The sequence below is a fragment of the Centruroides vittatus genome, unplaced genomic scaffold (assembly GCF_030686945.1).
Source record: "Centruroides vittatus isolate TY-2023 unplaced genomic scaffold, ASM3068694v2 contig_10, whole genome shotgun sequence".
In the NCBI taxonomy this organism is placed as follows: Eukaryota; Metazoa; Arthropoda; class Arachnida; order Scorpiones; family Buthidae; genus Centruroides; species Centruroides vittatus.
The window spans coordinates 3443604-3587782 of NW_027120658.1; the positions used below are offsets into that span (position 1 = coordinate 3443604).

Here is a 144179-nt window from a genome sequence, read left to right on the forward strand (position 1 = left end):
AGAATAATATAGTCAAATTACCTTCTAATTAACACCACTCTCTAAAAAGCGCCAATGGAGATCAAATCAAGAATCCTTTAGTATCTGTTAATTAATGTGAGATTTCGTATTGAAAAACAGATTATTATTGCCAGATCAGGTAATTTTTAAACTCCGAAACTTGAATTTGTATGTAAACTCCATTGTTGTTTAGACACTTCGGTTTAACGCCACACTCGACTTCGTGCCAATTTTACGAGCGCTAATCGAAGTTTGACGCTGTTAATAAAAATAATAAATTTTTATATTATCTCAAAGATTTTATCTTTAAGTTAAACTGAAAATAAATACATTTTATAAATTATTTCTCATATAATAATTTAATGAAAAGATGTAATTAACAAGCTTTTATTCCATCTCTCTTGAGAATTAATTCATGCTCAAGTGAAGAGTCGATTGCAAACATCCATCACAAGTGCATTAGACAAAGATTTAGACATTCTTAGTACACAGAAACATAAAGAAACACAAAGAAAAAAACTAATTTTCTTTCATATAACTTGAATAAAAGTAATTTTAAATGAAAGTTATTGAAGTCTTGGATATATTTAAGCACTTTCTCCTGAAGCATTTCTCGTTTTATGGACTTATCGAAAATATTTAAATTTGCTGCATTATATTCTAAAAATACATTTAAATATAAAAATTGCAATTTTATTGCTTACTTTATATAATAAATTAGAAATTTCTTCTTTAAGTTTTCTCCTAAATTTAGAAACACAAGAATAAAGGTGTACTGAAGGAGAAGCAGAAGAGGCATGTCTCTGAAATCTTTAGACTTCAGAAGACATTAGAGCTTTAGGAGGGTGACATTTTTAGTCTAAAGAGGACACCTGGGTATGTCACTAGTGGGAAACAATGTTCAAAGTTTGAGTTAAAACGGGTGCTTCCTGTTGTTAACAATGAGCTACATAGTTGAATCGGGATCCGTCATTCCACCTTTTCATTCACGAATCGATAATGTAGGCAATAGATTCTCAATAGCGTTACGCTATAATTTGACGTACTGGTCAGATATGAGGGGTGGAAGTAATGCTTCTGCTTCGTTTAGCAAGAGCATTACCATTTTTTATTGTGCTGTAAATGAGTTTCCAACATTCCAAACGAAGAAATTTCATAATATTTAAGTATAAATGTTAACTAAATTTAAAAATTTTATGGAAAAAATAACGATTTTATATCAAAAATCTTGATATATTGAAGACGAGCGATTCATATCTCGTCATTTTCCTGAAATAATTCGAATATTTTTATATTATTCTGAAGAAAAATCGAACGAAATCAAATTTATTTAAATGAAAAATATAGATAATAAATTTTCACTGTGTTAGATTTATTAAAATATATATATATACAAAATATCAGTGTAATCCATGTTTTTAAAGTTGTTTACGTACAGTACTTCAAAGCTATCTTAAAAATTTAATTTTATCAGTTTACAATTTAATAATTTAAATTTCAATCTATTATAATATTGTTATTTGTGTTGCAGTATGACAAAATTTATTTCGTAGTCTTTGATATTTTGTATAAAAAAGGAAAAAACTAAACAATGAAACTTCTTGAAAACTAATAAAAATAAGAAATTTTATGGTGAAGAAGGCCCAGTTTAATGAAAACTATAAGGCCCCACTCCACTCCTAGAGTCATAAAAGTGTATGAATAAAAAATAGATTTTTTTTTAACCTTTTAACAAAAGAAATTTTTATTTATATTACACTCATATAATTTTTGCTTTGTTTTGTTTTAACATAAGAAAACTAAATTTTGGAGGCATTACTGTATTTAAACCTGGACGAAACTACTCTGGAATACTTCTATGTCTAGAGCTCCAACAAAATGATCCTGAACTTCTAGATTCTGAGGTTCTGAGGATTAGAGGTTCTACATATTGGGCCCCAATTAAATAATCCTGAGGTTCTTCTACGTCTGAATATCTAACCAAACAACCCAAGAGTTCCTATACATATTGGACTCCAACCAAATAATCCTGGAGGTCCCTCTATATTCTGCGCCCCAGCCAACTGGCTCTATTAGATTCTGTTTATAGTTATCGATATAACTTATAAAAAATAAAACTTGATATAAAAATACAGTTTATTATTATAAGACTAAAATGTGATAAAGAATCTGAACACATTTATTATCAGAATTATAATTAAATAATTAAGTTACTTAAAGGAATATTAAAATAAATTATTGACAATTTATATCTTTTTCATTTAATACAATTATTTATTTTTTTCTACAATTTTAATTAAATTTGAAACCATTAATTTTTTACTTTTATCCTAGCAAACTCTTAAAGATATTTAAATTGAATAACATCCAGACATACTTACATCCCTTAGTTTTTGGTGAATAAATTAAGAAAAAAAATCATTATAATATCGCCTATATTTCATTAATTTCTTCCTACATATAAACTTTTATATTATAAAATAAATGAGAAATTTAATATAAATAACAAATTTATGTAAATATTGGATAAGAAATGAAACAATAAATAAATAAATTAATTCTAAAATCGCATTTTAAAATTTAATAATGCAGCAGAATTAAGAGAAAAACTGCGAAAGATGAGGATAAAAACAATTCAATTAACTTGGATAATATTTTGCAATTCAAACGAATGAAGCTTTAAGTAATTCGTCTACTTAAAATTGAATATTAAAAGAAGAATATTTGACAAATTTCTAAACGAAATTTCAATAATATTCTATTTTCATATAAGCCCATCGTGCACGAGCTTCAAGTGATGCTGCAAGTTGATCTTGCAGCATCACTTGAAGCTCGAGCATGATCATTGGATAAATATCGATTCAAGCAAAAATTACATCTTATTTCTAAGCAAATTATTTAATTTTTAATTAATCTTTCTATCCTACAAAGTAAGGAATTAATACAATTTTCTTATTAAGATAGAAGATAATTCGAATTATCTGTTATAATTCGCCTATATCAATTTGTATACTAAACTAGATAAAATTATATTTTACCTTAAAATAAAATAAAATAAAATAAAATTAGTAGTATTTTTATAATGGCGATCCCGGCATCAATAAAGTGCCAAGTTGCCACACAAGGGGACTTTACCTCCCCGGGGTATAGGCAGAGCTGAGTTAATTATCTAAATTGAGGCAGGATGGTAAATAAGCCAGAGCTGCCAACTGAAGTATCGCCAAGTCTCTCTGTTTAATCACGTGATCGCTGAATTGTTGCTGGCCAGGAACCATAGCAACCGGTGTGACGTCATTGAACTATAGAAAAGGGGGGGAGGTAGTTTTGTTTGTTGACATTATAAAGGAGCTTTAATCCCGATAGCGCAGATGAAAGACGGTAGAACACCTTCTTATGTTTGTTGTAAAAATTACCTGTTTGTTTATCTTAAATTTGATGAGAAATAATTGTTTATTTTTTAAATTGTTTCAATTCGAAAGATACTTTAAATTTTCTATTTTAAAAACTAAAAAATATATATATAATGTAGTTGCGTGGACTTTGTTAAAAGGTTTTGCAACTTAATCCTCGTTCGTGTCTTGTAAACTTAAGCAATGTAGAGTTTCAGTCACTGTTGTAAGCTTAATTTGATTAGTATAATGACAACGATTGGAGTTCTACTGCTTATACAGACCACACTCATTAGGTTTGTGACCCATTAGTGGGTAATGGGAGATTCATTAATTTTTGTATAAAGTCGAAACTGTCCTCTCCCTTTCATAGAAACTTTTAAATATCATATTTTAATTTAGTTAATTAAGATTTATCATAGGCTCTAAATATTCTATATCGCAATTTCTTAAATATAGAAAATTCAGTTTATTTTATAGATTTAATTACATAAATTGTAATTAAAAATTCGTTATCTTGTTATAATTTTGTAAATATGAGACATAAATTGTCTTTAAGATAAAATGTGTGTTTTATAAGTGAAATTTATTTATAAACTATAAATTTTTTGTATATAAATGTATTTAAATTAATATATAATAATATATTTATACAGTCGAACCGCTAAAAACGGCCACCTCTAACAGCGACCAATTTTTTCAGGAACGTTTTTTAAACGAAAATGAATACAAAATAATCTCCCAACGACGGTCATTTCTTACGTCCCCTTTCGTGTCCGTTGTTCAGAGATTTTTCAAAAAAAATTTCCGAATTTATTCACATAAATGCATTCTCCTCCTCGTTAAGTGAATGCGATTAAAATCTATTTTAATAAATTAAAAATTAAGTGACTATTTTCAAGATTAAATCTATATATCTCATAAAAAATGTTTATTAATTTACTTAATAAAAACAAGTTATAATTATAAATGGCAAAGAAGAAGATTTTATATCTAAAAATCCTGTTTAATGTTTACCTTCATTTCCGAGATTAAAACGGTATAATAATTAAAAGATGACATGTGACAGTTTGTTTGTTTATTATCAAGAAGGGGTATAAATAATTGTAGACAAAGAAAATTTTCTTTATCTTCCTTTCTCTCACGGTTAATCGAAAATATCATCCCACTAACATTTTCTAACATAAAAATAAAAGATAAGAAAGAGATCCGAGCAATCAATGTGTAGGCGGAAAAGTAGATGTTTGAGAACACACGATAGATTTGATGGCAAAAATCTTCAAATATTAACAAATGGTGGGCAAAATGTGGGCGTATTATCACGTATTGTATTACATTTTTGCCACGAGTTGATTGGTAAACGGCGTGACAGTTTAACAGTGGAACACACGAAATTTCCTCTGTGTAAACTAAATTAAAAAAAAAAGGAAAATTATATCCTAAATATAATTTATTTTTCGCTTAAAAATATGGGAATAATTAAACGAGCTTTAATTTTAAAAAACAAATTATAAATTAATTAATTTTATCGATTAAAATTAGCACTAAAGATGATAGATGATGGATGATTGACGTATTCTTCAATGGGGGAAAACTAAATAACTTAAAATAAATTAAAGAGAAATAAAAATCTTAATTTTTTTCTAATATATATATGTATTATATATATAATATATATTACATATATATATATATTATATATATATAGGCCTATATTTAATATATGCAAAAAATTACCATTTGATTCGTATAAAATAGTTAATTTATTCAGTGGAAGTTCCCCCAATAGGGCCTCATCGGCTCGAGAGGACTCAAAAATTACCTGATATGCATCTAAAAATTTAGTAAAGGTTTAAAAAGCTTATATTATAAAGAAAAAAATAACTTGTTATTTTTTAAGATTTAATTGTGTTTTTTAGTATAAAAAGGGGGAATAAAGGGCCTTACAACAAAATTGCGCCTAGGGCCTTAAGGGAAACGTAATATGCTACTGAATTTATTGATTAAAAAATTACACTAAAGACGAGTTGATGATTTTTATTCAATGGAAAGGAACTGTAAAGTATTTTGAAATAAATCGATTTAAAATAAATTAAAGAGAAATGAAAATTTTATTTATTTGGAAAATATCTGTAAGAAAATATCATTTTATTTGTTCAATTTATTGTTATTGAATACAAAACTGAAGTCAATCAATTTAGTTGTTGTTGTTTACGAAAAAAATTCAATCAAATATTAACTTGAAAAATAAATAATAAATTTAATATCAAGAAAATAGAAAATATATAATAATTTTAAGTAATATATATATATAGGCTATATATATATATATCTCCCCGTTACATTGTTTATAAATAAATAAGTCAAACTTTGATTTAACGCCATCATTCATCGCGCTAAATCGAAGGACTTAACAACACTAGAGTTGTGTGTTTGAAAGCGTCAAAATTACGTGATTTGGTGACAAAAATTCCGTTTACAATGCAAAAATCATAAATTTAGCTACTCGCAGATACAGTAAAACCTGTCTAGAACGGAACTTGAATAAAACGAAAACCTGTCTAAACGGGAAAAATATTCGGTACCGTACGAGTCCGGTTTACACAGGTTTCACTGTACAGTACTTAATATTTACGAGGGTAGCGCTATATCGAGATTTCACTGTATACTGTATATTAAAAATTAGCATTATTTGCCCATATTTTACTTTAAAATAAAAAGTTGTTTATCACAAATTTAGAATTTAAATTTAATAGAAATGAAATTATTAATATTAGATTAACTTGTTTACATGCTGTGAAATAAATTTTTAAATTTTTAATTAGTTATTTTTAATACATAAATTCTTTTTGTTAATGTGGAAATTTAATATTTAAAAAAAAAATTATTTTATACGAAATTTTTGTTTTATTTTCTTATAAATTAAAATGAAACAAGAGTATAAATACAGTAAAACCTGTTTAAACCGGAATCGCACTGTACCGAATACTTTTTCCGTTTTGAACAGGTTCTACTGTATATACTTATATCAGTAATAAATATATTTGAGAACGAATTTCTATTAATAAATATTTTTATTATATATTTAATTTTCCAGTAAAACAATTCAGTAAATGAGTGTAAAATAATACACGGTAAAACCTGTCAAAACGGGAAAAACTTTTCGAAACGAAACCTGTTCAAAACGGAAACCGAAAAAATGTTTGGTACCGTGCTATTCCGGTTTAAACAGGTTCTATTGTATATAACCAGTGAATTAAGTGAATGAAAACTAGAATTTGTTTATTTTTTTTTTACGTGAATTATTAAAAGTATATATTTTAGTAATTGTTCTCAAATTAGCAAGCTCATTAGCATATCTGTGTGACAATTTCCTAGAAGATTTCGTCCTCGAGAAGAAGAGGATCATCAAAAAATGCTTTCAGACAAAGATATTGGAGACAAAGATATTTAGGTCAAATTCGTCATAATCACAAATGAAATAAAAAATAATAATAATAAGTGATGCTAGATGCCAGATAATTCAAGATAAATTCTCCAAAAATATACTGAAGTTTGAACTTTACAGGGTGGAACCCCTAATCTATAACTTTATAAGGTAACAGATTGAAGGTTCCATCTTATAAGGGTGTTAATCTTAAGTTTTTTCGCATCGGCATTACTTATACTTTTGTTTGAAATTAGGGTAGGGGGTTAACCCCCGCATGTATTAAACTCTGAATTTCTTCTAAACATTAATTTGAAAATAATATTTATTTATTATTTTTTTAATTTCACAATTTTATAATTTGGAATACAATCAAAATACTTGGAAAGTATTTAATATTTTTTTTACAAATGACAATGGTTCATTTTTCAGTTGTTGTAACAAAAGAAAATAATTTATTTTTAATTTCATAAATTGTTTTTTTTTGTTAAAAAGTAGGCCTATTTTGTATTTTTAACAATTTACAATTCATTATATCGGGTGCAAATTTCTGCTCAGCATCAGTTTTCCAGAAATTTACACCCGATTCAGTGAATGATTTTATTCATTTGTGTTAGTAAAACCTGTCCAAAACGGAAACCTGCCTAAACGGGGAAAACGTGAAAGTCCGGTTTACACAGGTTTTACTGTATTTTTTAGTGAATTATCGATATAGTGAAGATTTAGCTCAATCTTTTGGAAGTTCGTTATATCGAGAGTCTACTGTATTCAGAAAGCTTCTTTAATTCTTTAATTTAATTCTAAATTAAGATCTATATTCTATTTTATAATATTGATCAGTATAGTAACTTATTAATTATAATTAATTATATATTTAACACAAATAAAATTCTTTTAAAATAAGTTAAATATCGTTAATAAGATTAAGTTAATCGCTAATCAAACCTTTCACTAATGTTGATTTTCGTCTCGTGTACATTTTCTAATATTACATAAATTTATTAATGAAAAATATAATTAATTAATTATAATAATTTTTTTTTTGGTAAAAATTAAGCATTTTAATGTTGTTTACTTTCATTTAATTCGTTATCTGTAATGCTCTTCGACGATTTAAATATAATTAAATGTTAATAATTTACAGTAAACCAGTCCTGAATAAAACGGAAAGCTGCCTAAACTCGAAACGGAACGGTTTTTATATGTTTTAAAAAAACCTGTTTAAAACGGAAACCTGCCAATCAGGAAAAGAAACATTCCGTCCTGCGATTCCGGTTTACACAAGTTTTACTTCAATTTTTTTTATATTCTAGTCAATTTATCTTAAAAATCTATTTTTTAAATATATTTTAATTGGAAATATAATACTTAAATTAATTTTTTTTAAATATAAAGAATAATTTTATTTTTTAAATTGTTTATAAATATTTATTAATTAGAGTATTTAAAATAAAATAAAAATTGAATACAAGCACATTTTTTAAGCTGTGTTTACTTACATTAAAGAAGAATCTATTAAGAAAAAGAAATTAATCAATTGTAATTAAGTTATTTACTCTAGAGATTGAATTCTCTTCGAAAATTCTTCTAAATTAAAGTAAATATAAACAAAAAATAAAATGTTATAAAGTTTATGTATATATAAATTTTTTCTTTTAATTAACAAAACATTTCAGTATCCTCTTCATTTCCTATGCTGCAACACGTCTAGGAGAATCTTCCTATCCTCCTCTCTTAGCAGTGGCATCTTCTAGAATTTTAGAAATTTCTAGAATAATTTTCTAAAAAATATTTTACTTATTTTCTTAAAATCTAGAAAAAAATTTATATAGAATTTGCTTATGAAATTAGTAATATTGAAGTTTCTGTTTCTTAAATTAAGAATCCAATAACTGATGATGCTTGACTGATAATCAAAACAATATTTGCTTAACAGAAGATGAGAGTTATTTGATATGTGTCCATCAGATTACAGGTTTCGTAACACGGTTTCTATTATTATTTATGTATTAATTATAGGAAACCAGGTAAAAATCATAGTAAATTGTTAATAATTTTTCCTTATATCTGCTACATCTTATGCTCTTTCTTCTTTAAATTTATTCTTAGCTTCAGTATTCTTTCTTAAATTTTTGTTTATTTATACAGTAAAACCTGTACAAAACGGAACCTGAATAAAACGGAAAAAATTCTTCGTAAAGAAACGATTTTCTATGTTTAAAAAACCTGTTCAAAACGGAAATCTGCCAAACTGAAAAAAATATTCAGTACCGTGATATTTCGGTTTAAACATGTTTCACTGTATTTTATTACAGAATATTTACTTTGATTGTTAATGAAAACAATAGTTATCAGTTTTAATTTATTCCTTACCTTAAATTACCTTATTAATTTTTATTATTTACAAATTAAAATAAAAAGCATTTTAATTATTTTTTATTTGAATTTATTACGTTCGAAGTGTTATATTTAAAACGAAACATTTACATAATTGATATTATAATGTACGTTTTTACGTCAATTCTTACGTCATTGTTTTATTTCTATAACGAAGAAATTTAAATATGACGTCGAATTGACGTTATATTTACATTTCAACAGCCAACAAACAGACATATCATTTTATTTTATTTTTATTTTTCCTCTGAATACAATAATCTTAGATGATATAGATCGTAAAGTTTAGTAAGAAGTATAAATTTATGTGGTTCTCTGCGAAAAATGAGAGAAAATACGTCAAGATTCTTATCAAAATCGATTAAATATAAGACAATCTAAACGCTTATTGATTGGAGAATAAAAAAAAATGTCTATTTTTATTTTGTCATTTCGTCATTGTTACGTCATTTAATATTTATTAAAATCGTTTAAACTGCTTATCTCTTTTATTTTACAGAGAACTGCCTATATTTATATGAAACTTTTCTTTTATTTTTATTGTTATTATATTTATTTTGTATGTAGATATAGGATGTATACAGTACGTATACCATTTATATATTTTTAAAATAAAAAAAAATTTAATTTTTTATTTATAAATACGCCTAATTTATTTTACTTATAAATATACAATAAAATCTTTCGTAATTCTTACAAGAAATAAAACTTTTATTTTCGATTTTTTCTTTAAGTATAGTCTGGATTATTAACTTCCTTTTGTACAATTAGGTATAATAATAATAATAGAAAAAAGTTATTTTTTTCCGAAGATTAATATATATTATAAATGTTTTTCAGTAATAAATAATTTAAAAATTTATTTTCATGTATTTAATTAATTTGTTTACGCAAGTCAAATGTTCCATTAGTCGGTTAACCCTGTAAAGATTAAATTGCCGTCTTCAATTACTTTCATTTTTGTTTAATTCACAGCTCTAGAACACATTAAATATAATTAAAATATACAAAATACGCTGTTAACTAACTTTTTGATCGCAATTATTTATGTCATTAAAAATTTTTCTACGTAAAAAATACATTTATATAAAAGAATATACAATAAAACCTGTTTAAAACGGAAAAATATTTGGTACCGTATAATTCCGGTTTAAACAGGTTTTACTGTAGTTTATATTTAAATAATAATAATAATAATAAACTGATAATTCTTAATTATATTTGGATATTAAATTATATAAAATTATAAATGTTTATATAAGGAATTTATAAATTTAAATATAATTTTAAGAGATAATTTTTTAAAATATTTCTTTTATAAACTATTTTTCATAACTTCAAGAATATTTTTGTAAAAAATTAACTATTTTTTCTCAAAATAAATCAATATATTAAAAGGATAAAGATGATAATTGATAACTTAAAAAATTAACTATAAATTTGTTATATTTAAGATTTAATTTATTAAATTTGGCTTTACAAATTTAACTTGTAAGCAGTATTGCCTTGAGATAAAGTAAATTGTGTTAGGATACGAAAAGCAAAATATATAGAAAATAAAGATAAAACTTGAAAAAAATTATTCAATAAATAAATAAAGATTTATAATTAATACTGAGGCAAAATAAGGCGTAGAAAATTATATAAAATTCAATTAAAGTTTGTTATAGAATGCCATCTTTAATGTATATCAGAATCCGAAAAATACATTCATTAATAAAATAAATGGTGATCGGTAGTGCATTATAAATTTTTAGGAGATCGTAACGATTAAAATATAATCAAGAACATAGATTAAAATTTATTTTGATACAAGATTTGAAATTTAAAAATTAATTATATTGTTTATTCGATAATATAAATCCAATACGGGATACGTCGTTTATAATATATTATTTTATATTTTATTAATTAAATACAACAGATATTCAAATTATTATCGATATTTTAAATACAGAATTAAGTATTGTTATTAAATAAAAATAAAATTAATTAATTTTAAGCTTTCAGAGTGAATAATTCACACTTATAGTTCTTTATAAGTAGTCAGAAAGTATTAACAATTTATATTTAAATTATCATTTATATAAATTATTGAGTATTGTCTGTATACAGTGAAAACCCGTTTAAGCCGGAATCGCACGGTACCGAATATTTATTCTGGTTTCCGTTTTGAACAGGTTTTCGTAAACATTCGTTCCGTTCCGATAGATTTTCTTCCGTTTAGGCAGGTTTACCTTTTATTCAGGTTCCGTTTTGGACAGGTTTTACTGTTTAGAGTTAAATTGTCGAGAATTATATGAAATTGTAACATTTAAATCACTGTTTCCAAAGTTTTTGGATTTTCTCCCTCTTTCTAGTGTGTATATTTTTTTACGTATTTGTTTCAAAATGAATTTTTCTCACCCTTGTCTTCACACAGGTCTATCTCTCCTTGATTTTAAGAGCCCCTCGACTCTTCTACTGCCCTCAGAGAGTAGATAGTGCCCACTTTCACTGATCTATAATACAGAATTGTACTGAAGAGGAATGAGGAACCCTATTCTAAATGCATAAAGTTTTAGGATCTTCCATTTAGTTTGTGTGTTTCCTGTTTAATCTTGATAATTTATTTACTTCCTTTATCTATAATGAAAGAGAAATCGTTGAAGTTGTAGATTTTACACATTAATTTATCATTGGTCACAACTAAAATCAAAATTTCCTGAAGCATCTCGCAGACATAATGTAAGATAATTTTGAATGTAGATAAATTATTTAATATTAGAGCTTAAAATTCTACACAAAATTTATATATTTAATTAAGAAATTTTATTGATTTTCTTATAAACAAATTCCAAATTTAGTAAACAGCATTTATAAATAAACAAATTCTGTTTAATTATGAAAATTTCTGTCGAAACAAGAACCATCATCTGTTATTGAAACATAAATTATATAATTTTTTTAAAACAATAATAATGATAATTTATTTAGTGAATTTAGAGGAAATTTTACAATTAGATAATTAGTTAATTGTTTATTGACACTATAATTATAAGAGGTAGAGCCTACTCAAAGATCTGTACGTTGGAGGAAGGAAGGAAGAAGAGGATGAGAATGTTATAAATGCAAGTAAAATCCATATAACCGTTTAGAATTTATTATTCTTATCGAACTATAAACTAAGTTATTATTTAGATATATATATATATAGATTCAAATGATATATCCAATTTTATTAAAAAAATAAATAAATAATAAATATTTTGTATAACATTTCTAATAAATGACGTTGTTATATTTAGAATAATCTTGAAAAAAGTAATAAATTATATTGTTTGACAAAATTTATATCATTTTATTTTCAGAAAAAATATGTTATGTTATTTCGATTCTTTATTTGATAAAATTAATAGATTTTTACATTTATATTTAATATATAAAAAATAATCTATTTTATTTTATTTTAGCTGATTAAAAATATAAAGGAAAAATTAGAAATATATTCGTAATGTAAAATAAAATATGTATTTTTATTATTATTTGGAGAAGGAAGAGGAAGAGGAAGAGGAGGAGGTAAAAAAATAAGGAAGAGGAAGAAAAGACTTAAGAAAATAAGGAAGAGGAGGAGAAAGAAAAGGAGGTAGAGGATAAGGAAGAGAGTGGATGAGAAAGGATAAGGAAGAGGAGAGTAAGGTACTGAGCATATAAATTTATATATTAATATTTTATATTAAATTATTTTTAGCAGATTTTTGGTAATGAATCCATTTCAAAAAAATATAAAAGTAAAAATCCAGGTGCAATTATAGTATTAACAATTTTTCTTTTTTTGTTTTAAAACTCATAAATTATTCGTTTAATTTAAACGATTTCTTAACTTTTACAAATATTAAGAATCGGTTTAACAATAGAATATTAAATTTATTTTTTTGTTGTTTCATCTAATGTTGAATATAGCCTAAAGGATTTGCTGTCCGTGTTTTCCATTTATCGATTCAACACACCAAAAAAATAAAAAACATACACAAAAAATCCAACTGATCAATTTATTTATGTTACTAAACCAAAATAATATTATTAAATCGTAAAATTTTTTTCCGAATTTATAAAGTTTTTTTATATGTATTTATTTTATTATAACTTTTTACTTAATTTTATTAAATGATGATACATTTTAATAATCTCTTCTTTCCTATTTTCGAAGGTTAAACAGTGATGAAACTATCTTCGACTTTAAGTAACGCAATTTACATTGATCTGTAAGCTGAAATGACAGGCATGGCTTAATATATCACACTATTTTGCATCCATACCTTTACATTATTATCTTTATCCTGTTATAATTAAGGTGTTCAATTTGAAAATATTCGACTTACATCAAAGGAACTGGAAGTTTTAGAAAAATGTATTAAATTCCTAATTTAAAACTGTGAAAATGTTTACGTTTTATACGATTTTTAACGGAAATAAAATTTTCTTAATTAGTAAATAATTAATTTATAAATATTTAAATTACTTTACAGGATGATCATTTTGTTTAATGTTTTAAAAAAATGTAGAAATTATAACTTTAATTTGATTTTATTTAAATATTTAATTGTGTATTAATTATCGCCGTTTAAATGTTATTAAATTTTGTATATAATTTATCAATTATTAAATTTTAAAATAATTTTTATAATATTTTTATTTATGATTCAATCCTATCAGCTCAGTACCGAAAAACACCTTCTCTCCTCTTTCTCATCCTCTCATCCTCTTTCTTCTTTCATCCTAGATCTTTATTAATTAAGCTCTACTCATAATGATATAAAATAATAAAATTCCAAAATATTCACACGTTCAAGAAGAAATTAAGAATTTTTTTTTATTAATTCATTTTTAATTTTACACAAAAATAAATTATAAAAATAAGGACATAATACATAGCTCCGAAATAAGTGAGTTTATTATTAAAAAAATACATGAATTATTATTAAATATAATTATAATTTACAATTGAATAAGTTTGAGATTTTTAGTTAATTATATTTAGTACATACAAACATATTAATTGTTTAAAGTATATTATTTAATAAAAAAATAAATAGCATAATTATAATGTTTAACAGATAATTGTTTAAGTATACTCTAATAACTCGATAAGTTGAAACTTTCCATTTGATCATGTTCTTAATTAATTTTATGCTTAGACAATTAAGTAGTCTTTCATCTCCTGTTTCCATTCATTAGTCAAAATGTGAGTATCCCTAAAATAAATGAATGAATCATCAAACTATTTATAATTTTAAATCATTGTTAAATAATTTTAATTGCCTACTATATAATAAACAGTACTCTCTCTATATATATAAGTGTTATAACTATTTAATAATAATTTATTTATTTATTCTTTTAATAAAATTGCTTAAGAATATATCAACTTAGTTAACTTTGAACTGTTTCTTTAATTTAATAAAATATTAAATTGTACTGTTGTATATACAGTCGAACCTTCGATAACGGACATATTTTTATGCCCCTCTCAATGGCCGTTGTTTACAGGTTTGGCTGTACTGTACATAAGAAATTTTTATAAAATTATCTAAAGTATAGAAATTTAAAGATAATTAACATTAAATAATAATTAAATTTGTATATTTTTATATTTAAATGTGATTAAATATAAAATATAAATTGTTCTGTTAGTATTCTATTATTATTCTTATTCAGAATAAGTAAAAGATTTTTAAACAGCGAAGAAAGAAGTTATATTTTTAATAAAAATTATATATTAATATTATTATAAAATTGATATAAAAATTATATTTAGAAACACAATTAAGATTTTTTAAAATTAATTACGTCTAGACAAAACTAGTAAAATAATAAATCAAAATAAATGATGAGAGGTCACATAATATAACGTTTTAAATCGATTAATTATATTGTAAATAATGAAAATTAAGTATATAATATATAAATTAATTATAATTAAAAATAATTAAAATTAATACGTGTGGGTGAAGATAATACTTAATTGGCATCAAATATATCGAAGTCTTACAGAAATATTTAAATATATTTAATTTTTAAATGTGTATATTTTTTATCTGAGATTGTTTTTAACAGTTAACTGCATTAATTATAATGAACAGAATTGTTTCCCAATTAAATTACATTCGAATTAATGTTTATTCCATGCAAAATGCCGGCGGATAAAACATAATAAATTTTAAAGAAAATTAAATAAATGACAATTCCATCTCCAGATACTTAATTTATAAAGTTTGGAAAACATTTATTAATTAATTATAATATATATAAAAAAAGTTTATTCACTTGTTAAAAACTTCATTAATTAATTTTTAATTTAAACTTTGATTAAATTTTATTAATATTAATATTATTATTATTACAATTATTGTTTTTTTAAACTTAATCTTTATTGATGTGTGAAGAAGTGTGAAGAAGCTGGTAGATTTTTTTGCTATTTTACAAGAAATAAATTTAAATTTTGGTAGAAATATTGAACCAAAAATGAAATTATTACTTTTTCTAATTTAAATATTTAATTATATATATATATATATATATATATATATATTATTGAAGGAAGACGAACTCTTCAAATCCAACCTCTTATAAATTTGATTCCTAAATGTGGATGAGCGGGATAAATCAATTTTTTTTAATTTAATTTTATTTTATTTCATTTTTTGAATAAAAAGGATACATTTATCATTGCGCAAACTCCGAGACGATGTCAGTATTCTCCTTCCGGTATCTCGCACTGAATTTCTTTCTCTCTCCTCATCCAATCTCGCTAATGGACCCGGCGGAATAGCTCTGAACCGAGATTATACTTATCGTCCAATAGCAAGTTACGTACTAACAGTTGCTATCCCTTCTCCCTCCCCACTACAGAAACGAAAAGTCACAACGTCACAACGTCTCCGGCGAAAGCTCATGAAAAATTCACGAACCGACCCGGGCCTGTTCTAAGTGAGATGCTGGGGGGTGGAGGTTACTAGAAAAGAGATGCATTTGAATTCATAGGAATTGTTTTACTTGATACATGCCGAGAGAACATAAGACTCGACGAAAATTCCGCAAAAGAAACCCTCGAATTTTATAATTTCAGTCACGAATTATGAAGAAATTATGCTTTTTTTTTTTACTTTTTTGGGGGGATAAGGGGAAGTAAAGAGAAACAGAGCGATTTTTATGTGTGTTACCTGAAAGAGTTGAAGCTATAAATGGATGAATTTTCATATTAAATTATTTAAATATATATAAATAAATTAAGGATTTCGCCATGATGTCACCTGAATTATTTAAAATATTTTGTAAGAATATATTATTATTTGATTATGAAAATAAGTTGAAAGTGATATTACATGTAAAGATTTAAAGCAGAAAATAAATTAAGTTAAAAAATTATTATTATATTATTTTATTTATATATATATATTTTTTTAAAATAAATTAATTAATAAACGAAGAAATAAAGAAAATTTTTAATTTTATTTTTAAAAAAAAATTATTGTTATTAATATTTTTGTAAACAACTCAAAATTTTTAAAATAATTTTTTAATTTAAATCTATTTTTAAGCAAATATTTATATTTGTATATTTTATTTTCTTTCCTTATTGATTATTTTATATAATATCTTATATAATGATATAAATTATGTATGGTTTTTGTATATAAAAATGATTAGAACGAATTTTAATATTTATTTTTATAAAATTTAAGTAATTAATTTAAATAAAAAACTTTAAAATTTTAATTTAAAAGTATTTATATTACTTCTTTAATTATTTTAATTTTTAATGAATTATAAATTGATGCAAGAGAAGAAGAAGAAAATATAGAAAGTTAGAAAAGGTCAATGGATCAAGACAAATAGGAGAAAGATGGATGTAATATTTAAGATTTTCTCTTATATTATTTGTTTCAATGTAATTGTTTTGAAGGAGGATGATGATGCTGTACCCTTCAACAGTTAACTTCTCTTTTTTATAATTTAAATAATGAATAAATATATAAAAGAAATTATTATATTATACGAAACGAAACGAATAAACTATATATATATATATTTATAAATATAAAAGGATAATAATAGTAAACAATTGTTTGTAAACGATACCCAGGAGGAGGAAGAAGAGAAGGAGAAGCGATGACGTTTTTCCAATCGAAAATATATCGGTTATATCGAGAAATGGGTCCGATTAGAGTACGAGACGGAGCAAACAATGATCAAAAATCTGATAAAAAATTTGAATTGCGTATTTGAAAATTGAATAGGAGTAATCAATAGACAAAGAGAAGTCTATTCTCTATTATTTTTTTTCAGTTTTAGTGGGAAGAGACGAATGCCTCGGACATATCTGTAGCACGATTCGGCATTCACCTTGCAAGCTGCACTCCATTACTTCACCCAATCACGTAACACCTACCTGTTTCTTTCTGCAACCGTTAATCCATCCAGATCGACCGCACAGCGCCTTCTGTCGTCAACTGCTGTAAACTGGCCCAAGAATCCCAGCTAATTATGCCAACGGCAGAGTATGTGGCGTTGTAGAGCAGGGCGGCCAAACTCCCCGTGTCCGAGATTCTGGCAAAAGCTCTACCATCCTTGTGAGTGTCGTCGGCTAACTTTAACATCGTACACTTCGTGTTTTCGCCATCCCCTCGAGCCGTAATTTAAACGGCCTTACACACGACAATGCCTATAGGAAGTGTGGGTGCTATGAAAGGTGCGGTGTTTAATCAACAGGACCAAAATGGACCAGGGTGAGTGACGCTTTAATTAATTATTATTTTTTTAATTTTAAATTATTTAAATCCGTTTTAAAGGCTAAAATATACAGACGATCCGCCATTTTTTTACGTTGGATATATTAACTTTTCCTAATTTAAATTTGGTGTTTTTTCAAATCGAAACTCGTAAGAGTGGCGGAGAATATTGTAATTATTATCACTACTACTGGGAATATGCCGTTACCTCAATGTTTTTACTTCTATATGATTTAAAATCGAGAAGTTACAAATTACTTGCGAGGGTTGTGACTTCTATTAGAAGAGACTACCGACCTCTTTCACTAGTTGGTCTGCGGGGGGCTGTTCTGAGTCTCTCTACTCAATTTTCTCAATCAAGAAAGCGAGGACAAGACAAAAGCTCTGCTTGGTTTACTCTTAATTCTTCCTTTCCCTCTTTCAACTGGTTTCTTTGACGTTTAATCGAATATTTCCCTTCCCTTTTCCATCTCGAAACATGCAAATTTATAAACTTTGATTAAATCATTGCCAATTCTAAGCAATTTCCTCTTAATTACATTAAACTAACGTAAAAATTCAACATTTAAAATATACAAACATTTAATTAAACATTTTCTTTTAACCCACAGACTTATTTGCATTACAGTTGTGTTTTACAGTGAAATCTGATTTACAGGCGTCCATTACTTTGCTTTAAAGGTAAACAGCATATTTCTCCGGAGATAAGTCATATTAATTCTTTGGTATAAAATAAGATATATTTTAATTAAAAGTGAATAAACGTGTTTATTAATATTGATTTCGATTTTTCTTAAATGTTATTTTCTCGATTAATAATTGTTAAAGTATTTAATTTCTCTATCTACGAAATTTCTGCTTATAAAATGATATCGTTAAAGAAAATTTTCTTGAAATATTCTTTAATGTTTTAATTACATTTATTTTTATAATAAATATATTATTTTAAATTCGATAATTATTAGGAAAAAAAATTAAAATTTTTTAAAATGGAATAGTTTCCTTTTAATAGCGAGAAAACGAATTCGTATTTAAAATTAAATTATATTAAATTTATTTTTACTTATTTTAAAGAGTTTATTAATAATCTAAAGCTTAAATTTTAATATTTAATAAACTTTAAAATATTATAATTTTGTTACATAACATTATATATAACCTTAGACGTGTTATATATATATTTTTTCAATTGATAATACATAAAAATTTAATTAAAAATTAGAATATTCTAGCTTTTATTTATAATAACATTCGAATAAATAAATAAATTTTATAAATAAATCCATCTAAATGTTATCAAGTAGTTAAAGAAAAGATAAATAAAAATCGATATTTAATAGAATTAGAACGTTTTATATATAATAAATATATAAAATGATAATTTATTATAAAAATTATTAAAATAATATAATTCATTTTATTGTTACACACAAAAAATAATATAAAATAAAATTAGAATTGAATTATACATTTTCTTTCTCCTTCTACAGAATCATTTCGTGTAGGTGTTAGCAATGTTTCTGTTATTAAAATGAAAGCAAATTACAGACGAGGAAATTTATAAAAATTGTTTTTATATAAATATTTATCTTAAAACATGTTAAATTTTCCTAACGAGATAATACAAAAATTTCTTTCTTCTGTAAAAAAAATTTTCTGTTTGATTAAAGTTAAGTGAAATTTCTGTTACCGAATCTTATTAAATCCATGCCATCAAACCGAATTATTTTTTCCATAATTGTTGACTCGTAAAAAAAAGGAAAAAAGGAAAAACCTAACCGATGTCATCTTGACTACATCATTAATAGAATTTTCAAAGGATAGAAACTTTTACTGGCAATTAAAAATTTTTAAAATAAAATTACTTTATAGATTTTTATTGAAGTTTACTAATTCTAATTGATCTAAACATTTTTGTTTGTTTATTTATTGTGTATTATTTTATATACACATACATAAAAGCTCTTCTAATAAATTATATACATACAAAACAAAAATATTTGCTAATAAGATGAGATAATTTACATAAAATATTTAGAAAATAGTAACTGCAATTTAAAATATGTACTCTATAGTTCTATATACACCAACTTATTTAACTAATAATTTTGAATATACAGTATACAACATATACGTTATGTATATACGTGTATAGCTATATATTTACTTGCAAAATATATTCTGTATATTTATATATAGCATATTTTATATGCTGTATATTTATATATTTATATAGAAAGGGGGAAGAAAGAAGAGAGAGGTTTAAAATATATTTGGTAAAATTTTATTAAAATTATAATATATATATATAATATATAAATTTAGATGTTTATTTATTTAAATCTATTTTTAAATTTTACTCATTTCTTATAAAATTGTTTCAAAAATTAAGTAAATAATATAAAACTACCATTTGATCCTTTCTTATATTTTTCATTAAATTTATTTTTATAAAATTTTATTTACAGTATAAGATAATCTCAATATACTTAATTAAGTATTAAGAATAAAAATAATAACATCAAAAGAAATATTTTTTAGTTCTTTTATTTAATATTTATTTCTAAAAATCTGATTTTCCGATTAATATCTTTAATTAAAGTAATTTGATCCCAAAATTCTATATATTTTTATTGACATTAAATTACAATTAACCAGATAAAAATTAATTCTGATTTTTTGTGCATGAAGCTTTATATGAATTTCATATTAAATCTGCAGAAATATGCATATTTATTTAGAAAATGCATTAGGAGACGATTAAAAAATTATCTCGCCACACAAAATTTACATGTTTAAATAAAATTTGCATGCTAATTAATTGTAAAACCATGAAAAATAAAACGTATTTAATTATAAAGTCAAAATAGAGGCTTTTATATATATATATATATATATAGATAGATAATAACTATTCTGTGAATAGTAAGCTATTCAATATGCTTCTACTGTATCTCTCATGGTTTTATTTAGTGAATGCATTTGGTATTATTCACTTCCCTGCTTAATATTTCAAAGGGAATAGGGATGAATCCCTCACTTCCTTTTCATACGTACACATGTCGGTCAACTTTGCTGACGCATCATTTTATCTAAAAATGTTTCATAGAGAAAAAAACTACACAAAAATGACTTGATGTACACAAAATGACAAAAATGTATATAATTTAATATTTAATACATTAAATTATATTATTTTATTATTAAATAAGCCTAATATTGATTAGATAAGCAAGTGAATACGTTCGTTTTAAGATTCTAAACCACGTTTATCGTGCTATAAATAATTAAAATTGACTATTTATACCTTAAAATATTATTTACTTATTTGAATTTAATACTTAATTAGTGATTGCTATTTTAGATTTAAATTTTGTTTAATAAGGAAATCCTTTTCTTTAATTGCTTTAAAATTTAATTGGTGTTACGTAGTTGAAGGGATAGAATTCTGTGATTTTTAGTATATTCGGTACTAAAATGGGTTTCGTTGTTGGTGTAGAAATAGATTTACAGTCAAACCAACTTCACAATCACATCATGTTCCCCTAAGAATTGGCAAGCGTTGAGAGTCAGCAGCTAATGTCGCCCAGGGCAAATTTTAGTGTAACAATAGAGTCGAATAGCCGAAAGCTACCCTGTCTTTGAGTTTAGACTTAATATCCCTTAAAAGCATCCTATTTAAAATGAATTCGGAAAAAGTAAAGCAACAACTTTCGCTTTCGAAATTTGTTTACAATCCCTCATCCTCCGCATCACGTGCATTCTACATCCTCCTCATCATCTACGTCCTGCATCCCCCATTTGAAAAGACCTGATAAACTACGTAAAAAAAGGAAGCCGAGTAAATGAATTTAATCCCATTTCTGTACTTAATTTTCATCCGAATCTGAATATAAGTTTTTTCTTGTCACTAATTAGTCGTTGTGTGTTTTTTTAAACTCATAACACGCTTAATTAGTCTCCGAGTGTATGTATAATTACCGTTAAAACTGTATAAAAATGTCTTCTACTAGTTGCACTTGTTTCTATGCAATACAAAATCATATGCTGTATTGCCTGTGGGAAACTAACGATATACAGACGTCTGAAATATTTACAGGAGTTTATTTCCCACGCTTCTATCGTTGCCACATTGTAACTCCCTGATGACTTTGAAAATTTTATGCTTACCAATGGACTTTATACAGTGGAATTTCAATATTCCATTCTCTCTTAACGAGTTTTTTTAAGAGGAAAGGAACATAAAATAATTTCAAATGATTAATTTTTATGGAAGAATTTATTTTCATAAATTAAAGTCTCTTGCTATTTAGCTGGTGCTCTTGATGCTCTGGTTTTGTTTTTTCTACTCTTCCTTAACATTTAATGTCAAGGAGAATGAGTGAAAGAACTGTTAAATAAAATAACCGAATGTAACAGGTGCAAATTAATTATTCAGGAGTGGAGCAACGTTAAAAATTGTTTAGGTTGTTAAACTATATACAGATATACACTTTATATCTTTCTTTCTACTGAATAATTTATAGGTAGGTTCAAAAAACGGGATGCAGTAGGAAACTTTAAGTATCAAAATTTCTATTTTCGTTTCACAGAAATAAAAATTTCAGCATCTTATTGTAAATGATTTCGATAAGATAAATATCTTTTCTATTATTATTATTATTATTATTATTACATTAATTTATTTTTCGGTATATATAAATGTTAATTTGCTGTTTAGGATACGAGTAGAAACTTTACTATATTTAAAATAAATTTCGGTGATACAGAATTATATTAAAGTAAGTTGTATGTAAGTTAATTAAGCTATAGTTTAGGGCCTCGCGTTAAGAGCTTAAGGCCTCACATTTTTACGTGTGTAATTATTTGGTGGAGGGTAAAGGCCTTTTATATGTTATAGCTTAAGACCTGTTATATAGCTGTCTTGTTAGATATTTATATAACAAATATAAATATATTTAAACTATGTAAACGAGGAGAAGGGCCTATTTTATGTTATAGTTTAAGGTTATTTGCTATACAATTGCATTTAAGCCATATAAATTAGAGAAAAGGTTTGTTATATGTTATAGCTTAAGGCCTATGTGAGAAGTCTATAGTACTGCTTTGAAGCGATATTTTAAATATATAACATTTTGTAATTTAATTTATAAATTTGATAAAATGTGAATTATTTTCAAATAAATTAGAAAATTTTAATAATACTTAACTAATTTATGTAAAAATAATAGCTGTTATACTATTATAAATTTATAATATTAACTTAAAGTAATTTAATCCTATAATTAATTCTAATCTTCTTATTCACAGTTTAAAGTACAGTATATTTACATTCTTTGAAGGCCTATAGGCCTAGGTGAAGGTTGAGAGTCGCATTTCGTGAGAAGAATGGCGATAAATTGAACAATTAATTCGTATAATATATCTAGAACTGTATAATTCTAATTGTTACCTCATAAAATTAATATTTTAACTAATAATTTGTCTATATTTTATCTATAAATATTAAATTGTTTAATAGTAAATGAATTATATCTTATATTATATATATAATTATATAATTCTATGTGTTAAAACGTGCTACAATTATGAATATTTTTAATAACTTTTATAAAATTTATAAGCAGTAAAATTATTTACAATTAATTTATATTTATATTATAATAAACGATATAAATTAATTTTAATTAATTACTTAGAAAGATGATGATGAATGTAGATAAAAAGAGCATCATCCTGATGCTCTTTCTTATCCACATTCAACCATTAACTTTAAGCTGTATTTTATAGAAAATCAAGCATCTGGAATGGATATTTTTTACTTTTATTTTAAAAAAAAAGTTGTAAAAATGTAAAATCATTGTAAAAATTGATGTAAATATGCTCTTTTTCTAAAGAAAAACAAGTCTAAGTATATGATAAATGTTTACTCGAAATAAAAATCTAAGCTCAGTTGGTTAAAAATAATCGTTTAAATAACAATAATACGTTATTCGTTATTTGATCTATTTAGCATTTAAAGCAAGTTCTACAAGCAAAATATCAAAGTCATTGTAGATACGACTAGAATAGATTACGCCCTGATCTATTCTGTCCTATGAATTTCAAAGCAGTCTATCACACGATCAGATAAGCAACAACATTGAATTCGATTAAAGAAATGTAATTTAAATAATCAGCAATAAAATAATATATTATCTCCCATTTTTATACACATATAAATTTGTGTATGGCTTATAAAATTAATTAAACATAGGCTTATAATTAAATATTGAAGTTATAAATATAATTCAACATGTTTAGCATTTTTATTTATATTATTCTAAATATACGCATTAAATTCGAGTAATTTCTTAAATTATTTATAAATATTCCATTTAAAAATTTCGTTAAAATCCTTTTAATAAATTGATTTTAAGTATGGAAAGTCAACTGTAAACAAGGCCTGATTATTTTAGATTTATCCATTTTTTTTATTAAAATCTTTCAAAAATTATCATTTATCATTTAATGAAATACATTTAGCCTTTTATTAAGTGTATTACATTAAATATTTATGGTTAAAACTTTATAATTTTATAAAAGAATCCGTGTTAAATGTTATCAACATTCTGATCATCATCGTAATTTTATAAACTTTCACAACTTATTTATTTTCTAAACTTAGTTAAATATTTATAAAGTAGGAAGAAAAATACTTATTAATTTACAATTCTTACTTTTTAAAATGTTAAATAATTTATTTTTCTTGTTGTTTTATCATGCCAAATGCTGTAACTTCAGACAGCACGATGCTACAAGTTCATCATTTTTCATTAATCGAATATTTAAATAAAGTAAAATAAAATATTTCTACGTATAAAAATATAAAAAAATATGATTAAGTAATTGTCATTAAATTAAATTATTTTATTATTAAAGCTCTAGTCTAAAGCTATTATCACATTACTAAATAAAAATGCAAGACATACTATAGGATCTGTCAAATTATATAAGAATTTAAACACAATTATCTTTTTGATTTTAATTTAGATCTATAATTTTAATTAATTTGTTTGATTGTAGCCTTGTTCAATTCGATATAGGCCTAAAGTCATTTGCAAAATTGAACTAATCCTATGCACAAATATCATTACTTAAGCTTGAATTACAGATAATTGTAATTAAATCAAATTAAAATAAACGAATGTGTATCTGTACATAAAAATAACATTATAAATTTGTTTATAATGCTTTATTTTATTATATTCTATAGGAAATTACTATATAGCATTAACGAAATTCTATTGATATAAGATTAAAATTCTTCTTCTCTCCTCATCCAAGGGGTTGTATCTAGCCTACAGTCCACAATGTTTAAATTAAAATTAATATTAAATAAGTTTAATTTTAATTTTTTTTTTAAATTATGTGAATTTTAAATGTTTGCTACACTAAACGATCTTTATTATTATTATTATTATAATGACAATAGGAATTTCATTGTGAAAGTTCAACGTATCGTAGATCGATATGTTAAATAATCGATTAGAAAATTCTAAATGGAATAGACAAAATTTTCTCTCTGTTTAAATAAATCTCATTATTGATTACAAGTGACTGTTACACGGTGTCTTTTGATATCTCATTTTATAGTCTACACATAAAGGGATATTGATAGCTCTTCTTTAGCACAATGTTATTGATATTTTCGTGGAAAAAAACCTCGAATTACCCCCTTTAAAATACACGTTTCTATTTTAGAACTTAAACTAAATATAAACATGTTTTGTATCATTTAATTTTACTTTAAAAATATAATTTAGTTAAGGTTTCAGTAGTCTAATTTGCATTTGAAACGGTGCTTTTCCATACTAGATACAGGGGTATTGTTATATTTCTATATCTAATAATATAAATAATTATGGATCAATTGCTATGTACTGTACAGTACTTTAAGAAAAAATATCTTTCTAATAGATAATAATATTAAATATAATATATTTATTTAAATGTCTTCGAAATTATGGACGTAACACTTTTGCTTTTTGTCTGCCAAATTCGCACTTTCGTGCATTTTCAGCTGAAAAATCAAAATTTGGAGCTATCGTGAAGTAGAGCTTTATCTTTTCCTCATTTTTTTCTTATCTCCTCGTACTCTTCCTTATCCTATTTCTTATCCTTCACACCCTTCTTTTTCCTCTTTCTTACCCCCTTAGACTCTTTTTTATTGTCTTTTTTAATCTCTCAGACTCTTCCTTATCCTCTTTGTTATCCCCTCATACTCTTCCTTATCCTCTTTCTTATTTTCTTTCTTACTCCCTCACACTTTTTCTTATCCTCTCACAATTTTCCTTACGCCCTTAGACTCTTCCTCATCATCTTGCTTATCCCTCAAACTCTTCCTTTCTTTATCTAGACTCTTCAGTAGGCTAATAATAATAATAATAATAATATAATACTTTAAAGTAGAGTTTCTGCCAGTTTTGTTTTCGGGTAACAGCAAAGTCATTTATGAAAATTAGTTTTTATTGCCAGTTTTCTGTTTAATCTATAGTTTTAACGCATTCAATAATGTCATATATAGTACGTCGTATTAGAGGTCCTATTCGTTGTAAAATACATTGAATAGGGCGTTAAAATTAGTAAAATTAAAATTTATTTGCTGTAATAAAGGATTTATAATTTTACTTTCTTCACTTTGTTGATTGTTTCCCTTCCAACACATTTTTAGAAATGTATTATGCCTGAACATCGAGGTTTTCCTGTATTAATATAAATATTATTATAATTTATTTTTTAAATTATTCAGGAATATTTTATTATAATTTATATTTCAGTATTGATTTAGCATTTATTCATTAAATTATATCATTTTTTTTAATTCTTAAAATAAAATTTTGTAGACGAAATGCCTTACGTAACAGGATAAACGTTCTTTGTAACTTTATTAATAAATAATAATAATAATAATTTAAATTTCAATTAATAGTATGCGTGTATTAAAATGTGTTTTGATTATTTAAAATAATAACTTTTTATAAAATGAATAAATTAATTTTTATCAATAATTGAGTATTCAGATTGGCTTGTGAGACATTAAGGGGTGGGACCATAGCACCCGAACTAATACACCGATTTTCCTAAAAATATCTAGAAAAATTCCTCCCTAATCCGCAAATCCCCCTGCAAAATTTCAAACATTTCGACAAAAGGAACAGGAATTATTAAGCTTCAAAGTGAATGAACAAAATCGAGCCCCCACATACAGAAAAAATCCCCAAATTATTTTGAATTTCAAGGTACCTCGAGTTCAAAAATGTACAAATTTTGAGGGGGGCCAGGTTTTAACCGAGAGCTATACTTTCCTTCTGTTTTATAACAGAGAAAAGTAAAAAAAAAAAAATAAATAAATTATAATATTACTAAAAGATATTTTTGTACTATAAAATAATACAAACACTACAAAATAGAAGAATTAATAACAATGTAAATAATAATATAAATGCAAAATTTTAGATTAAACGGATTTTTTTTTAGATTAAAATATCTTTTCGAGTGATCACGAGCAGTTTCGTGGAAATGCATTATAGATGTTGTATATACGTATGTATATATATATATATATATATATATATATATATATATATATGCTTCATAATAGTATAGACTAATTTGCTTAGCATTTAGATCGATCTGGTGTTATCGATCAGTCATCAACAAACCAGCAACCGGTCACATGGTCTCGTGATCGCGAATAGTGTTGTCATGGTGAGCAATCGCACGCGACACTTGCCTGTTTCAATTGGTCGACGATCAGAAACCTTCAATTGACGTAACCAAGGTAATAGACAACTTTGGATAATTCTGATTGGTTAATTAAATACGATAATCGCATCCGAATGACCAATCGCTAATGAACTTATTAAACCATACATTTAGGTGTTAATAAAGTATAATAAATGCTTCCCGAGCTTAAAATTCTCTGAAATAAACTATTGTGAAGTAAATAAATTTAAAGTGTATTCATAATTTTAAAAAAATGACGGTGTCTCCATCTGGTGCAAAGATTTTCAGTAAGATAAACGTGTTCATTGGTGTGTAAGGAATTTAATTGTGTTTTAACGTCATGTGATTATGATCTGCGAGTTTCAGTGTATAAAAGTTCATTTATATCTTGAATGTAAATTTTGCACATTAAGTGATGGCATCGATCATGTACTGTACAGTACAGAAGGGCATCATTGTAAAAATGTAATTAATGATGAAAATTTCATGCTATTTTTTGCAAAGAAGCGATGTAAAAAACGCAATTTAAGTGATTATTTATAGTGTTTTATGTTACGCATTAGTACATTATCAATTAATGTAAATTAATTGTTATAACTGTTAAAAATTACAACAAAAAGTCAATGTCAATTGCATTACTTTATTTTTTTTTGTAATAAATAATTTATTTAACACTGAAAAATGTCTCGTATCAAATAATACACCTAACAATACAAATTTTATCTGTAAAATGTGTATTTTTAGACACTGTTTAAGGAAATTACTGATTGTTTTAAACGTTTCATACCCAAATACAACGCCTAAAAAAACATACATTTCTATTTTCTACAACAGATTAATTTTCTTTATCAACTGGTAATGTTTCAATTGGATACGTTTACAAAGAAATAATAATAATAATAATAATTTTTTCTGGCAGGTAGATGAAACAATTAAATTTCTATCAAGGACAATAATTAAATACGTTTGATACAGAGAAACTTGTATTCATTATCAAAACATTTCCCTTTTGTAAGCTGTCATTACGTGGGGATAAATATAAAGTGAGTTGAGTTTGTCAATCACTTAACGAAGGACCAGAACTAACTACTCCATACCCAGGTAATGTTTAGTAGAATAGAATGATACCGTTTCTATGACGACACGCTCACGTGATCGCCGTCAATGTCATGTGACTTTACGATCCCCTATGGTATTAATAGAAGCGATAATATGTTAGTTTTCCTGGGTCGGCTCGTTCTATACGTTTAGGTCAAAGATCGTATCTGGAAAAAAGTTACAACTTTGCGTGACTTACGTACCAGCAACAAGCCTCTAAATGAGCAGGATTGTTCGATAATATCATAGAATAAAACTGTTTTAACTGTATATTGATTACGGGGGAACACGATCACTTCTGTATCATATCGACTAACCTGAATAAAAACGACCAGAGTGATCGTAATTAATTAATTTTTCTGATATTTTTACTTACAAAATTCATTTCTGCCAATGTAAATTGTAATTAAAAGATGTTTTTTTTTTTTTTAAACAATAAATAAATTATTTTGTTTATGATTTTGATTATGTAGTTTTTGCCGGCTGAAAATCCATTTTTGTTTACAATAATATGCTTAAGTGTGCAAGTAATCGTGTTTAAATTTTAATTAAATTTATTTAAAATATATATTCTCTCTGTCTGTAAATTTAACGTGTTTACCATTCTTCATATTTAGAGCTTTCAATTCAAGATACAATACGTTCTCAGATAAAATAATCAGTTATTTTTTAAAATTTCCTTTGAAAAATTAAGGTATAAAAAAGTATTTGGACCTTAATTTTTGTAAAATTTAGTTCTAAGCAAGCATTTAGATCTTAATTTTCCAGAAAATTAAGCTCTAAATACATGCTTAGACCCTATTTTATATCATGAATTAATGTATTTATATAAAATTATACTGTAAAGGGTTAAATAGTTATTTATAAGTGTAAATTGTCATTAAAAATATGCAACATTTGATGGATTTATATTTATTTATAACCTTTAAAATTGATTCTTAAAAATTCCGTTTTAAACAGGTTCATCTGAAATATTTTTAGAAGGGTCCTAACAACAGTAAAGTTAATGTTGTTATAAGAATTAATATAAAAATTTGAAGATTATTTAAATATTTTCTATTTATTTTTCGTATATTTTTACTATTTTTTAAAAACCAATTAAAAATGTTATTTGTAGCAATTTAAAATTCATAATTATCTAAATTTAATTAAGATTTAAATAATATTTTTCTTGGAGATAAAATGTAAAATATTATTATTACGCTTAAGGACTAATTTCAAAGATTTATACTTTTAATCTCTTGGCATTAATAACTTTACAATTAATTATAAAACTTTTTAAAATATAATTTAGTTGGTTATATTCTGCTTTTAAGTTTTTATTTTACAGTAAAACCTGTGTAAATCGGAACGTTTTTCCGGTTTGACAGGTTTCCGTTTTGAGCAGGTTTCTTACTGTATATTAACTCGCTTTTATTATTAATAAAATAATAAATTTAAGCTGTTTTGCTTTAAACATTTTAAATAAAAGTTACTCCTGACGTTTAAAAAGCTTTAAATCTGTAAAAAAATTATAACTGAATGGCCTGTCTGTTTGTCTGTCGTCTTACGGGATTAATAATTTAAGTAAAAAATTGTTGGATTTTTATACAAAGGCAAGCATTTACTCGATGTAATTACTTTCTTCCAATATATTTATGTGGCACGAGTCTGTGGCTTTCATAAAATTAAATCCAAAGGTGGAAGGTTACACGTAACAAAAACAAAAAATGCATAATATAAATGGGCGGAAAATGATTTTACTTATAAAATATTACCCTAAAAATAGGGCTTTTGTATCATAAATCACCTTTATACATTAGCGTGCTTAAAACATAATTTTAATTTACATTATCTTCAAAGTATGTGCCCAATTTAAAAGTGATTGCCCCATTTATGTGTTGGGATATATATTTAACATAGATTTATTTCGGAAATTAAGTACAATAAAGTACTTACTAATGAAAAATATCAATTTTGTGAATTAGTCCCCTAACGATGAAAGTTAATTTACAACTTTATTCATTAGACCTGTGTGTTGCTGTGTATTTGATGCGCCCAACACAACGTTTTATGAGAATTAAGAGAGAAACGATCTTTCGTCACGACACACTTATTCAAAAGCGCCCCCCTACTACTACTACTACAGTACGAAATTAAGCGATAAGGTCTAGGTGTTTCCAGCAGGTCATGTGTGTTTCTCTTCAGTCCATTATACTGATTGATGTGTCTTCTATCGACATTGTTCGATATGGTCTAACTTCATTTAATTCTAGAAAACTGCTTCGATTAATTTAGTTTAGTGCTTTAACCTCATTTCCTACATCCTCTAAGCTATTAAATTCTAAAATTTCATGCCTTCTTTTTCTAAAAAATGGTTTAGAATGCCACTTAGAATCTAAACACAGGCCATATGCAAGCTGAAGTTATAAAGGTTCGGATGCTTTCTATTCAGGGAATTTAGTACAGTGAAACCTGTTTAAAACGAAAACCTGCCTTAACAGAACGAATTTTTCGGAACGGAACGTTGAAAAACATCTGTTCAAAACGGAACTTGCCAAACCGGAAGTATACTCGATACCGGATGATTCCGGTTTACACAGGTTTTACTGGAATTATGTTATATTAACAATAAATATTTATTTATAAACTGTAATTTTTAATAATAAAACTTAATTTTTGCTAGAAAATAGAAATATAATTTTTACAAACACTCACATACACTTCATTGTTTATCGAATTGAATTCGAAAATGTAGCCTTAAAATTTGATTTAAAATTCTAGTTTTATTATATCATAAGACAATATATTATCTTATATGTAGTAAACCCTGTGTAAGCCGAAATCTCATGATACCGATTTTTTTTCTGGTTTAGCAGGTTTCTCTTTCAAACAGTTCTTTTTAAACATAGAAAATCGCTCCGTTCCGAAAAATTCTTACTGTTTAGGCAGGTCCCGGTTCCGTTTTGGACAGGTTTTACTACATAATATTATAAGCAAGTAATTAAATATCTGATATTCATTTTTATTAACGCAAAAATAAAATATCTTACAATATTCAGTTCATAGGTCTGCTTTATAAGTTCAATAGTTATGTTGGAAACCCAATCAAACTTGTAATAACGGCCACCTGTAAACGGTAGTCCACTTTTTTCAGGAAGGTTCCTTTATGAAATGTGTACAAAATAACTTCCATACAACGGCAATCGTTGAACAATGGCAATTGTTTTTGTTTTTATTAGTGTTCGTTGTTTTGAGGTTTTAATTTATATATTTAGAACCTATTTCAAACTTAAATTTTAAGGCTATAACACGATATAATCTACTTAAAAGTTAGTGTGTATTAAGCTGTAGAATAGTAAATTATTTAAAATAATATATTATTATATCCTAATTAAATTTATAGTTATATAATCACAGGCCAAATAAACAGACTAATATTAATTTAATAAGTTAAATAATTCCATAATAAACATAAATCTTCACTTTTATGTGGCAAGACATTTATTAAGTAAAACCTGTCTAAAGCGGAACTTGAATAAAACAGAAACCTGCCTAAGTGGAAAAAAAATCATCAGAATTGATCGATTTTCTCCGTTAAAAGAAACCGGTTCAAAATGGAAACAGGAAAAAAATAATCGGTATCTTGTGATTTCGGCTTACACAGGTTTTACTGTATTAATTATTGATGTAAGAACAGGGTGAAAATACTTTTAATCATATATTATTGTTATATATACAAATAATAAGCCATAGAACCGTACTTATAGGTCCTAAATAGTTAATGAAGATTTTCTGTTTGTTTACAAGGATTTTCTTAACAGCTCAACATCTTCAATGGATGTTTCACGTGATTCACAGATAAATCTTGCTACTTTAGTAGCAAATTCTGATATAAAAAAATAGCGATTTTTCTTCTCTCACATGAATTTGTGACATTAAATATCGTTTCAGCTCATTCAGAAAAGGATATCAATGATTCTAAATTCTCCATTCAAGAGCATTATAGTAAATTCTATTAAATTCTACGGTTATTTCTCATGAAAATTGCAATTTGAAACACCAAGATTTCATCTATTATAGATTCTAAGTAACCTAATATATTAATTTATTATATAAATTTACGTTTATAATTCGAATATATGTTATGCCCATTGATCTTAAATTGAACTATCACATGTTAATTACTGTATATGTTTGGATAAGCAATCGATTTTCGACATTAATTGTAATTAAATTGGCTTTTTAAAGGTCCTAGATGACAATTATCATACTAAATTTAGTTTCTTATTAACTAAATTTGGCCACACGCGATTTTAATTTTATAATGATTTTATTTTCTTTATTTTTTCTGTTAAATTTTTAGCTAAAATATACGTAAAATGATCTTTTTTTTTGCAAAATTATCTCTAAAAATCCTTCAAATACACTTAACATTCATTAATAAAACTTTTCACAGATGAATTTGAGAGAATTAATAAGAAAATAATCAGATATTTACGTAAAAATATTTAAAATATTCATATTATTCAATATTCAAAGACCTTGATGAAGACGGATCCTAAAATTTTATATTTAAATATACTTAGTTTCACTTTAATTTTGTAAATTCAGCGAAACCTGTCTAAAATGGAAACTTGTCTAAACAGAAAAAAATTCTTCAGGACAGTGCGATTTTCTAAACCTGTTCAAACGGAAACCTGAAAAAATATTCGATATCGTGCAATTCCGAGGTTTACTTTAGATACATTAAATTCTACAGAATATTTATTTAATATATATTTTATTTATAAAATACGATAAAAATCAAACTATGGAGTCTAAGTGATGAATCTTATTTTACTATATTTGAAGTATTGTTTATAAGTTAATGTAGGTTCTTCGAAGTAATGAATAATTTAAATATTCTTTATGAAAAATCATATAGAATATTTCACATCGATATTCTTTTAGATCTCGAGGATTTAATTAAAAAAAATACAAAGAAATTGTCCAATAAGCTCAACAAGGTTTCATTTTTAATATATAAATTTGGCAATTCACTTGTTTTAATCGCTAGAGTATGATTTAGATGTTTCTAATTTTTGTCTTTAACTTACTTTTATCTCCCCATAATACAGTAAAACCTGTCCAAAACGTAATCTGTCTAAACAGAAAAAATCCTTTGCCACTGAGCGATTTTCTATCTTGAAAAACACAACCTGTCAAACCAGAAAAAATTCTCGATATCGGGCGATTCCGGTTTACACAGGTTTTACACTATACAGTACAAATGAATATTCCATAAATGCATCTTGTATTTTAGCTCTTAACCTTAGTATCACGTCGTTCTTTTTTCAGAGCCACTCTTAATACTATAAATATAGAATATTATTTATTTAACAATAAAAATGTGCATATTTCTTATATATAAAAGTCATAGTCTTAATTTAATTAAAATAAAATCCGTGTAAACCGGAATTGCACAGTACCGAATGTTTTTTCCGGATTGGCAGGTTTCTGTTATAAACGTGGTTTTTCTAACAGAAAATTGCTACATTCCTTTTAGGCAGGTTTTCCTTTTGAACAGGTTTCACAGTATTTTATTTTGTTTTTTCTTGTATCTGAAATCTCAAACATTCTCAGAAGGATTCACTCGTCTAAAGTTTATACAGTATTATAATGAATATTTAATATATTTTATAACATAAAGTAATGATGATAAATCATAAATTTACAAACTTAATTATAATTTTTATATTTATGTTTAAAGTTTAATTTAATTTTAATTAACTTAAGAAGCTGTTGACTTACGTGATTGAAAACGTAGCAGAATTATAAATATACAGCAAAAATTACTGTTAATTCATAAACTTTTAAGCATGAGATCTTCGTATGAGTAACAATTTAGTCTTATAAAAATATTTTAAAATTATAAATGTATAAAAATATATAAAATATAAATTTTTAAAATCCCTACTAACCCGTTCAAAGCCGGAATTAAATGAAAATTAAGCAGGTTTAATCTTAAATATATCTATACTGCAAAATCTGTTCAAAACGGAAACCGTAAAAAATATTCGGTATCGTGCGATTACGGCTTACGCAGGTTTTACTGTATGAGAAAAATCTTCATGTATTGTAGGCTAGCAAGAAAATTTATCACAATCAACAATTGATTTCTTATAAAATACTGTGAAAGCTTCGATAGATTTATAGATTTAGTCTTTGTATCATTAAAATTTCATACTATAAAAAACAATTCTGCTGTTATTTTATTTATTTAATAAAATAAAATTGATAAAATTCTTACTTTTGTGTTCAGAATTTGCTATAATATTTAAAAATGTTGTTTATTTTATAATTTTATCATAAAAAATTAATAAATTAGCAGCAAACGTGAGAAGAAAGAAGGTAGGAAGCGAAGGAAAGTGAAAGTTTCCTCATAAAAAATTAAGCTTAATTCAACTTTCTAAAATTAACTGTTAATAGACTAATTATAGGGAAAGTGCAACTCATCAACGTCGCTATAAATTTGCTTCACATAACTTAAGTTCTCAATTAATTCCATTGAACTAATTTAAATGTTCGATGCCATTAAAATGTCCGAATGATAATCAGCGAAACTTTTTAAAAGTCATCTAATTATGATTAAGGTGGATTAAGTAGTAGAAATGCCACAAAATAATTTTAACGCTTCAATTATTAGTCAATGTCACTAAATTGACACCATTAATGACTTCAACAAAGATTCATTCTTTGACCCCAATGCATTAAGGTCAAACAAATTGAAGGATTAAGATCAATGAAGCTTTCGTTTGATAAACAATTCGATAATTTAATCCAAATGATTACAAATGTAAATGCAATTAAATTTATCTGATAAATATCAATTTAAGTTGAGAAATATAATAAAAAATTTCACCTATTTTATTTTATTTATAAGTCCATTACAATCTACTGTTGAACTCTGTAGAGGAAAGAACGTTTTATTATTAATTTATTTGTGAATAAATTAAATTAAATCTGTTTTAAAGAGAGTATAAAGTGGAGAAATTTTTTACAGTTGTACTTAAATTCTTCTGTTAGAAACGAAAGTAGTGGGCCTAGACATTAACTGTGTACTGTACACCTATCATATTTTCATTACTATTGATTTTGTGAAGCGATCTATATGAACTATAAATAAATAAATGTTAAAAAATATAGTTGTTTTTCTGCTTAGGGATAAAGGCTGTTTACAAAACAATATACTGACTGTATAGTATGTTAAACAAATGTATTTAAGAAAATAAACACCGAACTTTCATCTAATTTTCTCAAAAATTGTTGGAATGAGTTTGTTAGTGGAATGAGTGTAAATTGGTATACGTGAGAAAGAATGGAGAGATGTGTAACACAATGGTTTAATAAAGAACAATACTATAATACACTCTTGCTGACACATCTCTCTGGCAAGTGACATTCTGACAAGATACTGAAGTTATTGGAAACTGTACAATACCTTAAATTTTCTCAGAATAGACCAAAATTAACAATTTTATCCTGTTGATTACACAAGTGTTCCGTTGTACTATTGTTTGGGAACACTTCCCACACAATTATTTCGCAGGTTTACGTAATATGCACAATAAAAATTCCAACAGAACAATAAACATATTGTATGAATAACAATATTTAAAAAAGATCACAAGATGTAAATATATTAATTTATATCCATAATTCAAAAAATCGTAATATTAAAAATATGACCTGTGTGTGATGAAATTTTAAATGGAACGAGCAATTATTTATTGTGACATCGTCACAATGCAATTTTTAATATGTTTAATTTAAACACATCAGAGATTAGTAGTGGCTTGTCCCTGTACATCATACTTTTCCTTTAACAATAGAGTCGTATCGGTCATCTATCTAACGCCTTTCAGGAGCAAATATTTAAATTGAAATAACGTAACTCTCGATTTGAACCAGAAGTTACGTCATTTCAACGTTATTACGTTATTATAATTAATCGGAACCTCCTCCTCCTAAGGTTCCTATGTTTTCTCTCGAATTACATCTACCTAACTCCATTCTCTAGATTAAATAATGACAGACGAACGGACAGACATCAGTGGTAATTTATAGGTCTACAACTTTTTCAAATTGCAGCCCAATGAATTAATTTTTCGTGAAAAAATAAAATCTATGAGGTAGGGCTATTGAAAGTGAAGTGACGTTTGACTTTTTACAAAGTCGAAACAATTCTAAAAGAATAGAAAGGAAATAGAACTTGAGTTTAAAAATATCCAAAATAATAAACATATAAAATAAGATTGTGGGTCTTATAAATAGTTTTTTGGATGCACTTTCACTTTGTAAATGTGACACGCACGTAATTCGAGGTAGATCGACGTCAACGTTGACAGTAGAAAACCATAGTAACAATGGAAAGTACTGACAGAGGTCTTTGCTGAATAAACTTGCACCGAAAAAAATCGAAATAAAATACAATATAGTTGTATATTCTAGAATATGATTTCTGAAATTCCTATTCCTCTTTTCATTAATTTGTTGAATAATTCCTTTATTGATGAGTAAACTTTTATTGTTTTATATTAACAATGAGAAACAGTGAAGTCTTTTAACCTTTTAAAGCCAGGAATTACAATTAATTTCTATGTGAATTAACGAGAAATTACGTTTAAATTATATTTATTTATTCCTCGGCAGAAAATTCTGATTAATATAACAACAATTTTTAATGGTCCTAATGTTTCTTTAACATTTTAAGGTGAAATTGTATTTTATTTGCGTTAAAATTTAAATTTTTATTCTAGTTTTAGGAAAAATTTTATAGGATATAAACTCTAGTCTCTTAATATCATAATATTTTATATTATTTATTTTTGAAATAAAAATGTAGACTTTAAAGTAAAATCACGATAATTTAAAAGATGAAAAATTTAAGTTTATAAAAAGATTTAGTATTTTTAACTAACTCAAGTTAATAAAAGGATGAATATACAAACTCGTTTGTTCTTTAAGCTATTTTTAACTGCTTAAAAAATAAATAATTCTATTTTTACTAATAAAAATACGCCTTTAAGAGTGTCTGGATGAGAAAAGTAGAAACTAAACCATCTTTTTACTCATTAAAATTTAATTTAATTATGAATTTTTCAATTTTAATACAAAAGTAAACTTATTCATCCTCAAAAACAGTTATTCGAATTTAAAACTTTGTAAGAATTTTTCTTCTTTATCTAAATAAAATTTATTTATTCTTCGCATTTAATTACATTTAATTTCTTATAATTAACAGCAGAATAATTTTTAATTAAAATAATTTCCATATTAATTTAAAAATCGAGTTAACATTATAATTCTCCGGTTTAACTCAATAAAATTCTTATGTTAAATAAAATAAGCGTAGAAAACATTTTAAAATGTCGTTAAATAATAATTAATAAATGCAAAATTTCATTTATAGTTATATTTTTTTCATTTATTACCTTAATTTATAGATAATAATTGAATTTTAGAAGCATTATGGGAATATCTTATAACATTTCAGAAAGTATTTTCTTGAGTAGTAAAGGAATAATAAACAATTTTAATGGTTTATTAATAAAGTACAAAGCTATAAAGTATTATTTGAAAGTTACGAATGCCATTGAATTCAATTTATAGATTATTTCTATAGTTATCGAGTTAATAACAAGGAAGCGAGTATGGTGAATAATTTAAGCACAGGAATTAATATTAAACGAAGGTATAAAAAGGAAACGAATATCAGAAAATCTGAGCACTGGAAGTAAAAAAAAATAAAGAAATTCTTACTGCCGAAGGAGATTTTTATGACATTTGAGACGAGTCGCATCAGAAGCAAAGTTAGTAGAGTGGTAATTGTAATAAAAATAATGTTTAAACTCGAGTAGATTCGTTTTATTTTTCCCATTCGAATTTAACATACAATTACTCAACAAAGATTGTGAAAACACTCGAAAAAAGTCAACTCTCCTACACACGGTATTGCTTCTAGTACTGAATCACGCCCCCTAAATTCTATTGGAGGAGAAAACAGATCCTAGATGCGCAGACCGTTGTTAGATTTTCTCAGCTTTGAAATGGCCAAACGTCACGATGCTTCACTTCCAAAACTGAAAGCCGCAGATTTTATTGATGTCCTTTTTTTTATATTTTACCTTCTCGTGATATTTTTTCACTTAAAAAGTCAATTTTTTAAAAGTTGTATTGAAATTAACGTTCAATTATCTTCTCCTCTTTTCTTGTTTAAAAGTCTACTCGTTTTACTTTACTACATAATAAATTTAAAGAAAAATATTAAAAAATGTCTTTATTTTTTAAAAATTTAAGTGAACTGTATTAATAAAATGGTTACAACAGGATTTATATTAAAATATAAACTTATAGAAGCGAGCAAGAATTGAGAGGATTATAAGGTTCAAAACTTCTAATTAATTTCGAAAATTAATGCAAATTAACTAAAATAAACGTTGTTTAGAGATTATATAAGATTATTATTAATTTTAAAATAAATCTGACAAATTTTAAAAGTTTTTTCCCTCTTAAATATGTGTTTTACAAAGTTGTATCTAAGTAAGAAAGTAGCCCAATTACTTCATTTATATTATACAATATTCTATTGATAAGGTGATATAAAAATCATCAATTATTTTTTCGTTTTCTGTACGACAGAAGAAAGATGACAGAAGGATCAGCGACACCATCTTTGTCGTCAGTCTGTCGCACTGCCACGTGACGTCACGCACGTCGCTACCCAATCATAACATCGAAATGTAAGTCCGCAGCGCTTCACTTGGATTTGAAGGACGATTGAAGGTTATCCTGCAATCGATAATATTACTTTCCTAAAGATCTTTTTAGGAGGTTTTTGAAGGCATCTTATCGACGAAAGGGGGGAAAAAATCTTTGCTTATTTCGAAACATTTTATGCAATTTCGGTTCTTAGCTAAAAGTTTCAGAAAGTGGAGTATTAAAGTTTACTTATTGTCACTTTATTTATTTCATTCTTTAGCATTATAAAATTTCTGATCGAAAATTTAGAATGCATGCTTTTATACGGTTAATGCAGTCTTAAATACTTTTAGAATATAAGCAAAAAGAATTCCTTAATACTTTACGTAACACTTCTGTAAAAATTTAAAAAGTGTAAACTATTGTTTATTTAACTAAAATTATTAAAATAATTATAGATTTTACCTAAATTTCCACTAAAATAAACTTTATTCTCGTATACTCTTACTACAATCTCTACACAAAGAAAGTTTCGTGTAATCGCAAAGAAAACGATTTTAATTACGTTTAAACCGATGCTAAATATATTATATTCTTTGTAGATTATAGTCCTAAATGGAAAATTAGTAGAACTATAGTTATTTATTTCTTCGGTTCTAAAATATAGACGATAGTCATTAATATTTCACGACTACAAACGACAGAGCACATAATAAGTGAATAGTCACGAATGAGAACAGTTTGCACGCAAGTTCATAGGTTATTACTATTAAACCACGATTTGCTTTACGTGATTGAAGAACAATTCTAAATTTATGCTTAACGAAAGAAATTATATAAAATATTAGTTTCGTTTTAATTAAAAATATCCTTTAAAAAATACGAATAAATTAGATTTTTTAGTGTCTCTTTGAATCGATTAAATAAATTATTTTACGAAAGTGTAGTGAATTTTTAGGATCCGAGTTGGAAGAATTTATCTAAAAAAATGAAAATTAATGTTTTCTTCATCAAATTTTGAGATTTAAATATAAAAATGAGCACTTTTATATTATTTTTGTATACATTCAATGAGTTTGTAGAAAGGAAATCGTGTCTTTAAATAGAGTAGGCTATTTTGTCTTAAGACTCTAAAATTTCAAACTCATCTTTGTTATTTATTTATAAGCGAAAAATTTCTTTATTGATTATTTTCAAATTAATTTTAAGCTGATCAAAATATGTAAAGCAAATTTCAACTCAGGAGCCGAGAAGCAATAGGCCTGTGACAATTGTTTAAGTTATGAATATGACATTTAATGTTTAAATATTTAAATTATATTAATTTTAAAAAAGAACACTGTCTCGAAACATTTTACTTCAGAGATATTGCCAAAATTTCATAAAATAAATTTATTGTTAACAAGTAAACGATATTTGTATACGCTTCTAAAAATCAGACATTTGAGTCAGTTCAACTTTTAAAAAAAACTCAAATAACTGAATTTATATTATTATTAACGATTAAATTATTGTTTAAAATCAATTATAGTTTAATAGTAAAGTTAAAATGTATTTAAATGATGAATAGTTCCTGTAGATCACCTTTGGTTGTTTCCTTCCCTAACTATAATATAATTAATGTAGACTAGATACACTGTATAGCGCCGAAATTTTCGAATAAAACCATTAAAAAAAGACTAGTTTAATATATAAAGTTGTAAAATTAAAATAGAATATAACTTATCAAAGATTTGATGCATGACTTTTAGTCTATAACCTTACATAAGATAGTATTATATGAGTTCATGTTGAAGGAGAAGATTTTCGAATATACCTTGGTTAATATTACTGGATATAATTTGTATACAATATAATGTAAATTCATCCCATTAGTCTACTATATGTAAAACTAATATGATTAATATATTAAATTATATTTTATTATGACTTTAATTAACGAAGTCATAATCAAATTGTATAGTTGAGTGGGTTGTATTCTAATTTTGGCATCGTTCTTAATAAATATAATATATAATCTTTGTATCCATAAGGATGAGGGTTGGCCTATATATAAACTATATAGGCCAAGCCAATCCTCATCCTTTCTTGTGTTTTATATAAATAAATTAACTAATAACCTTGCAGATAATAATCTAATTTAAGCTGCAACAATATTGATATCTTCGCTTTATATAATAAAATATGGATATGATGCTAATGTTAGAAGTAATTATGAAGCCACGAATATTGTTAAATAATGGAAACAGGAATTTGACATGATGAAGATGAACGGGATGCCAAGAATTATTAACTTACCAGCATGTTATTTAATATAAAATGTAGACTAGTAAAAGTGTATGATCTATCAGTATAGTTGTAAAACAGTATTTAAAAAAACACATAAGAAATATTTTAAAAATGGCAAAAAATCAATAAATTTGAAAGCTGTTTGGTAGCATCTACATTAATTTCAGTATTTACGCGATATTTTTACGGCATTAATTAAACATAATTAAGTAAAATACAGTAAATTAAAACCATTAATTATATTAAAAACTTGATTATAAAACTTAAAAGTGATTTAAATAAATATTTATAGCAAACTTTTTTCAAAATTTTGATACACGAAAGAACTAATTTTACTTCTTTAAGGTGAAATGAATAAGTGCGAGTCGTTGATCTAAATAATAAAGTAAACCGATAATTGAATTGATATGAATCAGTAGCCTGGAGGATCAAATTAAATTTAAACACTTAGAAAGACATTTTAACGCGGTTGTAATAGTGTAACTTTATTATATAAGAATGTTACACAAAATCAAATTTTCGGGTTTAGAAAGTGAAGAAAAATAATAAAAAAATTTCTTATTGAAAACGTTATGTCGTTGAAATTATTATTATTTTATTGTAAATTAAAATAAAAACTGAGTAAATATTTATTTTATAAATATGTTTAATTATTTTTGATATAAATATTAAAATACTTTTACTATTTTAATTAGAATATATTACACAATTTATAAGATCTTAATGTAGTTTCTAAATTTACTAACGTTAGTACTTTGTATTTTTACTAAAATAATTTATTAAAAAATTAATTATTAAAAATAAAATGAAAGAATAAGCTATTTTAATAAATTTCATAAATTTTGTTTAGTAACATATTCAAATAAAATTACTTTAGCAACTATAATTTCTATTAACATGTTGTTATTAAGTAAAATACATTATTTTTATACATTTAATACTTATAAATACGTTTTTATAAGTTATTTCGCAAATTTCATTCAGGTGTTTAGGTAAACTAGTTAAATTAAGAACTAAAAAATTCGGCAAGTCAAACGCCTACATACTCCTACACATACACCTACCTTTATGCTAAGGAATAATGTAGAAACTGTTACACCCACTCACTATTTTGTTTTATAAAAATCACTTCATTATTATATATACAAATTATGATTGATGTTTAAATTATTTCAGAAAATAAAATATTTATAGTATTATTTTAATTAGACAATAAAAGAAGTGAAAATTTATTCTGTGTTATTTATAACTACGTGATTTAGAGAGTATGTAATTAAATGAATGTTTAGGTTGTTTGAACACAGTTAATATGAAACAAAAAACGATTATGGGCTTTATTGTTCACAAATATAGTTATTAGGCCTATAAAATCCCTAAATAACAGAAGAATTATAGTCTTATCTTAATCTCCCAGATACTAAATTGGTTTAATGTGTTTCTTTGAGCTAATCTTACATACAAGACTTAGTGCAAGCTTAAAGATGGAATGATAATTGCGTGTTTCACTTCAAAACCTTTTTATCAAAAATTTCTTGTAATTTAAAAACAGCTGGCAACGTTGTTGTTGGGATACTTTATTTGTCTTCATCCCTAATAATTGTTACCATTACCTTTATAAGTCTTCAGATTGGTTCGGGAGATGGTAATGGGGCGGGGGCCATATCTCACGAACCGATAATTCGATTTTTCTAAACATTTCTTCCTTATACACTAGACTCCGTGCAAAATTTTAGAAATGTTCGACAAAAGACACAGGAGTTATTAAGCTTCAAATTGAGTGAATAAAATCGTGCCCTCCACATACTAATATCAATACACACAGAAAAAATCCCCAAGCTTTTTGAATTTCTCGACGTTTCAATGTCCTCTGAGTCCAAAAATGTAAAAATATTGTAGGAGAGGATGATTTTTTGACCGATTTTTATACTTCCTCTATTTCATAACAGCCAGGAAAGTAAAACACAATTAATCTCCTATATAGATGTATCTTACACACCCTTATATAGATATGCCTATAATAATTATTTTTATAGTAAAATCTATTTTTATATGATTAATTTTTATTAAAACTAAGTTGAAATTGCTTGGGAGTAAGCCTACTAAATTATATTAAAATTTGCAACTTTTATTTATTTAAATATTTAAATTTTGGTTATTAAGATATTATTCTGACAGTATATTGTACTATTAAAATAATGTAATTGCAATTATTTTAATTAGTTTTTCTTTATAACGATAAATATGAGAATAAGCGATTGATTATAATAAAGAAAAGTTTATTAATATAATATTTTATACGATGAATTTAATTAAAAATATAAAAGTTTATATATAAAAAATCCACATTTAGACACTCCAATTTTTTACTTTACTTGATTTATTTATTAAATTAAGTTTATTTAACTCGTGTGTATAGAAATTTCTACATTAAGACATAAAAGTAAATAAATTTTTGACAAAAATATCAAACAATTTTAATTTGTTTTTACTATTTTATCGAGAAAAGAACTTAACTAAATCGTAAAAACAAATTAAATTCGTATAAACTCGCTTTTAAAATGAAATAATTTGATAGTTGAAAGATTATTAAAACAAAAATGTATGAAATTCAAAGTTTTACGCCATTTGTATGGTAAATATTTTATTCTTGCTCAAGAGCGAGATCAAATTTATTAAATTTTTTAATTTTTACGCATATATACTATACAGATTTGCTAGCAAATATTAAACAAAATTGATAAGTAAACCTATTCAATACTTATTATCATACAAGCTATAAGCCAGACATGGGCAAATGCGGCTCTTTTTGAGTTGCATGCGGCTCTTGCTGAAAGTGTTAAATTTCTGTTTTTATTACTATTTTTACAATTTTATTTTTATAATTTTGTGAAAATATTAAAAAAATTCAATATTTGTTTTATATTATATTTATATTATATAATAAAATCGTGCGCCTTACCATACTATCTGCCACGACAGTACAGAACTGCGGCTCTCATGCATTTTGCAAAACCTACATTTCGGCTCCCACTGAACTCTTGCTTGCCCACTCCTGCTACAGGCCTATAACATCTCTGATTTAAAATTACATCTTTGAATTAAAATATGTTATTGCTGTTGTTATCTTTTATCTTAATGGGATATTTTCAGTTTAAGATACAATCAAGTGCCTTGTTTAAGTGACGAAATTCTAGTCTATCTTAACTTTCATAGAAACGTCAAACGTTTATAATTAAATGAATTTAATATAATTAGAAGTTCAGACTATTTACAAAAAATAAAATTTAATTTAACTTACTTTAACAAAAATTTATAATAATTTATTTGTGTTAAAATTTTTTAAAAAATATATTGAATTAAACATTCGTCTCTTCCAGTAAAAAATCCACACAAATACATTCTTATTCTAATTTAATTCAAATTGTTCTTACAAGAAACCCATTTTCTCATAAATGTCGTGATAATATATAATTACACACATCAGAAGAAAGTATAATTTCTAATAAATTAATTAAATCATCAATTTATGAAGCATAAACTTCTGTTTGTAGACCACACTGATTTAAAAATAATAATAATAATAATAATAAAGATTCTTAGAGAGAAGGCAAAATCGATTTGAATTAAGTTTAAGTTATAAATCGAATTCATATGCTTTAAATTATAAATTAAGTCATAATTAAATTAAGAATTTTCATATGACGTGTAGATAAACTGATAGGTGTAAGTGTGCTTAAATTCGTTAGGTCTGCTTACAGAGGTTAAGCTGATAACTTAAACATGAATTTAAGAATGTAGATTCATCCCGAGAAGTGTTTTCTATCAGTTTTTCAAGTAAAATTTGATTTATATTCGAAGCAATGCCGTGTTTAAAGATTTATATTGGGGTGTGAAGCTTGGAGATTGAGTTTACCAACTAATACCGAAAGTCCATACAGATGCTATTCATGATGACTGATCCGTTCTCTTCATTCCTCCTACTCCTTTATACTTCTGTATTTTTACTTACTTATTTATTTTTTTAACTTTTTGGAGGTGAAATTACCGACTATTTAGCGAAATTGATCAATTTTGGATGGTAAAACCCTAAAACTTCACAAATTAGTAGCGTAAGCATAAGTAGCCCTGAATGATGGCATAAGAAGCATTTACTCGTCATAAAATACCGTACTTAATTTCGGCTTTTAAAATAAAATATTACTTTAAAAAATTTAAAATTGTTTAATTACATAAAAATAAAGATAGTTAAACATAATATTTTTACCATAAATTGCTATTTTATTTTTAATATTAAATAGAAACTTGCTGTTTAAAATTTGATTACAAACTGAAACAAAATGATAAAAAAGAATTATATTTAAATAAATAAAATAAGTAAACAATTAAGTAAAAATGTTTATGATGTTTCTGTTTACAAATCAGTAAATTTTTAAATTTACTGATTTGTAAACATTTTAAATGAAAAATTTAATTTTTAATGAGTAAATTAGTAAGAATAAAGCTGTCGACATACTTAATTAGTTCTAGATTATTTTTTAAGAATATTTTAGTGACGTTTAGTTTTTTAATGAATATATAGTCTATATTTATTTTATATTTAATTAGCTAAAACATTTTAATAAATTATTAATTTTTTTATAAGTTAATTTGTTAACTTACATCATCAAGATAAGAAACAAATCATTTCATTTAATATATATTTAATAATTTAATTTCGAATTTAATGCAATAATTTGTTTATTTTATTCTAACTTAGTTTATATTTTTGTGAATTAAACATTGAAATAAATAAATTATAAATAATAAATACTTAAATTCTTGTAAAAATTTTAAGTATTCTTTTTAATAAAGATTTATAAATGCTTTGTGTAAAGTACAGTCGAGTCTTCAATAATGGCGGTGGCCATTTTCTCAGAAACCTTTTTAAAGCAAAAATTCATATAAAATAACCTCTAGACAGCGGCCACTTTTCAATAACTTTTTAAAATAAAAATGCTTACAAAATAACCTGTAAATAGAGGTCATTCTCTTGAAAACTTTTTAAAACATTCATACGAAATAACCAGTAAACAAAGGCCACTTTGAATTATTTTTTATGTTTTTCGTCAGAGACAATTGTTTAGAGATTTGCCTGTATATAATTTGATCTTTAAGTAGAATATTTTCGATATTTCTTGTATAAAACAAATTAGTTTTGTATCTTAAATATAATATTAAATTATCATTTCTTAAATAAACAAATAAGTAAAGAGAATTTTAAAAAAACCACGCAAAATCCTGTATTCAAAAATACAATATTTTTACTAATAAAAATTTAATAAATATTCTTAAAAAGAATTTTACCAAAGGTTGAATTCTATCAAGTTAACAATGGAAGTGAATCTATTGATGGATGATTTCAAGGATTTTTCCAAAGCAATCTTGAAGCCCACCCAACTTTTTATAGACGTTCTGTCTGTCTACCTGATTTTCCAATAGCAAAAAGGCTATAGGGTGATATTTTTCATGTCAAATTCTTTTTTGAATAAATGGTTTCTTGAATGGACTACGAACCTTTATCATAGGGGTTTAGAAACTACATCATATAATTTTAATTTTTAAGAAAATTGACTTTGTAAGTTCAATTTTTAAATAAGTTATAATTTATGGATTTCATTCCTAAAAATAAAAATTTATAAATTATAGTCTTTTTTATTTAAAAATTAATTTAATTTTGGTGTGGGTAATCTTTCTTTCTTAACAATTTCATAATTGAATGTGTTTTTAGATAAATCTATTGTTTTTTTCGGGATCTTCTGTATTATATTGGTTATATTCAAAGAATAATTAACTTAGATATAAAGCGATTAACATCATATAAAATGTATTATGCAGCAAAACAGATCAATATTGGAAGAGTCATGGAGACACTTTCAGTTAATTCATAATAGCTTCCAGAGTCAATTTTAGGGATGGACGAGGGAATCCGCTTCGAAGGATGTCAAGCGATTCGGAAAACTCCAAAGAGGATGACGAAAGATTATTTGTTTTTTTTTGGATTTTGTTTCTTTGTTTACTTAACTTCTTAACAAGCTATTTATTTCTAGCCCATGTTCAACACATACAAATCTATGACATGATACGATAACATCATCTGAAAAAAACGCGTTTGAAATTAGGCTTGTGTTTCGCTTGTATTAGACTTTCGTAGGCTTGAGATTGTACTTGTGTTAGGCTTGTGTAGCTTAATGCCTTCTCTGCTTACTCTTACTTTCGCTGCTGAATCAATTTCAATTTGATATCAATACTGACAAACACGCGTTTAATATAAGTTCGTTATAAATTTATTCATGTCCCTTGAGTTATTTTACATTCTTCTCTTGAATGATCCTTACATTTTGCTTATTAGTCCTGTAATCTAACTTGTAGTTCAGAGTAACAATTGCCTTTACTTCTTGTGAGATCGAAAAACGTGTAATTATGATAATAAAGTTGTATATGACATAATACACACTTTACAAATTTGCTTCCTTAATAGAATAATGTAAATCCGAGAGGTTAGCATCAATGATTTAAATAGTCAAAACAAATTTGAGTTGAATCAAGAGAAAGCACCTAAGTGTCAATTCGATCTTCGTAGGCTATATGAAAATTAAACTGATTGTTCCTACTATATTTACATTTTAATATAAAATATTGTTCTAAAGGATGTAAAAATTATTACATGAAAATATTTTTTAAGTGACTAAAACGGGTAGAAGTTGGCAGAAACTCAAAAACAAATTGGACTTGGAGCGATGAAATGGCTAAGAGGATTTCATAATTTATGCCTTTCTATTGCTCTTTTTAATATGTTAATGCAATTTTTAGCATTATTATTGATATATTCCCGCATAAATTAAAACGGAAAAATTAATATATGCTAACTAATTAATTGTCTATCTCTTCTATCGAAAATAGATCTAGTTGCAGGCCTGCATCAGCATACAATTGTAGAAATTTATCTATAGTTTGAGTTATATTATAATTTAACTTTACGAGTTTGCAAATATATAAACAATTTATTATAATCTACACGTAATATAAGAATAACCTGAAAGCACGACAATGAACAATTTAGAAAAGTCCATCTCAAGTTTTCTTTCTCAATAAGAACTGTTTTAATAAATTAAATTCGAAGGAATTGCTCTTCTTTTAAAGTTGTCAAGATTGAATTTTCTTCTCAATTGAAACTAATCCATCTAGAAAAGAATTTGTCTAAATTGAATTCGTTTTAACTTGTCTTCTTGTCTAACAATGCAAAACATTTTTTAATTCCTTATAAATATATAAACACATTTAATTACACCTTAATAATTATCCTTAAATAATTTATTTCAAGTCAATTGAGCTCTAATATAGCCTGTCTTTACCGTTAAAATTTTTAAAGTATTTTCTAAATCTTAGATCTTTAATTTTTTAAAGTGATAATTATAGCTTATAGTGTTATCAAGTGTTTACATTTGTATAAAACTTAAAATAACTAATTAATTTTACTTATAATATATTATAAAAAGTGAAATAGGCATTAAATAGAGATTAAAAATAAATTTTTAAATAAAAATTGTAATATTTTTCTGGTTTAAAACTTAAAGTTTAGGCCTACCTATTTTATATACTTTTAACAAAATTGTTATATTTGTTTTACACTATTTTATTTTATATAAAGTGTTGTTTAGGGAATTTGAGTAAAATTATAAAAAAATAAATAAAATTCTATTTTTCTGCTTATTTTACACGGATTCTAACAACGAAACAACCTCATATTTACGTGCTTCATTTAAATTAAAATAAGAAAAAATATATATTTAATTCTATTCTTTGCAGACGTTTTGCTTTAAAATAGCAAATAAAATTACTCTAATTATTTTTATTTATTAAAGTTTTTCAGTTTTACAAAAATAGATGCAACACTTAGGCCTACATCTAACTGAATTTTAAGAATTAAATAAATATTAGAATAAAATTAAATATAATTTTATTCTTCTATAATCTTTAATAAAATTATTTATAACAAATAAAATGTAGGCCTACTATAAATACAATTTTATATCAGATATCTTGAGATTCGGTATTGAGAAGTTCGAGAATTCTGATTTTAAAACTCGATTAAGACTACCCAACCCTTAATTAATTCTAAACTAATTAAAGTTTAATCTAATTTAAGTTTTTTAAACATTTTCAAGAATTATTATTTTATAAATTAAGATTTCTGTAGAAGTTTAACGATGAGATTTGTTTTAAGTAGACCTAGTTGTAAGGTTTCTTTGTAGGGTAATACTCTCCGGATATGAATGAAATTTCTATTATATACACGTTTTATTCGTTAATCTTTAATATTTTACATTGAAAATTCAGTTATTCATAGCTTTACGTTTGAATTATTCCATCGTTTTTACTCTATCCTGGATCACTTCTTTATATACGTTTCTAAAAGTCAAATAAAGTAGGATACTTCTAAGTTTCAATAAATGATTTATAAATGCATTTATAAGCAAATAATATATATAAATATAAAATTTGCAATTTGTGTGTTTATCTGTCTGTACACATACATCACTTCTATTATCATGTTGGACTAAATCTATGTTATAATAGTCAATAAAGATTTGCATTTATGATTTATCGGATATAAACGTTAACCTGAATGGCTTTAAAGCAGAATAAATAAGCTCTTTTGTACAGAATACAAAAATATTTTTGAGGATAACAACTAGAATTTTTTTCCTTCAAATGTTTAATATATACGAAGTCACGCATGCCACATAATGTCGTGCTTGTTTAGTATTTGATTGATGATGATTTAGCGATAGTAAATACATTTATAAGATACTTCTTTTTATGTCTGATAAGAAGTTGGAGCAAAATATTTCCATTAACTGATATGAAAGCTTGCACCACGCTGCTGAAAAGGCCTCGTTTATTTAGATCGATTCGACCATTTCGGAAATTTTTAGCCATTGATATTTAATAGAATATTTTCTCTCAATGATCTCGAATTATTATACGTGAAAGTTAATTTTTCTAATAATAAAATTGAAGTTAATTCAGTTTCTTGTTAAACTAAATTCATTTTTATATCCCTGTATTATGGTTTGCATTGAAAAATTGTCCCTAAATTTCCTTACATCATGATTTTTGTTACAAAAGTGTTCCTAAATTTTCCTACATTATTATTTATATTGCAAAATTGTCTAAAAATTTACTTACTTTATGACTTATATTATAAAAATGTCCCTAATTTTTTCTATATTATGATTTATATTGCAAAAAATGTCTTCTCGAGTTATAACAAGAATATTTTTATATATTCTGTATTAAAATTTTAATGTTAAACGTATTTATAATCCAAGAGCAATGATTTTAGAAGAAGGAATTTCCGTTGCATAGCATCATTCCAGTTGCATAGCATCATCTATCTTTATTCAGATTCGATGATAGCGAATACCTCAAATCTCTCGATACTGCCACCCATTAACTTTAAATTATGATCAATGGTAGTTACAAACGTATAAATAAAGTAAAATGAATCTTGCACCGTTTGCTGTGATCAATTAATGTGTCATTTTAACACTCGTGAGAATTTTAAGGCTGTCACTTCTCTTAAAAACAAACAGTAGACTTAAATGCCAAGTAAGGGATTTTATTTAACTTACAACATAAGCAAGGATAAGTTTAGATTTATTTCATTAAAACACGGAAAATCTAAATATTATACGTCATAAAATTTAATTATGTATAATTTGCTATATAAAATTACTTTTTCTTCAATTTGAAAAATAATGTTTATGAGAAAATTGAGAAATAGTAAATACAAATATCCATTTCGCAGACACTATTTAAGCTTTAGTCGTAGGCTCATCTGTAATATTATTAATTCAATTAATCTTTTAATTAAAAAATTAATAAAATAATAACAATAATAGCAATATTGTCTGTAAGTAGTAGAAATCTTAAGTTTTCTCTGTATTATAATACAAATTAAATTGTTTAAATGTATACAAAAGAGAGAGAAAGATGGATAATGTTTCATTCCTCTTTATCTTCATTTCGATAACATTTGAATAACAGAAGTGATATATCCTTAATTCTATTACTATAGACTCTTGTATTTGTAATTTTAAACGCTTATTATAATTTAATCATTAATAATATACTCTGTTTATTCGTAAAGTTATATATTTTGACTATTATCGAACACAACAAATTTATTATTAATTAAATATTCTTCAGTTTAGTAATAAATAGTTTGGATTATATTATCCACATCAGACTCATGCTGCAATATAGACTACACTCAATACAAAGATTAAAAGTATATTCAGCTAGAAAATAAAAAATAAATTAAATTGAACAGACAAACAGTTTATTGTAAGCTCTTAAAATATCTTATTAATTATCTCAAAACCAAGCTTAAGTTTAACCTTATTTCATAAATCTATTTATAATTATATCTCCAACTATAATTAATTTAATCAAATATTTATACCTGTATAACCATTATTAAAGCAATCCACTGTACAGGCCTAAATTTACTGTCTATTCATTAAATTTCCATTAAGTTTATAATCAGGATTGCAATTTAAATGAAAGACGTAAATTAAGCTTAATCTACAAATATATTAATCTGTTTTGATAAGATAAGACACTGTTATTAAATTATAAAGCTATAAAAGTTTTTTAAAACTAAATTTTACTACAATTTAATACTAAATTCGTTAATTTAACTATCTTATAAATTTAAATCTATGCCATAGTTATTATGGTTTATTAAGTAAAAAAATTAGGTCTTATAAGGTTTTATACTTAATAAACTCAAATGTAAGTTATATTTATTGTGTAAAGACGTCTTAAATGACTCTTTACTTAAATTCTATAGAATTATTAGCTTAAGAAAAAAAGGTGAGAAGAACACAATTAAGCAGCAAAATTAAGTTGAAAATTAAGCTACTAGTTTATTTAAAATAAAAATAAAAATAAATTATTTATTAAATATAAAATTTACTCAATTAAACCTTATCTCGAATTTCTGAATAATAAATCTAAGGAGTTAATTTTTTAAAAACATATATTGAATAATCAACTTTAACCGATTTTTAATTCTAAAATTCTATTGGCTGTTGTATGTTACTGAGCGACATTGTAGGTGTGGTTCTAGTCGATTCCAACGGATGACTTACAAGGAGGCGGAGCTTAGCTATTGATCGACAGAATCCTATAAGGCGGAGACCTCGTTGCTTCAATGTTATCAAAAGTCTAGTTATAATTTTTTTTTTTTTTTAATGACTTGCCAAATATTAATTCTTAAAATACAAAGTAAAAAGTATCTATTTTAATTAAAACATAAAAAATATTTTAAATGAAATATCCTTTAATACTACTTTTAAAAAATGATAAAGTATTATTGTGTGTTTTAGTACAAATTATGATTTTATTATGATTTTTAATGTAAATTTAACACGAATAATGTACAATATAGATCATAGATAACGATCGAACCTGTAATAGAGGCATTTTTCAGAAACATTTCATCTTGAAATGCATACAAGACAACTTTCAACGACGGCCACTTTTTATGTTCTCTTCTCTGGCCGTGTTTAACAGTTTGACTGTATTATTAAATACGATTATGATTTTGTAGTTTACTAAATGCTGTAAATAAAACAAATTAAGTTATATTGTAAAACGGAGAAACTATTGTTTTATTTTGTCTTACGTTTGTTACAGTTTCAATTAAACTTAATTTGATTTATTTACAGCATTTATTAAATTAAAAAAATCATAATCATCCAGTCAAACCTGTAATAACGGCAACTTTTAAACAGAGGCCATTTTTCAGGAACGTTTCTTCTTGAAATGCATACAAAATAACCTCGAAATGAAGGCCACTTTTTATGTCTTCGAAGGTTTGACTGCATTATAAAATATAGTTTATTAAATGCATAAATTATTATGTAAATTGTTTATAATGTTTATTGTAAATTGATTTGAAGATTTTAAAACTGTAATTTCAAACACTAAATGAATTACAATTATAGCCCTATTTTCACTTCAGAATATGCAAATAAATTTTGTTTTTTAACTCATATGCATAGAACCGTAATTGAGTATAATTCATAATAATTATATTATTATTTAACTAAATTTATTCTTGAATTTCTATTTTAAATTTATATTTGCAAGATTGAATTCAGCAAATATCATTCAAAGGTGTCTCTCACCCTACAATATGCAACACTAAATCAAAAATCAACAAAGTTTAGTCATGTTTTTATTTATACGATTAAAAATTAAACTTAAATTAGAGTTATAAACTTATAAAATACTTTAAAATTTTTCTAAAAACTACCTTTTTATAGAAAATATTTCATTCATAATATTGTAGTATATATTCTTTATTTTCATCTTCATCTTTAATGATAGATTAAACAGTTAAGTCAAGTTTTCCACGTTAGATTCTTCTTACAATCAACATAATTACAATTTTTATACACATATTGTCATTAATTCGATTGACACCGTTTAGAATGGACAATTTCTGGGATATATCTTCATATATAACTTACACGAGCATGTTAAAACTATATATAACTCCATATAAATAATATCAATTTTGGCAACTTGTACTGTATTAAATTTATTTATTCTGTAAAATTTTAGTAATTAAATAGAAAAATAATTAAATTTGATACAATTTTAGTTTATTTTTTTATTTTAAATTTTATTAAAACTGTCCAACAGTCTAAATGTTATTGCTCAAGTTAAACAGGTTACTTTTTTCATATTTTAAGTTGTAAACAAGGATATGATCTATATTTTTATTGAAAATTTTAAGTATAACCTCCAATAACGGCCACCTTTAAACGGCGACCATTTTTCCAGGGAAGTCTGTTTTTCAATTGAGTACAGAATAACCCCCAAACGACGGCCATTTTTTTTCTTTTTTGTTTTCGTCAGTGGCCGTTCTTCGGTAGTTTTACTGCATTAATAATTGTATCGAAGGTAGAGTTTTTAATTATAAAAAAATGAATTTAAATTAGAATAATTTATAATGTAAAATTAAAAGATAATCGTAAAAATAATTCTTTAAGAAGCAGAGAATTTCGAATAGATTTTGAGTCTCGTGATGCTTGCCCATGAAAAACATGCCTTAAATTTTATGAAAAATATGCTTCAAATATAAAAATTGAGTTAAATAGTTAAATTTCATGAAAAAAGTGATATAAATTATTATTTTTCTTTTCAAAGATGAAGACGTTTACCACCTGAAATTATAAATCTATATTTCAATATGTAAAAGTCTCTTCTCAAACAATAAATTCTTGTTGAAATTATAAATTTGTAGGGCGTACATAATTATAAATTAAGAATTAATTAGTTTTTTTGCTAAATAATTTATAATATTAAAGCTTTAATTTATTTATTATTAAAAATATTCAATTTTTAAGCATTGAAAACACACCTAAAATGCTCCAATTAACTAAACTAAATAATAGATGTTTTTACCCCTTTGTAACGTATATTTAACGAAATTAATATAATTTAATTTATAATTTTTTAAATTATTTAAAAATACATCATTAGTTTTATAAAGTCTGTAGACACTTCAAATTAAAAACTGAAATTCTTGAAAAGATGCTGCATGGAGATGAACATAAAAGAATTATCTTTTGTTAATACGAGTGTTTAATATAAGATAGCGAAAATATCCTAGTGTAACGAAGTATTTGTGTGCCCAATTTTCACGTGATAGATTGGACGTGATGGATCTATTTTATGACTATCGAACTCTTCTGACCCCAATCCTGTTGATGTTTTATCGTTGGAGTCATGGAAACCATCCAGTTTATGCTCAGCACGCTGTATAGAATGATGCTGTATAGAATTTAAACAGCTTTCATCCCGATTTACCGCATTCCTGGTGTCATTTACAGTAGAACGTCAGTCATTCTCTGCCTCACAGTACTCAAGTAGATTGACACTTAAGCACATTTCTTTTGAAATTTCGGTTTAAAAATCGAATTTTTAAACTAATTTGCATATAAACAATGGAAATTTTCACGAGGAATCTCATTGTTCTCATCTTTAACGAAGGATTAGAGAATGATGATGATAGAATGAATCATTCATAAATGATCAAGTATCAATTAATCTTTAATCAATGTATGGTCTAAGGTAAATATTTACAGTACAGATTTATAAATTAGGTATTATAAAATACTGTATACACATGAAAGGAGTCTTTGAATAATTTAAATGCTTGCAAACCTTAAAAATAAAACAGAGCATCGTCTTATCTGATAAGAAAGATAATGCTCTGTTTATATTCCGCAAATAAAAAAATTGCTTTAGTTGTAATATTTTATACAATTTTTAAAAAATAAATTAAGAATTGAATAAACTCGAACCTCGATAGAGTGCCCTCGTAATTATTGCCACCCTCACAAAGCGCCAACGAATCTTCCATGTAAATATTAAATAGGGAACACTTCAAACCTTCAAGCTCAGACTTCATTACTATATACAATTCCTATTGTTTGAGGCACAGTACAGTACTCCGATTTAGCGCCGATTTATACTGTCGTTAAATGAGGGTTTGACTTGCACATTTTTTACGTATTTATATAAATTCTAATTTAAGAATTGTTTAATGAAATTCTTCAAAGTGGTATATTTAAAATCGAGGGTTTTTTTGGAGGGGTTTCCAACTTTCTATTGTTTCATCACTGTCACAGGCAGCTAGAGCCAACGTTAATAGAGTCTTGAAGGACCCTTGACAGCCAGTTGGATGCCATCTGCCACGACTGCCATTCATTCCTCTTGCCCTCTGCAAAATTGATTCCCAGTTTTTTCCCCTTCTTCTTCTTCCTTTTTTTTTAGTTGAAATTATTTTAATATAACCTCTTTCTGCATTTTAACAGGTTATACAGGGCCTTTAAACACGGGTATATTTCGCGATTTTTCGTGACATAATTATATGATTTTATTCGCGTGCATTAATTTGATTTCATGAATCTTTTAAATCATTGTTGGGTAATGGCAGTCAACCAGATATTAAAAGCATACAATGGCTAGACAGTGTAATATAATAGGCTCCTTCCTAATGCATTCTTTATGAGGTCACAGGGACATCAATTGTGTGCGGTGCTGACGTCATATCGCGGGATATCCGAGAAGATTCTGTCATATTCTATAAAGATCAGATTTGTTTTGGGATTTCTCTGTGATTTCCAGTGTTTTAAATAACACTTACTCGAATAATATACAGTAGATTTGTGTTAACAGAGGGTAAGTTAGTTAAGTCATTATCATAAGGTGTGGGGATAATACACACTTTTACGTCAGATTGACGTCATTATTACACTTTTTTTGTTAATAAAAATTTAAGTATGACATCAAGCTGACGTAAAAATGTACTGTACACTATTCTGACGTAACGAGTGAACTTATGAATTGCAAATGCATAAAAATAAATGCATCAAAGCCAATTAATTTGAGGAAATTTAGTTTTAAAATTTATGCATTTATAAATTATAAAATATCTTATTTTTTAAAAAAATAATTAAATTATAAGAATAATATCTTGAATATAATCTAACAAATGGGTTTTATAGAGATTAATTTTAATTATTTAGTTATAGAAATTAATTAATAATTTTAATATAAAAGCTGGAAATTATACTTTAAGTTTAATTTATATACAATTATATCCCAATTTTTGAGCAAAATTTAATTAATTTATAAGAAAATATTTTTAACTTATTGCTGTAACTGAAGATTTTGGTCCACACAACGTTATAAATTTGGCCTAGTTAAAGTAGCATTTAGATTTATAAATATAAAAAATCCTTTATAACCTTAATGCAGTTTTTGCCTCTTAGTGTAATAATACATCACAGTACCACTTTCTATTTTGGCATACCAAGAATTTAGAGGTTCCAATCAGTCTAAAAGCCATAAAAAATAAAAAATATCTTTTTACGACAACTCAAAATAAATTTTAATTATATTAATATATTTATATAAATCCTAAATTTCAGACCCCCTCTTCTATGTGAAGAGTGTAAACCATAAGATCCTTCTAGTCCTCTCAGTAAGCCGTAGGATTTTGCTAGTCCATCCTTATCTAAGAGTGAGAGTAGATCTAATTATTATAGGATCCTGCTAGACCCTTTTGTAAGCCATAGGATTCTACTAGTCGCCCTTATCTGATAGTGAGAGTAGTTCTAATTACTACAGGATCTTTCAAGTCTCCTATGCAAACCGAAGGATCCTGATAGTCTCTCCTGTGAACTATAGAATTCTTTTATTCTTTCTTCTGAACCTTAGGATTCCGTTAATCTCTGTAAATAATAGGATCTTCTAGTCTCCCTTATCTGAGAATGAGAGCAAATTTAATTATTATAGGATCCTGCTAGTCTCCTCTGCAAACCATAGGATCTTGCTAGTCTTTCCTGTAAACCATTGATTTCGGCTATTCCCCTCTTTACGTAAGCACTAAGAATAAATCTAATTATTGTAACTATTTCGAAGCATTAAATACACATTTTAATTTACATTAAGACAAAAAGAAAAAAACACACACACACGTAAAATACATTCAAACACGCGCAAACACACCCACACTTTCGACAAGTCATAGGTTAAATTTCTAAATTTATTCTAAAAAATGTGATTTATATATATGTATGTATATATGTATATATTCTTCTATAAAAGAAAAGCCTCCTCTCGATCAATATTAAATGCCCTTCCGGCACATTAATGCATCATCGCAGAAGATACCGCAGATGGGTAGAATGCATAACATGTAAATGGATATCGATCTAGTTGTAGGGGTCATGTTCGGACGAGAGAACTACTCTTGTCCTATCGTGTTGTTGGGACAGTCGGAGACACACCCCATTAGACGATTGTTCAGTTCTCTGCGGACGGACAGAACAAAGGCCATTACCAATAGTGAAGGGACTTGTATAGAGGAAAGTATTGTCCCTCTCCGTTTCCGTTCGTTCTCTCTCATATATATAATAAGAGATAAATCATTTAATCATAATTATCTTTTATGTTTATAACACAATTTTTAAGTGATTTCAACGTGTTTAAACTTATAAATCCCATTTTATCAGCAGGCGGATTTTAGTGAAACTCAATTTTAAAAAATTAAATTAAGTTATGTTCTAATTATGTATACTTAAGACACGTGAAACTTCCAAAATTAATTTATTAAACTGTTTTAAATGCTTCCATTCGTATAAAATGCCACCTGACAAAGGAAGGATGCTCAAATTTTTTGTTTCATGAATGAAAACTTTAATTAGAGTTAATTTTTTAAAATCGATTTGTACATGAAAATTAATGCCAATAAAGCATTTACGTTCGAGAAAAACATGTATTAATAAAATGAAATTTTTATAACCTTCAGAGGAGGAAATTCCTCCAAGTTTAATAAAGCTAATAGCAAAATGCGTGCAACCTGCTAACAGCGTACATCAACTTTCTTCATTTAACTGTAAAATCTACACAATTCGTAATCTATTTACCCTCCTTTTAGTACGAAAATGAAGGATTTCTCTCGGATATAACGCATAACAGGCCTTTCCCTTCTACCAAATAACGTTACATGTGAGGCCCTAAGCTACAGACTCAGTTTGTTTATAGATCCTGTCCTCATTTTAATCCCTAATAAACTTAATTAACTCTAAATTTCATCCAAATTTTTCGTTTTTGAATGGGGTAAGCTTTAAATTTTAATCTATTTTTAAAGCAATTTTCAAATTAATTAACAATAACTGATCATTTTTAGACACTGATCTGGTTTATTAATAATAGAATGCCAATTTCTACTTGTGTAGTGACACATAGTGGTGTTAACATCAACACCTAAGCCTCTGTTTCTAATATATCAGTTGTTACGTCACTAAACTCAATGGTTTTACAGTGGTGAGCTTAAGAACTGGTATTGTTGAGCACAATAAAATGGACTGAAAGAAGATTCTGAAAATTATATATATATAAATTATGATTTTCTCTCCTTCTTCTCACTTTTCTTCTCATTCCCTTTCTTTCTTTCCACATCCTCGAAGGCTCTCTTACGATGATAATAACAGACAGACAACAGATAAGGTTGAAACATTTTTGTTTTAAATTCTGTGTTAATTTATTCTTTATGCAATCATTTTAAATAATTTTACGTTACTTGGATGTAAATATAGGAAAATCAATAATAAGTTATAATTAGAAACAATTGCTTTGGTGTAGGTTAACATAGAATAGGTGTATTCTATGCAGTATTGGCTGTTCAACACGTGATCTTATGGAAGAAACCATTCGAAATATTTCTATTCAACGTGTGTTTACTCAGTGACAGGTGTTCAGAATACATTAAACAACCTCGTCTTTCTTTCTCTCCTTTCAGCCAGCATCTTACAGGATCAGGATTTCAGGATTTTTATACACTATTTCTTCTGTATAAATCCATTTTATCTGTATTCTTGTATTCTTTCCAGTCTTTTTTTCCGTGAAAAAAAATTCGAAATATGTTAATCTTCACGAGTTAGAAGCTGTGAATCAATATTTCTTTACATTTTCTTCTCTCCAAATACTTAAAATATATAATAATTACGGTGTTTTTCACGTGTATAAGCGTAGAAATCTTCGTTTTTAATTTAAATTTCTGTGTTAAAGTAGTGTTTTCAAGGTTATAAGGTACGCGAATGAATTGTAACGCTGAAAATGTCTGCACTTTATCGATTTAGTTGTAGATAATAAATTATCCGATAATGAGCTTTCATAGTCACTTTGGTATTTTAAAAAAAGGGGGATCTACAAGGAAACGTTTCAAATTAGTTTACAAAAGATAAATTCGAAAATAAGGCATAAAGTCAAGAATTCTATACAAAAAAATATGACGGAAATTCTATAATAGGAGCGCATAAATCTTTATTTTTTTTTCTAAAAAATAATTAAAGTGAAGAAAAATATATAACATCACATCAAACGTCGAACAATCTTTCATATAATTTAAAAAAAATTAAAAATACAAGCAAGATTATATAAATATAAACAGAGCATAATTTGTTAAACACTACGACGGGCCTCGTTCTATTCACAAAAACAGCTTACATACATTGATAAAAAAGAAAGGGCTCCTTGTGTGTTATCAGCATAGGGCCATAACAAGTCTCCGCGTATATACCCAAATATACCTTTATATGTATTCTTTAATATAATTTAAAATGTAGGATTTTTTGAATATAAAAGTGCATAATTTGGCAAGCCACGGGGGCCTCGTTCTATTCACAAAAACAGCTTACATACATTGCCATTGTTACCTGTAAAGGAAGAAGGGCATCCTATACAAAAAACAACTTATATACAAGATGTATAGATGTATTGCCAATTATTATTGTGTAAAGGTGGAAGGGCCTCTTGTATATTGTCAGCGTAGGGCCACAACGAGTCCAAATATGCCTCTATACACAGTGTTTAATGTAATTTAAGTATAGGCAATTATAAACTTTTAACTTTAGTAATTCGATCTCGAATAGATTTGGTGATAGTCTACAATGATGATTTTTTTTTATCGGTGGCTGGTCTCTAGCCATTTTCATTGTTCGTCCTTGCGTATCTCCTCTGTCTACCCCGGAGGACTCCACATACGCTGATGTGCAGATTGAATTAAGATTAATTCCATACAGTCTTTGTGGGGGGTGAAAGCGTTTTCGTTGTTTCTCTCTCGCTCTTTCCATTCTGCTGATCGCATTATTCTGCATCTATTGGTGCGTTCTTTAAGTCCGATTCTATGATGTAATTTCCGGTTAATGTGGATGAAACTAGTTCTTAACACTACTACAGAAGAGTGAATTATTAATTATAAATTCCTGTGTTGCTGTCCGATCAATTTTTATTTTATAAAACTTAGTTTTATAAAAGAAACTGTGTACTTTTGTTGTATGTAGAGAGGGGGTGCTTAGTGTTGTTTCTCTATGCTGCAGTGTATATTTTTGTATGTTGTGAGAGGTGTTTAATGTTTACTTCTGTATGTAGCAGTGTATTTCTTTTTATGCCCTTCACTATATACAAAAATATTAATATTTGTTTCTGTATGCAGCAGTGTATTAGTCGTGTAGCCTGTTTGACTTAAAGTACATCATGTTGTGACAATAAATGTCACATCTCTAAGGAGTTATGGCGCAGTGTATGACGGGAATGTACGATCAATGAACCGTAGTCAAGCCATGAAATATGGACACAGGATGACAGAAGAAGGAATAACTGTCAAATAACATTTCTTCTCCAAAATAGTTAACTTCCAACATCTTTTCTCCTTCTTTTCCCTCGAAGAAAATTAATTAAATATTATATTTTTATATTAATTTATAAAATAATTGTTTTATTGATGTTTATATAAAGAAAAGTTTAGATTTTTAAAATTAAATTCGTTAAAAAATAATAATTTATACCGAATTTACGTATAAGCTATAGTTTAAGGTCTCGTTCTATTCTGAAATACAGTTTATATAACAACTATTATTGTTTGGTGACGGAGGAAGGGCTTCTTATGCTGTAAGCTTAGGGCCACATATAAAGAAATAATTTTAATTAAATTAAGTTCCAATTAAACTATAAAAAATTTTTAACAAATTTAAACTAAATGGCTATAAATTTAAGCATGTAATTGATAATTAATACAGGAAATTAATTTAATTTTAATTAAAACATTGAAGGAAACGTATAAAAAATATATTATTTTTATTTATTCCTCCATTTTACACGAATTAATAAGAAATAAATTTAAAAAAACCCCTCACTTATTTTGATTTATTAAGATATTATGTAAAAATTATGAAAATATTCGAATAAAAAATGTATCAGATAAACACGGAATTAGATTGAGAAGTTTAGAGATTGTTTAGAATTTAATTTATTTGGAGAAAAATCTCTCTAAAGTACGAAGAGTTGACCTTATAATATTGTGAATCCGCATCCCAAGTGTATTGTGCACCTTGCAAGTATCATCAAATGGAAAAGCTGTTTTTTTACAAGTCTCCAGTGCACACATAAACATTGTTTATGGGTCGGTTAGAAACTTAATGGCATCATGTGACTAGTAGCCAGCAAAAACAAGTGGTGTTTCCTCTTTATTTTCCTTTGGTACTCAGAGTAATCTTCTATAGGTGCACGCAGATGTGATCAATTCAACTTCATCAATACGTAGATCGACTCGAGTTGATTTTATTAAATAATAAATTAATTTAAAACAAAATATACATGTTTATTTAATTAATTTTCGACCATTTTACAGAAATATTTTATAAATAATTTTATAAATTAATATTCTTCAGCCTCTCTTCAATAGACTCTCCTCCGAATCATAGTGTATTAATGGTTTAAAATTATTACTTTTTTAATGGAAAATTTTATTAAATAAGGCTAATTTTAAGACTAAATCAATGCTGAAAAGGCATAAAATATTAAAATTATTTTTATATTTAAAAATAACAGAATTATTCTATTTTTAAATGGTTTTTTTTACTATTTTTTTAAAGGAAAAGGAGAAAAATCAGAGCCAGGTAATGGCTTTCGTGACAATGAAAATTATCAGACGTCACGAAAATCGTTGTTTGTTTCGTTATTCACTTAAACAGTGTATAAAACTCTAAACCGAGCAGATTTTATGATTTATTTTTGCTTATTTTTAATTAAAAAAAAAACATTCTCATTTATTTCTATCTTATTAATTTAATAGTGTTTAATTTCTAGAATTTAACTTAAGAGCTAATTTATTAAGGATATAAGCATAAAATATTGTCAGATAATCTTTAAATTTTTGCACATTTTTTTAATTAAAAGATTTATAAATGTAATAATAAATAAATTTTCATAAAAATTTCATATAATTTCTAATAAATGGTGAGGTAACAAGGCGTTAAGATCAATCATCTTCTTCCTCTCCTTGTGATGTAAGTAGCGCTTTTACTTAATATTATTTTCTTTATCTCGTTGTAAACAAATTGGAAGAAAGTTGCATCAAATCCCGCTCGACTTTTCGACAATGACATCATGCTAATAGTATGAAGTTAGTAGAGGAGCTTGCAAAGAATAAATTGACTTATCGGGGGATTGCATTACGGGACAGCGAATGGCAGTCTTTTGGGAGTTCGACAATTGACTGACTTCATTAGAGAGCTCGTACAAAGAAAAACACTTTTATCTTCTCTAATAAAGTGCGATAAATTTAAGGAAATTGTATTTATTTTAAGCTCCTCTGCAAAGATTTCGCAGTTGTAACCTTCTGACCTTTCATACAGCGTGATAATTCATATCAATTTTTTAAGGTTATTAAAAATATAATAATTATTTAAAAAAATCTAAATTCCTGTGAGGAAACGCGGAGAAGAATGTTTTATTTTATGTAATTAATGCCTTATATTTTAAGAAAAATATTATAAAATTGTCGTAAGTCTCCAAGAGTCTTCCGACTTTTAAATGTTAAAAATCTTAATAAATTAAGATTTTCTTACATAGAATATAAGAATATTAAGCACTTTATTAATAAAATTTATTAATTTTTTTAACAGAAAACGTGCGAGGGTGCATTTAACTGAATAAAAGAAGTTAACATTTAAAAGACTTAGTTACGATTAAGCGCTACATAATTATGTTTTTTGGTGGGTTTATCGTATTTTATATAATTTGGTTCCTATTATTTAACGAAAACGGTACATACCAATCGCCTTTATCCCTTCGTTAATGCACGAAACTTAAAAAATCGTTTCCTTACGACAAAGATGTTTAGATGGAAAGTGTCCTTTACAGGCGCCAGTGTACATTGACATGTCTGGCAACTATCTTATTCGCTTTACTTCTGCTAGGGAAATCGCATGAATTGGGATAGAGAGAAAGAGAGAGAGAGCGAGAGAGAGGAAGAGGGCTATTAAACAGCGATAGACGGCACTGTTCTCATTCAATAAGCTTCTTCTATAGAAGATGATGGCCAGGGATGTGTGACTCAGACATTGTCGGATGTTAGTGTCTGGATTAACGGGGAGATATTGTCATTCTGTGTGGTTAACTTTGGAAGCCATATATACTGAAATGAACGATTTCAGATTCTTCATATGGTTTCTGTTGTCTTGTAAGCTTGTATAAAAATAAGATAATAATACAGATATGAAACAATATCGACATCTTTCCAAGCGTAGTATTAACAAGTGGATTGTTAAATTGTGACGTGTTTAATATCAAAAGTAATTTCTCATAAAAGTAACTTTAACGTCAAGTAAAGATTTATATATTTCTTGAGTTGATTTAGATTCTGTTCTTAAGTTCCTGAGAGGATATATTTCTGAAAAATTAACTATCCTACAAAATGAAATTTCCGGTAGAAAAATAAAATAAGTCTCGTCCTACAAAATAAAAATTAAGTTCACTTCCTCCTGAGTTTTCTTACTTAAAATATTCTCTTCGGAAATTATAAACTGAAGAATTAATTATTATTACTATTATTATTTAAATAAGATAAGGATAATTTCCTATTCTACTCTACATATTTAAAAATTTATTAAGCAGAAAATCGCTAATTAATAAGAATTCTTCGCGTAAATCTTTACTGTAATCCAATTTTAAAGATTATTTTTTTAATATATATTTTGCTGATTTGATTATATTTAAAAATATAAAATAAATTCGTGTTTAAACAATCAAAAAAAGGGAGTATTTTTAAGGAATAAAAATAATGCAGGGTGATCCAAATGTCATTTAATCATTGTAGAGACTAAACTTGTTTCGTGTAAACAATAAAGCATTGTTTAAAATGAGATCCTTCTTGTGTTCAATACACAAATTACGTCACTTGAAGGAATTCAGTTATAATTCACTCTCACACTGTGACCGGAACGTACTGTACAAAACAAAGAGCTGTTAACTGACAATTGGGCCTCTCTTTTATATTTTCAATATATAATTTACTTTCCAAAACTTTCTTAAAATTTTAATTGTAATTAATTGAATCGTTTTATGGTTTTTTTAAATAGGCATTTTAATTAAAAATACAAGCTAAATAATTAATATAATTGAATTTTTAATTACTAAAGGAATGTATTAATAGATATTAAAAGGTTATTTCTACAAATTAAAAATTGATATAAATATAAATAATTAATTAAAAATCGTTTTAATGAATTTTGTTACGAGTTTAAGATTTTAAAGAGATTAAGAGAGGGAGGATTTAATTATAATTATCAATTGTCAATTTAAATTTAATCGTAGTTTTAATTGTTTTTAGTTAATTCTAAATAATTTTATTACATTTTAAAATTAAAATATTAATGCTTTTTTTTAAGAGTTAAAGCTTCATTACAATCGCTTCTAAGCGCTGCAAATTGAATGGTTGCAGGAACGTGTTTATAAGAGTTTATTTAAATATGTTTAGAATTGAGAATAAAAATTTTAAAATAAATAATTCAGATACAAAAAAAAAATTGAGATATAAAACGTGCATTCAACGTTTCTTTAAAGATTAAACAGGATATAAATAGACTACAACACGTTACAACGGAATAAAAACTTTAATGAATGTTTTCTAAGGAAAATATGTAAAAAAATAATAAAAGAAAAGAAAAATAAACAGAGGAAAGAATATTTTAACAAATTATAATGTTGTGAATTGTTTAAAAATACAAAAATAAACAATTTATTCCATGGAAACATCAAGAGATGTGAGTAAGTAGCGTTAAGTAACGGGTAGAGGTAGAGTTAAAATTTGTTTAAAACATTAAAATTTAATTGTTCTTTAATTATTTTAACAATTAAAGAATAAAAAATGATTATCTATATAATTCATTGTTTGATTTAAATATTAATTAATAAATTAATTATAATTATAATTCTATAAATAGGATATCAAGTGACGCAAACGTAGTATTCAGTAACAAGTAGGTGTAGAGTTAAAATTTAAAAAAACTGATTAAAATATTTAAATTAAATTGTTTTTAATTATTACTAAAATAATTAATAAATATTTAATTTAAAAATTTAATTAGAGAAATTATCAGGGAAGTGGTAATTCCTAGTTGATTACAGCATTGTCTATTGCAAAATTAAAGAATAAACAATTTAATATTATAAATTTTATAATGGGATTAGAGTATTTAAACAGATAAATTACAGAAGAAAGTTAAAGAAACTTATAATAAAGAGGTGTGTATATTTATTATTTAGTATTTGGGAATGATAATAATGAGATAATCAATAGGAAACTCATTTGTGGTTATAAGACATTTCGTTTAGTCGTACGGTCAATAGATAGAGCTTTACAGTTCCATCTTTGAACATCATTTATAGTCAGATAACACGTTATCCACTTCTAGTCATGGGTAATGAAGCAGCCAGCTCCACTCGTTACGTCAATTGAAATATGCCCCCAAGAAGTCGATACTTTAACAATTTAATAACACACGTACTGTACAGTACAATGCTTATTGTTGATTACACTAAGCGGAAATTTAAAATTAAATAAGTATTTTTTTTAAAAAAGAAATTCCCTTCCCCTCTTCCTTCTTCTCCTTCTCTCATCCTTCTCTCTCTCTTTCTCTCTTTCTCCTCTTCTGTTTCTTCCTTCTCTACATCCTCCTAGATTTAAAGAAAGGTTACAAATATTGAGTTGTCGATGATTAAATCATTTCTCCATGTGTATTTAGGGAAGAAAAAAGTCAAAGAAATGGGAATTTGAATACCAGTTGCTATAGCAACGTCTTTATTTGCAGAGGGATGTTAAAGATATCTACACGTCATGCATGCCGCATCTTTCAATCTTACTGTGTAAATATGGTGGAAGTTGTATGACGAAATCCCTGCTTGTGATAATATATATATATACACATATATTATATATATATATATTATTAGACGAAAATTTTTGCTGTATATTATTATTTTTTCCAAGATTTTCTCATGACTTGGAGCTTCTCTTGTTTAATTTCTATTCCCTTCGTTCCTGTTTCCTTTGTTAAATGTTGATTAAAATACAAACTCCAAGAAAAATTATTGAACAATTGTTTAAATTAGTAATAATAATAATAATAAAAAAATAAGAATAATAAATTAAGGTGTTATAATTCGTGTTTTAGGGATTTATAAAGGTTTTATTTTATTATAATTAAATTTTATTTATGAGTAAAAAATAATTTTAGTCTTGTACTATAAAGAGTCAGCGGTCTATAGATATATAAGTGATATATACTGTATATATATCTGTATACAGACTGAAAGAACTTTTCTATATACAGTCAATATTATGTCGTCGCCAAATAACGTGACTTTCAAAACACTAAAACTTTAAACTCGTTGTTGGAACCACTTCGGTTTAGCGTTAGTTTCAGAATAAAGTGAATGGAGGCGTTATATCGAGGTTTGAGCGTATTTAATTATAGAATTCGATCTTAATTCATTCAGCCTATTTACTACTCTCTCCCTAACTTTTCTGATTAAATAAAATAATAAAAATATAATTTATTATTATAACTTATATGAGCTTAAATGTTTATTTTTGTATATAAATATTTACAAAAAGAGGAAAAATGTTCACTTGTTTACGTTTAACACACACATACACACATAAACACACACACAAAAAGAAAAATTCACTCGGTTTCTCATTAAATAAAATACATTTTTACTCAGAAATACATCAACAAAAGTAAAATATAAAAATAAATTTGCATATTTTTAAATAAATATAAGAAATTTAAAATGTTTTTCTCATTTAGAATAATTATTAAGTGAATTAAACATTTTTAAAATTAGAAAACAAGCATTTTTCTATCCAATTATCAAGGAGAGACGAACATCTCATCTAATTGTTTGGCTATAAAATAAATAAATAAATAAATAAATAAATAAAAATTAAATGTCAGAAAATAAAAAATAATAAAATAAACTTAATTCTTTAAAATATTTTTCAAAAATAAAATTAATAATTTTATATTTTAATTGATTTTTTAATTGATAAACCACTCACTCCCTTTTTTTAAAACGTCTCCTCTTCGAGTAGAGGGGTTAATTTTAATGAAAAAAGGTTATTTTTTAAGCTAATTTAATTACATATTTAACAAGGTTACGGGGTCTCAATTATTAAATATTTAATAATTTATTACTCGTAAGTAAGATGCTGGAAGTATGATTGATATACAACTTCATCTATATTTTAATTATGTTTTAAACAATCTGATGTGGTGTTGATTGTCGTGAAAATCTAACAAATAACTGAGACTTCGTGCCTTGAGCGCGTGCCTTCGGGTGACACTTCCATTTCGAAATTGGTTTTCTCCCCGGGTCTATATTTGCCTAGCTATCGATTAGCTACAGCGTGACTTTGTCCAAAGAGGTTCAAGACAGGGTAAACATTGCCTTAATTTCCGTCTCTGTCAGGCGAATCTATTGCCATACACCCTCGTATATTACTATTATAAAGTTCTCTTACCACAGCTAGAGAATTACTAAAATTTTTTTCTTATTAAAAATAATAAATTTCTACGTCACAATACGTATTTTTAAAAAATTATCCCCGTAAGTTGGCATTGCTTCCTGTGAGAAAAGTGGGTTTAATAATCCCTAAAAGTGTAATTTACTCCTCCCTCATCCTAAATAACTTTAAAAATTTATTATAATTTTATAAGACGAGCTGTGGGAAGAGAATTTTTTAAGTTTTATTCGTGTTTAAATCCAGTTAAAGTACTGGTTACCTCAGCATCCTTAAAAGAATGAGGAAATCCAACAAGGGGTCAAATCTATAGGAAACTAGTCCCTAGTTCGGTGACACGTAAAGAAAACCCCGAAAAATCTTGGTGAGGTGCGAACCAGGTCCTACAAACAGTGTTTAGTTACAGGAAACTTATCCCTTACACGTGAAAAACACCCAGAAAACTATACGAAACTGGTTCCCTATTTGAATGTTAGACACGTGAAGAACACCTGGAAAACTCCACGTGACTAGCCGTTGGTGAGGTACGAACCCGCGACTTACTAACATTGCCTAGTAGTGTTATTTAGTCGGGCACTGGTGGGCATGTAGGTCTTAACCACGTATTAAAACAATGCTTAATATTAAAATAAATAATAACTTTATAAGTTTATATCGTTATATAAATTTATTATTAAGTTTGCAAGAAGAAAATGTCCATCACTTTAATGCTATTTAGATTAATTATCATATACTGTATTTTAAGGATTTATTATTTTTTTATGTTAAATTTTACAGCTCATAAATCAAAAATTGAAGATAGAAAAATTTCCAAAATTGGTATATTAAAATGTATTTTTTAATTAAAAAATTTTTAAAAATTTAATCAAAAAATTTACATATAAAGAAGAGTAACTTATCAAAGATTAATTTTTTTTATTTGATTAATTCTAGAAAAAATTCTAGAAAAAATGGAGGAAGGAATTGTGAGAAATGAATATTTATGAAAAAATACTTCATAATTCTTTCAATTTAAATGATATCGACTGTTGAAATGATGTTTCTAATTTAAAAAAATTAAAAAAATCGTTAAAATATTTAACTTTCTATTGAATAAAAATTAAAATTTAAATTAAAATTAATAATAATAATAATTAAAATAGAGTTTTTTTAAGTATAAAAATCGAAAAAAATAAATAAAATTACAATTTTAAACACTACTTAATTAATTTTAATTAAAACTGAACGTCATACGTTTAATTATATCCAAATATAATTAATTAATTAAAGTTAATGCTTGAATTTTTAGCAATTTTTTTTTTACGCACCTTAACATCAAAAATTTAAACTATTTTATAATGTAATGTTCGTAATCACAATTATATACAACAGGGTGGCCCGAGGTTTACTTTAAGAGTGTTAAAATTGGACCATCGTATTGTTTGACTTTTGGACTACCCTGTATGTTTTTTTATGCTATTAGGGGGTGGAGCAGCTTATTAAACCTGCTAGACTCGAAGAAAGGGGAATGAGAAAGAGAAGAGAAGGTCCTGATAGTATATTTTACACGAAATAAGCGATAAATTAACATTATTTCTAGAGTTAAGCCATGCATTAAAATATAAAATAACGAATTGTCCTGATACAGAGATTAAAGCTGATGTTTCTACACGTCTAAGCATACATTTATACGCATTTTATTGTATTGGAAGGTACATAAATTGCGGAGATGAACACGTGACGTGAAGTGTAATGAATATGTGATGTTGCTCAGATGAGGAATTTGTCTGACAATATTTTTATCAGCAGTGTGCCATTACATCGTCTTGTACGAGATCATTGAAATCTCGTTATTCATAAATGGAAGACCAAGAGCAAGCATCTTCCTACGTTAGTTGCATCCGAGACATTAAAAATTTGTGATAAAGTGTAATAATTATCGAAATTTTCTTCAATTTTATTAATATTATTCCCTATTAATTGAATAAAAGAGATAAAAATCATATACATTTATTAAATTAAAAATCATTTGTAATTAAATTATTAAACATAATTTAATAAAAATATTCATTTCTGGAATTTATAATAAATTAAAATATATAATTAACATCTTTAACGTAATTTAATACAATATAATATTTATTTTCGCTGCTGTTTTCTCGAGATAACAGTAATTTAAGCATGAGGTTGGAAGATAGTAAATTCGATTTCCATCAACTTCTTGGTTTTTCTTTGTTCAAAAATTAAAATTAATGGTTTCTATCTCTTACAGATTTACTTAAAATGGTTTCTTGTAAGAGGGATTTAATATTTTTAAGCATTCTTTATCTATTATATACAAAAAAGCAAATAAAATCCCATTTCTTCTTATCTTAACATATGCAGGATTTACATTTTTGAGTACAAAATTAAATGAAATTTATAATATATTTATTCAAATAAGCATATCAAGACAAATTAAGGAATAGTATTTTAATTCCATGAGAGGATTTGTGATGCTCTTTGAGATGATGATTGTAAGAGACAATACTGAATAAAGATGCTTTCACGTTCGATATAAATAAAAGATATAATAAAATAAAGAATGATAAAAAGGAAGAATGATAGAAGAAAAATGACTGAGAACGTGTATGGGAATTATCACAAAGGAGGAGAAGATGAGGAGATGGACGAGTGATGGAGATGAAGATTGGAAGGGTGCAGAAGAGTGGAGAAAACTAATGTTTAGATGAAAGTAGGACACATTGTGGGGTGAATTTTGAACAATAAAGACAATAAAATAAGATTATGCTTCTGTTAAATTCTACTAAAAACATAATTAAGATTATTTATAGAACTGTGTGCAAAAAGAACGCAAGAGTTTCAATATACAAGTTTTATTATTTATAAAAATATTCATAAATAATTTATGAAATTATTGAGATTTATTTGTAAAATCATCGCAATTTTTTAGATTTATAATTATTTTTTTAAAAATAAAAATAAAGTATTTAACTTTGCAGATATTTTAAATACATTTATCTTATTGAATGATCTCACTTAAACATAAAGAATAGTTAAGACGGATGCACTCCAGCCATTGAGTAGTGTAATTACGAGTAATTCTGAGTGATAATTCAGCGTAATTGGTTTCGATTTCTCATTTAGATATTTCTTTTCGTGAATCATTAATTTCTTTATTTTGTTATCTGATCCTGTGACTAATACTTTCAAAATTATATTTTTAAATTTAAATTTTGAAAAATATAATGAAAATCAGAATAATTTTATTATAAATTTTTAATTTTTACTTTTTCATAGGAAGCCACTCAGTGGCTTTATTGTTTATTATCTTACATATTCTTGTAAATACTACTTTGGAGTTGTATTGCCTTCGACTGGAGTGTCTCGCTATATCTTTGTAGTGAAGCTGTTATCAATACTTTGTATAATTACAACTGTTTAAATATTTCTCAACAAATATCATATTTATTTTTATAGTTTCTATTCTTTTTTTATATTTATTTTTTAATTCATCCTATTTGCTTAGTATCCTACTGGGAATTTCTCTGCTTCTTCTTATCCTCATTTTCATCCCCTCACTCACTTCCTTTCTTCAGCCTAGATCCTCAAATGTTATGCCTAGATCCTCAGTTCTTATGCCTAGATTCTTAATTCTTATGCTCTAGATCCTCAGCCTAGATCCTCAATTCTTACACGTACTCTCTTCCTTTCTTAAACTGGACACTCGCACTACCCTCTTGAATCTCTCTCCATCACATTCACTCTTTTCTTCTCTTCAACCTAGACATTCGAACAGCTCTTCCCTCTCGAATCTCTCACCATCACATACTCTCTTCCTTTTCTCAACCTGGATCCTTGAATAGGCCCTGCTCCTTAATAATCGTTTATTAAATTTGAAATTCGTAAGCAGTTTAATGAATTTTCTGTATTATCCTTACGATAGATGAGAAATTATTGAAGCAGATTAACAATTATTAAAAAAAGTATTTATTAATCTTGATTTTTAAAAAGAAAATATATATTAAACATAATATTTTGATTAATTAAAACTATGCAAATTCGACTTTACATAACATTTTTTAAAATTAAAATTAAATTCTGTATTCAGAAATGATAAATTTAGCAATTTACAATATCTGAAGATGATAAAAATATTCTCCTGACAGTAAGAAATTCATCAGAAATTAAAATTAATTTCCCATTTGTTAATTAAATTTATTAAACTAATTTAATTGATTTTAAAAATTTCAATTAAAATAATTTATTAAGAATTTCCGAATAAATCGTTTTTTAATGAACTTAAATAATTAAATTAAAAATTACAAATGTAAAGAGCGGACCAAAATTTAGTTAAACGAGTTGGTGGCATTTTTGTATAATTCGGTTAACCGATCTTTGGGTCGACTCTTTTTTATTTGATTAATTTGTTTTAAAATGAATAATTATCATTAATATGTTATAATTAATTTTAATAGAACTAAAAATATTTTTAATTACTGTAAAAATTTGCAATTAAATTTACACATAAAACTTACATTTAAAGTTAAACATCTGCCCATTATATACAAGTACTGTACATTTCTTGTAAAAAATAAATAAATGACTTAAAATACTTTAAATCGGCGTAAAAACAGATAAAATACTGAAAATAAATGCATTTTTTCACCTTTAATTAGTGACTTTTTCTTACGTTCCATGCATCCTCCATCATCTTCGTCATCTTCTTCATCACTTGATTAAGAAGGGGGGAAAATTACATTTTATAATCTTATTTTACGATCAGAAGAGAGTAGGGAAATCAATTTAGTCTTAATAAAATCTCTTAATCATAATTAAATTTTTATGATTTCATCAAACGATCAGGGAAAGTCGAGATTAAGGTACCATAACACATGGAGGCGAGATTAGGTCAACAAGGAAGAGAAGGGATGAGATAGAAGGTAAGGCTTTCATCAATTACTTACAGCAAACTTTATCAGGTGTATAAACCAGCATTTGTTTGTATCAATTAATTCTACTTCTTATCACTGGATTATCTTTAAAAATAATTTAAATTTAACACAAAGCTCCACGAACGTCAAAGTTTTACACACCTGCACGAAAATAAAACGTAAATATTTATCTTCCCCTCTATAAAAATAATGTTTTACACTTTATTTTTCGTGCAGATGTCGGTTAACGAAAGTGTATTCGTTTTAAGGAAGGATTTCAAACCTGTTTTAACCCGTTAATATATATATTTAACAAGTTAAATATCATATTCTTATCATGAGGGGGGGGGGTTGGATACGATTTGAAAAAATGATTAGCAGAGGGAGTTGAAATTATGAATACACACTAAACCCTCCAAAAAATGATGATGCTCTCATTAATGAGAGCATTATCTGTGTACTTGAAATATAAGAGGAAAAAGAACTTAAATTATACATAGAGTACGGGGTGAAGTTCTATTCAATATACAATATTTAAATACAGTATCAAAATACTTCGATATAACACCAAATTACTGTAGATACAGAAAAAAAATTTATAGAACAAATCGATAATAATGAGGAAAAATTGAATTTCTAATCTATATTTTATATTGCTGTATTGTTATTTTGCAAAGTTTCTCTTTAAAAATTTGCAGAATACAAAAGTCCTACCCGCTTTGTTATGACTTTGAATTATGGCTCCATCCAATGGAAATATTCATTGACACTATCCTATTGTATACGTATTAAATGGTCTGTACATAGAAAAATAACACAGTTTTCTCATCGATCTCGACTTATTTGGGGGCGATTTCTAGATAAAATACATAAAATGGCTTCATTAACATTATCGCCATATTCTGAAAAGATTAACAAAAATGAAACAGTTATTGATTCGAATGGGATCTGTAAAGGTTATTGATCTTATAGTTGAACGAAATTTGAATTTGAAATAATTTACGTAGAACACTAAAGAGTATTCTCTGATTTCTTCACATATTTCTTGCAGCTTGTAGCGTGTAAGATCATACGTAAACACGAGAGATACTGTAGATGATAACACATAAAGGATGTGTTTCACAGAAATCTTAATTAGTTCTCTATAACATTTCTTGATTTTTTGTCCCTTATCTTGATATTGATATACGTTTATCTTCGATATACTTTTAATATTGCTTACCTTGATAAAACCCTGGAAACATTCTTACTACAGAATATCAGATATTTTCGATTTTAATTAGCACCCTATAATATTGAGTTCCTTATCTGTATATCGATATACTTTAACCTTAATATACCTTTGTTATATCTTATCCGATATATCCACGATATATCTTTACCTTGATATATCTTTGATATACTGTACAGTATCCTTTAGGTGGCTTAGTATATCTTTATCTTGATATACTCTTGATGTACTGCAGAGTACTCTTCAGGTGGCTTAGTATATCTTTTCCTCGATAGATCTGGTGTATCTTTTATCTTGATATACCCTCGATATATCGCTGCCTTAGTATACTTTCTTCCTTGATATATTTTACCTCGATACACTTTTATCTTGATGTACCCTTGATGCCCTTGATATACCCTTGATATTCCCTTACCGTAGAATATATTTGTGTAAATATATTGATTTAAAGTGTTTTTTTTAATCTCTAAATTATTTTAATTACAAAAGTCAAAGTTAAATGAAGTAAACATACAAAAAAGAAATCGGAAATACAACTTCACGTTTCTCTAATTAATTCCTATTTTTTTCTGCAGTGCAACACTTTTATTTCTTTATGTAAAAAGTAAAATTTCACAAGAGAAAGTGAAATGTTCCTTTTTACATTTTTATGTTTTTATGAAGATTTTTATGTTTAAAATATTTTATTTTATAAGACTTTCCTTCCTTTCTTTCTCTGCAAGTTTTTCTTTTATTATTTTTTCCTCGTCTCTGCAACTAGTCTTTGCGTGATTCTTTCTTCTATTCTCTTGTGATTTCCAATCTTTCATCATCTGGAACCATCTTTCTGCAACCATATTTTTTATATATATTATATATATATATAACTAAATCTATGTGGATAACTTCCTCTTTTTCATCTCGAAAAATTCTTATTTACTTAGGTTTTATTCTATTTTTTGTTTGTTTGTTTATATATAAAGATCATACAGTAAAAAAAATAATTCGGTAGTATGAAAGACTCTCGAGGAATTATACAAAATTTTTCTTTTGCGCAAATAGTAAATACAAACGATCGAACCTGTAAACAGCAGAAACTGATGGGAACGGAAAAATGGCCGTATTTTGGAGGTTACTTTTTAGGAAATTGAAAAAGTAACCTCAAAACAACGGTCAATGATGGGAACGTAAAGAATGGCCGTTGTTTGGCGATTATTTCTCTGTGAAATTCGGAAAGTGACCTGCCCGAAAAAAAGGCCGCGGATTAGAGGTGGTCGTTGCTGGGAGGTTCGACTTTAATCGTTATTTTAGGAATGTTTCTCAATGATACATTATTCAGAATAATGAAAAAAGTAAAAGATATATTGTAATTAAGTCGAATTTAATTTATTGTTTACATTAATTTTCGTTAAAATAATAAAAATATATTAAACAGAAACTAAAGTTTTAACTTAATTATACAAAACTTTATTTTATGTTTTTACAATTTCGATTCGTAAATGCAGATTCATAAATATGAAAAACGAATTAACCAATTATTCAAATTAGACATTTCAATAAAAAAAAAAACAAAGGAAAAAATATATTTTTGCTGAAAAATTTTGATAAAAATTCTTTTCTTTAATAAAATTATATACATATAAATATTTTACAAATATTTTAATTAATTCTAAAGAAATACACGGATCAAGTGTGATACAGCTTACACATTATCTCCATCCGGACTAGTTAATAGGATTAGAAGATTGCAAAGTGAGAACATTTTCCGATCAGACAAAGAAGGAAATCTAACCACAACTGGTCAGATTATACTTGCTTCTTTCTTCCACATGGGAGACATATAATGAGGATTTACAATTCTCTTTTCTCTCTTCTTCTATATATATATATAGCCTATATATTTACATTCAATCTCTCACAAAATTTTTATATAAGTTAATTCAATATTTTTATTTATTAATTTGATTATAAATTTAATCGGGTGTCGATTTATTTCTTATCGATTTTCTTCTTCAATTTACTAATTTAATTACACGAGGGAGAAAGTCGTAAAAATGGTGTAAACCCGTGTATAATGCGCAGTAATTTACCTTAAACGTAGCCTTATTTATGCCGTTTTTTTTAAAGATTAAATACGCTTCTTATACACAATTTAATAAGCTTTAAGCTCGCTTTTTATATTTAAATAAATTTATTATTATAAAAAAATAAAAAACAGTTACTAATTTCGTGTGTAAAAAATCAAAGATGCGAGCGCTCTGTTGTTGCATGGAAATTCGCTTCTATAACGTTATTAAATTAGGAAAACGAGGGAAAAATTTATTTTTTATTATTAATTTATTAAATTTACTATCGAATTACGATTTTTAAATTGTTTATTTATTCGTTTTCTTCACTTATAAGCCGTAGAAAGTCTAGAATATGGAGAAAAATGGCGATAAAATAAGCCTCGTACGATACGATTTTTAATAAATATTTCTAATAAAATATTTAATATATAAACTCACAGCATGATTTCATTATAGGAAACTTCCTGGTAGTGGTGAAGCCTTCGAAATGCCGACGATTAAAGCTTTGAAAAACGTACCACCCCCCGACATTGTAGGGTAAGTAATTAAAATATTTCAATATTACGAATTTTAATAACTTTTAGCATAAAAGAAAGTTATATTAAATCCTTTAATAGAAACAAATCTTCGGGAATAGTCAATAAATCTAACACTTTATTTACAAGAGAAATGATAGAGATGGGGAAATAGTGTTTGGTCATGTGTCACGTGCTGGCAATGATGGATGATCACTTAGTGCATGTCGTGTAGCCATTGATCCTCCAACAACTCTATGTAACATGAAGCATGAATAAACATACTTTCGAAATCTACTTCATGCGCCTAATGTTTGATTTTTTTCTTCTTTTCCAATTGTTTCATAAAGAGTAAAGAATAAAAATATAATATGACTTTTTTGCTTATAATTTACCCGAATTTTTCGTTTAAAACGGTAAAATGGGTATTAAAAATCCTTTATGTTTGTATGGTAAAAATACTGTTTAAATTTTTAAAACAATTCCACCTACTTAACTGTAAAACCTCTATATAGCGTTTTCAAAGATAGACCGACCTTCATAGAACTTCTACAGTAAAAATAGTGTTTAAATCTTTCTAAATAATTTCCTAATTTAAAGAATTTTGTTAAATGTAAAAGCCTCGATATAACGCCGTCTTACATAGAGCAACCTTCATACACATACCTCCAATGCTTCAGAGTTTCTACGGTAAAAATATTTAAATTTAAAAAATTTTGTTAACTGTATATAGCGCCCTCGATATAGCGCCTTCCTAGATAGAGTCATCTTCGTAAAGCTCCAACGAATACCCGTGAACTTAAAGCATTAAATACATTAACTCTAGTATATGCGAGTGACTAAATGTGTATTGTTTCAACCACCTCGACCACCTTATTGTTATATACAATACATTGTTTGAGACTGTTCGGTTTAGCGCCGAATTCTATTTAGTGCCAATTACTAAATCGAAGTCCAAATGTAATTTTTATTAACCCAGTTTGGTGAATAGCGAAAATTCTTTATTGAAAGTATTATTTCTTAGTCGATAAACATCTTTTGTGTTAATATTCTCTTCACAGTAGTCAATTTATCTTAAATTTAATTTACTCGGTTAAGGAAAATAACATCCTCATCTGGTCCGAGATCAATAATTGTTTGTGTTTATTTAGTAGAATTAATGAATTCTATTAATTAAGAGGAATCATGAATTTTAAAAATAATTATTTATTCATTACATCTTTATTGTTTCTGTACACAAACACACACGTACGTAAACACAAATAAGCACAATTAACTGATGAAAATGGGCTGAGAACATAACAAAGACTTCTTCAAATCGCTTGTTTGACAATAATACCAAGTTTCAACAAGTGAGAGGGCTTTATTCGTGTTTCTACTGACTACAGGGAGGCAGGGGGATATGAGAACAAGAAGCATCTCCAATTACACCCTGGTAAATTTCTGTTGCTCAGCAACCGAAGTAATGTAATGAGTAGATAGATTCCAAGCAGTATTTTCAACTTGTGTGTATAAAGACCATTACAAATTAAATACGGTCCAATTCCAAGCGAAGATATGATTCGTTATATCGAGGAAACTCTATTAAAAATGACAAATTAACACGAATATAAAATTATTTCATCGAGGAGACGATGAATTAAGTCTCATTTATATACGTGTTTAAAGCCATACAGATTGTAATAAAAGGGCAACAATACTAATTTGTAGCGTAGAAGACCTATCTGAGAACTTCACCAGTGTTTAGGAATTAACAGAGGAATGTCCAATTTTCATGGTGGCCTTCATGTTTTTTGCAGGTCTTAGAGAAAATAAGCATGAAAAATTTGGTGCATATCGGTTAAAGAGTTTAAAAGTATATAGAGGACAGACAAACAGACTGACACACATTCTGTTTTATATATATAAATGACTGAAAGTAAAATAATATTTAGTTGTTTTATTATAGAATTGTATTGATTTATCCTTTTATAGATTATATCTCGAATATATTTCATATATAAAATTAAAATAAATTACCTTAATTATTCAAATTGAAAAATTTCTTCAATTTAAATGTTAATTAAATTTTATAATAATAATAATAATAATATAATATATATATATATATTATAAACATTCTAATTCGCAATAAAATTTTAATATATTTTTCTAAACAAAAATCTTACAAAAATTTCCCAATTTTCTGCTCAATTTAATGAAATTTATAAGAGAAATTAATCCATAATTTTTGATTTACACAACTACGAGGTATTATCAACGAGAAAACAAAATTTATTACAATATATACGCCACAACTCATTGGTAAGTTTGATTAGTGTCATAAAAATTTATATCAAGCAGGTTTGATCAATAAAAGAGAATTTAATATAAAACACTGCCAGAACCGGAAATAAAAATCCTATTATTCAGCACTTGTTAATACATAAAAAACATTTTAATTTTAGATTTTTTTTTCTTTGTTTTAAATATAAATTTAGTTGCACTTTTTCTCAGTCGATAGTTTTAGAAACTAGTGTTACATCGATTTTTGCAGAAAGGGGGGAAAGTCATGGTGATGAATGGTACAATCCCAAGATGAGGGTGATAAGTCGACTGTCTATTCACTCACCAGAAATATTATAATATAACACCAGTCCATATATACATATATATGCATTAGAAAAATTATATATTGATGCCCTTCTTGAAGTATTTAAATTTTCTGTCTTTTTAACTGGTTAATTTATGAATAATTCAACCCTTAGAAATGAAAGATCAATATAATTTTCATTTCCTATAAAGATAATTTACTCCTAATATATTTTTTAACTGTAAAATTTATTTTTAAAGTAGGAAAAAACACTACTGTTTTTGTGTTTAAGGGAGTCGCGATCTACTAGTTGGAAAGCGCTTATGTGGCATTTATATGATACATGAAGCAACCTTTATATACAGTTTGTTTACAAGTTTATTAAAGATTAAAGTATTATAATTTAAGGAATATTTTTGAAAAAATTAGATTAACAGAAACCATTTTTAGAAAAGTAATTAATGAAATGTTTTCTATCTTCATATATTATTAATTATATCATTTATTAATCATAAGGAAATCAATAGTGTTACTTGTACTAAACACTCGTTTAATAACACTATTTATACATTCTATGATTAAATCTTTATATATATAATAGTATTAAATATTTAACTAAAGAAATAATTATTAAGACACTTTTATTATGTAAAAAAATTAATTTTGTTGCTTAAAAAATAAATTAATATTTTTCTGATCAAAATATAATTATAATTATTTTTAAATATGATTAAATTTATATTAAAGTAATAAAATTGAGAGAAAATTGTATTTTTATAAAAGAAAACGTCAATTATTAAAAAATTTAAAATAAAAAAATCATTTGATTTTTAATAAAAAATTAATCAATCTCGATTATATAATTTTAAATAATTAAAAATTAAAATAATCAAATTTATTTTTAAAAATAAAGGAAAATTCAATAAATTAATTCTTCTGTTAATATGAAAATTAATATTATAAATTATAGAAATTTATTTAAAAAATAATATAAAATTACTTTTGTTCTCTCATTTTATTTATTTAAAAAGATATTTTTGTTTTATAATTTAATGATTTAGTAAATTTTTTAACGTTTATTCTTTAAAAAGTAGTGCATTCTTTAATGAAGAGGCCTCAGAAAACCCAACTCACAGGCCTCATAGGCTTCTAGAAAGTTTGTTAGTTGTTTTTCTGAGGCTTTAAATCATTACATTACCTAAAAAATCTGTACTAATTAGAATCATAGGATTGTACTGAGTAAGGGTAGGACCTCAGCATGTCTGAGGCCCTAGAAAAAAAAATCTACATCACTTATACCTAAACCGCTACAACACGACCATTTAATTTTATATACCATTATTAAATTAAAAAAGTGTTAAGTGTAAAGTATATCAACAGTTTATAATATAAATATATAGTTTATAAGATTAAAAATTACGTAAACGATGTTAAAAATTGAATTAAAACATTATTTTTAAAGCAAATTAAAGAAAAAAGATGACGAGAAAGGTTTTGTCAAACACGATGAACTACAAGAAGAATATTATGGTCCAGAAACTAAAGAAAAAGATAAAAATTGGAAGAGGTATTTAGAGCCAAACTGTCCTTGCTGCAATCTAACAAAACGGTATACAGTTGCTGTCCTTAGTTCTGTTGGCTTCCTTATCAGTTTTGGCATTCGTTGTAACATGGGAGTAGCCGTAGTCAAAATGGTATATAATTTCTTTATCTATCTATCTATCTATATCTTATATATATATACATATATATATTAATAATTTTATATTTATATTCTAATTAATTTTTTTTATAAATACTCTTCAACAGTAAGCATTCCTTTATTACTTAAAATTTGTATATAAAACATGGAAACAATTTAAATTGAGAATTTTCTTTATTTTTAAATTTAGAAAGATTAAAGTGAAGTTAAATTACACAAAAATTATGTGAAATTTTTTTTGGAATACATAATTTCTTTTAAAAGTTTAACTATAAATAAAGGAAGTGAAATATTCTGAAATACCACAAAAATGTTTTTTTTGTTGGTCGTAGGTTCGAGCCCGACCAACGGGTTGGTCGCGTGGAGTTTTCCGAGTTTTTCCACGTGTCTAAATCCAAGAAACCACTAATCCATAGAAAGTCTTCTCAACAGAAGTTTTCTGTAGAAAGTCCGCTCGAGAAGCACCCTTTAGCGGATTATCCTAGTGTTGTGTTGCCCTATTCCAAAGATCCAATCCTATCTAACTTACATAAATTTGGAAAAAGTCGTATATTATTTTGCACTATTAATTAAAAAATCCATTAAAACATATAGAAGAAAAAAGCATTATCAAGCATCAATATCCTGAAAATTTCCCATAAAAAGTTTAATTTTTTATTGTATAAGATCAAAATCAAAGAGAACTTCTTAATGAAGTCCGTTTTCTAGTTGTTGTTCACAGATAATTAAAGAATTTATTGATTTTACTTTTCTTTTTACAAACTATCCCATAATTTTCTTATAAAGAGATACTTTTACTTCAAAAAAACCCCATTTTAATTCTTACAGCAGGCCAATACTGCAAATACTTTTCTTGTATACAGAATCATGGAATATGGCGACGAATTTCCTTCCCCGCGTGGATCACATAGAAAATTTGATAATTATATTCTATTGGAATGTAAGGATTTCTACAAATTGAAAGGAAGGATTTTTGCATATTCCAAATTTGTATCCTAGCAATATGTGTTCGTGTTTGACACGACAACGCCCATTGGTGTGACGTGACTGAAAGAAGGGAGGAGTGTCTCCTGTGCCTCGCCTGTTTGCGACAAATTATCTACGCTCCAGAAATATCCATCAAGTATTTCCATATAATTTAATTCAATAGATTTGAATATAAATTAATGTAATTCCCAATGGAGTCATCAAAAGAAAATAAAAATTAAACGAATTTTTCAAAAAATTTAAATTAAAAAAATACAATGAAAATAAATAATACAATTAACTTATACATTGCTAATTTTTAGCTTAAATTTTTTATTTAATTATAAAAAAATAATACTTAACATATTCCCAAAATTACTTACATTTTTAAAGTTAAAAACTAATAAAAAATATTGTTACAGTATGACGTATCACTAGTAAACCTATCTATAAATATAATAATTTAATTTAATTTAAAAAAAAAATAAACACTTGGGTGTTATTTAAAATCACACAAAGCATTTATCTGTGAAGATCATTACTTTAGCCATTGGTAATGATTGAGTATGAAAGAGCTGCAGCACTCTTGTGTAAGAGATGGAGTCAATGTGTGACGTAGGATACTGGAGGCTGTTTTCAGCAGACTGCCTAGAAAGCGTTAATGTCTTTTACGAGCTGAAAGACACCGTTTCTCCATTAGGTTGCCAAAGCAGGGTATGGACTGAATGCTCCCATGGGATTGTTTGCCCAGATATCTGTTTTACATTATGTTGCCTTTTCTCCAACCCTCGTTTCTCTTTCGCTCCCTCCATTTTTATTTTATTTTATTTTTTCAGCACCAGAAAAAAAGAATCAACTGCAGAAAATCGGTTGATTTTTATATCTTTTAAACACCTTCATTTATCGTCAAATTATTGTAAAATATAAATAAATAATAATAATAATGCTCTTACTTCTTAAATTTTAAATGAAAATATTAAAAATCCACGTAATAATTTTTTAATAAAATGCGTATATACTGTACAAGAGGACCCTTTTCGAAGCCCATATTATGTGATATTCGTATTGTACGACGTTTAGGATCGTGGACTAAGATCCAATATTGTTGAGGCCCCCCGAAATGGTGGTGTCTTTTTTAAAAAAATATCTTACACACCATTAAATTAGACGAATCGATAATGGACAATCGAACAAAGATATAATTTCTTTTAACTGATTATATCCGGAATCCTGTGTAAATCAATGCGACCCGGATAAAAATTCGATAGCAGGATTTTGTGAAAGGATCTCATTTCGGAGATCAATTGCAGGATCTCTAGATTCTCAATGGAGCGATAAAAACTGATCCTTATATTATGACAATAGGAAAAACAACAATAGAATCGTTCGGTTGAATCTGCTGACAAAACATATTGTCTTTTTACTGTGTCTTCAATAAATACGCGGTGTAACAAGCTTCATCCGGTGCGAAGAATATAAATTTATATAAAATATATATATGTATGTTGTTTATATAATTCATATTACACATTAAAATATGATAGAGTGAAGATAAAATTTCATTATTATTATTATTATTATTTTAAATTTTTAAATTAAAAAAAATTATTGAGTATTAATTTCTTTTATGATGTTTTATATTATATTAATAACCTGCATAATAACATAGACGCAATAATAATAATATAATAATGAGTCTCTTGCTAGTTGCCACTTTATCGAGGTCAGAGAGTTCGATAGTTATGAACCATAAAGTGATGCCGACCGGTGCACAAGCTTCCAATAGGGCTACCCAAATATGGTGTATGGGGAGAAATGAAGCAAAAATTGACCCACAAAGTAGAGTAGGCGATGCTGAACAGCATCAGAGGGGCCGATCTAGGTGATTCAGTGTCAGTCCAGTACAAAGGCCGGAAAACCACATAACAAATGGATTCAAGACGTAAACGAATTCATCGACGGTATCATCATAAAACATGAACAGACATGTCGGCATACAGACAGACGCTACATAAATTTACAAGAGTACTGTTATAAAACAAAGGCCTATTGATTAGGAAAGAATAATTATACGCAATAATCTTATCCTAGAAACAACATTGATACGAATCAAACAGCAATTTATTGGCCATATACCGTATATAAAACACTAGATAATACATACCGTCTATAATAATACCTCAACAAAAGTCATTCACGAAAACTTACACAGCATAAAATACATATGAAAGCATAAACACAACAATTACAAACCAATGACACTACATTAGCACATTTGCAAATTTATTTCAAGAAACATACAGAAGTCCATATTTAGAGCCTATACAAAAATCACAAATTTCCAAAATAAACCATCTAAACAATTATGAAAAGCTTTATCATCTAAATACATATTGCCAAAATACATTCAACCAAAGTATACATTAGTCTTTTCTGTTGCACTCACTATAGCTACATATCATGGCCTTCAAATACAATCCCAAATAGTGACAATTAAAACACAAACAAATCATAAGCCTGCCTGGCAAAGAAGATTAGAGGCACGAATTAGGTCGACAAAATACATTAAAAACAACACTACACTTAATGAAAAAGGTTAGGGAAATATTCAAATAAATTAAAACACACACACACGAACAACACAATATGAAAATACAGGAATACTTTGATACTTTCAAACAAAAACTAGCAGCCAAAAAGTAAAGACCTGTTACAAAACCTGTAAAAAAAATTAATTATTTTGGCAATTTTATACAGACAATTACATAGCAAACTCACCATACAACTACAGCACAAAGAACACAAAGAAGTCATAAAGTATTAGCCCGCACTTGGTGCAATCCAATCACACACAAAAATAAAACAAGGTGAATCAAAGAAAAAGAAAACAACATGCACAATACATTAATCATGCCTTGTGTCAAAAAACTAATAATAATTGAAAGACAACGTTCAAAATTTCTGGTATAAAATATTTACAACGCCAATTATGCTGTACACACAACCAACAATCTACAAAACAAAATTTCCTACACAAGGCATCAATGATCCTATAACACACAGACCAATCACGTGCCTTAATACACGCTATAAAATACTTAATATATTATAAACACAATATACAATGATACAAAACAACACAACATTCTTAGAGAACAACAGAAAGAAACCACATGAAAATTACTCTTAGATCAGTTTTTCTATGACAAATTCACAAACAACACAAACCTACATGTAGCATAATTAGAATTATAAGAAAGTATTTGACAGGTACTGTACAACTACACAAAATATATCCAACATTTGTAGAAAACATAACGCAACTCTTGAGAACAATACCACACTTCAAACTTTACGACATATACATTGAAACAAACTAAACGCACATAAGGAATCTTTCAAGAACATTCCTTAAATCTACTCTGGTTCTGTCTGGTCTTGAATCTACTGTCTACTAGTTTAAAAATACTAAATACAAATACAACACCGAACACAACAGAAAAAAACAATACATATTATTTAATTTCCTCATAAAACTCTGCATCCATACAAGGACAATTAAGTCATCTATTAGATGTTATACACTTACTCCTCTGACATTCAAATGGAATTTGGCCTAGGCAAGCGCAAAATACTTCAAATTGAAAAAAACAACCTTGAAAAAAATGATTTTTACCGGAAATGAAGACGTCATTGAATCCTTGGATGACGATGAAGTCTATAAATATTTTAGGATTCCAACAGGCCAAACTCACAGAACAAGCACAAAGAAAATACAGACTAACAGAAGAATACAACAGCAGATTAAACTCAATACTAACAATACAGCTGAAGCAAAACACATAGTCATTTGGAGTTAAGCATTAGACACAGAACTGTGGCAACAAAATGAAAAAGAAACATTTAAGAAATATAAAGAAAAGCCCTATCCAAGTCTTTTACAGAATGGCTTGACTTTTCGTTGTAAACAGGAAGACAGATATACTAACTCTTCATTATAAACAATACAGACATTACAAAAGTTTTTCCATAAAAAACAAGTATGTCACAATTACACAAAGTTCTTTCAGAAAAAAAACAGCGCATCATTAAACCCATATAACACTGACGTGGATCCAAGAGTGTAAAGAGACACAGACACTAAGAAGTATTCCTGAGTCAACGGTAATCCTAAGGATCTCAACTAGGATTACGTTGACAAAACTGTGTCAAAGTGTAGACTAAATCTTTGGAGGACAAACATGGAGAATCACGATTACACTACAAGGACAGATCACACTGCAAGAAAATACAGGAAGAATATTTTAAATGAGACAACCATAGCTCCATCTTGCACTGGCATCATACTTACAAAGTCTAGAAACATCAGGGCTTCACAATAGCACATACTCGTATATTACATTACAGAAAGAAGCCATACTAAACACACGTCACAGGAAATTCTTAAACATACATGCATACACTTACAACACATAAATAACAGCTTTTTCTGCAGATATGCCTTTACTACCAGTGCTAGCACCGGAATCAAACAGACCCCTAAAATAAGGCCTCCGTATTTCTATTCTGGTAAAGACTTTGATTCTTTGACAAGAATTAAGTACGAGACAACACAATAATGTCAAAAAATAGGCTACAGTTTTGGCATTATCCTGCCAATTTTGGATATAAATAAGCTAAATTACATCTTTCACGTAATGTAATTTAGAAAAACAAAATTCAAAGTCGAATAAAAATGTACTAATGTTTGAATTAAATTCAGAAAAAAATTAAATATATAAACTTCACACTTTAAATAACATTTATAATATAATCTATATTCGATGCCCTTATTATATTATAGTAAAAATTACATATTTTATGAGCATAGAGACTCAAAACAGCGTAAACAAACTACAATGATACACATTCATTGGAGCATTATTGATTTTTCTATCTAATTTCATTCTCTAGTCAGGGAGAAGGAAACAAAATGCAAATACTTTTTGATTTAATAAAACAGAATATAGCACCTGCCACACACGACGTACACAAATATGATACTCTGACGTAGTCTATATTTATCACTATATGTGAGGAGGGGGTGAAAACAAAATTGAGAATATTGAATTTTATATTTTAAATGTTATTTTTCTCAAATATTTAAGATAAAAAGTAACTTCCTGTGATGAAAAAAAGAAAGACAAACGTGTCTTCTTCTTCTATTCACCGACACACACCACACTTCAATCGATCTTCATTAAAACTCTTAAATCTTCTTCCTCTTCCATACGCATCCTCTCATTATCTTATAGCTACTGTACAGTACTTATCATTGTGGTTTTAAACATAAATACAGTAAAACCTGTCTAAAACGGAAACCTGCCAAAATAGGTTTTACTGTATTAGAAGTGGATTCTTTTTCTGTATAGGTATATAGTCCGCGGGTTAAACTTATTTAAAAATAGGAACATATCCATCGTTTTCTGGTGTAGGAGCGTTGTATTATAGTGCTGACGTCCATGTATTTGTGTATTGTGTAGAATAGAGTTAAAACTTGAGATTTCTGTTATAATTACGTTAGAAAGAGACATTATCATTGCTTCTGCTGGGGTGGTTGATGATGTCTAAGCAATGCGACTAATGCATCTGTCAGTTATTCGCCGCGTGACTGCCACCACTTTCAACGTTATTAATGATTGATTCGTACGACCTCTGCTCTGTTTTGTCTCGTTATCTCTATTTCACGTGAATAAATGTCTCATTTTTCACGTCTTTTTTCAGACTTTTATTCACATAATACAGGGTCGAAGCACCTATATTTTACACAGTGATTGCTCCCTAAACACTAGCACAATTGCTAAGATTTTCGTATATATAAGAGGTGTGTAAAATTCTTATTCTTTTCTGGTAAGAATTTTCAAGCAGTAAAACCTGTGTAGACCATAATGAATATTTTTCCCGGTTTGGCAGGCTTCCGTTTTGAACAGGTTTAACGTAGAAAATCGTTCTGTTTCGAAGAATTTTTTTCCGTTTAGACTGGTTTTTGTTTTATCCAGGTTCCGCTTTTGACAGGTTTTACTGTATAATCTAAACAATTGAATTATCATTTGATTAAATTGATTTAGATAAGAAAAACTAATTTTAGAAAAAAAGGATTTAATGTTTGTAAGTTGAATCAGTTTAATGATTCAGATCGAAATACAGTGAAACCTGTATAAACCGGAATCACATGGCACCGAATACTTTTTCCCGTTTAGGCAGGTTTCCGTTTTGTACAGGTTTAACTGCATATGTAATTTTATACGTTTGAGATCCTTTAAATGGAGGAGTTTTATATTAAATTACAAAAGTAATTTTCGAGAAAGGAATAATGGAAAGAACTTAAATGGGAAAGTTGGGTGTAAGTGAATATCCTATTCGATTATCCTAAAAAGTTTTTATTAAATTATAAAATGCAAGATTATTTACCTTTTTAAAAAGATTTTGTAAAATCCGAATATGGTTTTCTATAAAATAAATTTTTTTTTGCATAATTTAAATAATGATTAAAGAATAGCCACAAACTCTACGCTAGTTAACAAGACATTTATCGTCTTTTGAACAAATTTGAATTTTTCTCACGTTCTTCTGAACGTTTCCTTTGATGTAAACGTTTAAAATCATTAAAACAGCAGCTGTTTTTAGATCTTCGACTGTTGTAAACGAGTCCAGATATTTTCTCATTGGAAACTTCTCCAAAGAGAATAGTTACTTATTAAGTCTGGTTTTGGAAGAGGCAGCTTCATATTAGCTCCATATCCAATTTGTCGTCAAGATAGTCACTAAGATATCATGATCCTAGTTTCTAAGGTAGTCTCTAAAAGATGAAATCCTAGTCTCTTAGAGAATATCTAAGGGATCCTGATCTTAGTCTCTAAAACAACCTGATCCTAGTTTCTAACAGAGTGTCTCAGAAACCTAAGAGATTCTGGATAAAATATCAGGCATAAGGACTTTGTAGTTAACCTTAAAACTATATTTTAATTATTTTATAAATAATTAACTTATTTTTCCAATAATACAAAATGCTTATAAACGTATAAAGAGTCTATAAAGTGAGCAAAGGAATTTGCAATATCTTAGCAACATTTTAAGCACATTTGTGAATATTTTCAGATAAAAAAATATGTTGTAATATAAACGATGTTTATTCATAATAATATTTCATAATTAAATTTATAAGACAGCGTTTACTTTTAATAAAATTAAGCATAAATCGAGTCGTCTTCATTCACAAATTCAATGTCATAATTTCACATTACGCACGTAGAAATCTGCCGTAAAACAAATTGTCCTCTTTCACAAGTTTAACGTCATTTGATATTACGTTCCTGAAATCCGTCGTAAAGCGAGCGGTCGTAAAGTATAAATAAATATACAGTATATTAATACGATGAATTAATTACTATACTGTTAAGTTTCATTATAATGATCGAATTTATAATATATTTCCTCCGTAAAAATCTAAATATTATCACTTAAATAGTTTCTATTATATTCTTATTTATATTTAATGTATTCGATATAAATATAGGGTTAAATGTAATTTATTCTAACGGTCTCTATATTAAAATGATACAAATATAATGTAGCACTTCATTATTATTATTAATGATCGTTAAGTAAATTATGCGGAAGTGATACACGTACAAATAAAATTATACGATTCACAAAGTTGGTGTATGGAAATAAAAAAAGAATGAATTATGGATAATGCATTTACTGTACCAGTGAATACAGTAGACTAATGCTACTTTTATTCCTGTTTCGTGCATTAAGCAATACATCAAAGTCAATTTATATAAATAACGCATTTATTGGAGAATAATGAATATCCTTTATGGTTTTCTGAACTTTACCCCAAGGAGAATCACCCCAATTTTAAGTTCTGAAGCATGTAAGAAACCATAAATCTTTGGGGTGAACACTTCAAAAGCACTTCCGGAAAGTAAAGAATATCTTGAAGAATATAATGAATAATAAGTAGTATGAAATACAGTAAAACCTATCTAGAACGGAACCTGAATAAAACGGAAACCTGCCCAAACGGAATATTCTTTGGAACGGAGCGATTTTCTATGTTAAAAATACCTGTTCATAATGCAAACCTGTGAATACGGAAAATATATTCGGTATGGTTTAAGCAGGTTTTATTGCATTCTGTATTAATTATTCTTTATTAATAAATTCTAATAATTTATACGTATAATTCTTATTCTCATCCAATTCTTCCCTTCTTTATAAAGTGGGATACTTCTTAACTTTAGTATATTTACGGCCGGATGGCCGAGCGGTTAAGGTGGCAGCCTACCGCTCTGGGGGACCCGGGATCGAATCCGAACGGGTCGAATAATCCCCAGGAATTTTTCGGGGAGTGGTCCGTTCGGATATGTCGTGCCCCGTCCCTCACCACCCGGTCGCCCCATTGTGGGCTTGGCCGAACCCATAATGGGCCTTCTAAAAGAGGCCCTCTTAGTGCCCACAGGGCGGAAAGAGTTAAAAAAAAAAAAAAAAAAAAAAAAAAAGTATATTCTTTGTTCTATTCAGACACTTTATGTGCGAGTTTTAATTGTAAAATTGAATATTGTAGATTCATTTTAAATAATATACAGTATTCTTAAGTATAGAAAGTATATATATAGGATATTATTTCCCAAATATTTATTCATAGATTTGTTCTTAGGTTACATATGAAGCACAACTGTACTTTTAGAATTATACAGAGTGACCTAAACGTTAGTCAACCGTGTTTTGTACAAGAAATTCAGCAATTTTTACAAGGAATTCGTGTCAAAACATTGTAATTTTTTGTTTTAAATATAAATCTTATTTTTAAAAAAATATATTTTTGAACAAACAAAATGTATGAATAACACAAAAATGTTATTTAAACATTTATTTACTTGAAACAATGTAAAATTTATTGTATTTGTCAGAGAACTTTCTCTGACAATTAAAATTTTATGTTTATTTTAGACACAAGAGCTTTAATGTTTCTCAAGAGATTTAATATTCGCCATTATTCACAATCATTATGAATGTAACATGTAACCTAAAGACAAATGCTCTATTAGCTAAAATTTTCTTTTTATATAAAATAATTACTGTGTAATTACAGTAGTAAGTTTGTAATTATAATGTTTACGTGTAGTGCGAGTTCTCTTCTTTTGCTATTAAGCTTTTGAAAATTTTACATTAAAAAAATTCTCATTTACATCTCAATAAGCGCATTGAAATATGAAATAAGGGAGTATAAAAATTAAATAATAGAGCTTTAAGCCAAAAAAAAGTAATTTTTATATCGTTTATTAGTGCTGCCTACAAAGCAATTTAGAAAGAAATATGTAGAGCCCGGATTCCCAGAGCAATAGACTGCGCTGGAGATTCGGGTTCGAGCCCGAGCGAATCACAGGAATTTCTTCAGGGGATGGTTTATCTTAAATATGTCGGGCCATATCTCTTACCACCTAGTCACCTCTATTGTGAACCTGACAGGACCCATAATAGGCATGAAAAAGATACCTTTTAAAGGTCCTGTTAGTACCCTGTGGGCGCTAAGAGGGCCTTTAAAAGGTATCTTTATCTCGTAGTAATTATATTACAACAAATTAAAAATTTGAATTGATCCTTTTACCAGAATCAGACTAGGGTAATTTATAATTTTATATATTTTAAAAAATGGCCGTTGTTTTTAAAAAATCTAAATTTAAATTAATTTATTCGAATTAATTTAAATACTTCCGTTTTAACACCAGGAGGCAAAAACACTTTACTCCCCCTGGTGTTTAAAATATGCACGAATTTTTAACAGGGAAAAAATATTATAATTTACCAAATAAAATACGAGAATATGTTTAACTTAGAATTAAAAAAAGTTAATATATTTTATCGAATAAAATTATTATTTTATAATTATTATATTAATGAATGGCACGGGATGACCTTTATGAAAAATTCAATTTGAATTTCAAATTTTTAAAATAATAAAAATTACATTCCATACACGAAAATTTTGTATATTTTAATGTTATATAAACATTATTGCATTGTATAATAACGTGCATTAATTTATATCTGACAGTATTTATCTTTAATCATGCGTGCCGCCATTGGATAAATCATTTTAATCCTTAGCAAAGCTATTAATATTCTGGACGAGTTACTCAGTATCTATTAAAAATAATACAGTTTTATTTCCTGGAAGACCATTAAGAGATCAAACCAAACCAAGCATTAATTATACAGTAGATGTTATAATTTAGTAAAGTCCTTCGTGTCTTTCGGGGTTCTTCACTTGTTTCTTCAAATGAACAGCTGAATGAGGTCACGTGCAGCTGAAAATCGTATTTTAATAATTGAGAAAATATAAGCCACAGAAGGGATCATTAAAATGCTTAAGGGAAATTGGCGATTGACTGAATTGCTTTGGTTTACATTCTGTAAGCAGAACAATTTGTGGATTTAATGAGAGAACCAAACAATTACACGGTTCCATTTCACAGCATCTATAAAAAAGGAATTGTTTTCTAACACATTAAGATTCTAGATAAAAGGAAATGTTTAGTTTTTATTTAAATCTTATCAATTTATTAAATTTTAAAAGAATATTCTCTACAATTCTTCAACTATTCTTCTTTAAATTTATTAAATTATTGATAAATTTTTAATTTAACACATAAAGATTCTAGTTAAGAAAAAAATTAAACATCGTCTTCTAGAATTTTATTGTGTTAAATTAATAAATTGTCATTAATTTAAAGAATAATCTGTAAAATTCTTCAAATCATCTTTAAATTTATTAAATTGATGACAATTTATTGATTTAAAAATTAAAATTCTAAAAGAAAATACTGGATTTTTTTTCTTTATCTAGAATTTTAGTGTGTTAGAGTAAAAATTTATTATCAGTTTAATAAATTTAAATAATATTTTAGTGAATTTTTAAAGCTGTTTTTGTACGAAAAGAAAATATTTATTTATATTTTACGAAAGAAATTTTTATAAAAAATATAGAATTTTTTCTTCTTCCTCCCCAGGAACCTGAATTAAATTGGACAAAAACGACAATTGGAGTTGTAGATTCATCATTTTTCTGGGGGTATCTAGTTACACAGATACCTGGAGGTTTTTTAGCTGCAAAATTTCCAGCTAATAGGTGAGTTACCTGTTAGAAAAAAAATTCAATTTGTTTTAATACATTTTGGTATTAATTTATTTAAAATTTTTAAAATTTGTTTAGGGTCTTTGGTACTGCTATAGCAACATCAGCATTTCTAAATATGCTGCTACCTGGTTCAGCTAAAGTACATCCTGCTTTAGCAATTGTTGTCAGGATATTACAAGGTTTAGTAGAAGTAAGTGCCACTAATTCAATGTAATGCATTAAATACATTGTATCAAAGAAAATAAGCTTCGAATTTACGAAACTTTAATTTTAATTAATACATTAATTGTAAGAGATATTTGTAATGTACAATTCTGTTGGCCGAGATAAAACACGAAACTGTTTCATTTACCAAATTTCTCCGTTCTACTTCCCTCAGACTTGCACAAGACTTCTAATAAACACTACCGAGCGCATCAAGCTTTATTGAAAGCAAGACACTATTACTTTAGCCGAACAATAGTTTTATCCCATGAGTCAGTAGAAGTGATAAATGGACGTTTCTATAGCAACCAATGCCTTCCCCATCAGTTTGCAAACATGATAACGGAAAGTGACGTCACTCGCTAAGCAACATGATGCAGTCAGTGTTAAACAGGAAAAGTAAATGACAGCCATTGCAATAAAATTGTTAACGATAAGTTTAGATGTTGAAGTAGTTCCTTCCTGTTCGACTTCTTTTACAATAGATGTTAATGGTTATGGAATGGACCCGTGACTCTGGTATAGTTCGTTTCTAAAATTGCCCTTTGATATTTTATGAGTCTTCTTTTAAGTATAAAATCGTCTTATTAAGTGAAATATTGATGATTTTTGGCGATTTTTCAGTCTAAATAACCTCACGTAGGTCTACGTCCGAGAATATTGTTGAGCGATTATAACCTCTGTACGCATTTAAAATGGTATAGATACAATATAAAATTTGAATAAATTCACACAAAACAGATGAAATTTTATGTTTACATTTCCTTTGCCGCATTTTCGTAGATAAATATAAGAAGAAAAGCAATCAGATATAAGCGAATCTCTTGTCGTGGTTGTCATTTGACAATGGTTACTGGTTGGATTAGCCATGGTCCTCTTGTAATCCTTATTCCCATTCGTAGAGACTTCATAATGGAAATTGATGTCTTTTTGCGTGAAATGTTGTGTTACACGGATTTTAGTCATGAGCGATTATTGGATAGGAACAATTGTTCTTGATCCTTCCATAGGGAAACTCTTATTTGATGAAAAGCGGAAACCCCAAGATGAATGATGACTAACCAAATATATTAAAATTCCCCTCTTTTGTTAAACACTTTACATATTCACAATTGTTATTAAAACATAGATAAAAACCTTTATAGAAGTTTTTCCCCGTTTAAAGGGTGTGACGTATCCAGCGTGCCACGGAATTTGGAGACATTGGGCACCTCCAATTGAAAGAAGTCGTTTAGCGACCCTTGCATTCTGTGGTTCGTATTATTAATATTTTAATATTTTTAATAATTAGAGAATAAAATTTTATATTTAATATTATTTTAAACAAAATCTTGAGGTAATTTATGTTTTTATTACAGGTTCGTATGCAGGAGCTGTGGTTGGTATGCCTCTATGTGGCATGCTAACAGATTATGTGGGATGGCAGTCGTGTTTCTATTTTTATGGTAAAACGAAAACATTTTGAGTATATAAAATTTAATTTATTAATTATTCATGTATTAAATAATCATTTAATTATTAAACTTTAAATGAATTGTAATACAACCAAACCTCTGAACAACGGCCACTAATGGGATAAAATGGCCATAGTTTGGAGGTTATTTTGTATGCATTTTTATTAAAAAAAAAATATTCTTGAAAAAAATTGTCGTTTTGGAAAGTGGCTGTTATTGAAGGTTCCACTGTAATAATAATAATAATTGCATTTTTATGAATAGAACGAATTTAATCTTCTTAATTTTAATATATTACAGTTATATTAAATTATTTTAAAAAGATTAAATAACAAAATTAGATAGATTAAATTCGTGTTATTTATAAAAATGCAAATGTTATTATAGCTAAACCTTCAATAACGGCCAATTTTCCAGGAATTTTTTTAAGTTTACACATAATAGACTATACCATTAATATTACACTTCAAACAGTACGATAAAAAATAATTTACATAATTTATCTTATCAAATTTTTCGATTTAGCTTCATTAAGATATTAAAAATAATATATCTAATGCTTTTATATTCATTAAAGAACGACTAGATCAGTGTTTCTCAACCTTTGTATGATAGCACCCCCTTAAAGCTCAAAATACGGTCTTGCACCCCTTGAAAATAAAATTGTGTTCAAGGTGACAAAGGTAGAAAGGGTGGAAAATTTACAGTTTATTGTGGGCTCTGAGAGTACAGTTGAGCCAAATTTCTATAATTTAAAACAGATTTAAATTTTATATTGCACATCTAAAGTTTAAAAACCTATCGTTACCACTCGCATCTACAGGGGTGCACGTACTCCAGATTAAGAAACAGAGACTTACATATTTCAGAACAGACTTTCACATAGATTAATTATATAAAATGTATGGTAATCTATACAACTGATCTATATGAATGATTATACATTTGCATAAGTTAAATTAGTGTAAAAAATATATAATTTTGACTACAAAATTCTCCCAATTTACGAACTGGTGACGCACTTAATTAACATTTAGATATTAAATTTAATCCCCGAATGACTTTATTATCATTTAAGTCGATACAAAAACATGAAATTAATAAATTAAAATGTATTTAAATTAGATTCTTTCGTAAACAATCTTATTTTAGCGCATATATTCTTCAGTAAACACACACCACTATAAACTAAATAAACCTATGCGGAAATTAATTTAAAGCTTGTTCACGTAGAAAATTTTAGTAACTAAAATTTTATATAATTTAATTAATTCTGTTCACGTTTCATATTTATTAAGAAGAGTTTTAAAACGGTGCTGTTTACCCATCTCGTAACAGATTTAAATAACAATTAAAACATTTCTGTTTACAGCAGCCATTAAATAATGGAAGTTATTAATTAATTAATTATATTTATAGGATTCGCCGGATTAGTTTGGTATATTTTCTGGATGTGGTTGACATTCGAGAAGCCATCAAAACATCCAACGATTACTCAAGAAGAACTAATCTACATTGAAAACAGTTTAGGACCCGTCGCTCTTACATCACCCACGGTTAGCAGTCAATATTAAATAATATACATGAACTACTGTAGAATTAATTGTGACAGCATTGTTAATTATTATATTCATTTATGCGTTATTATTCCTTTCTGTTCAGTGCAGTAAGAAGTTAATAAATTTAAACCGTTTCTGTACAGAATTCTAGAAAGATGAAACTGGAAAATATGAGAGTAATTACGAACTTTTTACATAAAATTAAAGAAATAAAACCTCCAAACATCCTGATGCGCTCCTTAGCAGGGATCTTGCATCTCATTATCCACTGGACCCGCACCGTTTTTTTTTTTTTTTGGTTTAATACGATTGGTTTGTAAATTAGCTGTTAACTACTTAATTTTAATTGGAAAATCCCTTTTTCCAATTAAAAATTAAGAGAAGAACCCGTTTTTTTCATTATATACAGGGTAGTTACTTAAGAAATCATATAATATGCCTCAGAAAAATAAATAATTCATTTCTTTCTAATACGTAACAGCTAGGAATGAATTACACTACTTATAAACAATATTATCACAGATAAAATTCAAACAGTTCCAATGGACAGATGGAAAGAATGAACCCATTCGGAACGTCTACTATGAGAAAATGGATGTTGACATTCAGTTTCTGTACATAAATTGTGAATTTTGGATACAAAAACAACTGACCACACTCTCAAGAAGAAGAGGAGAGAGTTTAAATATTTTTATACGAAAAGAACTCCCTCAAAAAGTGGAGAAATCCCATTCAAAGTTTCTTCTATTTATTTAAATATCTTAAAATAATAATTACGAAAAATAAATATATAAGAACACCTAAAGAATTTGTTTAGTGTAAATTGTATACAGTTCTATCATTCTCCCAGGTGGGGCAACTATTGATTAAAACGTCTCAGCTAGAATATATATATCTAGAAATTTAATCAGAAATCTGTTAAATTTCAATCAGTACAATAAATTTAATCTGAAATATTTCTTGCTCCTGAAAAATTCTAGTTGTTAGAGTATATTAAATTACGAGATTCATTAATAACTTAAGAAAATTCTATCTTTTGTTTTAGGACAATTACTTTCATCAAGCCGACAAAAGTTCGTGTTTACTTATCTTAATTCCAATATTTTGTAGATATAATTATACTAATGAGGATAAATAAAAGATAATACAGTAAATTCTCACCCGTTGAACAATTGAGTACATTTAAATTATATTTTTATTTGATATTCTTTGAGTTTGGTCCTTTCATCAGAAGTAACAATGATGCGAATTAACCATCCTTCTCTTATCTTCTTCTTTCATCTTAAAGAATCAATAACAGAAGAGTAAATTTAATATAAGAATTATTATTACATATAGATTATATTTTATACATATATTAGGGTAAACCACGGGTGAACACGTGTACTTAGTGCATAAACTGAAAGGTGGTGCCACGTGGAGGTGTATTGTGTTAGTTAAAAGATACGCTTGCTGTGTGTGCTGTTCACACGCTTCCGTTGTTCAAATGATAAGATGTTTTCTTATCAATTGAACACAAGAGCGGAGAAAGTATGCAAGAGAACACAGCTTCCACCGTCTAACCCTGGTTTACCCTATGTATTACAACACAGATACGTATATCATAGTGAAAAAACTGTTTTCTTAAGCTCAAAACGACTCCGTGGAAGGAGATGTTCACTTCAATGCCTGTTTATGCCATCATCATTGCCAATTTTTGCAGAAGTTGGACATTCTACATGTTGATCATATCTCAGCCAACATATTTTCGTGAAGTGATTAAATACGATCTGGACAAGGTGACATTTAATTATTGATTCACACGGTACAATATTCAAATAAATTTTTTAAATATAAAAATTGTAATTAAATGTATTGATATATTTACAGTCTGGTATTGTAGGAGCTTTACCTCATCTTGTAATGACTATAATTGTACCGTTCGGAGGCCAACTAGCAGATTTACTACGGAAACGAGAAATTCTTACAACAACGTCTGTCAGAAAAATCTTCAACTGTGGAGGTTAGTTTAAAATTAATTACGTATTTGTGAGGTAATAATAAATGTATGTCAATATTAGTTTACAAATATGTGATTATTATAGATTTATATTAATTTGAAAGGGTTCGGGATGGAAGCTTGTTTTCTGTTAATCGTTGCTTACACAAGAAGCAAAGCTGTTGCAATTATTGCGCTTACAATGGCTGTTGGATTCAGCGGCTTTGCAATTTCTGGTAAGGAAAATAATTATTTATGTATATTTAAATAATAAATCAAATAAGTAACCGATGAGAAACACAATAAAATATTTTTTAACATTATTTTCATCATTCACAACTGATAATTCGTGTTAAATAAGTACACAAAGAAGAAGCATAATCAGAATATTTTATACAAGATAGATGCGTAACAATACGATTTATTAAGCAAGTAGACGATAAGTTATATACTAAAGAATATTGAGAATGAAGTTAAATGTTTCGGAAGGTGATGAAGTTGTCATCTGCAGCAGTCACACATTCCCCAATTTCACAAGTCACGGTAATTGAGTCGTTCATATCAACTGATGCAGAACTGATAAGATCCCACCGTAACCGCTTGTAAATTTTGCAGTGGTTCTAACCGCTGTTCAATGCATGAATGATCACCCGGTCTATCACTAGCTTCAACACATAAAGAAATATAATGTGCCTTGTCCAGTGATATTCATTAAAATGCACGTTTTTGGAAATTACTATTTGATCGAGCGTACTCTTAGATAAGAATATAAATTGTACATCATACTAAAATGACTTTTTTAATAAAATAAAATAAAATAATATAAATAATATATTATCTTCTAGGCTTCAATGTAAATCATCTAGATATAGCGCCTCGATATGCCAGTATTTTAATGGGGTTGTCAAACGGTTTTGGGACATTTTCTGGTATCATATGTCCAATTGTTGTGGAGACGATTACGAAAGTTGAGGTAAGATTACATTTAATATATATATATTATATATGCATGAATGTGTGAATATAAATGTGTGTGTGTGTGTGTGTGTGTGTGTATAAATATATAATATAATACATCCTTAGAACCCAATAATGGGTTCTAACTTTTATAGACCCACTAGCGTCAGTCAGTCTGTCTGTCTTTCTTGATCTCGAGAACAGATATGGAAAGCGTAAGGATAGGCAGCCCCGATTAACTATATATGAACATCCGGGACAGAACGGAGGTTACGTTATTTCAATTTAAAATTTTCTCCAGAACGGAGTTAGTGATCGGCATGTTATCGGGCAAAGTATGATATACAGGGGAAAGATATTACTAAAATCGAGAGCATGTATTTTCAATTAAATAAATGAATAATATTAAAAATTGCAGTCGGCATTGTAAGATATCACAATAATTTTGTCAATTTTTTGCTATTGTCTTACATTAAATCTGTAACACATGATATACGTAAATAATACAATGTCCCTAATGCAGAAACTTCCCTGCAAGATTTCAAAAATTTTGGAGAGAGGTTTCCTGCATTGGGAATTGACGCCATTAAATTTTGATGGTTAAAGGTCGAGAAGGTTGAAAGATTGAGGGTGTTCGTGTGCCAAGTCTCGAGTGGGGTCGAACTTAATGAAGATTTTACTCGTTATTAGCATTTGAAATTTTTTTTATAAAACTCATCCATACCCTCAAAATTAAGCTTTTTTTTTCTGTTTTATAATCATTAATAACATAAAAAAAAGTTTTAAATAAAGTATCATAACAGATGGCGCTACACGCAGTTTTAAATATTGTCGCCGGGAACGTTAAGCAACTCGTCGTTGGATTTTTTAAAATACTATACTATATTATACTTTCTTAGCTATTTTTTAACATGAAAATACTTAACAAACCAGAAAAATTGCAATCTTTATAAAGGAAATTAAATTCACTTCACAGGTTTGGAAAGAAACAAGGTTTCAGAAATAAATTCAAATATTGAATTTATTCTGAAATTTATTGCGAAATTCAGAATTTCAGAAAATGAAATTTTCTAGGTTCATTTCCAGAACCATTAATTTTCTACAATTATGAACTTTTTAAATCTCAATTTATTGAATGAGACAATGTAAGAAATAAAATAGATCTTTCTGATAAATTAGACAGTAAAACCTGCCTAAAACGGACACGCTACAAAATTGAAAATAAATCTCGGAACAGAACGATTTTCTATGTATAATATTACTACAAGCCGAAAACCTGTTTAACGCGGAACCGAAGAAAAATCTGAATAACTTAACTTTAGTAAAGATACGTTCTGCTTTAACAGAAACGTAACTCTGCATAAGACGGAAACCCGAGAAAACGGACCATCGCGTTTCGTTTTAGACAGGCTTTACTCGATTTACTCGATTATCGAAACGTATATTTACATAAATATATATATATATATATACATTTTTTAAATTTCAGGCGCCTTATGGTAAAGAAACGCCTCAAATACCTCATTTCATTCATAAAACATCAGAGATTCACCATAAAATCCTTTCGAATATCACAAATGAACCTCCTCATAAATTACACAAAGCATTCCATTTTATGAATAAGACATTAGAGGCTCATCAAAAACTCTTCCCGAATTATACGGCTGAAAGTTTGAATCTAACGACGACTACTGCTGCTGCTACTTCTACGCCTATACCAACAACTACACTAATGACAAACGTAACAGAAAATATTATTCATGTTAAACCAACGGTTTCGCCTGAAATGGTAAGTGTTTACATCGATAAATTGAATATTTCATATATTAATTTTACATAGGATCGTTGCAAATTGCCGTCAGATCAATTGTTTTGGTATTGTTGCAAGAGCAAACAAAAGAATCATTGCAAAAGTTAAGATGGCGATAAGAATTCTCGTGATAATGGGGTGCAGATAATGCTGGTTATCTCGTAAATGGCTTAAGTTACATTAAGTTTGACTGTTGTGTTATCTTCTATAGATTTTGCTGCCTTAAATATAGCCATTACTGTGTATTATTTATTGATTTAAAGGGAAATGGCGCTCAAAAAATCACTCGGAAAATTGTTATATACATTATCAATTATCACTGCTAGTTTTCTCGTATTATTTTAAATCGATTCAATTGAGTAAATGTATTTAAATTTGTGTATTATTTTTATGTAACTAATGAGATAAAGCGACGCAACGTGGCTTGGGTGATCTTCCAAACGTGGGTGATCTTCCAAAAGAGGAGGCCTCCAGGACTTTCTATAGGAAACTAATCCCTTTCGGGTGTTAGACACGTAAAGAAACACAGGAAACTCACGTGTCCAACCTGTTGATGAGGCGCGAACCCGTGACCAACTACTAGTGTTCAATGGATTTATCCACTCGGACACTGGTAGGCTACGATAAATGTACTATTTAGTGCACCATTTATAAAATTATAGTTTAAAAATTGTAAAGTTTAAATTTAAAATTATCAATTTATGAAGTACAATTATAGAATGATTTAATAAAATACTGATATATTTTAGGTTGCGGAACAGTGGCAAAAAGTATTTGTAATCGCGGGTGCCATACATTTTGCTGGAGTGATATTCTATGGTATCTTTGCATCTGGAGAGAAACAACCTTGGGCAGAACCACCGGAAGAAGAGGAAGGCCCTTCATGGAATCCATTGGAAAATGCCTTCAAACCAGAAGACCAGCAACAATACGACAGACAAAACGGAGAAATAATCGAACCCATATCTCTTGCTAACGTCAAACAACCGAGTTATGGAGCAACCGTGGATAATTATCAACCCGTCTTCGAAACGAGGGAGGAGATGGTTCAGTCCCCTCCCAAAGATCGTTATATGCACGGAACTGTTGAGGAACGTGAGTTTTAGGACTGCCTATATTAAGATGCCTTAGTCGAAAGAGATAAAGAAGTGTGAATCATAGAAGGGGGAGGTAGGCGAAATCCTAAAACATTCCAAGTGGATGCAAACATTTGGAAAAAAATAAATAAATAATTTAAAAAAAACATGTTTAAGCAATAGTGATCACACTAGTTCAGAAACCAAAAAAAAACAAAAAAAAAAAAAAAAAACATTCAAACGAACCTCATTTAATGTGAAAATAATACGAATTAAACAATTTATTTCGGATTATTTAAACATTATTTATTGCTCTGATAACATGGTATTGTTACTTTAATTTCAATGCATGAGGTTGTTTGGATTGTTGCATGGATGCAAAGTTCAGTATTATAATAGATCTAGAGCCTCATCGTTGTCTTTGGTGTGAAATTATATTGTTGTTGTCAAGAAGAATCAACTAAACACCAAGTTTGTCAAGCCAAAAAAAAAAAAATGATTAGAATTAAAAGTGGAGCAATATATTTAAAAAACACTTAAAAATTAACAATATAAACGTTAATTTTACTGTATTTTTAAGTTAATTTATTGGGAAATTATACACGTTTTTTATTTTTTATTTTATATTTTTAAATACTGAACACTAAGAAAATTAATTGTGATAGTTATTTTCAATTTTTAGATAAAAAACACAAAAATTAACAATAGATGGAATGATAAATAACAGAGAAAAATTCATAAATTAATAGATTAGTGGTATTGTTAGTTAAAGGGATAAGAATGTTAAATTGTTATATATTAATACATAAAAACATTGTTGGAGAGAAATTAATGTTGATAAATAATATTTTAATTTAATTATTATGAGCTTTATATGTTCTGTTTTTAAATGTTGCTATATGCAAATAAATTGTTAATTGTTTTCAATTGCAAAAACAAAAAAAATGAAGAAAGAATTGTTTTTTATTCTCTTAGCTAAGATTTTATGAGCAGTTTTTTCTATAAATATGTTTTAATCAATTTGCAAGATTGTTAATCTAGTTAACAATTAAATTTTATGGTTATATTTTAATAAGAGACATCAGAAAAAAGAAAAATGAGATGCAGAAAATTGCATTTTTCTTCATCAAAATATAGAGGAGTCGAAAGAATAATGAATAAAATGAAGCCTAAAGTACGTTTATTTATATGTAGGAAAGATATTTAAAGAGAGATATTTATGTATTTATACTGTTTTTATTTATATGTTGTATACTTAAAACATCGTTTAAGAATTAATAAGGAGAGGAGATGATTACAATAATACAGAACATAATCAAATGTAATGACAGGATGATTTCCTAATGGTAATAATTACACGATCCTGTACGTATCCAAAGAAAATTATATATAAAAAATATGTGATCAAATAGATAAATAAACATAAAATATATATATATTTTCAACACAATCTTTCTGATAAATATTTATATTCCTCCGATGACATCCTCCTACTCCGCATCATTACAGGAATATAAATTGGATAAAGAGAGGAAATATATATATATACATACATACATATAATTAAATTTGGATATAATTTTGAGGAATTTCTTCAGTTTTTATTTATTAAATAGTGAAAAATTCCAACGGATAATTTTTAAAAGTTCTTCCTAAATGACGACAATGAGCCACACACATACACAAAAACACGTCACAAGAATGTTATTTTTAGGATAAAAAACTATTTTTTTGGAAAATATTTAGAAAATAGCACGATTATTTTTGATATTAGAATATGTTTATGCTCTTCGTTATATTAATAAAAAACTCTAATTACAATTAAAAGAGAAATAAATCTATACATATGAACTTATTAAAAAAACTTATATCGATGATGCCAATGAGATGAATGGTAAATGCAAAGAAATTTAATAATTTTTTGGGTTTCTATTAATGATTAAAATATGCTAATTATGTTGAAGTTTTAATCCATTAATGTGGTGATTAAACAGCTTAACCCTCCCTAATTAAGATGTTAAAATGCAACTTTCCCTATCAAGTTTGTTGAAAGATGTTTATAATCTATGGCCATTGTCTAGATCATTCATCGAGAGCACTTAAAAAAAATAAGAATTAATTGTAATTTTGCAGCATTTTCTTAAAACAACTGTTAATTTTATTGTTTAATGCACCATAAGAAATGAATGTATTGTAGTGGATCGTGTATTGTAACTGTATGAAATCGGTAAGAAAAAAAAAAAATTATGATGGGTGTTCTAACCAAACTCACCTCATTCTACCTTGAAAATTCTCTCTATATAAATGTATCTCTTTCTCTGTCTCTCTCTCTATCTCTATCTCTCTCTCACTTTACACATAAAATTATGTGAATGTCTGTGTTACTTTCTGATGTTAACAAAGAAAAATCAAAGGCAGATTGGTATACTTAAAAGAAAATTAAATTCTAAATTGAATAAGTTGAGTTTTAAAAGAAAATTATCATGAAAAACAATGATTTCTAGAAGAATTTTCATCTTATCTTCTCGTAAAATCGGTATTATAGATAAAGAAAATAATAAGAGTAATTTTACAGAAGAAAAACAATTTAGTTGTTGTGAAAAATTCGAAAATACTGTATTGTAATATTTTAATTGCGTCCATGAGAATGATCTTCGTCATTCTTTTATATATATATATAAATTTATTTGTTCTTCACAGAATCCTTATCCCCCCAGAATATATTGTACAGTACCCCTGCCTTATCAGTCTTTACAAATAATCAACAGAGCAATACCCCCTTTAAACAGAAATTTCATCAGATATTTCAAACGTGTTTAAACATTGAGAGAGTAGTGTCTTATGAACGTTTGGTGTTATGTGGAAAAAAATGTTTCTTTTTTCCATCAAATGTATAGTTTGAACATCTACACGTAGATATGTTTTGTTATTATAATATTAATTTATTTAAAAAACAAAATGTTAGTAAATGTAAATGATTTTTCGATATGTTTTCTCATTATTTGTTTGGTAAGGACAATCAAAAATAAAGTAGCTGCCTGTTATGTGAAGTGATCAATATGTAGTCTGTCTGTTTTATTGTTATTATAATCATTTACTTATGCGTAGACACTCGATCATCCGGACTTAATGAGGCACCAAATATTAGGATAAATAGGGATATGTACTGTACTTGGATAAGAGAATCATTTATACATTTTTATTTATTATTCATTTTACCATACAAACTGCTTGTATTCATACTTGTACAGTAGTTGGAAATAGTGTGTAACAGCACTACGTGTATTTAATTGTGTCACTGCTTGTACAGCATAGCTACACTTCTTGTGTCAGTGCTTGTATAGCATGACACACTACTCGTGTTAACTTGTGTCACGATTTGTACAGTATTCTACAAGCAGTCTTTCATGCTCTACGTACTGTACAATAAAGCAAGTCTGTGCGGATGTATAAAGAAGACACATTATCACTGTTTGATGCTTGCAGACAGTTTAAGGACAGGATTTCAATGGGAGCCATTTACAAAATGTGTAGCACAAAAAAAAATGTAGCCGGATAATCGGGTCTCTACTGAATGTACTGTACAGTACATCTAACAAAATCAAGTATTACAGTTTATTAAATTCAAATTAATTGTATTTCTAAAGGGAATACAAGGAAAGAATCGTCGAAATTATTGTTGATAACTACAGTAATTAAAGAAAATTTTAGAGAAAATATATAATAAATTTTATTTATCTATTTTAATACAATTTATTATATAAATATGAATTTATATAAGAATAATTCAAAATATGATTTGAAATAAATAGCTTACGGCAGTATTATCTCTTTTAATGTAACGTTTATATTTATATTTATGAGGTTTCAATAATTACTAGCCACATAAATTGTTTCAAGTAATTAATTAAGTTTAATAGATTTCCATTTACTTCATAACACAACTGAACCTCGAATAGCGGACATCCTCCAACAACGGCCATTTTCTTATGTTCCTGTCATTGGTCGTTGTTTAGAGGTTCGACTATATTGGGTAGAAAAGAAATAATTCTTTAAGTTTTGAATAATTAATTGTTTATTTTAATGTGTATAAATATTTATGAGGTTTTTAAAAAAAATTTTAATTAGATTTTAAAACAAATATTTAAAAAATTAAATAAATATTCATTAAAATTGAATAAAAATTTTTCGTAAATAATTCAATAAATGAATTCTTGTATAAGTATTTTTCTCAAATATTCAATAATTAAAAATATCGATTAAACCATTTTCTCTTTTCATTGTTCCTATTTTAAATAACGTTTCAATTAAATAAACCAATAATATTAAGTGGATCAATAATATCAAACAATGGATTATTTTGTATTGATGTGAAAAATGTTAAGAAAATTGATTAATAAACTTGTTTAAAACGTAAAGTTTCATACACGTTTTGTCCTTTATATACAGTCTCAACACTAAAGAATAATAGAATAAACGTGCTTAAATACAAGTTTTGTAAAATTCACCTCAGAATTCGAGCTGAGAATGAAATATATTCCCTACTCCATTATACTGTCGAACCTCCAATAACGACCACCCCCAAACGGCGAACATTGAACAAAAGTGCATAGAAAAATAACTTTGATGTAATGGTCTCTTACAGCTGCGGTCGTTTTTTGCAGGTTATTTTCGACTGCATTATTTACTTCTAAGAAATTCAGGAATAAATTTGCATACTTTCATAACAATGCAAATTTCTTACTGAATATAGGAATTTCAATCATTACCCGGTAAAATTTGGCTAAAAAGATGCTGCACAACCTCCTTACCTTTGTAATCTTTCTACAATGGAAGTTTCTTAAAGTGACATATCAAATAAAGTAAATTCGACTGAAACGAACAAAACAAACAGTGAGAATTCGAATCTATGAGAGTGAAATTAGTAAATAATTCATTATTTTAATAAGTGATTCCGAATATTCTTTAATTATAAAGTAGCCTGATTATACGGCTCGTGTATTGGTCGACCTCATTGCAAATTGGGTTGTATTGGGCCTAATTATAGCTAGCCCATATACAATATGCTGATGTCAATTAATCAATCGATCATTTAAGCTAAAAATAATTCTTACAAGGGAATCTAACCAAGTGATACAAGCCAAATGTGTCATATGAGGATTTATTTGACAATACGAACAATAACTTTTAATGGTATTTGTGTGACTGATATATTGTTTTATTATCAAAAATTGACATTCAAAATTATACAGGTAGGCCTATTTTAATGAACACACTGAAGTAACTCAAAAAATACGCATTACACAGAAAAATTTGTTAATTAAACAATGCTTCAAGAAAGCCACGAGATGGGGCTATTGGTTTTATCATGGATGGCTAAAATTGGTAAAAAAGGGGTTCCACTCACTTTCTTAAGTAGGAACCCACATTTTTTATAGTATTATATAATCCTACATAAAAAATCTTTTATCTAAAACATTTTTTTTGAAAAGTGCACTTATCAGAAGTTATGAGCGTTTGATGTTTTAAGCCACCACAACCCCATTCACGCGTAAATCTTGGATATCTGCGAAATTCATTGAAAAGAGGAAGAAAACTGAAAAAAAATTATTAGGAAACTATCATCATTAAATAGAATCAAGATCAATGTTTTCTCTTATCACAAGTTTGATGGCACTAGTGTGTGACACTAGTTTTGTATCAGTTCATTATTTGAAAGAAAAAATGATTACATCAAATAATAATAGTTTCCTAATATTATATTAAAGCATTTTCTTTCCCTTTTCAATAAATTTCGCAAGTATTCACAGATTTACGCGTCCATGGTGTGGTGGAGGCATAAAACTTAAAATACTTATAAATTTTGATTTTTCAAAAAACTGATTTAGATAAAAGTTTGCTTTTGGTATAGAATCAAATTATCTAATAAAAAATGCGGGTTCTCACTTAAGAAAGTGAGTGGGCTACTTCATAGATGGCGCTACAAACAGCGAAAACGATTGTAGCGTCATCACAGCTTCCTCTTGTGGCCTTCTCGAAGTTTAACATTTTTGGTTCTAATCGGAAGGATGCGCATTTTTTGAGTTATTTCCGTGAATTGATTAAAATGAAACTCCTATAATTTTGTATGTCAATTTTAGGTATTAAAACAATATGCCAGCCATACAAATACAATCAAAAAGACATTCTTAGTATTGTTAAGTAAATTAACAACGTTTCAATGTATTTGGTTTGTAGCACTTGGGTAGCTTCCTTTGATAATTGGGGATGAACAGATAAAATATCATTCCTCTCATCTATACTTTGTCATTTAATACTACAATAAGAGAAAATATAAATTATAATGTATAGGGAATTTGGAGGTTATTGAAGACGAAACAATTCTTTAAAAAATGCTGTTATGGCCGCTGTTTGCAGGTGGCCGTTGTTGGGAGGTGGCCGATATTGGAGGTTCAACTCTATATTTAAAACGTTAGTATATTAATTGCTAAATAAAAGAAAAAAATTAAAATTTAGTACAGTAGAGCGTCGATAAGTGGAACCAATTGGAGACTGGGGTCCTTCCAGTTAATGATTTGTTCCAGTTTCCGACTTTGTACGAAAAAATACATTAACCTGTCCGATGTTCAAATTTTTCTCCGTTGAGTATCGCTTCCTGTTGAATTTTTCTCCGTTGTGTGTCGCTTCGTGTTGAATTTTCGTCGATTTTAAGCCTAACGAAAATTTTTATAATAATCATCGAGGCTATCGTATCGTTAAAAATTATTTCTGCATTTTGTACAAACAAAATAAATATATTAAAGAATATTAAAAAACATGAAAATTATACTTTAGAAGTAAATTTAGTATCAAAAACATTCGATTCAGCACGACACAGTCCGACTGAAAATCGTTTCACTTTCCGGCCATTCCACTTACCGACGTTCCACTTATCGACGCTCTACTGTAATATCAAAATTTTGGATGTTTCCATTATTTTTTGTTTTCTTTTTTAAATTTAATTATCTTAATTTCAAAATATTAAAATATATTTTAAAAGAATCATTTTAAAGCCAATTATATTTTCATTTTTAAGTATTTAAATTTAATTTCGTTAATAGAAATGACACGGGGTGCCGCAAAAGGTAGTTAACCGTTATAAAGACTAAATTTTTAGTTTATTGAAGTATTTTATTACCTAAAAATCATTTTAAAAATTGATTATGAAGAAATGTACTGTTTAATACAAACATTTCGTGTGTTCCTTGCAAACAAGATAGTTAACGGACTTTCGAACCTCCCTGTATTTACATCAAAAGAATACCATTCAATAACTTTTCTATAAGAAAATTTAATAAAATTTAATTATAAAAATATTATAAGTAATATAATTTAAAGGGGTGGAATATTTCGTAAAAAAATTAAAATATTATTTCTTAAATTTATTATTTTCTTTCAAAACTTATACAAATAATTAATAACATATTTTTTTATATTGTAAATAAAAATAAAAATTTTATTAATTTTTATAACAATTGATAAAGTTATTTTAATTTTTCACCAATTCTTAAAATCTATTATTATCGATTATTATCTTCTTGTTTAAAAAAATGAATCAAACTAAAGGGGTATTAAAGAACTTACACTGCCATCTGGTGTTCATTTTTAGCATTAAATTTAAAACAATATTTCAGTTTTTAAAAAAAATTAAACTGAATAAATTGAATATACGATTAAAATATCTTAAATTAATGCCTATTAAACTCAACGTCTAATAATTCAAATAATAAGAAATTGTTAATAAATAATAATTATTTTAATTGGCAAGTGTTTCAATTAGCTTTTGTTTTATTATTGATTTTTTTAGTGTATAAAAGTTATAAACTAAGAATTTTATTACATTTAAACAATATTGAGAAAGTTATTTAGTGGATAATGCATGCTAATGCGGATCTTATTTGTAATCCAATTAAATTTATGACAGGGCTATTGTATTATAATGCATTAAATTTGTTTAGTAAAATAAATCACATTAGCAAAATGTAAACGAAACATAAAGGTAAACGAGCAATTATTTATTGTGACATCGTCACAATGCCGAGCTGAAATTTTTAATCATAATTTTAATTTATTTAATTTAAAATATATGCTCTCCACCTTAAATTAGTAGTGGCTTTCCCCGTACATCGTACTTTTACTTTAGCAATCGAGTAGTGCCAGTCATCTATCTAACACCTAATAGGGGAAATTTTCGAATTGAAATAATGTAACTGCCAGTTTGCACCGGAGGTTCCCATACAGTTAATCGGTGCCTCCTACTTGTACTGTTTCCATACCATCTCCTACTCGTCTTTCATCTATCTAACTCCATTCTCGAGATTAAGGAAAGACAGACGAACGGACAAACAAACGACAGTGAGAATTTATAGGTTTACAATTTTTTTCAAATTGTAGCCCAATTATATAAATTTAAAATAATTTAACTGAATATTTCCAAATTTTCTCTAACAATTAAGCATTTACATCTCCTCTACATCAACCATACTTCCCATTATATTCCCCTTTATGTAGTATGAATTTTAATTCTATATATTTATAAATATTTAATTTAAACACTGAAAAATATAAAGAATTGATTGATAAAATAGTAAGCTAGAAAGACGTGGTTCGATTTTTGATTAGAACCATATTTCTAATCCTCTAAATCGTCCCCTCTCCATGTTCAGTGAGCAGAAAATGGAAAATAGAGAAAATATTAAATAGAAGAAAATCGTTTTGTGTAAAGTTTTAATAAGTTTTTAAATTTAAAAACTTTAATCGAATATAATATTTATCTTTTCTCATCTCCTTACTCTCTTCCCTTCTTCAGCTTAGACTCTGGAGCTTATTCTGCATTGCAAAGGTTAACTGAATCTTAGGACAATAAATAATACACTATTTAAATTGATATGGCTAAAACCTCGTTATAACTAAATCTTTAATAGTGCCATCCTCTTGTACTATGGATCTTTCCTCTATACAGCGCGTGTAAATTAATAAATGTACGATTTTTTGGTGCATATAACGCGATTTCCAAACTCGAAATTCTTTATCTGTACACTATTACTATAGAGTTTTCATTCACAGTACTAGTTTCAGGTTGCACAATAGTGTAGGGCGCACAATTCTACTGTGGGGCTTCCTTGATACTTACGCTACTAACTGTATTTATTCAAATATTGTAAATTTTGCTGTCCTTTATATAAATATGAGTAAAACTTAGATTTTTGGATTTTAAAATCTAACTATGGTAATTAAGCCGAAATGTCTTTAGTATTAAAATGGAAAACAGAAGATAAGAGCGAAATGATCCAAAATACTGATTTACAGGATAGGACAAAAGTCTGTAAAAAATTTAAGCATCCATTAAAAATAGAAGAATTATCGAAACGAAGTGCGGTTCGCATGATAAGTATTGTCAACACGCAATTTTGTTGACAGGGGAAAAATTAGTTTCAAAAATTTCTGCTAAGTGGCATTGACCTGCAAAATACAGCGAATAGATGTGCAAACGACAATGAAAAGGATACTCAGTTTAATTTCTGATTGTGGGGTATTTAAATTCATTAGTGTTTCGATTAGATTCTTGGGCATTGTTGAAGCTGAAAAATGCTATTCGCCACCAGGTAACATTCATCCATTCAGACATGTTTCACTCTGAAGGTGCGGGCGTTGTTACGCGAGTAAATTGTGTTATACTCTGTGGTGAAGATCATGTTGTTATATAATAAACACATTGAAAATAATTTTCATTGTATTTATTTCGTCGTTTGTATGTCAACTCCAGTCTTAATGAAAATAGCATCTTGTCTAAGTGCAGGAAATATGTACAGTTATACTGTATTTTATATATGTAATAAATTTGAACATATAAATTTACTTCTATTTATTTCATTAATGTAAAGTAAATTATTGAAAGTCATATGAACATTTCCTGTATAAAGATACATTTCTAACACGAGTGATGCTACTACAAGTTGAATTTTCCTCATTTGAAGATGTACCAAAATTTTCTTAAAATTGAAAGTAAAATTCACTATCCAAGAAAATATTGTGCATTTATAAATATGTAATTTTGTGATAAGTTGATAATAATATGGATTTTTATTTAGAAAATAATAATAATAATAATAATAATAAAGCGGAAATTACACCTTCGAGATTACAATCATTGTGAATTACGTGTCTTGTGTAATCTTCCCACTATATTTCGATTGGATTTATGCACATCATTGTAATTAGTAAGAAAAAATTGTGGAAAATATATACTTTCTTCGTAAATATCATTTTAATTTAAGGATTTATTTGCACTTTGTTATACGTCTTTTTCTCAAAAAGTAAATATCTTCGAGGTTTCATTGATAACTACATAGGGGAAAAGAAATATTTTACACTCGTTTTAACGAATAGATTAACATTTTATCTTTTAACTATTATTATAAAATGTTCTCTTTCTTATAAAAAATCGAAGTAAACACATAACGGTACTTATGAAGATACAAAATTATTTAAAATCAGTACCAAAGCAAAGAAGTTTGAAAAATATAATGATGACATATTTCTTAGTATTAACTATCGTTGCTTTATTTAATTATGGAGTTACAACGAATTTTTTATTTTGATATTACTTATTTTATAATAAATTCTGAAGATAAAAAGTTTGTGTTCTATAACAATTTATTATTTATTGTCATATACAATTATAAATCAATTTATTTTTATAGAATATTAATCAGTTATATCTTAATATATGTAAACATTATTATATAGTTAAAGATTCGTGTTCGAAGATTCGTGGAATTTTAGAGAATGCCATAGAAAATGGTAAATGGATATGTGTCAAATCTCTACAATTGGCTTGTAATGAACTCTGCAACTATATGGTGGAAAGAAATCGACTAACAAGATTCATTTTACCATTTGGAATTACCGTGTTTATATTAATATTTATATTTTTATCATAGCCAATATGGCTACTGCAAAAAGAGCCAACAAACCAACCAACCATTTTATGCTTCAATATTTATATTTTGATTCTATTATTTTACAAGAAAAAAGGTTAATAACATATCTTACACATAGGGTGAAAGAAATCTTTTACATTCGTTTTAGCAAATGGATTAACATTTTCCCTTTTAACTATTACTAGCGACGTGTGCTCAGAATTGCTCAGGTTTTTGAGAGAGTGTGGAATTGAGAAAGTGTGGTAATAACAATGGTCCCAGTAAATAAAACGTTCAGTTATTGACCTGGATATTTATAATAATGAAACTGTAAAAAAAAACAAACAAAAAATTGCTCGGTCTTGGGAACAAACCAACAATCTATTATCAACAATCCAAATATCAACGATCAAGAAACCAACAATGAATTATCAACAAAACAACAAACCAACAACAATTAGCATTCATTTATTATTTTGCCAACAGATAGCGTTACATGTAAAGGATGCGGAATAGTGGATTTGTGTAAAGGAGAAACCAACAAACCAAGAGGAATTGGTTTGTATACACAGTACATAGATTGAGAAATATTCTTTCAAAAATTTATACTTATGAAGATACAAAATTCTTTAAAATCTGTACAAAAACAAGAAAGTTGTCAAAATATAATAAATCATCTACTGTATAAAGCTGAAAAATGGGCATTTTCTTTCTGTCACGGTACGCCAAAAACTGCTACTAGAGGCGCTCCTGGCTATTATTTAAAATAATTTAAATTAACAATATAATTATTTTATATTTATTTTATATTTTTACAGTATAATATTCAGTACGTTATTATTTTTATTTGTAATTTAGTATGCCCCGCTGCCTGCATCGGGTCTTTCGACTTGTTTCTTAATATTTGCTATTGTTGATTTATTTAATCATGCAGTTTTATTAATATATTACGTTGACGTTATTTATCTTATAATAAGTTCACAGGATCTGAATATTATGCTCAATGACAATTTATTATTCATTGTCGTATATATTTTTAAGCCATTTATTTTTATGTAATTTCGAATTTTTATTGTAATACCTATAAGCATTGTTAAACAATTAAGGAATCACATTCGCAATGTTCGTGAAATTTTGAAGAATGTCATAAAACATAGTAAATTGTTCTGTGTCAAATCTTTTCAATTGGCTTGTAACGATTATTGCAACGTTCTGATTGAATGAAATCGACTTCCAAGATTTATTTTACCATTTGGAATAACCGTATTTTTACTACGTATTAATATTTCTATTTATAGTCTTGATTTTAACAATATTGCTGGAAATGTTTTAAATAATCAATTGCATTTGTGCTGTTTGGTGTTATTAATTGCATTAAGATAAATTGGCGAAACTGTGATGCAACACAAGTGGGGGGAAAGCAATAATCATTATTAGTTTTGCGAAAAGGAAGCCAATTATTTCGCATTCATTTAGATTAGACGAAAAATATAGATATCCAAAGAATCGAAGAATAAGAGAGAGACCTAAAAATGATAAACCAATCTAAATTGCATAATCAATGGAATTCCGGCTTGAAAATGACACTTTTGGCAAAGTTATTCATGCAGTAACTAGATAGAAGATATTTCACAGATTAGAGAATGAAACTTCAAAGAGTTATGAATCACAAATAAAAATGTACAGAAGACTTGAATCTTGATTTGAATACAGACTTATACAGTTCTCTCATTCATGTTTTGTAGTAGACAATAAGATAAATCAGCCTTCTGATGGTCTGTTAAGATCTGATATAATAAAGGAAAAATAAATTTTATTTGCCTCCCCGAAGAAAAGGTGAGTAGTAGATCTCAGAGATTTGGTTGTATAAGTCAAGAAACAGAGCCTCTCAATATGCAAAGACAACATAGTCAGAGTGTTAGAAATAAAACAAAATGAAAGAGTTGCAAAAACAGATGTTCTGAGAAAATAAATAGGAGGAAAAGAAAAATTTAACAAAGTTCAACCCGAAAGATTAAGCACAAAGCGGAATGAAAGCCATTTCCCTAATAAACAAATGAAAAGTATAGTTGCTTGTGATGATGGAAATAGATTCTGAGGGCAAAACCCAGAAACAAAACAATATAGAGATCATTGTACAATGGAAAGTCAAGGCACAAAGAAACAGAAAGCAGTTATCTTAACAGAAAGATGAGACAGCTATTGCAAGATGTAAAAACCGCAATGGAGTAAGATAAATGTAGATAGGAGACCGAGTGTTGATGCAGTCAGAGCTCTGTACTCAAAATGTCAATCCCACTCTGATACCAAATAAGGTGTCACGCGAACGTCAATGATATAGTTAGGCCATTCTGCACTCTGAACATATAATCTTATCAATATTCTCACTTTTGAGTTAGGATTAAACATATTTGGCGCATCATTCATGCAGTAATTAGTGTAACAAATCCATCTAATTCAATTTGGTAAGGCCATGTAGACTACAATTTTTACTTTCTCAATACTGGTAATATTAATTATTTATTTGTTTGGTGTTCGAGTAGAATGTTGGGTTTTAATATATTATAAATTTCTAAATTGAACTTTGTAATCTTAAGAGCAAAGTGAAATTTTCAATCTTCTCCTAAAATTAGATTGATGATATATGCAACTATGGGCAACCTGCTAAAAGGGTAGCACATCAGAAGGATATTTTACAGGAAACTGACCTATTTTGGTGTTATATATGTGATAAAAATCTGGAATAATCATTCTCAAACCCTCCCAAGGTAGAATAAGTAATAGACTAGCACAGTGATTCCCAAACTTTTTCGATCCACCGCTCCCTTTGTTCCATAAAGTTATACCCAAAGCCCCTAACCCATTTTTTCTTGTGTGAGAAAGGATTGGAAATATTCTTAGGAAAACTTTTCTATGAATCTCACACTTTGTGCCCTTACCGTACATTGTTCTCAACATCGGGAAACCATTAAACGCAATGTTTCCTCTTATCCATTTAACAGAGGAAAGGGAACGGCTGTCAATGACCCCAACTTTTGCCTTTGGTCACCGTTCAGTACCCTACCTCCAGCGCTCCCTAGATTTACTCACCGCCCACAGGGAGCGGTAGCGCCCACTTTGGGAACCACTGTACTACCAGAATGAATCTATTTGAAATTCCACTGACAGTTTTTGATTAATTATCACCCATTTTACATTAAGTAAAATGTTCACTGATTAATTTTTGATTCTAAACCTTGATCCTTATTTGTAAATACAGACATAACTAAAAGTGTTACTCCTAACAGCACAGACTAAAGTAGAACATAAAATATCCATAATAATCCCGGATACTTTTGGATAACGAAAAGTGTCCGCGATTATTATGGATTATCACATTTCGTATGGAAAAAATAAAAAGTAAATATCTTAAATAAAGTGAAAATATAAGTTTAATTTGAAAATACAATATCATAAAAAGGTTAAGGCATAGAAATTTAATATATCTTATTGATTAAAAATAATGAAAAATTATCTAATTTATAAAAAATAAGCATTAATTATCACGAAAAAATTCATATAATCTGGAATTAGTACTCAGCAAAGTGTGAGGACCGAATTAAGCCGGCCAGTCCGATTTTAACATTTTATAAAAGAAAATTATCAAAATTTAAAATTTTATTGTTCAAACCTCTCGAGAGATAACGATCAAGATCAGAGATAGCGATCAAGATTCGAAGGATGTACAGTCTTCCGCCGTCAAACTCGCTTCCCTCCTCTCCGGATCCGACTTCTGAGTCACGGAGCACGAATCATCACCCTCCGTCGCGATTGGTGATCGTAGCGGACGCGATCGGGAGTATAAATAGGGGGAGATATCTGAGAACGGGGTGGCTGAACATAGGACGACGAAAAACGTCCCGTCGAAACCGAGTCGAAAGCGAGGGCCAACTCGAAGACGCCGACGCCACCGAAGACGAGCCTGACCACCCCTCCGCCCACCGCCCGAGCCCACTGCCAGCGCCGAAGAACAACCGGCGATCGCTATCGATACATCGACGAGGTATGATTCCCCCAACCATTGTGAACTCTCTCTCTCCCGCGATTAGGGACGGGATGCGTAGCTTTTCTGTAGAAGTTTCTATATTCAAATAAACCATTATCTGTGTTGTCCTGTTATTACGGATATTGCCTTGTCTTATCGACGACCCCACACACTCCCTCCACTCGACCTGACCATTCATTAACCTATCCCGACGAGTCGGGATATCGCGAAAATTTTAGCCATCCTTGACAGTGGGGTGGGTCTTGCCGACCTGAACGCCAACGAAAAAGGAGGTACGACTTCCGTCCTACCTCCCGGCGTTTCCCACAAAAGTAATTTTGATTAATCAGTTTTTTGATAATCAACGATCTGCCAAACTTGCATGACAATTCATTAATTCCAATTTCAATTGATGTTAAAAAATAAATATAACCTTTGGCAGGAAACACTGAATTATAACAGTTATAGCATATTAAGGTCGAATATTTCTTTTTATTAATAAAATTATTCTGCAACTTGAACACAAACTATATGGTGTATTTTCTCGGACACATGGCAAATTTCATCACTAATTTTTCTTCGGTTGAGGACTATATAGCACTATTGGAGAAACAAAAAGAAAATTGGGAGTCAGATTAAAAGGATTAGCCTAATTAGTCAGATTAAAGTCAGATTAGCCTAATTGGCACTATATAGGAGAAACAGAAAGAAAATTGGGAGTCAGATTAAAAGAACATATAGCCGACTTAAAATATCATAGAATAAATTCCGTTTTTCATGACCATTGTACTCTAAACGGTTGCAAAATAGATAAAGATAATGTGGAAATCCTTCATAAAGAAAAAGAAACATATAAAAGAAAGTTTAAAGAAAGCATAGAAATTATAAAAAGTAAGGAATGTATAAATAAAAACTTTAGTATAAAAATAAACGAAAATTGGCTCAGCATATTATAAATTGGAACTAAGTAAATTATATATAAACTATATATATATTTTCTAGTTATTAAACTATATATATTTATTTATTTATTAAACTATATATATATTTTTTTTCTAGTTATTAAACTATATATATATATATATATATTTTAGTTTATATTTTCTATATAAACTAAAAAGTAAATTATTTTTATGTAAAATAATAAAATAAAAATTAATGCCTATAAACAGAAGATTGCCACGAGGTGGCCCATCTACCACATCACTATGTAAATGAATACACTCATACGCGACAAAACCAATAAGAATTCGTTTGTACAATAGAATCTCTGGCTTCGATGAAAAAAGATCGACTAGATGATAAAAAATTAATTAATGTACGGAGAGGTTTTAAAACAATTTTATGTTTGCAAAAATCTGTGATTTAAAGTTGGCTGAAGAGGGGCGTCAACAGCCCGAAACGTGTACAAAACTTAATACACGTATCAACTGAAGAAAAATTAGTGATGAAATTTGTCATGTGTCCGAGAAAATACACCATATAGTTTGTGTTCAAGTTGCAGAATAAGCACCGTCACGGTTTCATAAATACTACGATAAAATTATTATTTTTTCCCAAGAATTAGAAGAATGTTTACTATATTCAGATTGTAAATTAATGTTGTCAATTATTATATAAATTATTTTGTTCTTAAATAAGATAATATCTTTATAAAATTTGTTATTCATTGAGCTGTAATTTGAAAAATTGTAGAGCTACAAATTCTCACTGTCGTCCATCTGTCATTCAGCCTGTCTGTCCTTCCTTAATCTCAAGAAGGGAGAGAGATAGACAACATCTGAGAACAGATATGAACAGACTACTGCAAGGGACCCCAATTAACTATATACCAACCTCTGATACAAACCAAAGTCACGTTATTTTAATTCGAAAATTTTCCCCCAAAAGGAATTCGATACATGACTGCACGACTCTATTGTTAAAGGAAAAGTATGATGTACAGGGACAAGACACTACTAATTTCAGATGGAGAGCATATATTTTAAATTAATTAAATTAAAAATATGATTAAAAGTTGCAGCCAGCCATTTGATAATGTGTCAATAAATAATTGCTCGTTAATTCTATTTTTACGGTTAAAATCTTATGATTCATAAAGTTAAGTTTTTAGATGATTGAATGAAGTTACAGGCTGGAGACTGGCAAAAGGCCAGCTATAATTACATACAAGTACTGTACATCACAGAAGGGCCTAATCTGCGATGAAGTCGATCATCTTTTGTGTGGCGTAACAGGCGATACCCCATCAGACAGGTTACAATAAATCATGAAAATCTGGCAGAATTTAAATACAAATTCTTTAGATGATCTACTGTCAAAAACATGCTTGAAGCCTTATAATGAAGTGAAACATGTAAACGTCACTAAAGGGCAACTGCTCGCCTTTCCTGTCACATCGGTTTCATATAGATCGCACAAGTTAAGTAACGTACTACATGATCAGTGACGTCATGGAATTGCCGATTGTTCTAATAAAACCCCACCTCAAATCTGAAAAAAAAGTAAATAGGATAATGGCTACAGGAATAACATCCAGATACAAAACGAAGCCAAATGCCACTTACACACTACAAAACAGTAATGTAAGCGTAAACTAATGACAAGAGATTATCAATACTCTTGTCTTGAGAGTATTAAAGTCTGTGCAACAGAAACTAAAGGTATTGGCAGTAATTGCCATTCAAAGCAAAAAAAACGGATGAATAGAGGCATTCTAGAATGTATTTATTTTGAAAACATAATGCTTCATTTTATGCATAGATGTTTTGATTTTATGCATAGAATATTTTGATATTACTTTACATGAAATAAATTTTAGCAATATATCTTATACAATGCAATAAAATAAAGTTTTCAGTATAAATCGAAATTTCCGAACAATTATTGTAGGAATCTTCTATTCGTTGCTAATAACAATTGAAATTCATATTCAGAAAAACCAATATCGATCAGTATTATTACGTAAATATCTTAAGCTAAGTGTATTAAAAATAGTACCAAACGATAAATAATTTAATTAATAGATTTAATGCAAGTAAATGCTTTTAGACCCGTCCCTGCTTAATGGAAATAACATTTTCTCTAAGAGCACTAATCGTGTACATATATTTTGCATAAATAGTTACATTATTTATTAAAGGTTTAAATATATATATTAATCACAGAAAATAGGTTTGCTTATTTTATGAATTTTACATAAACTGTTAGGTTTTAATGTATTAAGGTCTTACCAATTTAGCTGAAGTAATACGGACAAATATCTAACACAAATGTCCATACTGTTGCAAGACATATTTAATTCTAGAAAATATTTTTGTGGTTTGAAGATTCGCAGACATTTAAGCGAATTATTAGAAATATATGCAGTTTAACCGAGAGAAATAACAATTTCTGTATTATTTCACTGAAAAATTTTCCTGAAAATGAAACGGAAAATACACGTTCAAGATTGCAATTACTGTGAGTTACGTGCTTTGTGTAATATTCCCACTATATTTGGATTGGATTTAAACACCAGCATTGTAATCAGTAAGAAAAAACTGTGGAAAATATATACTTTTTTCGTAAATATCATTTTAATGCAAGGATTTATTCGTACTTTGTTATACGTCCTTTTTCCAAACAGTGAATATCTTCGAAGTTATATTGATAATAACACAGGAGTAAAGAAATATTATACACTCGTTTTAACGAATAGATTAACATTTTATCTTTTCACTATTATTGTGAAATGTTCTCTTTCTTTCAAAACTCGAGGTAAATATATACTCATGAACATACAAAATTCTTTAGAATCTGTACCAAAACAAAGAACAGCACAGGGTAGTACAGCACAATATATTTTAATATGTTCCGCGATGGCTTTATTTAATTATGGAATTATAATGACTGTTTACTTTGATATTATATGCATTTTAATAAATTCAGAGAATCCCAATTTTGTGTTCTATGACAATTTATTATTCATCGTCATATACAATTTTGAAGTAATTTATTTTTTTGGAATTTTCATAAGTTTTATTGTAATACCTGCAAATATTATTATTATACAGTTATGGAGTCGTATTCGTAACATTCGCCGAAGTTTGAAGGATGCCATAGAACATGGTAAATGGATATGTGTCAAATCTCTACAATTGGCTTGTAACGAACTTTGCAACATTGTGGTGGAAGTAAATCGACTTGCAAGATTCATTTTACCATTTGGAATGACCGTGTTCATATTAATATTTATATGTTTTGTCGTGGTTTTAACGTTTATTCCTGAAGATATTTTAAATAATCAATGGTTTATGTACTATTTGATTACGTTAAATACTGTAATATTATTATTAATTTGTAGCGGCCTTGCTGCAGTATCCATTATGGTAAGTTAGTGCTACACGATTTTTATATGTTGTAAAATCATACGAGATTGTAATTAAATTATTGTATTTTACGGTATATATGACATGACTTATGTCCAGAAGAAATGCTGAAAAATGGCTCTGCGTGTTATTTTTGAAATTGCGACTTTCCTAGACTAATGAAATACCCAAACGGCCTTTAGTAGGCTGTTGGTAATTTCTACCTAATCCAACTCTTGAATAAAAATATTATTGTTTAATTAAACATATTATCAGTTTTAATTTAATATGCTACACAGCGTTTTGATATCTTCGTATTAAATACTTTAATGGTAAATTTTAATTGTAAATGATTTGTTTTAAACTCCTGATTATTATGATAAATAAAAAGGTGCATTTTAATTTCACTTAAAAAAAAAAAAAAACAAGAAATAGTCAAAACGAATTTAGGACCGAGTGCCAAAGGCAAGGGTTACTTCAAATTATGTACCCCAAAATCTTTGTCTTAATATTGTATTGCTAAAATAAAAATGGGTCTTATTTACCGTAAAATATGAATTTTGTAAATATGTTGTTTAATATTTAAGTGTAGAAATATACTATTTCGAAAATCTAAAATTTGATTTTCTTGGGTTTTCAAAATTCCTCAAGTAATATCATATTTTGGTTAAACTTTTACAGGAAATTATAAATTAATTTCGGTAAAAAATAAACACAGACATTTCCAGACAGAATTGAATTATAAATATTAGAGCACAATGTAAGCATTGTCTATGTGCAAAAGTAATTTAGAAACATACGTAAATTATTAAAATAACTATTACTGTTATTATTAGAAAATTTGAATTTTATTGTTTGCGTTTCAGAAAATAATAATAATAATTACATGTTTCATACAAAAAGAATATAGTAAAATTAAGTGAAGTTTATAATAATCAAACATTGCATAGAAAAGTTTTAATAGAGAGGTTTCATGTCGACATCACGAGTGACGTCATGAGCATGCGCAATTGTCCAGCGCCATCTTTGTGACTGTTTGTGACTTGTTTACGTTTTGTGTGTGTTCACGTGCGTTTTAACTGGAGTTCTTGTGTTGTTCTTTTTCGTCGCGAATATCACTATGGTGATTTGTTGTGTAATTGGGTGTAATGCTAGTTCACTCAAGAACAAAGGAACATCATTTTTTAAAATTCCCGGCATTATTTGTCATCAAGGATCTCAAACTGAGGAGCTTTCACGACGAAGGCAAACTGCATGGCTCTCGAAAATTAACCGGAAAAATTTCGTTACGAATAAAGTGAATATCAATACAAGAGTTTGTCAGAAACATTTCATTTCAATATTTACGTTAATAAACACTAAGTTATATTTTAAAACCTAAAAGAGTTTACTGATTTGCTTATATTAATTTAGTTAGGTATAGTGCATTTATAAACGAATAACTAACGTAATTTCAGGCTTTAGCTAGTGCAAACTTATAAACATTACACGTTAAAACGAAAAGCAAGTAGACTTATTATATGCTAGTTTCAACTAGAAAATAAAGGTACTGAACAATTTGAATTAAAAAATTTCCACGGCTGTTTTTAATTAGACTTTTACTTTCAGACAAAAATTCTTACTTAAGAAATACGTAAAAACATATCTTTCCAAGCAATATTACTTCGCTGTTATTTATTACTTTTACTTTTATATCAGGAGAAACCCAGCCACTTGTTAAATAGTTATGGGCCTCTAAAGATTTATAAGCTTTCATTTGTGACAGGGTGTAGAAATTTGTTGTAAAAACCAAATAGTTTATAATGTCACCAAATTCTACTTTCGGCCACAACTCTTGATATACGACGAAGTCTGATAAACTGGCTTCGTATGGATCGCCTTGACATAACGAAATTTTCTCTTCGTACAGAGCTGCATCTCGTCCTGTTAGACTGCTAGAATAGCTTGCAAGAAAAGAATCTTTTTTAACTTAATCCATGATAATAGAACTGCAGTATTTTTGTACGTTTAAACTAAAAAAAGACGTCGAATAACAGACTACGTGCAAGCTAAGCGAGCGAAAACTACCACAAAAATGGCGAATGGGCGGAGCAAACGTGTGTTTTATCACGTGACATGCGACCTTGAAACCTCTCTATTAACAAATTACAAAACCTAAGTCAGATAAGGAGTGAGTAAATTTCAAAATACATTTCATAAGAATTTAATAAAAGTAACTATGATCAGATGACTGAAATTGTTCTGATTTTAACTTACTGCACTGGGAATCCGGATTCGAATCTGTGCGATTCGTTCTAGAAATTTTTTATGGCCACCCTTACCATCTCTTTTCAGTTTGTTCATTTGCGGATGTAATTGAATTAAAGTTTTGTTTTAAAATTTCTAGGAATTTTAATAAAAATCGGGAGTTTTCTTCTGATGAAATTCAAGTCAAACAAATTGTTGTAGATGCGAGATTTTCTTTAAGTAAATTCAATTGTCTTAACAATTAAATGAGGATTAATATCTTTCATAATTAATCTCCCGTCATTCCATTTGCAAGATATAGAAAAAAATTTTAAAAATTGTCAAACATATTTTTTTATTTTTTGGTCTTTACTGTCGTTACTTGCATTTAATTGTAACGACAAAGACACATTAACATTTCTGCAAAAATCTCGGAATATGTAACCTTTTAAAGTTCTGGCGCAAATTCTATTTTCTACATGTGCTACATCTTGTGCATTCACGTGCCAGTCAGGAGAAAAGCCATGTTAACTCATGGTTACTCTTCTGAAGTGGATCACATGACTCTTATCATAAAAAACCCCTAATTTTTGATAGATTGGTTTTGGTTTTATTTGTATACGAAAATTTGACATATGAACGATTTATAGAGGGAAAATTCCTCTAAAGAAGTCTTTTATGGGAAACTGGCCCCTATTTAGGTGTTACAAACGTGAATAAAATCCGGAATACTTCAAGTAGCCTGCCCGTTGACGAGATGCAAACCCACGACGACCACTGGTGGGCAATTTTCAGTAGAAAATCCTTAAATATTGTTTCGAATAACTTTATCGCGAATAAGCATCGCGCAGTAAGCGAAAATTCCGGTCATGTTATCAAACATTATTTTAGTGTTCATCAAACTCTTTTATTTCTTTAACATTGGCTTAAGCGTACATTTCTTATAAACCGTTTTAGTTATTTTTAAATGTAAATTATTATTTAAACAACCGAAATGTAATAAATTTAATTAGTTAGTTAAATTTATTTACTTTTATTCATTTTGATTATATTCAAAATGGTTGAAATCTTTAACTTTATCAGTCTTTATCCATTAGGTTAAAAGTCCGTACAACGAAATTTCTCAGTTATCTTGTTATAAAATGACTAAAGATGAAAGAGAAAGGGTAAGTAATTTATTATAAATATCATACATAGATGTAGGCAGGCAGTAGTTTACCTAAGGATTAATAATTCCGTTATGCTATACGTGAGTTGGCAATTTAATGTTTTCTTTTAGGGAGTGATAGGCAAAAGAACATAGGTTTTAGCATTCTCTCAAACATAGTAAAACAACTTATTCGTAGAACTTTAGCCTAAACTATGATTGTAATCTTTGATAAATCAAGTATATTTTGTCACAGTTTATACATTTATTCATAAACTAGATTTGATCAAAACAATGCATTGAAAACGGTTTTCCAAATAGATACATCAATTAATGTTGAAATTGGGAAGAGAAGATATTGGTTTGACCTATTTCAAAGTGACTTTAACGAAGACATCTGTTCTAAAGGTAAATTTTTAACATTTTTTATTATCAAAAATATTATATAAATTTATTTATTTTTAATTTTTTCAGCTGGTCAGTATTCTGATTTATCTAGTGATATTTTTACAACAAATTAAACAAATTATTAGTGGTTGCAACGCTTCGGTATTTAGAGACTATATTTATTGGTTACAAAACGCTTAAGTGAGTATTTTATACAATATTTAAAAAACGTAGCAACGAGTTGCGTAACTTTCCAGGCTGTTATAAGAATTTACGTAAAAAATAATTTTTATATCATTAATTATAATAAATAAAATTATGTTTAGCTCAAACTGTTATGGGATTTTGTTATAAAAACTTTTTATATTAATAATTATTATAAAATGGAAAAATATTAATTTTGAGGGTAATGGTGAATTTTAGAAAATTTCTAAATGCATATAACGAGTCAAATCTTCATTATGTCCAATTCCTCTCGAGACATGGCACGGTCGCTATCTTCTCCTCGACCTTTGACCCTCAAAATTTAACAGCATCAATGTTCCTTACTCGGAAGCTACCATGCCAAATTTATTTCTCTAATTTTACCCCATCCTCAGATATTAAATGAAATAGAAGCCAAAATGCACATCCTGAAATCAAAACGTGTTGTGCCATAAAATCATTTTTATCAAGTTTTTATATAATCAAGAAAGAATTTATAGTTTATAACATGAAATATTATGTAACTGAATCATCAACTTTACAATAATTATTATAAAAAATATAAATGCCTGATTGACAATTATATTTCTCATAATAATTATTGTCAAATATAATTGCCAATAAGGCAATTATACTTCTTAGTAGATAAGATTATTGTGAAGTTTTACTTCCTCCGCTTGTTATATATATAAAAGGAGAAAGTTTTGGAATCATGTCAAATTTAAATTTTCAAGTTTATTTGCCAATATCTACGTTTTGAGACCCTCTGAACCAGGGAAAAACTTCCGTGGTTGTGTGTTGGCATCTACTTCGTTTAGTATCTCAATATGGGGTGAAGATTAAGAAATGAAATTTGCTGGCTTGTATATAAAAGGCATTGATGTTATTAAAATTTAGAAGTTAAAGGTCAAGGGAATGGAGAGATATATGGGGTCAAGTGCCACATCTTGAAGTAGACTTAATGAAGATTTTACTCGTTCTTAGCATTTCCATTTTTCAAAAGATAAAACCCATTTGACCCTCAAAGTTAAGGTTTTTGCCGTATTAGAATAATTAATAATATAAAAGTTATTTTTTTAATCTAAATCTCATACAGATGACGCTACAGTCAATTTTAATTTTCTGTTTTATGCCGGAAAAGTTATGCAACTCGTAGTTGAGTTTTTCATACATGAAAACTATAAAAAATAAATACTTTGATGCCGAAATTTATGTAGACAGTTTATTGTTCTCGTAAAATTTAACGATGTTCTTGGCATCAAAATTTAATTATCTGAAACTTTAATATCTGACCAGAAAAAAGACATGACAAGCAAAACACAAAGTAGTATCTGCAGAACAATAAAAAGTCATCACGAAAAATACGATTTCAATTGAGCCGTAATTTGAAAAAGTTGAATTCCCTAGTCGTCTGTTCCTCCGTTTGTCTGTCGTTCCTTAATCTCAAGGACGGAGTTAGATAGATGATAGATGAGATCGGATTTGGAAACTTTAGGGTAAGTAAGTCCCGATTAACTATATACGAACTCTCGGTTTATACCGGAAGTTCGTATATAGTTAATGTTATTTCAATTCAAAAATGTTTCCCCGAGAGGTGTTAGATTATCGGCACGACTGTATTGTTGAAAGAAAAGAATGATGTACAGGGGCAAGTAACTACTAATATAAGGTGGAGAGCATATATTTTAAATTAAATAAATTAAAAATAAGATTAAAAATTACAGCCCTGCATTGTGACCATAACCCAATAAATACTAATAAAAAGAATAGAATGATTGAAACCATCCGAAGAAGAAATGGAAAAATACGTGAATCTTCAATTATAATAGAACCTGAACCATAGACTGGTTGTGATTTTTATAAATGCTGTGAATATATATTTACAATTTTAAACCTTAACTTCATACAGTAATTCCAAACTAACTTGCAAATCTATTAATAAACAATCAACTATATTTGTCGAAATTGTGTTAAATAACAATTCTTTTGTCAATTATTTTGGAAAAGGATAAAATATGTATAAAATTTAGAAAGTTTTATATTATGATTTGTACTGAAAACTGTAAATAAATTGTTCCTAATAAATAATCATTTTAATGGTTTTCTTCGAAATTGAAGTACATGCCGAATTTTTTCAATACAAAATAAGTAGCGATTCTCAATATATATATAAAAATAATTAATTGAATCTGCGTTATTGGTAGTTTTTATAGTAAAAGTATTGAATATTCTTTGAATAAACAGACAAGTTTTAAAGAATCCTCCTGTCAGCCTGACCGATCACAATTCTAATTTTCATAATTTTTCGTATATTACGATAGAACATTGGGAATTAAAAATAGTTTATCAGAAAATTATTTTCAGCCCACCACTAAATAGTGAGTAAATAAAACCACTATACACTGATAGTTGGTTGTGAGTTAGAGCCTCGCCAACGTGCTGACCACGTGAGTTTGCAGGTTTACTTGACGTGTATAACACCTAAATCGGATCCAGTTTTCCATAAAATATCCTCCAGTAGCTTGCCGGGCAAGCTACTGGAGGATATTTTATGGAAAACTGCAGTAGCAGCCCATGTGTTGCGTTGCCGAGTACAAATAAACCAAACATGAGAATATTAATAAGGCATGCTCTTATGTATTATTAATACTCAGGGAACACAAAGTAATTTAAATGGCATGAAACCGTACGGTTTCATGCCATTTAAATTACTTTGTGTTTCCTGACATACGAATTATTCATCCTGAATTTAATAATGTGGACATGATGAAAATACATGGTGAAAATCCATGATGAAAATACATGATGAAAATACAGTATATAAGAAAGCGCGCATCTATGGATATATGGAATGATTTATGATGTTTGATGTGTTTATATTTATATTAAGCTGTGTGAAATTATATTAAAAAATTTATTTGAAAAAATTCAGAATTTTATAATTCAGAAAATTCATGCTGAAATTTTCTTATTTCAAAAAAGTTTGCAAATTATTTGTATTTTGAAATACTCCACGTAATTATTTGGCACTTCAAATAACCTGAAGTATTTAATACTTAAAAGTGTTTTTAAATGGCAAATTCCTCTTAATTCTAGTTTCAGATTTCTGTGATGAAAATGTTAAGTGGGAGTCTTTTCCCATTATCTTAAATAAAAAAAAATTAACGACAAACCCAAAACTTTCTACTGATTTCCGGAAACCTAAATAATGTACTATACAATGCCTAAATATAAGTTAACATAACTGTCATGATTAAAATATAAATTGCTGAATTGTCGCCTTAACTGATAACTAAACATGTGAAAATCGGTTTTTAACAAACCATCATGGCTTTGGAAGATTAGATGTTTGATGTCTTTAACTTTATATTAAGCCGTGTAAATTACTATTAAAAAATTTATCTGAAAAATTCAGAATTTTATAATTCAGAAAATTCAGCTGAAATTTCTTATTCAAAAAGTATGCAAATTATTTGCATTTCAGAAATACTCCACGTAATTATTTGGCACTTCAAATAACCTGAAGTATTTAATACTTAAAAGTGTTTTTAAACGTGATAAAACGTGTTTTCACGTGATAAAGCCACCTGTGCCCAATTTCGCTGCAAGATTCTAGCTCAAGAACAGTCACGAGTTAGTGACTTTTAAAGGCTCCTATTTATCTTCACTAATCAATATGAGCAGACTACCTTTTTCCCTAAATTCAGCGGAAAAACCCCTAAGTTGGCAACATGCTTTGATTGCAGCACAATACAATCTGTGTGCCGGAAATGATACACAAGTTTGTGGAAACGAACGGAAGCTTTTGTAATCGTCATCAATCATCAAGTGGTTCAGCAGATTAATTTCTGTTATGTTAAAACTGTTGACTATGCTAAACATGTACCCATTGACTATTTTTAGTGACGTCACAAAGCTTTCTTCTATGGGAAGAATGAGTAACATATCTAGCATCAGGGCCGGATTTACCAATCCAGGGGCCCTGGGCACAAATTCGGCACAAACCCCTTTAAGAGTAGACAAATTTGATGATTTAGAAAGTTTACACAAAATACTGTACTTTCAATTAGATTTGAACTAGGAAATTGTAAATTTCATTTAAAAATAAGGTTATTGTAAACATACATATATTTTATAGCGTAAAACTAATTATTTTAATTTAACTGAAAAATACCTATGTGAAATTCTTTCCAGAAATTTTCCGATGTTTCATAGGTTTTTTCCCGGGTTTGGTTTTCTCTGCCTGTTGCCCTCATGATTAGGCCACACTAGGCTGTCGCGGTAATAGAAAAAAAATTATGTTTAAACATAATTTTTTTTAGTTTTGTGGGGGCCCCTATTTTGTGGGGGCCCTGGGCACAGGCCCCAAATGCCCTTATGTAAATCCGGCCCTGCCTAGCATTACAAAACGTTATAGACAAAAGAGACAAATATAATTGATTCAAAACAGGAAATTATAATCGATTCGAAACACTAATTCCATCATTTAGTCTTGATGGAATTAGGATTTTGTCTAAGTGCAGATATTACAATATTTACATTATTCATACATCTTTATTTATTTTGTTAATGTAAGATAACACATTAAGGTTAGATAATATTTTCCATTACGAATAAAAATAAACAGATTTGTACCTCAATATCATATCTCAGTTGTTATAAGAAGAATTTATCTACCGAAAGCTTCTTTACATTACAAGAATTATTCTCTAAAGTCTTTTCACAATTATACATTTTACTCATGTTAAAATTGCAGTGTTTCCAAATAGGATACAAGAAATGATTGGATGAATTTTAGTGAAAATGCACGTTCAAGATTGCAATTGGTGTGAATCGCCATTCTTCTGTAATCTTCTCGTTATATTTGGTTTAGATTTAAGCACCAAAATTATAATTAGCAAGAAAAAATTGTGGAAAATGTATACTTTCTTCATTAATATTATCTTAGTACAGGCATTTTTTCGTACTTTGTTTTATGTCCTTTTCCCAAATAGCAAATATTTTCGAAGTTACATGGATAACGGCATAGGGAGAAAGAAATACTTTCTACTCGTTTTAACTATTCGAATGCTATTTTATCTATTTGTTATTATTATAAAATGTTCTCTATCTTTCAAAAATCGAGGTAAATATATAATCATTAACATACAAAATTCTTTAGAATCTGTCCCAAAACAAAGACCTTCACAAGGTAGAACAGCGCAACTTATATTGTTGTGTTCCTCCATGACTTTATTTAATTTTGCAGTTATAACGAGTTATTATGTTGATATTATTGATTTTATAATAAATTCAAAAGATCCGAATTCTGTGTTCTATGACAATTTATTATTTATTATCGTGTATAATTTCGAATTAATTTATATTTATGGAATAGCAATAAGTGTTGGCTCTGTAATTCTAGATATCATTATAGAATTGAAGAATCGTGTTCACAACATTCGCCGAATTTTGAAGGATGCCATAGAACGTGATAAATGGATATGTGTTAAATCTCTACAACTGGCTTGTAATAAACTTTGCAACGTTCTAGTCGAAGGAAATCAATTTGTAAAGTTTATTTTACCATTTGGAATGACCGTGTTTATATTCGTGTTTATATTTTTTGTCGCGGTTTTAACGTTTATTCCTGAAAATATTTCGAATACTCAATTCCATTTGTTTGGCTTGGTATTGTTAATTGCATCAATACTATTAATAGCATGTTGTTGTCTTGTTGCATTCTCTCATTTGGTAAGTTATTTTTATAATATTGTAATTAAATAAACAATTTTTATCGTATATTTTTAACTTCAATACATAGAAAGTTAATAAGAAATTAATTTTATTTTAACAAATATCTGAAAAATATTAAATTACTTTTTAAAAGTATTTTAATTTTGTTTAAGATAAAAAATTAAATTATAAAATACTTTTATTGCGTGAAGTTAACAGAGCATCTCTCCAACAAACCATCCGCAACAGTAAATGGATTCGTTGTTGTTATTCCAAATCCACTGAGATAATGGAATTCCGGAGATGCTTGGAATTCCATCATCTCCATCCAGAACTTCTGGAGCCTTCACATCAAACTGTTGGCAATATCCCAGAGAAATTCATGAAAACATTCAGTGTGCTGGACGAAAACAAGCTCCAACTTGTTGTTCAAGGGTTGGCATGATTACTTCCAGTTGTTATTGCACCTGAAACAATAAGAACAGTGATAACCCCATTTGATAAACGAGTTTTTGGCCACTATTTCGGGAGACCTAACAGGTTTTATTACAATCAAGCGATTTTATTCTTTTTTTCATGGTTTATTATTATATTATTCTTTCTTATTTCATTCTGTAGTCCTATTTTATTTGGCCCAGCGGAGTTTTTCGAGTTTCCTTTCTACAGAAAAACTCCCGTTTATAAGATAGGCCAAGTACTGCGTTATATTGTTCCTTCAATTCAATCCAATCCTATAATTAAACTAACAGTACTCAGAGAGATGTAGAGAAGAGTCAATTCAACGGATCACAGTGAAAACTGATGGTTATCTAAATAAGAAGTTGGCAAGTAGGATTTGCAAATTAAAAAATGTTAGTTAATTTTCATTCTATTATGTGGCGTTAGTGCGCAAAATTAAATAAAATACCAAGTTGAACAAATAACCTTTGTTTTACAAAATTCAAGATTCTGAATATGCCAAACATTAATATGCAAAATTCGCTGAAAAAGTAAAATGACATGGTCCACAGTTGAAAGAAGCATGGCATGAAGAATGTTTAAGTATACTGTGTTATCCTTGTCTTTAGTTCAAGTGATCGAACATTACCTTGGTTTTTCAAATATCTCCATAACTAAGTAACGCATGGGTTAGGTCATGGACTTAATAACCAAACATTGGAAAACACGAGAAATTAACGCATCTTTATCAAACGTGATACACAAAAATTTTGTTGCCGTACGGGCAAAGAGGGTAGCGCTCCATTCTGCATAAAGGATATGCAGACGAGGCAATTTCTTTCATGTAAAGCTGGAACAATCTTGTGACTGAGATCTGTGTAACGAGTTGCATTCGCTGATCGACGCAGGACCTTTCAGGTCTCATTGCTTCAATGTGCCTCACGCGACTCTTACGTGAGACTGGCAAGAATATCATGAGAAATTAGCATGTTACAACGTATTTTACGTCACCTGTTGGTATAAAACTAACTAATTTTTATTTTTTCGAAAATTTTCTTTTCAATGTTTTTATTAAGATATCCACTATGATCCATTGAGTAGATTCTCCTCTATATTGCTCTCGGTACTCTCAGTTTAATTGTAATGGTTTATATGAAATCCCCTTAGATAATACCCAAAGTATTTACCTTGGACATATGCCAAGGTAAATCTTATTATCTTTTTAAAAATTTATTTATTTTAAGTTAATATAATACAAATGATAGAGCAAAGGAAATATTTTTGGCTGTATGAAGTTTATAACTTCCAAAAATGGAAATAAGAATTTTGCAATTTGTATTCTTCAAACATTGTCACAATGCTGGGCTTCAATTTTTAATCATATTATTAATTTATTTAATTTAAAATATATGCTTTCCACCTCAAATTAGTTGTGACTTGCCCTTGTACACTATACTTTTCCTTTAGCAATAGAATCATGCCGGTCGTCTATCTACATTTAGCCTATCTACTATTTACCTTTCTGGAAAAAAATTTTGAATTGAAATAACATGACTTCTGATTTGCATCGAAAGTTCTTATAAGGTTAATCTGGGTCTCATTTTTCTTAGCTTTCCAAATGTGCCTTAAATTTCATCTCTCTTACACCGTTCGCTAGATTAAGGAAAGACAGACAGACGGAGAAACGAACGACAGTATGAATTTACAGGTCTATAAGGTTTTCAAATTGCAGCTTAATAATGGGCAAATTTCTTTTCATTTATTTTAAATCACGAAATTTTTTTGAATGCAATGTCATGCAATATCGTAAAATTACTGTAATCTATCGAAAAATGTCGCAAATAAATGATGATTTTGTTAATTAAAAGTATACGGCAACATACTTTCAAAGATTATCAGTATATTTTTCTGTCTGAAAAATTATTTAGGTTATAAGTTAATAACAACAATATAAATAAATAATTTTATTTAATCACGCCCATTTAATTTATGTTAATAACAATTCCATTTGTTTTGAATATGAAAGTAATCAGAAATTGTTATTTTTTAATTAGGTTAAGAGTCCATACAAAGAAATTTCACAGTTATCCTGCTATAATCTGACTAAAGATGAAACAGAAAGGGTAAGTGTTTTCTAATTAAACGCTTTTATGTAACTTGTTTTGCATCATGTCCTCAATTCTTTCAACACAATTTTCATTCACTTCTCAATTTTCATTCACTCAAACTTCATTCAAGTATCTTAATTGATAGAAGGCTGAACATATCTAATTCCAATGACAATGTATTTTAATAATGTTTTATGGGTGGTTTCATCCTCACCATCCTTCCCACTCGAAACCCCATAAAATGTAACCAAATATTGAATTTAATCATGATGAGTACGTGTAAATCCACTATAATTGATAACCATTACAGTCTCCACTGTAAAGATTATAAATTATAATATTGGCATAGCCATGGGGTAATCGACACATTATGCCAAAACAATCTATGTTGGTCTATAGAATAATGTTTTTCCTATGGCCCCACAAATCTTTCTATAACTCATTAGAATCTATAGTTTAGTAACACATTTCACTGTAGAAATAAATGTAAATGATGAAGCTTTCTGTTTCAGGAGTGACTAGGACCACCAATTACTAAAAGTCTAAATCAATTAAATTCTGTTACAGTTTATGATACCGTAATTTATAGAATTTATAATTTATTTCCATCTGTAAGTATGCCAAAAGGTTATAAAATACGATTTAATCAATAAAATTTATTACGCTTTCTTCAATATAGATATATCAATTGATGATGAAATTGGGAAGAGAAGATATTGGTTTGACCTATTTCGAGTTGACTTTAACGAAGAGATCTGTTCTAAAGGTAACTTTCTAAATTTTTTTTACTGGAAAAAATATTTTGTAAATTTATTTATTTTCAATTTGTTTTAGCTGGTCAGCATGCTGATTTATACAGTAATATTTTTACAACAAATTAAACAAATTATTAGTGACTGTAATGCTTCGGTAATTAGAGAGTATTTTTATTCGTTATCAAACATTTAAGTAAGTATTTTAAATAATATAAATAACATTATTCAAGTTTAAATTTTATTTTTTAAATTAAAGAATTTGTCATATATTGTTTTTACGAAATTTATTTACTAATTCATTTACATTTTTTACTCTAGCTTCAAGATTGAAAATGAAGGAAAAAGAATCCTCTTAAAAAATTGTGATGTAAAAATTTCTTCTTCAATGAAATTTTAATTAAAGAAAGGATTTAAAATGTACAATATTTCATATCTATTCTGACGCAGTTTAGACACCAGTTTACTACTTCGCGGGGGACCTAAGGTTCGATTCCGGCTCTCCAGAGTGATAGACTGATTTGTGGCTCCTCGTCCTCCATCACTCGCCTGTCTCCATTGTGGGTCGGGCCGAGTTTAGCCGCTAGGTGTCGGATGTGCTAAGCGGTGTTGTTTATGTGCTCCGAGTTTGACAGCGATTTTTTTTATATAGAAGTGTATTATAGTGGTGTAAAATATATCGCTGGAATCAGGAAGACAAGTGTTATATGTGGGTATCGTTATTTTTCTAATCGGTGGACTTTTGTTCGTGTTATCGTAGCCCGAAATTTAGGACTTGGGCTCTGTCTCCCACGTGCTCGGCTCGTACTTCGTTTCTTTGTCAGCGGTTATACGTTCTATGAGGTGGTATTATAGTTATAAATATAATTATATTACCGGCGAGTTAGTTATTAACTGTAGAAACACGATTCGGATTTCTTGGCGCAGAGACCAATGTGCACCTTTTCACTCCAAACAAAGGGCTTTGTTTTCCACCACGGAGAACAAGTCTGACTGTCGACCAGTTTCACCGAGAGACTTCCGCCAACCCTTCGTCAACAGAGCATCAAGGACCCTCTACGGGACAGATACCTCCAGAATTACAGGGCAACTTTGCAGTGAGTACTCCTGCTCTTTTGTTCAAAGAACTTTGGTTTCCGTCTTGCCGGTACTTTTAGTGTCGGTCGCGTACCATTGCGTCGACCAAGCACTTTCAAATTTTATCGCGCAACTGCTGTAGGTGGGGAAATAACCCCATACCGTGTTTGTTCTTGCAATTATGTCTTCGGACAACTCTTCCAACACCACTGACCCCCAAAAGGCTGCATCCGCGGTATTGAATGAAATCAAGGGATACTTGGCGAATAACAAGGATGCCAAAATTGGCAAGCAACAACACCCAAAATACATCATCAGCAGAGTTGAGCGCATTATAGACATTTTTACTAGTCACCCTCCCACTCAAAAACTTGAAGAAATTTCAGCGAAGTTAGATCAGTTAATGGAAGGCAAGCAAGGCCAAAGTATCTTGGAAAAACAGAATGAAATAATAGAAAAACTTAATAACATAGGGAAAGCAAGGACACCCGCCTTCACCCAACCTCTGTACAGCACCATGTTAAAATCAGGAACAAATGTCAACGTTCCTCACAAAAAGCCACAAGCACAGCGAGCTGTTTCCAACAATGTTCTCCTCGTCTACAGTAAGGAAGAAAACGGAAACAGCGAAAACCTAAGAAAACTGCTTCAAAAAGAAATACAGCCCGCCGCCCTTAAAATAGGTGTTGAGAAGATTAGAAAGATTGCCAATGGAGGAGGAGTGGCCATCGACCTAGAAAAGCAAGACATTACTCACCTGGAGAATAGCATCAAAGAAAAACTTCCCGATGTAACGACAAGGCTTCCCAGGTAAAGGAAACCACATCTGATTATGTATTCGGTCCCTGAACTAGAAACACACGAAAGACTAATAAAATGCATGTATGAACAAAATGACCTCATCAGGGAAACATTCACTGAAGAGGAATTTAATGATCAGCTACGTGTTAAATTCTCAACTGGGAAAAAGGATGAAAAATTTAAAAACCGGGTCCTCGAAGTTACACCCAAGCTGCGCAAATATTTGCTGATGCTCGGGAAAGTAAACAGAGAATGGTACCGTCTGCAGGGTGAGCGACTTTAGCCCAGTCCTGCAGTGTTACCGCTGCTGTGCCTATGGGCATTCTTCTAAGGACTGCGCTCTCACTAAGCATACGTGCAGCCATTGCCACCTGGAACGTCCTTATAAGGACTGTCCCAACAGAGATAAGAAACCTGAATGTTGCAACTGCGTACGGGAAAAGCTTACTGCCACTGATCATAATGCAAGGGACAGCTCCTGCACAATATATCAAAGAACTAAACTGAACACTATTTCTCATACTGACTATGGATCAGAATAGACAACAACAAATCTGTTTTCTACAAGTCAATCTGGGCAGAGGCAGAGATGCCACTTCCCTTTTATCTGCCAATATTCACAAATATGACTTTGTACTCATTCAGGAGCCTTACTGCCAGAAAAACATTCCAGCTTGTCTCCCTACTTCTACAACTATTGTTAAAGGCACTACGGATTATCCCTGGGCCATAACGGTTGTGAACAACAAGAACTTGCCGGTTTTGCTTCATAAGCAACATAGTAACGAACACATCGTCTGTATTGAAACAACTATTAACAACAGCAGCATTATTATCATTAATGTTTACTGTCCGTATAATAATAACATTCATAATTTCCTTGACCACCTCCAGAATATCATTAATAGCCTTAACAACAACAACCTCCTCCTTGTCGGAGATTTTAACTCGCGCTCTCCTGCCTGGGGGGACAGCTGCAAGATGACAGAGGGGTCGCTTTGGAGGACTTTTTTGCTATTAATAGCCTAATCCTTGTTAACAACCCTCTATCCCCATCAACGTTCCTTAGCTCGAGAGGGCGCAGCTGGATAGATATCACAGTTGCCTCCCTACAGTGTTTCAACCTTGTCACAAGCTAGAGGGTTTTACAGGAGGATTCGCTTAGCGAACACGCCTACTTGCACTTCGAGATAAACCATGCAACCAACAGTAGTAACTCTGACCTCACACCAAGGTATCACTTATCGCGTGCCGACTGGGAAGGCCTTACCTACTTCCTCCGCCCTAAGCTCACCATTCTCCACCCCAGGGACTTCGATGATGCCTGCAGCTATATAAACAACATTATTGATAACATCAACACTGCGTGCAACCTCTACATTCCTCGCTACACCCTTCGTCATAGGGCTGTTTCCTGGTGGCATTTTAAACTCTCCTACATGCATAATAATAACAAGCACCTCAGGAAGAAGTATCAAAACTGTCGTAATGAACCCCAACGCAGTCTCCTCAAAGAACAGTACCTGGAATATCAGAAGATCTACAAAAAAGAGATTAAAAATGCAAAAGTCACCTCCTGGAGGAATTATTGTACTGCATCCTCTAGCAATCCCTGGGGCTACATTACCAGGCTCTGCACAGGAAGACTAAAAAGGAGCCAGCACCTGGAAACTACCAACAATAACAATATTTTTGAAGTCATCACGCAACAACTGAATGCCTTCTGTCTCGATGACAACCCCATGGAGGATGACACGTGGCAGCGAGACATTAGGAATGCAGACTACCATGACATTAATAACCCCAACATCCCTCCTTTCAATCATCATGAGGTGGATATTATATTTAATGATCTTCCAGCCATGAAAGCGCCTGGCCTAGGCGGCATTTCAACAAAACTGGCTAAGAAGCTCTGGGACCTGTTTCCTTCTGAATTACTGCATTTGTACAACACTTGTCTGACACACGGCATCTTCCCAGATGCCTGGAAAGTTGCCAAGCTGGTCCCCATCCCAAAGCCTGGTTCTACCACCTGTAGGCCGATTTCGCTGCTCCCTATCTTGGAGAAGATGCTGGAGAAGTTAATTGCCACAAGGCTAACCTGGCACTTGGAAGTCACCCACCAGCTTCACCAGGCACAATTTCGGTTCAGGCACCAAAAATCTTCGAATGACACCATCAACAATGTCACTTCTACCATCCGCCAACTACTCTGCCAGCACAAATATGTTCTAGGCATTAGTCTAGACATAGAGAAGGCCTTTGACAGTGTCTGGTGGCCCTTAATCCTAAAGAGACTCAGTGAGTATGCCTGCCCCACGAACCTTTTTAAGCTTATTTGGCACTACCTAAATAACCGGAAAGCCATTCTCCAGGTCGGTAGCATTTCTCAGCAAAAAACTGTTGTTAGGGGTTGCCCGCAGGGCTCTGTATGCAGCCCCCTTTTGTGGAATGTCACATTCAATGAATTTCTGAACTCCAGTTTTGGACAGGACTCACTCACCGCATACGCAGATGACGTTATGGTCCTGGTTGGCGGCTCGACCAGAGCTGACCTGGAAAGGAAGGCCACTAATATCCTGCATAATATACATCACTGGGGCATTCGTCACAAACTACACTTCAACCCGCACAAAACTAAGGGCATTATATTCACAAATCCCCGCAAGCCCAACCTCTATAAAAGGATCCCTACCATAAAAATGGATGGCCACTCCATAAAAATCAAGAAGACATTAAAATACCTGGGGGTCACTCTTGACTACCATCTTTCCTGGGATCAACATATTAGACACACCTGTGACAGAGTCAGTCTTATTTTTCATTCTTTCTCCAGAGTGGCCAAGAACTGCTGGGGCTTAACTTCGGAAGTCATGGGCATAATCTATGATATTATCTTCGTCCCCATCATTACCTACAGATGCGGCGCCTGGGGGAATGCTGTCACCAAATCCCACCCTCACCGGAAACTTATCTCTGCTCAGAGGACTGCCCTATTACACATTGCTAAGGCTTACCGCACTACCTCCAATATCAGCCTCCAGGTCATATGCAAGAGACCACCGATAGACAAGGTCATTAAACTCTATTACGATATTTGGAACATCAAATGGGGCAAGAATATTAACACTAGTATAGGTGTTATTCAGGCTGATGTGCTCAAACGTCCCATCGACATTAGCAATGCACCTTACCCGAACGATATTACCAACTTCTCCCGCACTTTCCTCTCTGGGCCTTCTATTAACATCTACACCGATGGCTCCAAGGCTGGTAATCAGGTGGGATGCAGCTTCATTGTCTATCAGAATGATACTGAGATTTTCCAACGTAGGGCGAGGCTGTTTGGCGGCTGCTCAGTCTTTCAGTCTGAGCTGTTTGCCATCAAGCTGGCCATCGACTGGTGCTCCACAAATTACCACAATGTAAACATCGCTCTTTACTCTGATAGTAACTCTGCCATTTCCCTCCTCAGCCGTAGGAACATGCACCCAATTGCTAGGAAAATCCAGGAGGCTCTCAAAAAGTCGGATAACTCCATCTGTATTAATTGGGTCTGGGCCCACCAAGGAAACATCGGCAACGAAAGGGCCGACGCCCTTGCTAAATCTGCTGCCACCGATGATACACTTCCTATTGAATATAACAAGCTAAACTTACAGACCATCAAAAACCTTTTGTGGAATGATCTACTCGCCAGCTGGCAGCAAGACTGGGACCTAGCCCAAAACATTACTTATCAATTCTTCCCGGACATCTCGGCAATTTACTCCTACAAGTGGATTATCCCGAATTTTCAGCTCACTCAGTTCTTATCAAACCACGGCCGATTTAATGCCTACCTAAGACGTTTTGTCAACCCTCAAAATAGTGGCATTTGCCCTACTTGTAACACTCAGGACGGCAGCCTGCACTACATCCTGGACTGCGCAATGCTGGAGCCTGAGAGGGCACTTCTCCGTATCCTGGTAAACCACAAGCAAGGCCACTGGCCTCAGGACCACTATGAATTCTTAAACGACCTAATTAACGATAAAGAAACTTACGACCAATTTATTCTCCTCATCAATCAGTACAATAAGAGGACAAACGTCCCCACGCGCAACTCTCCTTCAAACTAACCATCATCTTTCTTTCTTGTTCACAGTGTAATTACGGTAATCTATTGTCGTCGTCTCGGTTTCTGTACTCGGGTATATTTCTTTTTATGGCATACGGCATTATTCATTGTAATACTGATATCATGTCATTGTATGCAATCTTGGTAACTGCAAACATCACTATGTTTATTTTCTGCCAAGGTTTGGCACTCCTTTGTATATATGTACTGTACATTAACTTAATTGTATCTCTGTATACTGTATTCCTATATTGTCCCATTATTCTGTAAATCCTACCCAACACATACATCATTGTATCCTCTGCAATTATGCCTATTCTGTATAGTAACCAACGTTTCCTCACGTTTTGTACACATTACTAATTATGTATACTTGATTCTTTATAATAATTTCTGTATTTCTGTTCCAGCTATGCCTAGCGGTGCTGGACATGCATTCTTTTCATGCATTAATAAAACAATTGATTGATTGATTGAACAATTGTGGGTCGGGCCGAATCTATATTGGATATGATTAAAAGGCTCTTTTGGTGCCACTAGTCGAAAACAATAAAATAAATATTTACCATGGCTTTGGCTCTGTCTATGCCAGGAATGGAGGAGGACATATTTCGATTCATTTACCCGAAATTTATGAACAAGCCAGACGTTGGAATTCTTTATATTGTCTATCAAGTCTTAGAAAATGTCTTTACTTCTTTACTGACTTTATCTCTTGTCATGTTTGTTCATGTACAGTCAGTAGTGATATTCGAAATAGTTAACAAAGGGTTCGCTAGCAGAAAATTTTTCCCTGACAATCACCGACAAACGAAATGGAAGTTTTGGCTAGAAATAAATACAATACCTTTTCTTGGGAAATATCTAATAATCAGTGGCGTATTTGGAACGTAACGAGCCCTGGACGAAGACCAGGTAACAATAGTATATTAGTGCTGTCGACCTTTTCTTTTTTTTAGGCAGAGAAATTTTTCACCCCGAATCGCACTACTCATAGCAGACAGATGTCATCATCTCTCGTAATACAATATCCTTTTTATTTCGCAGTCCATAGCCTGACACGTCTTCCACAGCCATCTTGTATTATCTCACGCGCGTGAGATTGTGGGATCTCTCTTATGACTGGATCTAGTTTCAAGAACTCTCTTGAATCGATCGCGATTAAACTCGTTTCGGTCGAAATTGAAACGGTCAAGAGAGATCGCACCAAGACATAGTCCCCGACCTTGCTCACAATCTAGATTGAAATACTCGGTGTGAACGGGGTATAAGGCTCTAGTTTAGTAGTATTACAGAGTATAATACGTATATTTTAATATATTTAAAAAAAAAACAAAACCACTGAGAAATGTTCCGTGTGTTTAACAAGGTTCGGGAAACTGAAAATTTTACCAACGGGTTCGGCCGAACCTGTGCGAACCCGCTGAATATCACCACTGTGTACAGTACTTGTAATTTGAACGCAAGGATCATCCATATTAATATGTAAGAAGTAGAAAGGAATGTTTTCTTTATATCGTTTGACAATTAATATTTTAAGAAAATAATACTAAATAATACATTATAACTTGTTACAGAAAGTATCTGTGATTAAAAATGGAGGGCTTCTTATAGCACCATCTGTTAGTTAACTTTCGAAGAAACATTTACTTCGCTTGTATTTATTAAAACAATTCATGTAAACGTCATCTTCTGTTAATATACATAATTCACATTAGCATGAAAAACTCATTTAATATTGTTTACGTTTTCTAAATAGACGTGATGCCAATCAAATTGCCTTTGTGGTATACCAATAAATTTAAAATGTAATGAAAATACTAAAAGGCCTGTTCCGAATTTAATTATTTATTTTTCCATTTAGAACATGAAATATCAATACATTTTAAAAGATAAATACTTATATATACAAAAATAAATAATTAATATTTTGAATGTAAATAAATGGACAAAAGTATTAATTATTCCGTAATTAATATAATTAATAAAAGTATATAATTGAGATGTTAAAATTAAAGAATTAATGACTGCACGTTTTCTTTTACTTCCACACTAGTTTCTCTTAGTGGCCGTAGATGGCGCTGCCCGCGGTTGCAAATTAAAATTATCCATTCTTGTGCCATATTTTTCTCTCATTGGTCCGTTTGTATTTTCCTTCGATTGGAAATTATTTCGGAAAAAATATCCAATGTTTTTTAAATTCGTAAATAAATGTAATATAGATTATAATGCCATTTATTTTGGATTTAGTTTTTATGTTTTTAAATAAAATACAGTAGGTAGAATGTCTTCAAAAATCAAGAGATGTAAGTTTATTACGTTCATAATTAAGAGTTGGAA

The 144179-nt window shown here is 28.2% G+C and overlaps 1 protein-coding gene across 1 annotated transcript; it reads left to right on the forward strand.

Annotated features, from left to right (window-relative positions):
- Positions 1–17251: 17251 nt before the first annotated feature.
- On the forward strand, positions 17252–106584 carry LOC136974914 (vesicular glutamate transporter 1-like). Its single transcript, XM_067269939.1, has 14 exons — positions 17252–17981; positions 78009–78089; positions 82102–82333; positions 94365–94483; positions 94568–94682; positions 95862–95949; positions 96055–96141; positions 97570–97706; positions 99338–99487; positions 99579–99711; positions 99813–99923; positions 100533–100660; positions 102134–102433; positions 103204–106584. The coding sequence occupies exons 1-14, from the start codon at positions 17914–17916 to the stop codon at positions 103558–103560; spliced, it is 2106 nt and encodes a 701-aa protein (XP_067126040.1). The 5' UTR covers positions 17252–17913; the 3' UTR covers positions 103561–106584.
- Positions 106585–144179: the final 37595 nt, after the last annotated feature.

What these genes read in the sequence shown, in the direction of transcription:
- LOC136974914 (XM_067269939.1), top strand. Translation starts at nt 17,914, where the DNA reads ATGCCTATAGGAAGTGTGGGTGCTATGAAAGGTGCGGTGTTTAATCAA. An exon ending in TCGCTCTTACATCACCCACG is followed by an intron (nt 97,707 to 99,337) that starts GTTAGCAGTCAA and finishes TGTTTTCTTAAG; the next exon opens with CTCAAAACGACTCCGTGGAA. An exon ending in CAACGGTTTCGCCTGAAATG is followed by an intron (nt 102,434 to 103,203) that starts GTAAGTGTTTAC and finishes GATATATTTTAG; the next exon opens with GTTGCGGAACAGTGGCAAAA.